General features: G+C 39.4%; 1 long non-coding RNA gene across 1 annotated transcript; it reads right to left on the bottom strand.

Annotated features, from left to right (window-relative positions):
* Positions 1-77,444: 77,444 nt before the first annotated feature.
* Positions 77,445-124,457, bottom strand: LOC141741562 (uncharacterized). Its single transcript, XR_012586418.1, has 3 exons — positions 124,346-124,457; positions 114,006-114,113; positions 77,445-78,014 (listed from the first exon to the last, which is right to left on the bottom strand). It is a non-coding gene; the product is annotated as an uncharacterized LOC141741562 (long non-coding RNA).
* Positions 124,458-144,179: the final 19,722 nt, after the last annotated feature.

Below are 144,179 nucleotides of genomic sequence, written 5' to 3'. Positions count from 1 at the left end.
GACTATAGAAAGTGTCTGTGAGAGAATGGAGACACAGAACTCATTGTTGGGATTATGAATTAAGAAGCTGAATCTCATATGGAAAAAGAGCTGTTAGATATTCTTAAGAATTTTGTGCACTGCTGTCTTCCACACCTTGGTTCTCCAAACCAAGTAATCATAATGTGTCCAGAGTATTTTCTCCTGCAAACTTCCAACATTAGAAAAGTCAAAAGACATTGTAATCTGAAGGTGTTATTATCATCAAAGAAACACCAGTGCACAGGTATTTTTTAAATGCTCAAAAAAGCACATGGCAGAAAATACAATGACTTTGTTCTTCACCAGTATCTGTTAGAAGCAGACACTGTCTGAAAAATATGCCGTTAATTTCAGAGAGTGCAGTTAGTTAGAAGAGGCTTAACTGAAAAGTAAAATTACTGAAAAGAAAATTGGTTCTGTTCTAACTCAAATGAGGATAGCAGACAACATCCACAGCCTTTCCCTCATCCACTAAGCAGGTCACCTTGTCATAGAAGGAGATCAGGTTTGTCAAGCAGGTCCTGTCTTTCATAAACCCATGTGGACTGGACCCCATCACCTGGTTGTCCTGTACATGCTGTGTGATGGCACTCAAGATGGTCTGTTCCATAACCTTCCCTGGCACTGAGGTCAGACTGACAGACCTGTAGTTCCCCGTATCCTCTTTCCAGCCCTTCTTGTAGACCGGCATCACATTTGCTAATCTCCAGTCAACTGGGACCTCCCCAGCTTGCCAGGACTGCTGATAAATGATGGAAAGTGGCTTGGTGAGCACCTTTGCCAGCTCCCTCAGTACTGTTGGGTGGATCCCATCTGGCCCCATAGACTTGTGTGTGTCTAATTGGTGTAGCAGGACACCATCTCCCTTTGGATTATGGGGGCTTCATTCTGGTCCCCATCCCTGTCTTTCAGCTCAATTGTCTTCCAGCAATCCATGTGAACTTTCCCATAAACACAGAGTAACTAGCCTATGTCCTGAGTATCTACAAGTTTGTCTGCAACCTGACATTTTGCAACTTTCCGAATTGATTCCTGATTAATACAGTATCATAGAATCATAGAATGGTTTGGGTTGGAAGGGACCTCAAAGATCATCTAGTTCCAACCCCCTGCCATGGACAGGGAATATATAGTACATCTATATACACACTATAAAAATACTATACATAGTATATATACTATATATGTAGTATTTTTGTTAGGTTCTGCATGCAATTTAAAGGACCAAATCTTTCCTCCTGACTCCCTGATATTAATATAAATGCCTAAGCAGAACTATTGATGATTTCAGACAATATGGGTTCTATCCTAAAGTCTCAGTGATGACACTGTGGCCAACTCTCTATATTCAGAGCAAAAGCAGTAAAAGATAACTGAGGGCAGCTCCTTAAACCTGCGCAGTCTGTGCTTAGGAGCCATGGGACTTGCTTGATTAACAACCGGACAATTTATGTTGCAAGACAGCTCATGATGCATAACACATATTATGCTTTTAATTAACTTATTTTCTCTGAGTTTTGACTTTGAGAAAGAGGAGAATTGTGCAAATGGAAAAAAATACTCAATTTATTTGACATCCATCTTGTCTGATTATATATACCATGGGAAGCAGTCATGAACTCAATAAAGGGATATGGAAAGGTTCTCAGAATGCAGAGTACCAAATCAATCTTAGTAGAGCAGTTTTCTTCTCTTTTTAATCATGTAGTAAGATGACAAGGATAGCAAGTGCTTTGCACTGGAAAAAGCAATATTTTGAAAATTCCAGTAACATATAAGCTTATTCAAATATGCCGAATATTCGGTCCTTTTTTTACAAGATGAATTTATAAAGACCCTCCCATATCATATGTGATCAGATCATGCATCCAATTCACCCAGTAGCCATTCCGGGTGGAAGCCAAAAGTGGATTCCCAGAGAAGTGTGTGAGAACAGTGTAATATACAGCAGTAATTCCCCAGAATATTTTTGCAGCCTCCAGGGATTTTTGGCTGAGCAATTCCTGAAACAGAAGTAGCATTTCTATCTTTAATAGCCCTCGATGGTTTCTTCTTTTCACCCAAGGACTTTTTGTATCTGAGTGTTTTTACTATCCACAAGATCCTGTGGCAAGGATCTTGACAGTTTAACAACAGAATGTGAGGCAAAAGTACCTTTTTTTGCCTGTTTTGAAATTGCCCCTTCCTGGTTTCACTTTTATATCTTACTCCTTTCTACAATTCTTCACAGTAAAATCTTACCTTAGGCACTTGGAATAGCTTAGTATTGCGAGTCAACTAAGATACCTCAAGATTTTCTCCCTCTCATTTCCAGACCATTTATTAATATTGGGAACATTGCAGGCCCCAGGACAATTCCCACAGTGGTAACCTCCTTCCTCTGTGAAAACTGACCATTTATTGCTGACTTCTGTCTTTTTTTTTTTAATCCTCTGACTTCTTAGATTCTTTAAAAGCTTTTGGTAAGTCATAAACCAAGTAGGTTATATCAATCATAATTCCTTTATCCACAAGCTTATTGGCCTCTCTGAAGAACGCTACTAGACTTGAGAAGCATGAACCCCATCCCCTTTTGTAAATCCATCTTGATTCTCTGCCAACATACAGTATTCATTCCTGTGTTCACTGGTCCTTCAGAACAGATTTTTAACACAAAACAGTAACTCAGCTCCCAGGTTTCTCTAGAATCTTTGGATGAATACCATATATTGCTGTTCACTATTATAAATTTCTTTGGTAAGCACTTCTACCAAAACCAGCACTATGGAGTCTAACAGCATCTTGAAAACAATAAGCTTTGATTCCTCCAGTCCTTACACAATCACAAGGTTATGATTATAGCCAGGTAAAGAACAGCTAGAGCAAAACCTAACACAAACTAATGGGATTTGGTGAAACAGGTGTTCTTATCCTTGATGATCATGAAGAATCCAACAGGACTTTCATTTCTTCAAGCCTTATTTTCTACACTCAAAAGTTAAATCAATTCTAATCTAATCTGAAATGTAGTTGTAGAAATAATCCCAACAGGAATCTGTGAACATGAAACATCAGCTGTTGATATCATCCCTCATCCTAAACTGTCGGGTCAGACCTTTTTCTTCCCCAAACACAAAATAAACCCCAACCATACCCCTACTTAATATATGGGCAGTGAACTAATTCTTGCAGCTAACATGCATTAAAGGCACTAGCTGTATCATCACTAATAGTCTTTCTAAATCTCCACCCTTCCCACTCAGGTGAACAAACTCCATAAGAAATCTAAATAACAGCATTTGCCCTTCATGATACTAAGCTGTTCCCTATCCCTGAAGCCCCTCCAGACACTGTGACAAGCTAGGCTCAGTGAGCATTTGCTTCTTAACTCCACTCCTGTTTTTCACCAACAACTGAAATCTAACCAAGTTAGATTTTCATGAAGAACTGATTGAGATTCATTAGCAACCAACATTCTTATTAATCTCTGTTAGTCCTGAACAATCCAATGGTGAGCCTGCTGATGAAGCCTCTTCTTTTAGGTCATAATGCCACTTTAAACCTAGACCTAAAATTTATTAATTCAAAGCGACCAATCTATATAGTAAACCCAAATATCAGAGAATCATAGAATAGTTGGGGTTGGAAAGGAGCTTTTAAAGGTCATCTAGTCCAACTCCCCCTGCAATGAGAAGGGACATCTTCAACTAGATCAAGTTGCTCAAAGCCCCGTCCAACCTGGCCTCGAATGTTACCTGGGACGGGGCATCTACCACCCTTCTGGGCAACCGGAGACTCTGCCCTCATCATAAAAAATTGCTTCCTCATATATGGCCTAAATCTACCCTCTTTTAGTTTAAAACCATTACCCCTTGTGGTATTACAACAGGCCCTACTAAAAAGTCTGTCCCCATCTTTCTTTTAAGCCCCCTTTAAGTATTGAAAGGTCACAAAGAATATAAGGCATTTGTTCCTGATTACGCACTCTCCTCCTATCTCTGACAGTCTTGCAGAATGCAAGAATTAAAAGCCTTTCTACCTTCTTTTCTGAAAACCTGATTTTAGCCCTAGCCCTAAAATTAACATGTACTGTAGAGAGAGGATGAATCTGTACTGGAATACCTAATATGAAGCATATGCTCCTGCCTACGCCATACTACTCTCTCTGACATGTTTTTTCCCAGTTCCCTAGCCTTATCCCAAACCTTCCTTAAATGGAAGACATGTCCAGGAATACTGAAAATAAAATATTTGCTTATGACTACACCAGCCTTCTTCTGAACCCTTATAAATCCAGCATTAAGTCATATTTGATACAGCCTTCCTTTCTGAAACCCTATCTTTCACCAATTCCTACAGAACAGTTAAATATATTCATCCCCAATGATATCAGCATTCTTATTCCTGCCAGTCGTATGGATTTGACAATAAAAGAGGTTCTCAGGCCTTTTTTTTCTTGTGTGTTCAAAGTCCAAATCTAAGCAGAAGGTAACACATATGCAAGAGCCCTACAGGAACAACGAACGTTATGCATTCCGTCTTCCATTCCTGATGGCCAGGCAAGTATCTCACTGTATCTCACCTTATTTTCAAACTCTAATTCAAACCTACTGTTTGAAAATCAGCACTCCAGGATAAAGTTCAAGAATTGGTGAATTAAACTGTAGTGGCTATTAAAAGGACTCTTCCAAAAGATTAAAGGAACAGTACTAAGGCACCAGGTCAAGTAAAGCTCTTCTTATAAGTACATTGGCCAATGTTTTTGACTAACTTTTAAGCACTGGAATAGTGTTTACCACTGAACAAGCCATAAATAAAATAATGCTTGCCCCATGAAACTCACTGTCTAAAAAAGAGCCTTGAAGAAGACAGGATGCTGTAGAAGGCTTAAAAGAGGACACTAGCAATCTGATTCCATTGCAGGTCTACCTGACACACTTGATTAAATAAATCTTGGGGATAAAGAGAATATTTGACTGATATTGCTTATCAATGTGCCTTAAAAAGACATGGTTTGAATAAGATAGCAGGGTCTAGTATATCAAATTCAGAGGTTATTTGCACTTGGTAGGCAATCCAAAGCTGGAAATGAGAGATAGAGTGGGATGTGAGAAGCTCCATGTACTACCTGTGCCTTTATTCATTAGATGGAAAAAGAGGTGCATTATATTCAGCAACAGATTTCTGGTTCTGGCACATATACAACCAGATTCAGCTATGTTGCTACATCATTCTGCCTTATACGTCCCACAGTGATGACAGAAACAACTGACAAGGTGGCTGTAAAAGACTGGTCAGTCTTTTACTTTGACCCGATAATATCAACTAAATATCTCCACTGCTCGCATCTGCCACCCCAGAAATATCTGGTTTTAAAGGGATTTTAAACAGCATTAAACTGTAGGCAAAACTGCAAGTGAAATTTTGGAAATTTCTTGTTGAAACTATGGCTATAAGGATGCCATCTAACAATTACTCCAACTAACCCAGGTGGCAATTTAACTTTAAAATGTGGATGAATTATGGAGAAATATGTATATAACTAATGTTATATTTGTATCAGCCTCTTTCTCTGTAGAATTAACATTTTCCCCCAAGATGTGTGTGTTTTATCACACATACAATAATTTATAATACTAGAAAAAAGTAAAGCCAGATTGAACTGGAAAGACAAAAACCCACCCAAACCACTTGCACTGAAACAGTAAGCCTGCCCTGCAAGAAGATCTTCCATGGCCTTGTGAGGAGAGAAAGCAATTTGTCACTGAATCCAGCCCTTAGGTATCTGAACATAACTTCACATTTCAGAAGTGAGCTCTGTGACTTTCTTTCACAGGTTAAAAATACTTGTTAAAGCCATCTATACTGTTGCTAAGAGAAATGACACATTTGGCACAAAAATGTGAGTGATAGCTGGAGATTCTTGAAAATAAAGTAGATTTGGCTTACAGGTTGTTTTTTTAATTTACTTCAGAATCTTTAGTAATAGTTACCAATAAAATGCAAAGCCTTATATAACACAAATTCAGTATACACTCACCAAAGGACTTCTAGATCTTCTTCAGAATCTTCCTATGAAGTCCCATCATCTGAGATAGAAATACACAATTTAGATTTAACTTTTCAAAACCTTTGCAGAAATGTAAAATAGGTATCTTCCATTTCATATATGGATTTAAATACAGCTTTCCTCCAGCAATAGGGAACACTGAGCCAGATTCTCAGCTCTTCACAGCTCTGTACGCCAGTGTGCCTTGCGTGTTAGTCATTCAGATTGCTCTTAAGATACACTGGAATAAGTGAGCTGGGATTTAGGTCTTATCAGGCTCAGTTGGTGGGAGAACATGACTAGAAATCAATTCCACAGGTTATGTACTTTTATGAAATCCTTAAGAAAATTAAGTCTGTTTTTTTCTGCAGTGTTTGGAAGAGAAGCATGATGTTACTGAAATACTCTGTGTGTGGTTAAATGATACTATAGAAATATGCAACCAATTACTTAATAGAAATGAAATTGTTAATTCAAAACTCTAAGCTCTGAAACAGTGAATTTCTAAACCGTTCCTTGAAGCACAGGACTATTCCCAGCAGCTTCCCCTGCCTTTCCTTGATGGTTTATGAGCTGCCTGTTGGACTAGATCATGGTCATGTACAGTACTCTGCAGCTCAAGAAACATACTGTAACTGGGTTCTTAGCACTAACACCTCAAACAGCCCTTTGCGTTCTTTAAGTGTTATATATTTTTTAAAAAGAAGGAGAAGGAAAAAAAAGCCTTGATGTTATTCTATAAACATTTTTCTCAGAGCAAAACAGCTACAAAACTTCTAATAGAAAGAGTGGAGTATTGCTTTGGATTTTCACGCATTCAAATGCCAAACTTCTTTAAGAACCTGTCCGTTAGCTGTAGACATGACCTCAGCTAACCCAAAGAAAGCCACAGGCACGTCCCCTTTCCTTATTGGCAGCTACTTTAATTGGCAGGTTCACAATGAGCACTTTTGTTTGCATCCTAAACATGCAGAGCACAATTAAAATGTTTAATACTTTCATCCTGAAAGTGTGGCAATTAATATGGGTGGTTTTTATAGGCCAAGTCATTACACATTTAAATAGCATCATTCAAACACTTAAGGAACTTGTTTTACAAGGACTCAAAAGGTTCCCATTTAAAATTATATGGATTTAGCTTGGTTTAAAAATAGATATTTTGTTTGTTTTCCATTCAGTTGCTCTACTATTTGGTGTGTTCTTTCCTTGCACATGTAGTCTCTGAGTATTTTACTACCCCCTACTGTATGGAAAGAGAACTGTGCGATACTTTGCTGTGGTCTATATGCCGCTAACACCTCTTGAGAGCTGCCCATCAGCTGGAACACCAAGGGGATGGATTCAGAGTCTTGGAGTTACAGCATCTTGTTTGGGTTGCCACATGAAGTTCCTAGTGGCTATGGTGTGGATAACAGAGAACAAAGTTTTCTTGTCGGCTCAGAAGATAGTAGACCGTTACTTGGAGTAGTGTGGTTACTGCATTTGTATAGTACATATCATGATGTTTCCAAAGCAACTAAAAGTGCTTTGCGAAGCAATGAGTCAGATCCTGGTTGTGCAGTAACCACACACAGGGATTTATGTTTTCAGGAACTATGTGTCCAAGAGCAGCACAGTGTTATATAGGTCTCTGGCACTAAACGTGTTGGGTAGCCACTGAATCAGACTGAACACCTTTAAAGCCATTTGAGCAACATTTGGTGTACTACTGTGTACCAGCACAACCCACATAATATTTATTCACTTGGGCCGCTATGTGATGTGAAGGAACTCCCCACTCTCAACTCAGCTGAACCTCACTGCCTCTCTTGATAAAGGGCTTAACACTAAATTGCCTACCACACTTGCACAAGAAAATGTACATTCCACATGCAATTTGTAGGTCGATTAAAAGGCACACTCAAATCTTGCTCACCCACCATCAGAAGCCTGACACTCTTTCATTTCTCTTACACTTTCTTCACAAAGTGATTTGCCAGAAAATCTCCTCATTCTTCTACCATCACTTCCCCGTGCTGGAAGAAAAGGAATTTAAATTTGTGCTCAGTGGCGTTTTCTTTCCCACCGCAGTGCACACTGGGTAAACCTATTTCAAACTGGGCATTCCCTGATGTCGAGATTGGTTGGTGGCTGGTTCACTACAGCCCTGCCCTGGGCAGCAAGGTGATCTGCTCCCTGGACTCCCCAGTTGTTTGTCCCAGCCATACTGCCTGGGAGGTAAACCTGGCTTCAGTGTTTCCAAATTCACTGAGACTGTTCCAGAACAGGTTTTGGGATTTTTAACTCATGTCTTGTTGAGAATATCATCACATGCCTGTTTTCTTTTCTGATTTGGGATGCAAAATATAATCATTAGAAATTGCAAAATTGTCTGTGAAAGAGGAAGTGCATTTCCCACACAAGTATTTCCCATTGACCGCAAGGGCAGTTTGTACAGCTTGGCTGGTAGGCTTTAGAACAGTATTTTAGGAATATTTTTCCCACATTAAACTACAGAACCCTTGAAAAATTGGGTTTTTTTAATTCAGTACAGGTTGGACTGTGACCTACTGTTGGGCTGGAATAATGGTCATTTAATATGTGTATTCCCCAGCATCAGAACAGGTCCTAAATGGGAAGTCCCAGAGTCTCAGTCCAAACCCTTGGTCTCCTGGGGAAATGACCTGCTCCAAAGCTGTTGCTGGCACCAGTCATTTCCTGCTCTGTGCCAATGGTGATGCATGGACCAGCATTTTGCAGTGATGGACAAAAAGTCTGCCAGGTCCTCAGCCCTGTTTGCAGTCTAACATTGCCTGCACGTGAGGGAGCCAGCAGTTTGGCATCACCTGTTCTTCCCCTCCACCTTTGACAACAGGCTTAGGCAGAAACCAAAAGGAGCCCCTTAAAATTACTTGTTCCTTTGGGTTAGCATGGACCTCAGTCCATAAATAATTTCTACTGCTTTGGCACAGTGCTCCTGCCTCTGAGTAAGCCACCACTCTACCACCCTCTCTTCAAAACTAGCCATTTATAAAGTGTACACAGCAGTACTGGCATGCGATTTCAACCACTGCAGCAAAATGAGCTCAGCAGGTCAAGGCAGACACTAGTCCAAGTTGCCTTTCAGTCCCTAAAACAGAACTGATAATCCTTGGATCCTGGGTCTTCTGAGAATATTCAGCACTAAGCAATACCAGGGGATGATAAAGGTGCAACAGGCAGAGGCTATGTGACATACACTATGGAACAAATGGATTAGCTAGACAGTTTCATCCAGCCAACTCTGTAAATCTAGTCATATCCAGCACAATCTACTCCTCTGAATTTCTATTAACAATTCTTATAATAATGCATTTGCCCATATTTTGCTATGATGTCAAATACATTATTTGACAAATTCTCTTTTAATTTAATTTTAATTTTTTTCAGACTGTTCAGCTAGCTCTAATAATAAAACTGCCTTATTCTGTCTTCACTTCATTTAATTCACTTCCCATGTCAGGAAAAAAAAATCAAGACTAAACATCTACCAAATGTTATTCCTCTCCAACTGAATGTGACGGATGGTCTGAGGAGCACATAAAAATTAAACAAAAAGTGCATTGTTCCCTTCCAGATTTTTCAGCTGGTGTAAATCAGCATAGCTTCGCTGATGCCAAGTTGCAGAGATGTACATCAATAGACAATCTTGCCCTTCATCTTCAGCGAGAGATATTTTCCCTATAGTTTAGGTTCTCTGCCTTTTCAGGCTCATGAAAATTCCAGCCCACTTTCCTGACATGCTCTGCATACCACCATAAATTATCTCCATTTTGGTTAAGGTCATTACTGCTCCTAAACTAAGGTCCTGTAGAGAAGGCACAGAACAGATGTGAGTGACTGGTCAGCTACTCTGTCCCAGACTCTCTGGCTGAAATCAGGCATTGTAATTACTTGGTGTTTCAGTTTCTGATTTGTGAAATACATCCTTAGCTAAGAGGAATATGGATAGGCTTTGTTCACCCCTGCTTGTCAGTTGATCGGGTCTCATGATATTATAAAACCTATAAAAAACATAGTACCAAAATTAATTCATTCTAATTCAATTTAAAATGCAGTCTTGAAGGGACTATTATTTTCCATACAGTTTGATCCTTCCAGCCCCTTTATTTCCTCTCCCTGAAATCCAGAGGAGCCCACCTATGGCAGGGACCTGGTATCCTCTTCCTACCACCTGGGAAACTGCAAACGTGAGAGGGAAGGAGCCTTTACAAGGTTAAACCCCAGGACTGCCAGGCTTCTAAAGCCTCTTGCTCAGGCTAGTCAGCCCCACACACAGGGAGCAAGGTACCTGCAGCCCAGACTGAGGAACACATGTCTGGATCACCAGGCCACTTCTTCACTTCTCCAAAGGAGCTGGGCGGGAGCCAGCTCTTAATCATTCATCTCTGAAATGCTGCCTCCAGAATTTTTGCCCTCACTTGCTGTAGCACCATTGGTTGTTTGTCTTCCTTCATCCTTCCCTGCCTCCCTCCTATGATCCTTTTCTGTCATTCCTCTCCTCCGTCTTCAACCACAGCCCCTCCCAAACCAGACTAATGAAAGCTTTGTTTTCATTATATAAGCCCAGTGTATAATCAAATACATTTAAAAAATAACAAAACTGTGGAACTGACAGGACATGTGTCTACCATCACCCCATATCCAAACACTGAGGTTTGAGCTTGGCTCAGGCATCTCTGAAAATGCCAAATGCGGATTTCCACAAACACAGAGAAATGGATCCATAGCTGCTGTAAACAGAATAAAGGTGCATTGTTTGAAGTTGCCTAGCAAACGCACACAGTAAATCGTAGATGCCTTGAGAAGAAAGTTGCAGACTTCAGCCTGACAAACATTACGCACATGTTTAACGTTAAGTGAGAGTCCCACCTTCCAACAGGACACTCACAAGCTTAAAGTTAAGTAGCAGCCCAAGTACTTGAGGGACTGAAGTCTCAGCCTTGTAGGCTCTTCTTGCACTGAAAACTAATCCACATTTAGACCTTAGATATCTCTGTAATAATTCAAATCAGGCACTTCCAAACAGACTTCTTATTTCATTTTAATTGTTTTTGAGGGTAACATTAAGAACAGATTAAGCTCCCCTCTAATTCAATTCAATGGATTTGCTTAGGTCTACCAGTGCAAGTGAAAACAGAACAGAACCTAAGGGACCATCCAGTCTAGGTTACAGGAAAAAAACATATATCTAAAATTCAGGATTTCTCACAGAGAGTTTTGAAATGGAGGGTCAGTTTATACGGCAAGCACACGCAAAACAAATGCCAAGTCACCTCCTGTCCTGAGGATCTGACAGAGTTGGACAACAAAACACACTGGAAGCCCCCCCAGAAAGCCTTTCTCAGGTATCTTCACACCACAGTGATGCAACACCCAGATTAGGCATTAGCAGAGGCACAGAAGTGTCATTCCCACCTGCACAGGTGTCCAGCATATGCTGAGCTCTGGCTTGGTGCAGCAGCATTGCTCATGGCAAGAGAGTTGGTGAGTTTGCAGCTAGCCAGGTCATGTCTTCATCAGAGCAGAAGACTGAAATGTAGACATGTCAGGATGAGAAAAGGCAATACAAAAGAAATGAATGGTGGTAGTGGTGGTGGGAAGATAAATAGTCAAATAAGGAAGTAAATGAATGAAGAATAGGAGAAGGTTAAAACATCAGCTTTCTCCGATTTCTTAACTAGCACAATTCTTTTTGGGTTTGGGGTGTCACTGTTGGTTTTCTGTTTGGGTTTTATTCTTTTTTTAATATTGTGGCATTTAATTTTGTTTCCAGAACAATCTTCTATATGGTAATAAAACACTTCTGCATTGTTCATTCCTGAAAATGCTAACTGGAATTTTACAGAAGGAAGGGGACAGCAAGAAGCACAACTCTTATTTCACAATAAGTAAAAGTCTCCTGCTGGGTCTCTGTTCATGATAATATACTATGGGAAAAAAAGGACTACAAACATATTACTAGCAGTATAATAAATAGCATGTGCAAAATGTATGGTATCATAAATACACTACAGGGACTACTTACAGAGTCTCTTCCACTCCATAACCATCATCAACCGTCTTCTGTGGTTTGGCACATCAAATATTTGCTATGTACTTTACCATTTTAAAAGCACTGCAAACCCTTGGCTGGACACCAAACAAATGCTGTACATTACTTTGTCAATTGTTGCCTTGTATATTCAACATCTGACCTTACCTCCCCCTACAGTCCAATGTGTAGAAACGCCAATAAAATACATGATGTTTATTTCCAGTGGCTTTTATTATTAAATGGGTCTGTCACACTGACAAACCAAAGGATTTCTCTTTAAGGGGAAGTCTCAGAGCAAATCTACACCACTAGCAGACAAGGACTTTGGAATTATATTTGAGAATCACTTCTGTTAAAGAACTGTTTTGCAAGTTGTGTAAGCACATACAGCTCCATTCTGTGAAGGATAATATAGTACTTTCTGCACTGCTGTGGAGGGGCAGACATACAAGTGATCTTTATGCATTCCTTGAATACATCACTGAGGAAAACCACACTATACACTAATACACATAGATAGCCCAGACAGAGCCATCAGCACGGGTAAGGGGAGAGAGGAGAAATTTTAGGCAGGTAATATGGGGACACTTATCCTTGCCAGAAGCTTGGCTGGACCAGAAGACCTCTGAAGTTGAATTCCAGAACAGCTCCCAATACTGCAGGTGGATCAGTCCACCTCCTAGCATGCTGGACAACCTGTAAGGGCTTTCTCACTCCTGCCTGCTTCAGACTCATCAAAGGCATCAGCACCATTATAAATTACAGAATACTATATCTTACCTGAGAATGAGTAGAGGAATAATGAAACAAATGAAAGCAGTCCAGATGAATGGAAATACAGAAGCAAAATAATGAGATCCTGATTGTACATGGACTTAGAAATGAGACTGCTAACAAGGTTGCGAAGTTTAAGAGTCATTGCCATCTTATTGAGTACAACCTGGACATCAGGAGCAATCCATCACGAGTAGGAACTAGATACTGAGATGGTGTCAAGTGGCCCTGGCTCTGATCAGCAACCGGTGATTAGGAAATGTAGTGGGGGTGATCATAGTTCCATCCACATGTCCAATTTCTTATCAGCACATCAGACATTTTCTTACCAGCTCTAAAAGACTTCCTCTGCTGACCTGGCCTGGAGTCAAGCTGGAATCTGCAACAAGAAGATTCCTTGATGGTACAAGCAAATCCCAAACTTGTCAGTCCATAATTCTTTTAAAGTAAATTTTCTGTAAATATTAAGAATGAATTTGAAAAAACTTAAGGGAGTGGTACAAAGAGGCATGTTTGAAATGAAAAAATACAGTCAAGATTTTATTCTGAAAAATAATATCAGTAAATCAAAACACACACAGCATACATAAGGATGATACAAGAAGTATTATTGTTGCTATTATATGCCAGTCAATGTCCCTAAAAAACCTTGTCTGTTCTCATGGATTTGAGTTCCTATGGAAACCGCTTTTATTAAGTACTGGGTTTAAAAAACTGTTGTTTAGCATATTCCAGTTCCTCCTAGGTCACTGGGGTTTTTTCTGAGATACATTAACATCTAGTAATAACAGCTCCTGTAGTTCAGCACAAACATTTAGGATTTTGCACCCTCTCATGAAAGGGGACACATCTAATCATTACATTAGCAAAGTGAAGAATACATGTTCTAGGACATCTGGCTGTCTCTGTACTCAATTCCAATCTTTCATGAGAAAGTACACCCATACCTAGTGCATTTCTGGAGCATTTAAATTATTCCTCCCCTATGTGACATAACCTCTTTCCTATAGGTCAGTTGAAATGTAAAGATTCCCCTTCCCTTCCCCTCAGACTGTATGTAGATCTGCAGAGACAACTGTATATTTGTTGAAATAAGTCCTTGTAGATATATGGCCAATTCTATTTACAAATTGATACATATGCACCGAAGACTGACACCAAGTCTTGGTTTCAGTTATTTCACTCAAGGAAAGTAGCCACTCTGTCACTCTTTTGTTAGCAGATTGATTTCAAATGGATTCTTGCCAGTGCTAAACTGATCCAGTTTGAGAATGGATGTTAAGTCCAGACATTTCTTTCAGGAAACTGTTTTCTTCTGTGCCAGCAGCTAAATTTCATCTCCAAAAAATATGTGAATGTCCAGAGTTCAGTGTCACAAGGCTAAGTTATAAATTCAAAACCAAATATTACCTGACACTGCAATGTGTGACTGAAACTGAAAATAAAAATAAAAATGCTCAAATCATAGCTTTTGAGAAGTAGAACTTGAAAGTCACTTCAAAACACTGAACCCTAAGGATGGTCCATGTCTAATTAATATTGTCTACTATTTCACCCACAATTAAATATGTCTTAAGCATGTTACAGGGACTTCCACGTTCTTTTGAGAATGACTTCTCATTTCAGTGCTTCAATATGTCAATAACTATTCAGCATCACTGTCAGCAGGAAGGTAGCCCTCAACCACTTACTAGCTTCTCTACACTCCTTCTGCAGGCAATCTTCCAGAAAGACTTTTGGCTCCCCAAAAGTCTACAGTCTTAGTTAAGAAGCAGCAAATATAACCAACAACATGAGACCACAAAATGGAAGACAAAACTTTGAAGACCACTAGATTTTGAGGCCCAAAAAGACATCTGACTGTAACACAGGCCACAGAGTTTCATCCAGGTACTTTTGCACTGAGCCATATCATTTCTGTTTGAATAAAATATATCTTCCATAAAGGCATTTAGTCTTATTTAGAAATGTCAAGAGAGAGAGAATTCACTTCTCTTCTGGGTAGTTTGTTCCAGTGGTTTACGCCAACATTTCCAGAGCCTACAGAATGAAGAGATGTTTTCTGCGCTTATATCATTCCAATCCCCATCTATGCAGACATAAATTCATTAAAGTCAACAGACCTCAGTCATCACTGATTTAAGCCAAAAACTTTAAGTTCCATTGACTGAGTTTACTTTGAATATCACAGAGCATTTTTTCCAAGTCAAGAACCCCCAAGATGTTTAGTTGTTTGACAGGGGAGAGGAAGATGTGTACCAGTTTCTCACACTGCACTCACTCTATTAGATAAGGACTGAAGAGGTGTGGGTGTGCAGATAGCATGGTAAATGTAGATCTTCAAAAAATAACCCACCAAGACATGGCCGTACCTCACTGGCAATCAAACTCATGATGGGTCAGGTACAGCTTGGAAAGAAAGTGAAACATTTGCTATAGAACTGAATGATATAGATGTTGAGGTTAGCATGAAACAGAGAACACCGCGGATGGTTGTTCTCAGTGCAAGACCATCCGTTTCCTCTGCTTTGAAAATCTCTCCCTGTCAACCCTCTTATCTAAGTGAACTGATTTTATATATCTTTCTGCAACATTTTCTTACTACCACTATCTTCATTCATTACATTGTAAATATGGATGTCACGGTCTCTTCAGACATATGCAATAAAGCAGTTGCAGTGAATGGATGTATGGGATGGGGTCATCATAATCACAGTCAGCAGTAAGCACCAGGCAACAACTCAGAGCTACTGCTACTGCAAGCACCTTCTGCCACAAAAACTGCTACAGTGGCAGTCAACTTCTACTTGTCTTTTGCAGCTGGCCTTGTGAAAACAAATGGCAATGGCACTGTAGAGAAGCCCCGAGTAACAGCCCTTCCCATCAGCTAAAAGCTTCAGTTCAGCGGAGAAGGGGAAGAGTTAAAGATTGGATGGTGTTCACAGGATATAAGAATGGGACCACAGGGAAGCAAAGGCTCATGAGCAAGAATAGGTGGAATGAAGAGGACTGTGAGGGAAATTAATCTAAAAACTTATGTAACAGGTAATGTCATCTTCATTTAAGTTAGTCAGATCACCCTGTAAAGTACCTTATTGTAGGCTACAACATTTTTCCTATTAAATTATATACAACAGGGAAACAGCCCTTTGGGGTCTTTCTGGAGCATGGTACAACACTGCTAGAAGGTGTACTATGTCTGGGTTCATGGAGAAAATTAACAGGGAGACCAATATTGCAAACACAGGCTCCACCCTGTCTACCATGGAAGTAATATTATTAAGCTTTTCTTCTGGCACCTCATAAAACTGTTCTGCTGGGAATAGGCTTGGGGAGAGCAACTTTTAACACCTTAGCCGCCACTCTACTGAGTTCTTCTCACCGAAAATTCACAGAATCTCTTGCACAAGATAAACTCTACTTTCCCATTCTTCTCAAGGGCAAACCTTAAAGACTTTCATATTAGAATTGGCCTTTGTCTACCCTTTGACATTAAGAGGAGTAAGAGAAATATCCTGATGCTGAATGTAAAATCAGTACTCAGAACTCTAGAAATTTCCTTGCCATTTTGCCTTTAGACACAAGATGGCAGCAAGAAATTCATTTCAAGCATTTATTCCCCTTAACTCAGCATTACCTGGCAGTAAATGGGCAATATGTGGGCTTGGTTATTGCAACTATTTGTTGGTAGTGTCCACAAACGCTACTATCCTCACACTGTTTTCCTGTCACCCATGACCTTGAACTCTGCTGTTAGCTCTAGTATAACGACCAAGTACCTATTGCACTGGGTATGCAGCCACACAAAAAAATAAATCAAAGGCAAATCACAGGTCTAAGGTGTGCTAAATACACCCCTTCTAGTGGCCAAAAGTCAGTAGAAAACTCATCCGTTAAGTCTTACTTTATTATGTAGCCTTTTCTTCCTATTTGTTTTGGTTTTTCTAGCACCTTTATTCTTCCCTAATGTGATATATTTCCTTTCTCATAGTTTCAGCCTTTATGATCTGCAGTCTTTAGTAGCCCCAAAAATTTCTTTCTTTTTTTCATTTCCCCCACCTGTGATGTTCTAGTATTCATCTGGTCCAAAGTAACAACTTCAGAGCTGTTCAAGGAAGACTTCGCAAGTTTCTAGAAGTTCTTTGTCAGAAGGATTTTGTGCCCTTTAAATTCAAGTGAAAAGCGTTTTTTGTCATTACAGAGAAACTTTATCTAATTTTACCCTATTGATAAGTGGAAAAATTAAGATCTTTAGTCCACATCTCCAAAGCTCATTAATACTTGTGGAACATTCATAATTTTTGCTGGTATGAGAAACTGCTCCAAGGATTCCTAAGACCAAAGCAGTGCTCAAAAATTAAAGGTTATGAACCAAGTTTGCAACCTAAAACAGACTCAGATACTCTAGGGATCAAAGGATAACACATATAATACACACAGACCATAGAGTTTTACATTAATTTGAAGGATAAAACAAGCTAAAGAGGACTCAGAGCATACCCTGGTATGCTTCTGGAGCAACACTCCTCATGTTGCAAGTAAACCAGAGCTGCAATAACATCACACCACCTAATGTTGAAGTAACACAGCTAAAGCACACTGAGTAAAAAAAAAAATCTAAGAAACTGTAATAAAAGTACCCATATTTACATCTATTTTTATCTATCCACCTCCTATATGGATTAAACTTCCTGACAGAGAAGACATAGACTTTAATTATACAGCCCTTAAAGTGATGTACGTCTGTCTACTTTATTGCATATTTGCATTCTCTTTTTTTAAAGAATTTTCTTCGGATTGTTAGCAATTGATTTTTTTTTAAGTGTCTTGTTAAAACAAAACTGTTCATGTCAGTCCAAAAATGCACATTTAATGCTTTAACATCTAGAACAAATATATTCTGCTTCATAGTAGCCAGACATTGCACTTGACATTACAAGGACACACAGCTATTATAACATCTCGTTTGGGACACACGCGATATACAAGCACAGAGAAAATTTGGCCCTCTATCTAAAGCTTGTTACTGTTTTTCCCCTCAGAAATACATATCTGTCTTCCAAAAAAAACATCTTACAAGATTAATGAATATTCTCTTTGTTAAAAACTTTCATATTCTCTGTTCAAGAGGAACACTTTCCAGCTAGTAATTAATCTGCACTATGGTTCAAGGACAGAATTATTTACTTGGAATGCCGGAGATTGAAAACACATTTTCATCAGGACGCTAACAATAATGAGAGGGGTGGTAAGGTCTGAAAAACTCAGGTGAAATGCTTAAAATAGCCACCAAAACAGGGGTTTGACTATTTTCCCTTATTAACACTGAAGTTTTCACTGGGCTTTAGTACGTCTGTCTTACCCTAAATAAACCTGCAACGACCCCAAAGATTACCTTTTAGTTGTTGTTGTTGTTGGAAGTAGTTGCAATGTTCTCATTAATACTATGAAAAGGTGCAGCATCACATTATGTGTTTAGATGGAAATCTGTTCTTTTCCTCAGGAATATTATTTCTAGCATAACATTTTAGAGATCCTGCACTTACTTTTCTATTCACTAAGTTCTGAATAGCTTCTCATTTGACCTGCATCTGAATAGCTGAAGACTGAATTGCACTTTAAACTTTTCCAGATAGCAATTCCTATTTTAAGAACATTTGCTTTCATCTGCTATATACAGTGTTCACTTCAGAAAGCAAGCACCGCAAGAGCAAAAATCCCTCTCAGCAAACTAATTACAGCAAACAAATTCCCAGGGCAAGAATTCACGCCCCTATTGTCTTCCTGGCATGACACGCAGATGTTGTCATGACCTTGAACCTTCACACCTTCTTCTGGTGAACTACAGGCAAAAGATGGAAGCACAGATGTCATTTTTATTTGTCTTCATGGGAAACAAATCCTAGCAGTTCCAGTAAATCACTGCCCAATTCTGGGGACACCAAAATTCTTGATTAACCTCCTTAAGATGCAGACATGCAAGGAGAGGCACAGATCTGCTACAGGGATGCCTCACACTCTCAGACAGTCAGTTTTCCACTGATGCAGCACAAAGCAGTGGGACTGAGGGGAAGAACCAGGGCCAAGAGGTTCAGCCAGTATCACATCTGCTCGGAGAGCAGAAAGCTGTGTCAGACCTTTCCACGTTCCCAACCAGTTCTGCACTTGGTACAAAGCTTTCCTCCACTGAAGTGAGTAGATTTGCATTGGAACAGGATGAAGCTATAAATTACATAATTTATAAACTCAGCCAAAAATGTAAACTTGATAGTCTCTTTCCCTTCACACACATTTTTAAACAAATTCACCTTGAATATGCTCAAATATCGTCTGTATGTCCTTTCCATGAACACTCAAGCAATCATATGGTACAAATACTATATATAAGTGAGCTTCTAAACTGATGCACAAGTACTCATAGGAACCACATTTTAAAACTACGTGATGAAAATCAGTGCCAGGCACTCAAAAGTTTATCCAATTTGGTAGCAGAAAATGTGTTTACTGTGTACCAGAAATTAAACAATTAGAGTTAAACTCCAGTTTCAAATTTATCTGAGCCAATATTCTGAGGGAAATTATCAATATCAATCAATTTCAGAGTAATTTTCTGATTATAAAAATTTGTTAAATCTGAATAAGGAATAATTCAAACTGCTTTGTTCTCACAACATACTGAAGTAAAGTGAGAATCTACATTTATCAAATAAATTATTCATTGGAAAAGTACTCATTCTGTTCTGCCAATACATATCACACAGACGCAATTACTAGAATTATGGCTTGAGAAGAAACCTTGTCTGATCTTAGCTTCCAGTTTCAGCAAAATCACTCAGTCAAACATAGGACCTCAGCATAGAGGCTATCATTAGGATAATGTCACATATCAAAGAAAATAAATGTAGTCTGAAGAAACCACTTAACATAACAATACATCTTAAAATAAAAACAATTAAGGCAGCTTAAAAAAAACAAGCGGTATGACACCATTGAAATAATAGGCTGTTCTGGACAGAAAAAGGGTATTATAAATTTTTGAAGAAGGAGATATTTATTAGAGTATAGATATTGTCGGCACAACATTTTTGAAAACTGATACGAAATGTTGCAAGAAAGTAGGAGTCTCTAACTTGGACTGCAGTCTGAGACTGAGTTTCTTTAAAAACTCTGACACAAAGAATCTTGTAATATTAACTCCTTGAATTCCTTTGTCCTATTCAAGTACATCTAGTGAACTAGATTCATCAGTACAGATGACCTGCAACAGAGCTGATATAACACTATTTTACTGGAAAACAGCAATTTCAACCAACTCCGTGAATATGGAAACAAGCATTATTTTTCAAAACATAAGATATCATTGAAGGTTTGTGATATTTTAAACAGAAATGACCCCTTACTTATTTGTGCCTGATATAACTGACAAATGGGGTTCATTTAATGTTGTCTACATCTTTTTATATTCAAGGATACAAAGACTGTTCAAAATCAAATAAATACTAAGTTGCAGGCACAAAAGTAAAACACAAAGACCAAACAGGTATTAGTTTCAGAAAATGCAAGTATTTCCTACCAGAAAACTTGTCAATGAGATAATAATTGCAGAAACTATTATGGCCATGGAATGATTCACAAACGCTTCAAGTTTTCCTTCAGTCTTCAGCTCTTAAGAGTCCCGTGGTTACTAAAGAATAGGAAATTTCATTTAAAATAAAATAACTAAATCTCTAGCTTTCATAACTGGGAAACAAGCCTCAAAACATGAAGATAATGTGTTTTAAAGAATTAGAAATCAGAATCCAAGTAAAATTATATAATAATACATTGTTAGGAGAAACACCCTTATATTTATATTGAGACTAACCTGATTCATTATTTTTGATGTCGATACACAGGTTGCTTTCAACTGACTGAGCAACTTTCATTTCATATAATATTATATCATTAATATAATATAGTATTTCTTGAAAGCTAATGTTTAATAAAAAGTAGAACAAATACTAGACAGTGGCTTTATTTTCATGATAGTATGAAGGTTCTTTTCATTAAATCATATTTGAGGAAGACATAATATAGAACAAAATTACCTAACAGTGAGCACTGTATAATGTCCAAGTGCATTTGCACTGAGTTATTGATGCAACCACTGTGGAAGTATTTTTCAATGCATCAGAAGAGCTTCACTAAAATTGGGAGCTGAAAAAAATATTATGTATTATGGCATCTGTCCATGATTGTATTTATATTAACAGCCTTATCCTGTTATTCAAACCCGTACACAGTAATGCCTTACTCTACAAAAGTACCACAAAAATTACTAGATGTATCTACAAAACTGGGAAATACTCTGGCACTATTGCAGTCAACGGCTACTTATCCAGAAGTCCAAGTGGAACCGGGGAAAATATGATTTACAAAAATTAGCAGTAGATAGATCCCTCTGTATTAATTTCATATCACGCTTTTCTTGTGGAACTTTACTAAAATCTGAAACTTTGCTGTTGCTAGGGAAGAAGTATAATATCAGCTCCACCTTATCTGAAGTGACTAAATTAAATAAATAAGTAGATAGACAAATAAACAAATCAGTAAATACATGCTGAAATATTTCAAGCCTGTTCGTATCAAGGAAAAACCAGAGGCTATTCTGATAAATACGTAAATCCAAACATTTCTAAATCTACAAATGGCCATTCAAAAATAAGTAGTTCAAGTGCTAGGCTTGAAAGAATAGAAAGTAAGCAACGAAAAACATCAGATGAAGGAAATGCAATTAAAAAAAATATTGTAAACCAGCCTAAATTATATAGTTCTAATTGAATGAGCACAGGAAGATACTGTGACAGACAAGCATGTACTATTAGAAGCAACACACTTCATTTTGTACAAAGTGTTCCTTTGGCCTGTCAGTGTGTAAAGAACAAACACCAACCAGGAGTCTCATTCACCAGATAAGGAATTGTGTTATAGTTGAACTGGATTAACCACCAACTGAAGAATTTGATCCAGGAAGCTGAAGATGCTTGGAAACCAGATGAGTAAATGAGAAGACCAATTTTTAAATATTTTAGAATAATTATACTCAAGAAAAAAAAGAATAATTAACAAGGATAAAGGTAGGGAAACAAAAATTACTGATATTCTCTGAAAAATAATTTCTTCACTAAGAAAACTAGGAGAAACATTATCTAGACATTATTGCAATAAGACAGGTATACAACTGTGTGGAAAAAAGTAGCTGCCAATACCTCATTTTCAAACTAGAAGAATATGCTTGAGAAGGTCTCAGCACAGTTGAAGTCATTAATAACTCGGTGGAACAGGAAATAGTCCTAAAGCCTGGGCAAAGCACAGAAGTGGAAGAGACTGCAAGCAATTTGAAAGAGAATACTCAAAGTAAGCGTGATAAATTAGCGGGGGTGGGGGGGAAGGAATGAAATCATTCAGATTAAATTTTATATACTGCAAAGTTTTGCATTAGAAGAGAAACTCAAATATACAATATCAAAAAGGCTAGGCTGGAAAAGAAAGGACAGGGTAAGCTGGATCACAGACTGAATATGAGTCAACTGCGGATGAAGGTTTCAAAACAGAATAATATAATTCTGTGTTTTTTTAAAAGAAAGCTCTACATAAAACATGGAAGGAAATTATCCCACTCTATTAATGACTGGTAAAGCCTCTGCTACATCTATTTTCGTCTCTCAGTTTTAAGAAAGATGTGGTAAACTGGAAAGTGTCCTGAGGAGAACAAAGAACAAGGGGAAATTTATAAAATGTGACCTATCAGGAAAAACAGAAGACTGAAGACAGAATGATAAACATCAGCCAATGTTGACTTTAAAAATTTTAAAGTCACCACTTATCCTGTTTCCATCAAAGGATGGCAAGAAGTAACCAGCTTCATGTGTGACAGAAGACTTGGTTTAGATGTTAGGAAAAGCCTTTCTAGCTGCTAGAATAAAGCTTACATTAGGAGACAGGCTCCCTTAAGGTGGGTACAAGAAGGCTGGCAGGGAGGGGAAGTAACCACAGGATTGCTGTGTTACAAAGCAAAAATGTTGAGCTGCAAATGAAGTAAGTAAAATGAATGCAGTGGGGACAGGAGGAGAAATACATTGGCTCTCCAGCAAATAGCCTCTTTCACTCACAGTCTCCATCTGCCATGTCAAATACTCATGGCCTTTCCTGGTTAAAATCAGTACAGCTGCAAAGGCTTAAAGTTTTTCTTGGTTTGTGTCATCAGGTGGCATCAGACCTTGTCCTTTGTCTATGAAATGAAAAGTGGGAAATGCTTCTACCAAGAGACAGCTGTGGACAACTTCAGATGACAGCCTTGCACCAGTGGCTGATTCCCTTCCAGCTTAACAGAGTAAGCGTCACAAGAGGCTGTGCTTCTACATCAGGGAGGTGCCCTACAGGATTTTTAACTATCTTGTACTCTCTGCTACAACTCTGGTTACATCTATCAGTCTTCCTCCTGTCCTTCCATTACACAGACCATCCAGGTTTAATGTCAGTCCATAGCAATCGGATGCATCAGACAGGAAGGTAACAGTAGCAGCAAAAGACACGCCAAAACTCACCAACGGAGGCATAAAGATATTAAACCTGTAACCTTGCAGCTGCATGATAAATATTTGTGTCCATCTTGGTATTCTGGCCAACCAGATCTGTTTGGATTTGTAAATAGTCTGGTTAAAATGAGCTGTTTTCCTTAGTAGCTGATTTTAAAGTTTCCTCTTGTGAGGAAATTTTCTTGTTGTTTTGCAGATAAAAATCAAATATATTTTGAAAAGACTGTCTACTTCCATGGGGGCAGAATAATATTTTGACAGAGGAAATGCCAATGTTTCTCTACTTCATTCTCAGCCAAAGTCAGTCACCAAGGTATGGGAGGTGGTAGGGGAAGGTCAGGCCTTTGGATTTACGTCCATTTTGGCTAAGTTTTTTCCTGGCTTGAGAAGGTTATTTGGGAACTTTTGGCTTCAATGAAGACAGATATTATCTACGATTCTCTTTGGGTAATCAGTTTGCTTACTGCTCTTACAAATGTGGAAAACCTTTTTTTTTTTTTTTTAAGAGATAATGCTTGACAGTCTGACCAGCACTCATCTCTTTTTAATCTCCTGCTCTGGCCTATAGTCACTGCTAAAGTGTTATAATGAGCGCACTGCAGTGCAGGATGTTACTACAGTCCAGGATCTCCTCAGAATTAAAGGCATTATCCAGTCTACACACAGAAAGTAGTATCATCATGAGGTGACCCACCTTCTACACAAGAGCTATTGATAAGATTGATTTCAAGTTACTGCTCCACTCTTAAGACTCTAGAGTATGGCATCGGTCAGCTGCTCCTCAGCCTCAAACCTGAGGTGCCCCAGGGTGGCACCTGGCTAGTTCTGCTTCTGACACATAACAGGATCTGAGTGCCCAAAATGCTGGACTATAAAAGCCTTACTCAAAAACTCAGCTGCTGGTGTGCAGTCCCACCCTGCCCCAACACAAAACCTCCGTCTGTCCCCATTTGACCTAGTACATTAGAGAGGATGAGAGGGTTTTTGTCAGATGCCTCACCAGATGCTGCCAGATGTTGTCAGATGCCTTGCCAGAGTTTACCCTGCAGCTGTTGGCCTGTCGCAGCTCCTTCTCTAACCTGTTCCCGATGTGGGGCAGCTACATCTCACTCCTCTCTTGGAGCAGCTTCTCCAGGTCCAGCCAAAGCAGAAGCTTTGAGTAACAGACAGTAAAACTCTGGGCATCAAAGTGCAACACAGGCACAAGAGCAACAGGCAAAACAGACTGACAATTTCTTAAAGCATTCCACTTAAGAGCAGGAAATGACTATAAAAAAGCACTGAAGCACTGCATCAGCAAAAGATTCAGAGATAAAATAAACACTGTAAACATAATACAGCCTTTCATAGTAGGAGAAAGACTGAGGGAGGAGGAACAGTACAGCCTTTGCTGTTTTGACTGGCATCACTGCTTGTCTCGCTCTGACAGGTTGCCAGGTTAAGGTTTTGTTTTGAATCAGTCATTTCCCTTTGAACAGTGGCAACTGTTACCATTGTTACCCTGTTACACTGAATATAAAACAAAATTTCCACCAGCAGCTTTCCTACCATATGTTTATTCTAGGAGGCAGCAGGCATCTAGGATTTGGTAGCAATCACAGTGAGGAAGCATTTGCAGGACCTGTATCAACAAAATAATTACCTCGATCACAGCAATATCATACAGAGGACGACACTGAATTCACAACTGTTGTCCATGAGATCTAACCTAAGAAATCTAATAACGTCAGGGCTTTTTTTCTCTTTAATTATCAAGTTATTATTTCAAGAATCATCCTTGTAAAGCATAAAGCATACACTTGAAGTATTAGTCCTGAAACGCCGTTGAGCGTGTTTTAACTGCAAAATTATTTAACAGATTTTCTTGAAACACTTTCTGCTTTGTCTCCACAATAAATCTAGCCATATCCTGGCGAAAGCAGTTTCACATAGAAAAGTGATACGAGGGGCTTAAAACATGGTTTCATAAGGATTTTGTATTAGCACAGCTTTAATTACGTAGACATTTTTTAATGTCTCCAAAACTATCATGGTTTCTTAATTACTGATGGAAAACATTTTAAGCAAGGTCATATGACCCTTATTTACTTACACTGTAGTTTTTTCTTCCTAATCCTTTAGATATGAACAACTAGACGTACTGAAATCAATTAAATCTCTTTATAAGAATACCTTTACAGCTAAATCAAATTATTACAACAGTGCTTAGTAGTTCAATAAAGTAGTTCAATAAATAATGAGTGCTCCCTCTTTGCCTAAATTCATAGAATGAATGGCAAAGTACCAGTAAGCTCTCACTCCTAAACAAATTCACTTAATATTTGGTAAGATAGCTAGAAGTTACTAGAAGTGGTTGAGAATACACTACCCATATGGTCTCCTGGACTTAAAAAAGCTGAGGTCTGATGTAATGTTACAGGCATCGGATGATAGTTTATTAATAACAGCTTGTATTTTTGAAAGAACCTAGAAGAGTTAGACTCCCAAATCCAACTGCCCTTTAAAGGGAAATTCTTGCTAAATCCCATAGGTTCTTTTGAAATCCCAGACATCATTAAAAAGTAAGAGAGGAGAAAGAGACATCATTTTGACCTTAAAAGGAATCTACTGTCAATAATGCCAGCTGCTTGATATTGAATAAATGAGGTATTTTTTTAATGAATGAGAATGTGTGGTCTTCTCCAATCCCAGAATTTACCTAACATTCACAGTCACCTTCTAGTAGGTAAAATACACTTCTGATATCAAAGTACTGTAGTTTGTTTATTATTCTGCAGGTAGTTAGATAATCACCTTTGAGTTGTTTAGCTGCGTTTCATTTTTTGAACATTAACAGGAACAGTATATATGTGTGAGATTTATGTCACGCTGAGAAAATTTTTACAAGATTAAGAGAGCAGAATACGAAGAAAGCAGAGCTTTTAGAAGGTAAAACAAACAAGGGCAAGGATGGGGCAGTTGAGCCTTTCATGAAGTATAGATGTAGGGTATCATTACAAAAATAAATATACAAGAAAAAACCTAAACGAATGATCAGCCAAAATTCATTGTTATGGCAATGGATCTGTCCCAGTAGGGTTTACCTATCCTTGTTTTAACAAGTAATTGGTCCTTTCTCAGTGCCAAGTGATTTCTCTGGGCATGGAAGTTGTTGCCTTCAGCGTTTCAGCTGGAGGGAACTAGCTATTAAGAAAAATTACTAGGAAAACAGATTAAAAAATAAATGAGAAGATTGTCTCCACTTTTCAAGGAATACAATACAAGACAGGAACTCTTTTTTTCCTATTTACCTCCCCTCCCCTCTGCCTATTTGTTTTCAAGCTCCCAGAGGACATCAGGAAAAGCACCACAGAAAAAAATAAGAGGTAAGAGAGGAAGAACACGTAATAGATGTTAAGATATGCACCGAAAAACACACGAGTGAAAAACACACAAATTATATTCAAGGTTTTTGATTTGTTTTCTTTTATTGACTTGTGCTGAAGACTAACGAGCTTTTCATTGCATCACATTATGTGTAATTAAAGTGTGTTACATTTGCAGATTCTGAACAACCAATGTGGTGAAGCAAGTTGTTGGAAAATATGTATAAAGACATTTGGACTGAAGTATTTGTATCTTTTCACTTAATAACATTCAGTTAAATAAAATCTGACAGCTTCCTTATTAAAACTATGAAGTGATGTAGGACATCCTGCCTCAAGAACTCCTCAAATGTAAAATAAACAGTACGTAAAGAGGATACACTTCAGTCTCTCAACAAAATGTTCCCATCTTTTGGCTGAAACAAGGAGGCTGTATAAAGTTAGCTGCATGTCCCAATAATCAAGGGAAGGAATTGGAAAATAACCCTGCCAATTGAAACTGCAGGAGTTCTTTTGGCCAATGTAGTGTCAACACAATGTCACTTTGGCCAACCAAGGGGGCTATTGGAACAACAAAAAAAAAAAAAATGAGTAGAGTTGTCAAAAGCGCTCATGAATAGTTATAGCCAAATTTTCCAAAGGCAGAAACCCTTTTCAAGCAGACAAAAGAATCAGCATGAATTATACACCTGTATTTGCCAAAATGCCACATGCAAATGTCTGAGGGCAAGTGAATGGGAAGAAAAAACAAAAAACAAACCAGTGGAAAAGGTCCAGTCCCCACTTTTTTCACAGAAAGAAGAAATACAAGAGGAATTTTATATTCTCCAGCGTTCTAGAGGTCAAAACTTTCAAATATACAAGAAATGAAAATCTGTACAAATGTAATCCACGATACGAACTGTCAGCTTGGATCTGCACTGGCAATTTGCACAAAAGGAAATGTAAGTTCTGTGTTCAGTGGTAATACTTGCACCTGCAAACGTGAGCACAAGCTTTTGTGTGAACAAACCAATCATTAAAGACAGAGTGTCAAAAGTGATCATAAAGTGCCAGAATCTTCTGATGCAAAATTCTTCTAAAAGTTGATGACCCACTGATAATATTGGCAGAGAAGTAACATCTGTTGAAGCCAGCAACCCTTCTTGCAGCTACTTAACCAGAGGGTTGCCATCCAAATATTCCAGATAGTTGGGATGGCAGAAGTCTCTGGATTTAGGGGGTGAAACTAAACATGACTTTAATCTTTTATTTCACATTTATTTCTACTTTGGTGGACCCCCTATACCTTCCCAAGCCCCTTAAATGGAAAATTGTTGACTGAGCCAGAAGACATCTGGCAAACTTAATGGAATGTACTGATGGTGTTCAATGAAATCTGCTCCACAGAGGAGCATTACCTAGCTCTGGTCAGAATAAGCCAGCTGTTCAGTCAGCTGGAATGAGCAGTCAGAGGTGTCTGAAGAAATCAGAAATACGACAAATACATATTGCCCTCAAATGAATCAAAAGAGGCTTTTCCTGGCAAAAAGCCAGGCATTCAGAGAAAAAGGATTGCCAGCTGAAGATTGTATGTCTCTCTAGAAGTATTTCCGTAGGGACATTTCTTTGGATCCGGATGATGGGAAGGAGAAGATTTGTCAGCATATACTCTACATCCACAAGCAGCTTTCTGAGAAGTGGCAGCCAAGATGGCTTTGTGGCTTGCATGAGATTTACATTGAATAACCCTGCTGCCAAATCAAGATTCTTGACTTTGTACACTCTCTACAGGGGCTGCTTCTTGAACTGGAGGGAATCAGTTGTTTACATCCTTTTATGGTAAATGGTAATATTTCTACAAATAATTTAACCTCTTGCCACAGAAAAAAGCCCCACATCATTGTTATGATTCAGGCCTGAAAAATACTCTAAATAAAATAATATAATAAAATAAATATACAAGGAAGCATTTGGAGAAAACGGCCATTTAAAATGGCTTCTACCTGAGCAGTTGAGGGACTGATTTTGTAAGATTTAAACTGGCATAACCACTCAGAAGAGCTTTAAACTAAGAGGCCCAAGGAAGAAGACTGGAAAAGAGTCACGTTCAACTCTCCAAACCTAAAAGAAAAGCAGTTTAGAGGGTTCAGTAAAAAGAAAAAAAAAATCAGCGGAAGCAGCAAAGTGTAAGCAGAGAATATAGGAGTAGTCATGGAGACAGTTATTCTGTTCAGTTATTGAAAGGTTTATACACGATCGAGTTGAAGTGGGTGAGGTAACAGAGAGGCAACTTAGCTGTTTGGAAATCAATGAAAGGTGGCAAGGTTACAAACCAGAGGAAGTGTAACCAACAGAATGGGACATGGAATCAGACAATCGAACCCTTGTAAGACATGGTGGAGCATCAGTCATGATTAGAATATGGATATTGAAATACATGATACTCTTCTAAAAGCTAGAAATAAAATCGGGAGTAGAATACTGCCATAGTTTAATAAAGACTACTTCTGCAAGTAAAAATTTGCAATAACATGGATAAAACTGAAGCTTTTAAGGTCAAAATCAATTTGAATGAAGGGCTGTAAAATGAACTAGGGTCAGAAGTTTGCCATTGCCTCATATGGGTCAAATTTGAACCTGGATGAGGACCTCATTAATATTTTGTTGGAGAGAAAATGGCTATCAGAAATTGTATCATTGTGTGGACACATAAATTTCCCAGACACGGATTGGAAAAAACATGCGACCAAATATGGTAGGACCCATTTATTCCTGAATGTGATAGCCAACATATTTCTTCAGCAAGTGTACTGTGACTAATAAGTACCATTATAAAAAAAGTTCTGGTCAGCTGGAAATGACAGATCAAGCAAAAGACCTGGGCATAGAACTTAATCACAAGATACTATGAGTCACCAGTACAATGATAAAGTGCAATGTGATACTAGCCCACAGCAAAAGCAAAATATTTCCAACAGAAATTGGGACGTATTAATATCATTATACACGGTAACAGTAAACTGCAGACAGTGGTCTGTGTTATTTTGTGGGCAAAGATGAATATAGACCTGAACAGGTAGAAAGAAGGACTAGTCATCCTTGTAGGGAACTGAGGGTCTACTAGGGAGGAGAGACAAAAATGGGAGCACAGACAAAATGTGGCTGCTCTTTATGAATTGTGCTAGCATGAGGTAAGAACTGGAGGACTAAATAAACGATCATGTTGGGAGAGGAACAAAGTGGCCTGAAATAACTTAGGAAAGAAAAAAGAATAAGTTTCCTTAAAATCAGCTGCATAAAGTCTTGAAACAGCTTTCCGAAAGAAGTGCAGGAGCAAAAGTTAATTCATTGGCTAATGATGAAGGATAATGAGATTAGGAATGGGATTATATGGTACAGTTCATCCTCAGTACAGAAGACTGAAGATAATGAAAAAATAGTAAAACCCTTTCCTTCTTCAGTGTTCACATAGAGTCATTAAACATATCTGAGATGCAGCTTTGCATGTAGATACCAAACCACTCACACAGGACAATTCATGTAAGTGAAATTTAGCATATACTTAACGCTTTGTTCTCTACACGCTGTACAAAGCTGTACTGACTTGTATCAGGGTAAGACATTGTTTAATATGTTGGGGGTTTTGATTTTCTTGCACTGTATTTAATAAGATTCACAAAACGTATACTAGAGAAAATGTGGGAATATGAACCAAATCTATGTAGCACCAAAGAGTATCGAATAGCTCAGGCTTTTCACGATACAAATTACATTTTTCAGTCCATTCTTTCTTTCTTCCTCCTATCCTTTGTTTAAAACATGAACATTAAATAAAACAAACACATTTAGAAAGCAGAGATGAAAATAGGTGTTTGCTTTACCATACATAGTTTAGGCTACCTTTAAAAGGTAATAGAAAACTACATAATATGTGGTTTTTTCCTCCTCTTTCTCAAAGCCAAGTCCAATACTGTATGCAGCTCTGTGTGTGGGTGGAGTTTTCTTGTAGATCTTATTGTCACAAAATGTTACAAAGTTTAGAAACACTAAAGACTTCCTTTTGTTATCTATGGTGGACCTGTGGAATGTACTGCTGCTAGTTGTCACTGAGTCAGTGGACTTGTAAAATGAATGAATCATTTTATGACCACTAATAATTTCTGCAGCTATGCAAGACAGAACAATGAATTCAGCATCAAAATTGCATTTTCAGGAAATAGGTTAACTGTTTGTAAGTATGTGGTCAGAAAGGAATTTATTCCCAATTTCAAAATTTTGGCACACGGGCTTGGGGATATTTCAGCTTTCCCTGACTGTAGGGGTAGTAGCTGTTGCTGTACCACGACAAGAGATGAGATATGGATTGAGGCTCCAGTGCAATATAGCTCTCTTCCCTTACACATGGAATATGAGTCTTCCTTTATACTTCATATATGTGGACTAAAATCATCAAAGCAAATGATGTAAAACTGACATACCCATAAGAAAACTCAGGCTCAAGTTCATAGAGAAGAAACAATATTTTCATCAGTAATATACAAAGTTAAATAAGCTAATGAAATTACAGGACTAGTGTCAGAATCCCATTGCTTGTCTCTATGCCCTTCTGACCTCAGTTTAACACAAAATTGTCATCTTGATATAAACTTTCTCTCAAGCCTACACAAAAAATAGCTTGACCATTTCAGGTAATGAGGGGCGTTACAAAGCTTGTGAACTCACTCAGAAAGAGTTAATATGGAACTTGCACATCACATGTGTATTTCTGCATTTATACTAAGTAGGCACGCATGAGATACACAGTTGGATAGGAATGAAGGAGGAGGAAGAAAAAAGATGCAAAAATTGATCACAATTTCCACTTCCAGATATCTACACTTTTAAGGTCCACTCTGGACACTTTAAGTATCTGTAAACCACATCTCTCAAACCACACACAAAGCTACAACGATCATACTTAACTTCAGACTGCACTTTGAGGTACATAAAATCACAAAGACAACAACTAAAGGGTACACACAACTTTCCCTGAAAAAATCAAGCTTTGGGCATTCAGGCTGCTTTGCAATGTACTCATGGAAAAGTATAAGAAGTTTAGAAGATAAGTCACAGGAAATGTACTGAACAGCATTCTTCCCCATTTCGTCAGAACATGAATACATCAGACACCACTGCCAAGGACAGTTTTGGTCTATCTGCCTGTGTTGGGCACATAAGGAAACATTTTGTACTGTTTTCATCTGGCAGGGCATGTAAGACAATGTGGAGGACTAAATAAAATCAGATCCACCAAAATCAAAAAACATAACCTATCTGACTAGACACCAAGCTTGTTTTCATGATTACAGCAAGTCTGCTGTGATAGAAGTCCTAATATTTTGACACATGTGCTTGTATCGTAACAAGTGATTTAAAGCATTTTTAAACTGGAATCATGGGTAGATTGCTTGCCGTACAGCTGTCCATCTGGAAATTTCAGATTTTGTTTATCTATTTGCACAGGAATTTTGACACATCAGATACTTGGGGTTGCAGAAAATGACAATGTGCGTTTGGGCTACACACTGTCTAGGTAAACACTTGTCAAATGAGGAATACTGAGATCAAAACAAGCTTTTGTGTGTGTCACTCCATAAGTTACAGTCTTTCTGACTACTGGACCAGATTTTATTTACTACTCCAATACTGTTCAATAAGAAAGGCAGCACTCAGAAGACTGCCAGTCCTACAGCATGAAGAGATGCATTTTGAATGGCATCATATGTATGTAACAATAATAATCTTTCTAACTTACCCAAAAATAGAAGGAGCAACTGTTGAGGCCTCTTCACTGGTAGTCATACAGGCTTGCTCTGAAATGATTCCAGCAAAGTGTCTGAAAAGAGATATATTTTGGTTAGATACTGAAAAATTTAATAGAATTGAACTTATCCTAGCTAGAGGTGTGGGCTAAGAAGAAAGCCTTTAGGCATCTATAGCCACCGGGTTTGGCTTAGGAGTCAGGGCTTGAGTTGAGAAAGGATTGAGTTCTCATGAAATATCCAAGCAAACAATTGGAAATCCCTTGTGACCAGCTGTTCCTACCATCTTAGATTTACAAAAGACATACTAAAGCACCAAAGAGGAATTTAAAAGCAACCAAAAGCCAGAACAGTAGGAGAAGGTTTGGAGCCCAACCTGCCTGAACTTGGAAAGGCTTCACACACTCTACTTTTCAGCTTCAGCCCATTTGCAGTTTTAAGTGTGCCTGTCAATTTTAATTAGGCCTTTACAAGTAAAAGTAAAAATTTATTTTACCACTGACTCCTGAAGTGTTATCTTAACAGCTGGGTAAAACATTTGCACTGAAATTCAGACCCATTCAAATGGGCCCTGCATTCCAGGCTACACAGGTTTATGAACATCAGCCCATTCAAATGAAACCTGCGAGGCAGTTGCCCATAAACACAACAAGCTCCAAAATATCTCTCCTCAGCCAACCTCTCTTACTCAATACATACTTCAAATTCCTCTTCTTCTGCCTCCTCTAGCCCTCTCAACCACTTCATGCTTCCCAAAGTCAACTAATGTAAATGGAGACATGAAATGTAGTGGAGACGGAGGACAAGATAACACAATGCTGGACTGATTCCCTTCCAAGCCCTAAAAACTAAGCCTAAAGGTTCATTTACCCAGTGGAAACTAAAGATTTTCAAGATTAAAACAACCCTAACCAACTGCCTAAGTAAGTTGGATAAGTAAGGAAGGGCCTTCACATATATTTATCCATATTTATTTTTCAGGTGCCTAAAATGTATTCATCACAATTCTCTGAAAACTCTGAAAAATATATCATATCACAATAAGCAGCCACCAGAAAATGACCAGGACAGTTAAAGGAATCACCTGTAAACCAAACTAAAAAACCACTCAGTATATTATTAGCTCGAAAACGTAGCTGGGGTGATAGCAGAAAGGGATATATAAGCCTTGAAAATATTTAAATGTTTTGTCTGAATATTTTTTCTATAAAATGGTTTGGGTTTTCTTTTCAAAAGAATTGTTTTCTTTTAAAATTTATCTAAATTTAATAACTCGATGTTAAAGAGAGGATAAAAAAACAATTATATGAAATTAAGTATTTTGCTGCATGCAATGTTTGATTTAAGCAGAAACAATATTTTATTTACATGACATTTGGATTTTTCATTACAGTGGGAGAAACAAAAATTTTTTGCTTTGAGTCAATCTGAAATGTTTTTTTTTTAATTTTTTAGTTCAGCAAGTAAAGTGAAAAATTAATTATTCATATAGACCTAATGGTAAAGTTTTAACTGAAAAGAAGAGGCTGGAACCTTCTATCAAGTACAAATAAAGTCTCAGAATTGTAGAATCATAAAATGGTTAGAGTTGGAAGGGACCTTAAAGAATATCTAGTACCAACCCCCCTGCCACGGGCAGGGACACCTCCCACTAGACCAGGCTGCTCAAAGCCCCATCCAGCCTGGCGTTGAACACTTCCAGGGATGGGATATTCACAATTTCTCTGGGCAACCTGTTCCAGTGTCTCACTACCCTCACAGCAAAGAATTTCTTCCAAATATCGAATCTAAATCTCCCCTCTTTCAGTTTAAAACCACTACCCCTCATCCTATCATTACACTCCCGCATAGAGTCCCTCCCCATCTTTCCTGTAGGCCCCTTTAGGTACAGGAAGGCTGGTCTAAGGTCTTATTCATTTATTTAAATTCATATGAAAATTCGGTAAGTGACTAAGTTCAAGTAGATGCATAAGATGAAAAGAACTGAGACTAACTTCTGACTTTCTATGTTTTATGAAGTGTGATTCTTTCTATATGTGACATTCACACATATATTCCAGGTCACATATATTACATATCGTATTGCATGTGCATATCAGGTTGCCTATACATCCTATAACCTATGCATCACCTTACAACCCCACCTGAACCCTATCTGGACCTATCAGGATCAGGTCACACAGGAATGAAAGTGTTAATGAAGTTATGAATTTGATGTTAAGTTTTACTACTGGAAGATCTGCCAGAAATTATGCTGTGCATTCTACACCATACAAATATGCCTGTCAAAAACGCTAGAAGTAGCCACTAGAACAGATACTTCCTATGCATTAAACTTCACGTTCAAGCATACCACGCAATCTGGCTTAGTGGTAAATGAATATCAGCTACTATGCAATGCGGCTGAAATACTAAGGCTATAGATCAAAAAACATGAAGAAGACATTTGTTTTCTACTTCGAGATATGCAACAGCTGTGTATATTCAGAGATTTTTTTTAATAGATGGGACACACTGTCTTTTACATAACAGAAGGAGTAAGAATGCTTTTATATTCGTTTTCTGAAGGCATTACTTTCTGTCTTAGCCACTGTCAAGAGGGTCCTTAGAACAACTGCTGAAAGACCTCATCTGTGACAGTAATTGGCAAACACGGATTCCTGGGTTAAACCTATAGAAACATTTCTAAGCACTTTGGCAGCCAAATACCACAGCATTTGAAATGCCACCTGCAGCACAGGAGTCCAGCATTTCTGAGCTTTTTCACAGGCCAGAGTTACCTTACTGCAGATGAAGAACTGCCCTTCCAAGATGCTCTGGTTGTTCCACACAGCTCTGGCAAGTCCAGGCAGCCATGGGTGCATCCTAACAAATCCTCTGAGGATGTCCCCTATGCAGATATATCAGCAAGTCACATAGCTCCTGACATAATGGCTAAGGGATGGTATTCCTCATGCACTGCCAGACTTTAGTGGTGCTTAGCCAAGCAGAAATGAGACATCTTTCATCTTGTTTTATATTATATTGCCACTCACCAACACCAACTTTTCAGCCTTCCCTTAGTCTGTGGGCTTCTGTATTTTTTTATTTCTTCACTGTATCCTCATAGCAGGCAAAACTTATTAAATAATAACAGAATAATCTCTTTCCTGTCTAATGACTGGAACTGAGAGGAACTTTTAAGTTCTGGAAACTCTTAAGGTCTTCTCCATAAAGCTGGTGAGCTTGTCAGCGTTCTACAGACATTTTTGTAAAATTACCTAGGCAAGAGTGATCCTATCCAAAGCCAAGATTTATTAAAAATAGAGAAAATGGAATCCAAAGAAACAGACTCCTGAATAGCAGTGGACTTGACACTTGAGTGAACCAGGATTTCTATGATGGCACATGGCAGTGGTAGGGTCAGACACATAACTTCAGGTTTTCCTAAAATAAGGGTACCTAATACATATGTCACACCTTTCATGTTTCATCCTCACCTGAATACATATTCAAGTATATATATTCCTAGAAAAACACCACAGTCACCAAATCCTGTCTGTTTATTACAAATACTTTTCATGATAGATAAACAAAGTGAAACACAGTATCAGATTTAAGAAGAGCATATACCTCAGGATAGCCTCATATTGCAACATCCACACAATGCAAATTGTTAAATTACTTTGTGTTCTGTCTTTAAACTTAATAAATCATAATAGTAACAAAAAAAACCCATAAAGATAATGAATTTACAGTGCTGCAGACATCACTGGAGCAACTAATGTAAAAGTTGGAAAAAAGTGACAAGCTTTCATTGTGTGAGAGTTAATGTTCCTTTCCAGTTCTATCATTTGTCCTAGTAAAAGGCATTACCCTTCTATACAAAATTTTGCCCTACCTTTGTTTACCGAAATACCTCAGAGACATCTAAAGTTCAAAACATCTGCTATATATACTAGCTTATCCTACTGTTAGTCCTATGTATAGATAAAAGAGAGGGAAAGTGCAAAGATTAAATTATCACTAGCCTAGCTAACCACGCCAAAGACTGTATGCAATGGAAATGTTCAGAGATCCTGACTTTACAGCACAGTAAGATTTTCAAGGCCATGTCTTGTAGGGTCACTGTTGCTGAGCTAAGCCAGCTCTGTGTCATCTCCCTGATATTTCCTGAACGAATGATGCCTGCCCACAGCAGGAAAGAGAAGGTCAACATCCACTACCGGCAGATGTGCTGGAGAATGGCTGGATATTGAAGAAAGACATACCATGTTCAGTCTCCAATGGGAAGGTAGAGAATAAGCTGTTTGTGGCCTCAACATTTCTTAGACTATGGGAAAGAGGAAGGAAACGTATACAATAGTATACATTTTCATGGTAAATGAAAAAAAAGTTATACAGCTTAAAATATTGTTCTCAAGTATTCCTCAGGTAATCATTGCCCCCATATGTTTAAATACACCTATTTATTGAATTCTAGATCATTTGTTGTACATACTTTCATCAAAATGACTCAACCATAACTATTTTCACTGGAGTTAGGCACAAGCTGCATAGTTTCCAATCCAATCTTATTCTTTGTCATCTTTCTTATTCTTAGCTCTGAAATTAAGGCCTCTTGTTTTAATAAGTGAAGAAGATACAAGATACACTACTTTCACAATCCAAGAAATTTATTACTTTTTTTTAGGTATAGTCACACTGGGCTGAGTCTTTATTTACAGAATGGTTAAGGTTTCTACTTATTAAAAGAGATCAAATATATACTGAGCTCCACTTTATCCATTGCAGAAATCAGCTTCAGAGTTTTGTTATGAAGCTGTAAAACACAGCACCAAGCAGAACCACAGATTCCAAAACTCTGTCAGAGAACCCCTTGGGCACTTCAAGAGAGATTAAATCTACAGATTATTCAGGACAAAATAACTTGGCTTGCTTCTTGGCACCAGAAAAGAAAATACCACCATTTCTAAGACCTCAGTTTCAGTTTGCTCCTGATTTCCCAAACATCTCAAATTCTCACTGCTGGAATTCCTCACTGCTGAATTCCTTCCAGTTTGTGTCGAAGAGCCCTCTTTACAGAAATATCACGAAATTATCTGATGGCAAAAATGGGCATTTTCTAAACCCACAGCTTAACTATATAATCCCTGTGTTTAAACCTTCATCTTCATTTCAGTCGTAACTAAAGGCTCCAACCCTGATTTAGGGAAGTCAGGGGATTCAATCCCTAGGTTTAAAATAAGGAGTAGGCAGAATAGCAACAATATTATACTGTAACCTTCTGCAAAGCAGTTTCAGGCTCTGTAAAAGTATTCCCACAATCTACTAAGACAAGAATAGAGAAAAAAGCATCTGAGCATCCCCTCTTGTCTGTAGAGGAAGGGCAACACAGATAAGCAAAAAAAAGTCCAGGCAGCTTCTATAGGAACTGAAGGACATTAGAAGGCAGAAATCTAAGTGGAAGATACACACCTGTACCCTCAACTTCAGAACCTCTCACTCACACAGGAGTAAGATTCATGATCAGGATTGTCATTTTATGCTGACCTGATGAAACTTCCTATAAAATACACTATCCAACAGGTATAGTCCAAACCATGATTTCAAACAGAAGTGCCCCATACAACTGAACATCTGTAATTCACTGTGGCACCAAGACTGCATGTAAAGCACAAAACACCACTGCATGGCAATTTCAAAGCAATATAAATTCATACTTCAGCCAAAATACATGGCCTCTGTTACCTGTTCATGCCACTCCCTCATGCCCACATTAGCTTTCCTTGTTTCTCATTATTAGTTTTCAGTTGGCAAAGTTTCCTCCTCTGACTCCTTTTGCACCAACATGAACACTCAGGCAATCACAAGTGAGGCATATGAAAAGGGAAGCCGACTCCTTTTGGCAACAGTACAGATTGTTTAGGCAACCACAGCCTCTATTCCTCAGTGACTGGTATCAATGGCAATAAGCCATAATGCTATTTTCTATGATGCAGTGGCAGAAACAGTAATCTGCACTTGCATTTGTGTGAAAGTGTGGGCCTAATATATTGGCACTGACTGGTGCCGCAGCAGGTGAAAACTCAGAGACTGTAAATCTTATTTTACTTTGAAATTTCATGATACAACAGCTGTACTTCCAGGTACTTTTGTACTCCTTTGCTTGTCAGAAATGTTGGGGGAAAAAAAAAAAGCAGTGCTAGACAGAAAATAGGGATTTTTCTTTATGGAAAGTATTGCTTTTCCTTCAGAAAAGCCAACTATTCAACCTTTTTGAAACTTGGTAGGAGAAAACCAAACATTTTTGGACAAAGCCACACAAAAATAGTTTGGGGGTTTCCCACAAAAAGCCATGCAAATTTCTAAGAAATGTAGATACTATCTGGAAGTACATTCAAAAAAATCTTTTTCACATTCAAATAAAGATTCAGGCTGAAAGGTCATTTGGGGTAATCTCCTCATTTCATCAATTATGCTATTGAATCTAATTTAATCAGAAGGAAGTCTCTCATCAACTACTGTACTTAAAAAAAATATAAACACATAAAAAACAACTCCCAGGCTGGCATGGGAAAAAAAGCAGCCATTTTCTTTTGTATCTGTTGTAGTGGGAACCTCTGAAAAACAAATCAACCCAGCACCACTGGTAAGTGGTATCACACATAAAACCAACTGCTGATTATAAATTCTGAGAAGGCTAAAATGTTCAGTTCAGTCTTAGATGAAGCTAAAACCAGGCAGAGGTACTGAAGAGAAAAATGGTGATAAATTTCAACTAAGTATTGGAACATCTTACACTGACCAAGAGGATTTATGAGCCTGAAAGCATTTGACCTCAATTTGAAGAACTTTAGAAAATTTTACTGTTGATTTGTTCAGTGGTATTTGAGGAAACGAGAATAAAATGCATAATCACCTATCTAAACAGCTGAATATATAAATAAGGGCTATTCTATAATCCAAGAAAAACAGTAGCATATTTGACAAGAAAAGATCTTTTTCACTTAATTGTTCTCCATATCTCTAAAAGGTTTCAAATTCACATGGAGGTATAAGACATATTCCGAGAAATATGGAGAAGGAGAAAGAGAAAAATGGAGAAAAAAAAGAAAAAAGAAAAAAACAGAGAGAAAAAACCAGACTTCACATAGGCTCTTAAATAAATGTACCTGCAGGTAACAAAAAGTGAACCAAAATTTCGGGAACAGAGCACTTAGAATCTATTATTTCACTTCCCAAGACCACAGATATAGGCAAAATCAGAGCATGTGAATTAGTTCACTTAAGTCTAAAATTCTTGATATTTTTCCAACGAACATTTCAGACTCATTTTGAAAAACACACCCGAGACAGATTTTCTTCTAGTGTTTGCCTGAATGGCACTCTTGCCTCAGCATAAGAATGCTGCACTGTTTTCATATCCATTCCAATGCTTTCCCAGTGTTTCACTTTGAACTGAAGGAAAATGAGAATTCTGAAGGCGCACCCTTTTAAAAAACTGAGTCACATCAGGTCACAATGATTTGGCTTAGATGGCTACATAAAACAGTGCAGTTGGCACAGATCTATCATAAACAGCTTGGTAGTGACTTTTGAATGAAAATGTGTATGCTTGGAAGCCTGCTGAAAGACGAACATGGAGATGTAGATTTCCATTTCTCAATCCTATTCTTCATGCTGGCAAAGCACCTGCATGTTGTCACAGGCACATGCAAAACTCTCTGTTTGGAGGCAAGAGTTTAATCCTTCCCCCATTTTTACCCACTTTCATGGCATTCTCATGAAGGCTTTCTTCTCTGTTTATTCTCAGTTTAGCAGTGTGACAGCCTCTGGTGTTCCCTTGCAACAGTAAATCCTATTTTCAAAGTGCCTTACTTCTCAAGAACCACACTCTAAGATTCATGTATCTTCATCAGAAACTATTTTTAAGGATTAGCTGGCAAACCTGGGGCTCAGAAGTTTCTGCCAGTACCGGGATTATATCCCAACTCTTCTACGCAATGCTGAGAGGCTTCCAGCTCCCACCTTGTCACAGCTGGGCTCTGAAGAGGACAGAACTGGAAGTATCAATGTGGCTCTGTGGAAGCAATTCATGCAGAAAGCAAGAGGGATGAGGAACTGTTTTTCCCCAGTTTTACCCTAGGATAAATTCACTGACCTGAATGGAGTCACCCTGGAGTAGAATTAACATAATACAGTGATAAATCAGGCCTATTGATTCACTGACAGTGCCCCCGTAGGACCTTCTTGAGCAGCCAGCCTACTGAACATTGCTCGCAGCGTTGTCTTCCCAAGCACTCTGCCATGCCGTTTCCACAGACAAATTGTTTCCTGACACAGCAGAGACTGATCTCCATGCTTCCTGCTTAGTTAATGCATTATAACCACATTGTTTTGCACTGGTTGCCCTCTAATTTGTGTGCAAAAGGATTTTTGAGTCAAACACACAGCCCTCAGCTGTGGCAAATCCATGTGGAGTTTTGACTCCTGAAGCATCCAAAGATCACAGGAGTTACAGATGCAAAATATATTTCCCAAGCTACTTTTATGATTTGATTATTTGAGAAGCCAGGAGAGAAAAGACAGATCAGACTGGAGCCAAGAATGCTTTCTAAGGAGGCAATGATAGCCAACCTCCTGGCCATGAAGTCCAAGGTAGCAAAGGATGCCCTGAGGAAATATTTATATATCTCTTGGCCTTTTTTGAACTCCTCAAAAATTTTCTGCCTTTTGTTTTCAGTCACATATTAAATCCAAAAGGCAGCTTTAGACAGTGAAAAATTATGTCTGGTTATAATTGCTTGGTAATTAGCAGCTCTCAGTGGCAGCAAGCCAAATAATAAACCTTTCTTCCAAGTATATCTAGTCATTGTTTTGATTACACCTTTCCAAGTCAAGGTTTCTCATTTCTGGCCAATGTCAAAAATGCCACAGGGGTGGGACAATGTGAAATGAAAATCAGATTCCTCTTCAGAAATTAGACAGGAGTAAAAATACCTTACGAAAAGAGAGTACAAGAACCAGGACTGTTCCAGTCTCTTTCAACAATTCCAAGAGACCTTTGCTGGTGGAAACAGCTGGTTTTCTCCTGGAGTTCCAAAATGTCATTAGATTATGTGGGGTCCCAGGCAAAGCTACAATGAGAAAAACCAAAATTTATACTCAGCAGACTTACTTCATGCCTGCCCTGAAAAGTTCTGTCAATGTTTAGAGGAGAGAAGGAAGGCACCCTGAGAAGGAAGATGAAATACAGACTACCACCTCTGTAAACTGCTCTACCACTGTAAGAAGACGACAAAGAATCTGGGAGCATTCATCTCGCCTCAGTCTTCCATTTAGTCAATAGATATAGGCACTCTTATGGACAGAGTCCACCTGATATTTTACACATCTGCTTTAGGATAAGTGGAACTGGTACCTACAGCCCACTGACTATATTGACTGCATATCCACAGATCATAAAAGGATGCTCAGGGACTACCATAACAGCAGACTTTTACATTTCAGATGCAGTTACATTTAGTTAGATAAAATCCACTCTCACAAAAGCCTACTGCTCTTCTAGGCTCAGATGAAGAAGTCTCCTTCAGAAAAGAATGACTTCCTACACAGGAAAACAACATGTCAACAATCCTCAGGAAACAGTCAGGGATGTCAGAAAGAGAGATCTACTTGTCAAAAACCTGCAAGATGTTCTATCCCAAGAAGCAGGCGGCTTTAACACAAAAGGGTTAGTTCCAACATGTCTACAGCTGTTATCTTCCAGACATCTGTCCCACCTTTTTTAACAGGAGGAGTATATCTCTCTTCCCTCTTCACTCTTGCTGAAGAAAGCACATTTGACCTAATTGTGAATTGACTGACAAATTACCTGGGCTCAGTCCAGATGTCCTTCGCTCCTCATGGCTAGGAAACTCCATCAGGAGGATGAGGAATACAGTTAAGGAATGGGGGGAGTACCTATTCTTTAAGCATTTCCAGACTCCATGGAGCTGCTCTTCTAAAGCCCTCCACAAGCTGAACAGGTGGTTTTGAAGGTTCCACTCATCTTATGGTATACACTTCCACGCATTTGTAAAAGAAAGCAATCTCCACAAACCAGGAAAGACAGAGGGCCAGGGGAAAAAGAAAGCACAGATTAACCAGAGATCCCATGTACTTACTTTAGACTTCGGTGCTAGTCATGGTCTCTATGCAAATAAAACAAAGTAGCACATTGACAAATTAACCAAGCTTGAAGGGATAACACCAGTTGAAATTATTGCAATCACACAATGTGCACATAAATGCCAAATTGAAGTTCTCTGAATTGTAAATGAGACGTGAGGGTCAGGTTCTGTCCCAAGAAACACATCAGAAACCTCACCCAAATAAGTGAAGTAGCACTGACAATAATCCAGTGCAGGACTGTGTGGGCTATCTCTTCCCCGGGGGATTTTTCCCACTCTTTGGGCTCCGAGTCTTTGACTTCAGCATTAAAAGCGCTGTCTTCTTGTAAGCTCAGTCATTAAACCTTCTCACTTCTCTACTGTTTGCTTTCTTGAGGGCAAAACTGAGCTTCAGCCATGAGAACACAGCATCCTGGACAGCCAGACCAGCACTCCCTGACTTCTTCACACAGAGACGGATGCCTAAAACACCAAGGGATGCTCTGCTTTAAATAACGACAGTCCTTCTGAGATAGCTCAAAAGGGATACCCCTCACATTTTAGTCTGCAGCTTTAGGTCCACAGCTTAAGCTCAGTTCTGCTCTAACAGCAGCTACAGTAGGGAGGAGAAAAAGCAAAGCAGAATCTCCCTAAATCTAAATAACACTGTATTTGCTCAGCCTACGGGTACAACACACCCCTTTAGACATAATGCCCTGCAGTTGCCACAACTTCCAATACCTTAGGGAGGCTTTGTTGGATGGCCCCCAGTCCAGGATAACCAGCAGGCACTTCATGTATTCCTCTGCTTGCCCTCAGCCTGCCGCTACACTTTGGCCACTGGACCGTTCTGACTTCACACACCTTCTGCACATCACCAGCATGATGGAGAAGGATTGTTCCATCTACTTCCCATTTCTATCTGATATGAACATGGTGGAAATTACAAATACTTTTCATAAGTTGGCAGACAACTTACCTGGTGATCTTCCAACAAGGCTTCTTTTACTCCTGAGCTTCACATGAGTGATAAATTGTGATTCTTTAATACTTTTCATGTAATTTACCTTCATTAGTTAAATCAATGCTGATGATATCCCATAGATTTGCAGGGGGACTGTACCTACTTATATAGGACCCTGGAAGCCTTTTTAATGGGATGTCATGGAGTATACTTTGGCAGCCCACTGAAAATAAGTTTATTTTACTTCCAAGATCACATAGTCAGCTCAGCAGTGCTGAAATGTGGAAATGAATTCCTCTCATCGCATAGAGATGATGATCAGCAATACTACCAATAGATAGGAAAAACTAACCAAGTCATCCTAGTCAGTGGATCTTACTTGCATTTAAGACTGACACATACATAGCAATTTGCCTCTGTTCTAGAGCAGCTGCAAACTATTAACTGTGACAATGAAGTTGATTTTTAAACTAACAAATATGACGGCTATTATGAAAGTTTTACCATTGTCACATGGTGTGCAGTCTTTAAATTCATCCCTTGCTGTGTGGCTGAACTTTTATTGAATTTTTTTTTTTAAATTAAAAGAAGGTCATGCGAGGACAGAAAACCTCTTTGTCAATCAGACTGTGCAGTGCACAAAACTCTTCCAGAACTCTCACAAAAGCCAAGACCAGCACATAGGACTTAAAGCACAGTGTTGCAGAGACACTACAACTGTATTTGACAGATAAAAAGATACTCCTCCTAAACCCCCATGGTTTATTTCCACCTCCATCTTTGCTGGGTTCCCAGAAAATCTAGCATTGAATGATCCATTTGCCAACTGAAGGAGTTTTCTACATAAGAAATGTTCGAAGTTATACCCATGGCAAAGGTTTGCTTGTGTTCACTGATAGAAACAAATCATATGAAAACCAGCTGCCAATCCAAGAGCTACACAGAGAAGAAAAAGAAGGATTTAGCTCTTCTGAGAGCATGGGGATGCATTTGAGGAATACTTACAGTGGGATGCCATACAAAATGCCTCTCATCATGCAGAATTAAATTGTGACCAAATTATGCTGTAGAAATCAAGATGTAACCTTTAGATAACGTTCATTTTCCCCCTATAGGCCCAGTGACACAGGACAAAACATTTTTGAGTGCTAGAAGCCCTTATAACTATTCAGCTGAAGATCTGATTCCTCCTGGTTTCTATTTCCATTCATCTTCTTTCTCACCTCATCATATGAGCTACCCTTCTCCTTCAAAAGAGCTGTGCAGAAACCCACAAGAGGGCACAGTCAGGCAGAGAAGGGGGTGAGCCTCACTATTTTACATAACAAAATCATATGCATCAAAACACAAACACACACACACACAACTTCCCAAGTGTCTGAGGTTAGTTATCCTTCATGTCCTGACAAGTTACACCCACCTTTCCCAGAGGAACTAACTCACTCCATAACAAGTACCAGACTTCTGTTAAAACAGCAAATAAAGTAGGACCACCTACCACCCAATCCTGCAAACACTTACTGGTAGACAATCCTGCATGCCTACTGCCATGCACAACCTCGGAGTTTCAGCTGGTCTGCGCATGTTACTAAGTGCCATATCTCCAGCAAACGCTCCCAGAGTTATGCTCTATTGCTTGGTCAAAATCAGGCCAATTCTGCAACCCCTGTTTACAATCAGCCTCGGGCACTGCCTTATGATGGAATAACTCATAAGACTGAAACACAAGTTTGGATTTCAGGGTAAGGCCCCCAGTCAACATGTGGGAGCATTTATGGCTCTGTGAGACCTATGTTAAAAAATAACTTAAAAACAGACAGTGTTCCCCTACGAGTGGCCTGTTTTCCCATGTTCCAGTTTGCTCTTTTAAAAAAAATGGTAGGCTGAGATATCGGTCACTATGTGAAAATGACGACATTCAGTTAAAACAATAGCAATTTTCAAGTGACACTTTTTTTTTCAAGAGATGTATGACATTCCTAGACATTCGATTAATTAGCAGGCCCCAGGCAACGCATTTGGTAAAACAGAACAATCTGGCCTTTGATTTTTATCCAGGCCTTACCCAAGATCACAGAGAGGTAGCCAGGCTGCTGATAGATCCCCCACACAGAGCACACACCCCCAGCAAGCAGCTGTGCTAAGAACTGCATGTAAACCACTTTGAAGGATTCTCAATCTGCAGAGAAAGAGACAATGATTTATTAATTAATAAAAAACTGCTTGTGTTGGACTGGGCAAGCAGAATCTGTTAAATGGACTTTACTAATCAGTTCCAAATTTGTTTCTGCATCCTTTTTTCCAGTTACCTGTTTCAACTTCACTTTAAAAGCAATCCAAGTTGAAAAATATATCCTGAATGTTTCCTATATTTCAGGACCAGGAATTCAAACAAGCCCATTACTTTCAAAGTAAGGAGGCTATTAATATCCTGATGAGCATCTGAAATTAGCAACATCTCATGTTCTACACCTACGTGATGGTTATCTAGGAAACTGGCATCCTCATTACATCATTTCTGGGCAGCTATAGTTACAGTCCATCAGTACACTGGATGAAAAACACCATCTCAACAGAAGATGTTGTAAGATGCCAGCTGAAACACTCAAGCTTTTGATACTCCCACCTGCATTAATAATTTCTGGTTGCATTGGATAAAGATCTGTGAGTTCCTTCATGTTTAGGAATTTATAAGGTAACCAAAACTTTGGAATCTTTCTTACTACTTGTATTATTCATTTCATCTGTAGATGATAATGGTCCTCTTACATTAAGGATAATTAGGGCCCTAGATGGGCTTTCAAAGACATTTCCACATTTTTCAGTTATGTAGCTGTAACTAAAACAAAATCCAAAGGGAAAAGGGGAGGAGTATTGGATCTTGAAAGCAGCCAGACTGTCTGGAGGAGATATATTTTGAAGGTTTTATTGGTGGCCCTCAGAGAAAGGCAGCTATGACCTAAGCTTGAAGGCTAGCAAGGACTATGTGGGTTTGTGTGGGAGGGGGTTAAATCTAATTTGTAAATGGTGAGTTATTAGCCCTGACATTTGAGAATAGACACTGCATTGTGTCGATGATGAGTGCAACCCCAGTTTTCTTGTTAATGGCAGTGATTCATTCTTTCCCACTCTACTATTGTTCCCATTTACCTGGCAAAGAGAATTACTTCTTATGTGTTCCCAATTGCTGATTTCTGGAGAGACTGTTCAGATGAGCAAGAGCACAGGAGAAGAAATGCACAAAACAGGCAGAGTTCTGGGAACAGCACTAGTGGATTTCTGAAAGGGTGTGTTATTACCAAGTGGCCTTTTCCCCCTCCTCTACTCCCCTTTGCACCCAAGAAAACCCTGGCTCTCTTCTGCTTTACTCGGTGCTTTCAGTCTCCCTCCCTTTCAATTCAGGATTATTCCTTTAAACTCATGCTTTCAAAAATATTTAAAATATCCCAAGATGAGTAAATGATTTGGAAGCTCTAAATGACTTCAAACCTGTGTGCAGCCATACATTTGGTAACACAGAGCAACCAGCCTTGGGTTTTCCACTACAGTTTACTCAACTGCACAAAACCAGCTATGCCCACCACTGGCCTCCTATGCTACATGAGACCACCCAGAAACCACACAAGGGGTCTCAGCCAACTACCCTCACAGAAGTCCATACATTGAGTTTTTTAAAAACTGTTTTAAAGCCATGGAATATCAGGACAATGACCAGGAGTAAATCAAGACTCAAGCCTCCACACAGAGCTGTCTCTCCAACAGCCTGTTTTATAACATGTCTGGCTACTGCACTCAGACTCTCTGCTTGTCACTTGGCGAAGTGCAAGCCCAACACTTCTCAGGCTGCCTCCCCTCCTCCCCAGCAGACTCTGACACTGGTAGACACGCCTGATCCCTTGCAAATGTGAAGTGGCAGAGCTGCATTGACGTCAGTGATGATACTTCTCTTTCTTACAACTACCAGTCTGGCCCTCCCACTTTTACAAATGCCCCTGAGGGGATGACATGAAACACAAAGCTTGGAAAAGTACAGAACTAGGACTTGGGAACAGCCCATGGCACAGATTAGGGGACAGTAGCCATAAAGAATTTGAATCCAGATGTGAAATTCCCCAAGGCCAGGACTATTCAAACCCTATCTCGTATGTGAAGCAAACAAGCTAAATTAACTATTGGGTCAACCTTACCCATAAGACGCAGCTTTCTGTGAGCAACTCCACCCAAAGATCTTTGGGAGCTATTTACTTTGGGGCATGCAAACAGCTATATATCTGCCAAAAGGTTGAAGCACATTCCACTCTTCGTGCGGCCAGCCAGGGCCACTGCAGCGGGCAAGGCAGGCAAGCCGACTGACACACTGGGGCTTGCTCTGTGCAAATAGTTCTTGTGCCCAGTGAGCACAGAAACCACAGCTGCAGCTTTGCCAGTGGAGCAGAAGGTGTCACGTCCAGAGACAGCAGAGGGCACTCAACTGACCTCAAACAAACAACGCTTAAGTGGAATGTGGTATCCTCAATCCCGTCTTGGGTTTCAAGTGACTAAGTGAAGAGATGCATGAAATTCGTATTGAGTCCCCAAGCTATTACGTGCCTACTGCATAGAGCTACATCTCTCTCTGAGCTGCCACAGACAGCCATAAAGGTAGCTGGGCTTTGGCCACGCAGAATTCCCACAGATTTCAATGGGAATTTCAGTGTTCCAGTCTGGACTCCAAGAATGCAGTGCTGGACCCAGAGCTCTGACGGCTGGAGCCGTATTCAATATCAGCGTCTGGCAACACCCATTTGTAAAACAGTGACTCATTCACAGGCACAACTTTAAAAAGACAGACAGGATGACTTTAATCATACATTTCCATTTTGTTAACAAAGCTCAGTAAAACCAGATGAGCATCCTGGATGATAATAGTTGGTATTAATCTAATGACTGCAATGATACACTGCCACAGTTAGACATAGCTTTATATCCTACAGAATGCATTGTTTCAATTTGCTTCAAGAACATAGCAACTAATGGAGCCCCGAGGCTAAGGACAAAATAATTGTTTAAACACCCATGAATTTTATTTAGAAACAGTTTTTTTTCTGAAAATCAGAGGCATGGAAATGAACTACAGAAAGTAATTTGAAAGAGAACATCTTCAAAGGTGCCTAAGCAACCTAGGAGTCTAGGACACCCGATAAATAAGCTGCCATTAGCACTTTCCATCCATTGTCAACAAGGGAGCAAGTGGTTTGTGTAGTGGACTGTATAGGGAGTGACATTTAATTCAGGCAGATATTACTGCAAGGTGCTCATTCATCATGGCTGCACATCCTTCCCACTGACTAGTTGGGTTTCCATTCAAACATACAGTTTTTAAGTCTTTCCCTCTAACATTAGTATACACCAAGCCTCAGACCTGACAGAAAGCATCTAGAAGCAGATTGATTGTTTGTTAAAGCTGGAGTTTGGCACTGTACTTTTACCTAAGACTTTTTTTTTAAAAAAGAATGAGCAGCCTTTCGGGCACCGTTTTTCCAGATCACCATGTCTGGCTAACCCTTCTAACATATTAAGGGTGCACTTCCATGGCAGATTTACAAGCAGATGCAATTCCCTCTGCAAGTGCTTCAAAATGCCCAGATAGAAGCCACCTCTAATCCTAAAGTCATGTAACTGCAGCCCTGTAAAGCTGATCTCAAGCTAATATATTCTGCTTCCCAGCAGGACTTATTAGTTCAGGCTCAGCCACATGCTAATGATGGCTACACAGCTTCCCATTCAGAGCCAGCTTTCACCCAGCCAGCTTGGAGCATGGACAGAGTTCATATCTGCCTGCCAAACCCTGAGTAGACATACCTTCAGTTACTCAAGCAGTTAGGAGTAGAAATGCAGGATGAATCTGGTGCAATATTCTCACAGTGCAGTAAAGGCTGGCCTTGCTTATTAGTTTGAAGAGCCTATCAGAGCACGGTAGTTTCCTTTCCTTTCTCAATTGATATGATTATTCCTTACTTTGTGTACCAAAACTCTTCCTCGTTGACACTTTCCCAACTTCACACTGAGTCCTGCTCCACTAAGAAGCCTGAGTGCTCAGAGGCACATGTTTCCTCAGGATTCGCCTCCTCATGAAAATATGAAACCAACATATGCTCTAGCAAACTCCTATCACTGATTTGATTTTCCAGATTCTGTAAGGTGACAGGTCCCTAGGGAAAATCAGCACCTCACAAAGTATTACTGAGAGGATGAGACGGATAGATTTAAATTCAGCATTGCTGTCTGAAAGCTCCTTGGTTAAGGTCATGGCAATCAGCCAACACATGAGATTTCCTACAGCTGCATCAGCCTTAGACACAAGATAAACATCAGATGCTTTGATAGAATTAAACTTTCTACAATGCGCACAAATCCTATTGCTCTGTCTTTCTAGAGTAAAAAGCACAAGTGAGAACTAAACCTGGTTTACTTCTGAATCTCGTCCACTTTCACCTCCAGCCCCAGCCTCCTGTGCTTTTCTATCATGTCTCTTAGCTACTTTTCTAGATCTTCGGCTACTTTCCACCCATCGTTTTTATAGCAAAACACCTAATAGGAAGTTTGTCTGCCATCTCCACCCAGTGGATAGCCAGGTTAATGCACTAAATTAAGTGCAAACTACCTGCTTGAAGATCTGCAGCACTTCTGATCTCAGCTTGAATCGGGAGTTAAGTGTAACACAGAGAAAATTCATACAAGCCAAGAGTTCCCCCTACCCTTCCAAACAGGTTTTCTGCTTTCTTCTGTTTTCTTCTCCACTGTCCACAAACATCCAGGAAAAAAGTTCCCCCTGTCATAACAGAACTTCATCACAGTTACATTATATGATCTAAACCAAAAAAACACTATTTCACATTTAAACCACAATTCATAGAATTTTGCTGTTTGATGACCCCAGCAGGCCATTCATTTACCAAATAATCGTAGTAATCAAAAATTAGTTTTTCAGTAGTTTTTTTGTCCAGATTCATTGTTGTCCCCACTAGTATCTGTAGTTCATTTATTATTCATATTTTTAAATCATAGGTATAATTTCTCCAGGCTTATACAACACTTCTAGTTGGGAAACACCAACCTGTCAACATCTTCTCCTTTGCACAGAAACTCTTCCATCATGACTGTAGCCTGCACACATATTCCAACTTTTGCATAACCTTGTCCATCAAGTCTCTAATATTCACTTAAATTTGAGTTTGTAATTTCCAATTTGCTTTAGACTGAGCCTGCAGCAGCCCATCCAATTCAGCTATGGTGTTAAGACATTGTGATTTCCATGCCTTCCTTAAGGTGTTTTCTTCTGCATCTCTTGACTTCAGTCAATTTCTTATAATACTTTCCTACCAACCTGGGCATCAGATCTTGCTGTAGCAGCATAAAAATACAACTCGTTCAGTCTCGCATGGTGACAATATACTAAAAGGTGGGGAAATCTAGGTGTGTAAACTCTTCAAATACATTTTATATTTACTTATTCTTCATATTCTCTGAGGAAGCCATCTAGGATCCCTAATAAAAAATGTGCAAGAGATGTAAAAACAAAGCACCCAAAACTGTTAAAATCATATGAATATATGCTTACCGACTGGGGAAGGTAGCATACTGCCTTCTTCCTTTACTGTCCTATTTAGCTCTTTCCTTCCTGCTGCCTCAGTCAATACTAAAAGACCTGTGATGAAAAAAAGCATGAAGTCTGTGACACTCTCATTTGTGGTCCAGGTGCAATACACACTGATCTCCAGCATGGACCATGTCTTCCTTTATTGCACAATCTGAGAAGCCATCTAGCCTATGACCACTTTGCCAAATTAACTTTCTCTTTACTCAACCCCTGCCTTAATAACTACAATGTCACTCAGCATCTGTGATCACAGTTTGTTGTACGTAGCACATTGTTTATGTGCAGCACTATAAGGTAACATACACCGCCTCTTCCCTTATTTTCATAAACTGAACCTAATTAATGTCGTTTGTATGCCAGGGATAAGAGGACAGCTGGAAATCACCAAGAAAAAATAGGGGCATGTTTCTTCAATCAGCTGTTTTGCTGCCCAAGGCGCGTACACACACTCACGGCTTCCTCTCTCAGGACCAGTCCTACTCTAGCTCCACCACTGTCACTCAGAAGTCAACACAACTATCCCAGCTTTACAGCAGAATAACAGAGAACAGGCTTGGGTCTAAATATCCTACTGGCACTTGAAACATTCCTGTTTTATCAAAGCTTGATACTTAAAGTCTTCTGGGGACATACACCATCAGGATAAAATAGCAATTAACAAAACATAATTGCCTTAGACTATGCTTAGAAATCTCTTCCAACTCACAAATAAAAGTCCACAACTCTCAGCCTACATACTCCATCAAGAGGTATATCTTTGTCATATCTCCTGGAGGCCAAACACGGGGTTTGTCCTAACCAGGAGGAATAGAAGCAGAGAACTGAGGTTCACTGCAAATGCCATCTTACTGGTCTTCTTTTTCTGTGATAGTACTCAGGCCTGGCAAGAGTCATCCAGAATGCTTCTGCTGACCTCAGTTTCTGGGATAGTTCTCCCCCGCTTAACCCTGAACCTTTCAGATACACATGAAGATAAACACCCAAAGTTCTACATGCTAAGACTTATACAAACACATTTTGTGCCAGAGGGCATAGGCCAATAACCTGCAAAGATCCACACCCACACAGAATTGCACAATGGACCACACGTATTTTGGAGTGTGGCATTTGCCTATCACTAAGAATTATCAAGCACCAGTCATTTCCAGAAACAGTTTGCTGGTCTCAACGGATCAGTTACACTGAATTTATTTTTGCTCTAAGCAATACCTTCTATGCCAGTCATTCATACCAATTTGGGAGCTCACCCAGATCCTTCCCTCACCCTTTTCCAGGTCCTCAAGCTCAATAACGTTTAATTCACCAAGTGGAATTCCTCTGGCTCTTCTCTGCAATCCTAATTTCAACTTTACCCTGATGAGCTGCCAGAGGCATAGAGAGTCTGCTCCACAGGGATCCCAAATTCCACAGTCCACTGCAGCCCAACACTACATGACAGCAAATCTTTCAAAAGAAAGAAAAGACTTCATAAAACATCATCAGAGCTCTAATACATCAACATGTGAATTCATATATCAGTTGTAACATGTTCAAGCCCAGACGCTTGGCTAATGCACAGACCTTCTCTGAGTCAGTGCTCCACAAAGGCTGAGCACTAGGAACCTTGCTGGTGCCTTGGGTCTCAGCTCTGATCCACTGGATAGCAAGTGGACTGAGCCCACGAAGACCAGCACTCCAGGCAAGAGCGGCAGAACTTTCCTCCTAGTTCCACCACTTGCACAGTAAGCAATACACTGTTTAACTGATACCCTGAGTGATTCTTTCATAACAGATACAAAGAATAGAAGTGAATTTCCAGGAAGCAGCTCCTGAACTCCTCCAGAATATTAAATTACAAGACATTTTGTTGATTTCCAACTGCCATTGGAAAGGCCCAACTAACAATCCGATTAATCTCAAAACAATAACAGCCCTTAATCTAACATATATCAGCAAATTCCTGTTTCTCCCTTTTCTAACAAAAATAACAACACTGTAGTTGCCAGTGCATTAATAAGATCCTATTTCTGCTCCAGAGACTGAATCGAACCTTTGTTCTTCACAGCAAAGGATTAAGGAGGTTGCTATCTTGGTAATGAGATGTGGAGAGGTACTTACTTTGCAGCTGAGATCCAGGCTGGATGCCTGAGAAAGGAATAAAATCTGTTACCTCAGATGAACTTTATTCTTATAAGCAGTATATCAAACTCGGTTAGTACGATGCATATCATTAACAATAAAGAGAGACTATTTATGAATAATTATAATTTGATAGAGTGTTGAAGCTCATTTACAAAATACGCCCTATGTTGTAGATAAAATCATGAATGTAGATTTTAAGATAGCAACACACACACACATAAGAAATCAGAAAAACTACTTACTTTCTAGGTAGTTTATTGGTCAGCTGCTTCTTTTTTTCATGCTAAATCTAAATTTTTTCCGGATACCTCACCTCTTTTAACAGCACGTCATGGAGAAAAACAGTGATAAAGTGGCACAAGAAGGGAAAATAGTGTCAGAAAAACATCACATGGACAGGGACAAATGAGAGAACACTCTGAAAAGAAGATCAAATCATAGAACACAGATCCAAGTGCTGAGGCACCAACTCAGTGCCCAAGATGATTGAGAAAACTGTTTGTGAGGCTGGAAAAGGAAGCAGTGACCTGTGAAAATGAAAGCAACTTCATGAAAACATTAGTCATATAAAAAATATGTTGTTTATAGTTATCATAACAACATTTTCATTAAACAAACATGTTTGGTATATAAAGTTGTTGCAAGTAAAACATTTCCAAAGGACTAGTGTAGGTAAGGTAGTGTGGTTAGAACTTGGCACCACTTTATAATTACATAGGGATCAACTTTTTGCACTTAGAAATGGAAATGTTTGGGGCTCACATCAGAGGAGGTCCGAATTTCTAAATGAAAAGTATCATTGTAACAAAATCTAGGAGTGTCTTCAGATATAGCAAATACAAACAGAAGTGAAGGCAAACAGCCTCAACGTTTCACTTGCATCCTGCCTATTGGCTGTTGACATGACAAAGTACTTTGAAAATATGACAAAAATTAAACTATTTACTAACCCTAATTTCCAGTCTAGCAGCGCAGTGTATTTTAAATGTACTTTTTAAAGACCTACCATGATGAAAAGCAACCCCAGAAATGGCTAGGATGTCAGAAATTAGTCCATTGGTTATTGCTGATATCCTCCGGGAATGCTGGTTTACATCTGATGAAACTCTCTTATCTCTCCTTCTCTAATGAACAGCAAGAATAGAATAATAAAAATCCACAGGGGTTCAGATATCTCTGGCAGCACAGGTGCCAGATTTCCTAGGGAAACAAATCTTATGCAGCCAAGCTTTGCCTGCATGAGTGGTCACATGAATATTACCCCTTCAGTAATTTTTGGACACGATTACCAATTCCAATCACATCTGAGAAAAGCAGACACCTCAAACATAACTAAATTCCTAACCGTATGCTGATAAAAGCAGACACCTCAAAAACAATCACATTCTTAACATGATGCAGGAAAGCAGTTGGATGGGCTAACAGGATGGCCTTAATAGTGTTCCCAATAAATGAAAGGGTTCAGCGTGAACGTAACTTACTAGGCTTCAGAGAATCCACCAGTATTGAGCTGTCAGGGATTTCCTAGCCACTGGAAAAGCTCCAACTGGAGCTTGTGCCTTATTAAAAACCAGAGAATCTAGTGCCATAGGAAACGAGACTTTATTCATCCTGAGCTCAGGGAATCACAGTTTTTCAAAACGAACAACAGGAGAAAAGAAATTGTGCTCACAAGTTTACATTTACAGGTAACACTTTAAACAAACACTGAAGGAATTGGGCTGAATGCGGATGTGACAGAGCAATATTTTTTGGCCTGTAATATGCAGGAGGTCAGAATGTACAAATAAACAGTCCCCACTCTTTGAGTCTACAGAACATGTTGATTTCCTTTTAAATCCTCCAGCAGGTTAACTAAACAAAATATCTATTCACAGCAGAAAAATGGATGAAGTTCTTCAAGGACTGCCATCTGAGTATCAGTGTGAAGTTATCACAGGAGGATCTACCCACTGAAGATTTCCACATTTATTCTCTCCAGAAACACCAGTATTGAAGAAAATTGCAAATTATAAAATAACTCCCTCTTTGAGTACTTTAGGAATTTTCAGCCGGTTTCATTTTCATATCATAGTACAAATGCTTTGTAACTCAAGTGATAACTTTCACTAAAAAGTCTTAAAGGCCCTGACCCTGGAGCTTGATCCACATTGGTGCAACTCTGACAGATCTCAAAGACAGATATACTTACAGTAAAAAAGGATCCCACCCATGCAAGACTGGAGACTCACATTTAATTCGCATATGCATCCCTAACACTTAGGTATTCAGCCACCTAATAGAAATTCTTTGGACTGATCCCTGGGAGGAAGAGGCATTGTTGTTGAACAAGAAATTCTGGATGTGGCAGTTTCATTTAAAAAAAAAAAAAAAAGGCGAACCATATTTGAAAACTACATGCAGAAATTCTGGCTGTCATTTTAGTGGGTAACTGAAATGCAAAAAAGTATCTTCCATGTTTTAGTTGATTTCTCTTTGACAGCCAACTACCCCTGGCACATGCAGTCCATAGACAATGAATGGCCTGAACGGACAACTCCAGGAGAAGAGAGATATTCAGACGGATGAAGACTTTAACATCTGGCTTTAGTTTCTGAAAATGCAATCTAAGTTCTGATGAATGGATAAATGGATGGACGGATGGATACACATACACACATTTTTCTCACTTTTACAAGACACAAGTCTTTGTACAATCACCTGAAATGCTCTCTCACTCTGTACACAATACAGCTACATAATCAGGCATTTCTATGACAATAGCCTTCTATGTTTTAATTATATATTATCACAGACTTAAGACTGCCTAGAAGTGTAAAAAAAAAAAATTAAACTTCTGCATTTAAACAAAACTGTTTAGTCAACAACAGTTCTCTCTGCAGCATAGTTAGTCAGATCCCTCAATTCTCTTTTTTCCTGATAGGACAATGCCATATTAAGTCAAAAGTTAGAGAATATGCCTGCTGTGTGACTCTAGGTATCAGAGAAAGGCCTGGGGTTCCCCACACAAGCTAGAGGTTATACTACTTTAAAAGCAAAGAAAATGCAAATTGGGCATATAAGAACCATGGCCTTTCTCTGGCTTTGTGACCTTTCATAGAAGTTGCAGAGGGGATGCAATAGTGCTTATAGGGTCACAGATGGAGAGGGACAGACCAAGGCACTGGGTACTCTGTGCACTTGCAGTAGTTTGGGAAACTGGCAGGAGGCATTCTAAGTCTTTCTTCCCTTGAACAGTCACAGTAAAACCAACAGGTGTTAAGAGTGCCCAGACTTGCTGAAAATGAAGCCATGGTTGTCTCGACTTGGGCAACCAGACTTAGAAACAATTTTTGAAAACAGAGCCCACAAGGAAATGAGTGTTACACTGAAGCTGTCCTAGCTCCCAGGCCTCACACAGAGGCAGTTCTTTGACTGTAGGACTCCTTTTTCCCTCACTTCCCCTAGCCCTTTGCAGTGAGGTGGGGCCAGAGGGAGACATTTTCAGCCTTCATAGGACCTTTATACTGTATTAAAAATATGGTTTCTTTAATGTTTCCTTTTTCAAAAGTAGTAATATAAACTAACTGAGTGTGCTCTTAGGAAAGCTTTTGGCAAGGGTACGGGACAATCTTGTGCCAAACCTCATCTTTGGCATGAAGAAATAAACAGACTGTGGTTCTGCATAAAGACAAAACTTTTGGAAAGCCTTTAGAATATTTCTCATAATGAAACAGTGGGGGGGTAGTTTTCTTGAAATTCAGGATACTCTCCAGAAGACGAATCCAACCTTTAAATGTTTTGGTCTCTTTAATTATGAACTGAGTTCCTTCATTAAAAAAAAATAAAATGGAAACAATTAAATGACGAATGATGGATATGCTCTGATTTTGAACAATCCTTATTAAGGCTATTTCCATACCATTTCACCTCTCTATAGCACATAAAAATATTGTGTTGGATAGGAATGAAATTATTCTCATCACCCTATATTACAGAAAGGGAAACTGAGATTGAAAGATCATGTGCTTTGTCTGCCTAAAGCCACAAAGGATCCACTGCCCAGAATAGCAGTGCCAGATTAGTTTACTCTAGACGCTGGCTGTTGAGACTCATGCTTCTTGATGATGTTTCCATTCAGGATATCTGAAGAAGAATATTGTTAAAGATACGGGAAAGAAAGGCACAATTTTGGATTTTGTTCCTGGGCGCTCCCAGTAGTCTTCCACAGTAAACTGAATGGTAATGCAGATTATACAGAGGATTTAGAAGAAAAACAATCACATCTCAGACATATTTCAGCAAAAGGGTCAAAAATGAGATTTCTCATTAACGTCACACTTCAGAGAAAAATGCAAGAAGTCAACTAAGAGCCAAAAAGCCTGACACCTTTTTATCATTTTGGTTTACTACTTGAAACACAACTGCTGTGTTATAGAGTAGATCAACCTCCCACACTTAGTAAATGAGATTTATCACACACAGATCTGAAACACACTTAGATGAAGACTAAGTATCCAAAAGGCTACTATGCTTTGCCAGTGCACACAGAATCATGTTGGACTGCCCAATGTATCATGACTGTTATTAAAAGAAACTAAATACTTTAAGAACATTTTAATAGTGTTCCTTTTTGATTTTGGGTGGAAAGGGAGGCTGTTCTCTTCCTTTTCAGGATTATTTTTTCTAAGTACATTTCTAAATCCTACTTAGTTTTTTTAAACTACAGCCTTGTAAACCCTTTGTGTGTTTCTTTCTCTCTCAAGCGTCTTTAAGCACTTTTATATCTCTCCTTCCAACAAGGATTTTGTTGTATTGTTCCTTTTTGTTCTCTCAGAAATCACGTCTCTTTGCCCACAATTTGAAGAACTTCTCCCATACACACCCAAGTCCACTGCTGCAGGCAGCACAAAGGTTTCAGAATTAATAACTTATGAAAAATGAATGAGGCAATTCCCAACTCACAAAGCTTTAAAGTTCTCTGCTTACTCCAGCAGATATCTCTGTAGTGGATTCATTCATGCCAATCTTCAGCTTTTCTCTGCAATAATGAAAATAACAAAAAATATTTAAATATAGACGCCAAAATTCTGATGTCACCATGGCACTGTTCAAGCTGAAGCCAGCACCCTGCCTCAGTCTACACCTTGACACCAGTCTGTCACCTTGAGAAAAAGGACATACCTCAGCTGCACAGCCCTCCAGTACAGCTACATAGTTGACATTTTTTCAAGCACATCACTGCAAGACGTAGCGGTTAAGCCCAAAGCTTCAAGAATTTCACTAAAGAATGTACCAGTATCTGGTTATGTAAAGGCCTTTGGTTAAAGAATACATAAACTCCAAATACCACTGGGGCTTGTGGGTTGAATTTTTGGGGGTTTTGAGTTTAGGAATTTAAGTCGCATCTTACTGTGAGAAAAGAGAAAGCAAAAACAACTGAGAAATGGTAGTAGTCCATTAAAAACTCAGAGCCATATGCTGTCATGCCACAATAATAAATAAGAGGCTTGTGTAGGACAGAAAGACAGGCTGTGACCTCCTTTCCTCCAATTATCACAAAGCTATTTTGCTGCATTTTTATAACCACTTTCCTATCTTCACACTTAGTACACTTTGTCCCAGGGTGGCGCCCCATCATTATCTAGGTCCCAGGTTGATAACTGATCAGTCCAAGTTCTGATATATGTCCAAGTGCTTCCCATCAGAGTTAAGTATGCCATGTGCAAGAAGGTGAGAGGCTTTTCTTTAAAAAATTCCTCCTTATTTTCATCACAATTCTGCAGTGTCTATAGACACGATTTTACTACGCAGAATAGGGCAGGATAGGATTCTTTAAGTTTAAGATGCATATGGCAACATTTTAGGCTGTAAGTGATTCAGAGGCATTACTGGAGAGGTATTTCCTGTAAGTAGCACTATAAAAAAGTGGTTATTTAAAAGGGATTAACAAAACAACAGAGTGGAAGCGGCTGACCTACTGGGAGGTGTAACATGAAGATGGCATGATGCCAAGAGCGCAAGACAGCTGCGTAGCACATTAAGAAGCACGATGCTGAGGATCAAGCTGGATTTATATAATAAAACCAGAGAAGAGGTTCAGTTGTGAAGAACTTCTCCTGTATGGGTGAAAAAGCTCAATATTGTCAACTGAATAATCAATAGCTGATGGAGAGGAATGCCAAGGCCTGATCCAAGTTAATGAGGAGACTTTACTGCCTGCATGATGAAGAGCCCAAGCCCTACAGTGAATTCTGACCCCAGCAGAGTCAAGTAAACTCCACTCCTATGAACAGAAGCGCTGATGGTGTTTGACGGAAATGCAAATGTGAAAGGGCTGTTTCTTTCACAAATGCTTGTCAGGGAAAGCTTCATGGCCTATCATACACATGCACTGAAATAGGCAAATACACACATCCATCGGGTAAACATCTTTAAGGTAATGTGCATGCAGAGTAGCTCTGAGGGGTACAGCTTGCGTTCACTCCACTGACCTCATTCTCATCCATCTATGTTTAATGTAGCCCACCACAGCAACTGAGTTCCTAACTTGCTAAATACACAGTGTGGATAAATTTTGGCTCTTTCTAAATTGCCACAGAAGGTAAATTCACAAATTTTCAGGATGAAAAGAGGTTTATTTTATGTAAACTTATTTTCTTAGCAGGCAATTGAAAACACATTTTAAATATCTTTGTCTTCTATTTAACAAAAAAAAAAAAAATCAGCAGATGTTTTTTGGATGAGCTACATTGTTTATTATTTTCCTAAGATGTCCAAAACATGAAACTCATTTAACCCCTAGAGGAGTGACACAGAAATGACATGTCGTGCATCATACATCAAATAATGGTCACTCCTGCTGCTCTTTAGACATCTGGGGCTTAATTTGCAATTATTTGCATTTATATAGCAAAGCTATACAATAGAAATGGGAACACATCTCCTAAGTTGATGCAGAATTAATTTTCAAAGGGTGACATGCACCATAAATCCTATTGCGTGATTACTATAAACATGCAAACAAAAGAATGAGGAACAGTGTTGTCTGCTAATAGATGTTCAGTTATGAATTCCAATTGTTACAACACGTGATTAATTTACATGTTCAAATTAAGTCTCCATTTTTGCATGTTTAATTATGAGGTATTTAAAAGCATGGATGGGTGTGTTTGATCATAAGCAGCATCTAGGAAAAAGCTTGGCACTTGCAATCTGCTTGTCCTGGTTTAAAATATTCTCATTACATCATGGAATGAAAAAGTTAGAAAAAGGAATGTCTCTGTTCCCAGCTAACAATACACACACGTCAAGAGCTCTCCTCTTTCTAACATTTCCCAGAAGGATGTGTATCAGAGGTATCTTTTTGACAAGCGAATGACAGAGGGAATCTGCGAAAACAACAGCGTGTCTTTGGTAAGCCCAGTAGTACACATACTGTGGATACCATCAATCCCATTTTAGAGCTCCCTCATTTCCAAAAACTTCAGACAACCCTAAATTTTAGTGGGATTTCCATTTAATGCTTCTGTGTCATGGATGAACAGCTCCAGGGACTATGCTACAATTTTCCTAGTAAAACACAGGGGTCCAACTGCAAAGGAGAGCTTAGGGCTGTTCAAATAACTGGTTTTTCAGTTCAGCTGCCAAGCCAAACAGCTGAAAAAGAATGCTGGTTCAAACTGAACCGAATTAACAATTTTTCCAGGTTTTCACACCAAAACCACTACCATCCCCACCCAGCCCACTGTACTTCATTTAACATGAAACATTCCATATGTTTCAAGAAGAAACATTTTTGGAAAATGCAAACATTTGGCAAATGCAAACATAATAGGCAAGGAAATGCAAGACAAGATTTACAAAATTGTTGCAAAAGAATTGTTCTCTCTGACTTTTTATATACAATTCTCTCCTTTGTTATACTGAGGAAGCTTCTTTCCCACTGTGTTGACTACAACAGGGTTTGCCCCAGCTTCCAAAGCGAGTACCATTAACATCAGGTTGGAGAGTCATTCTTACTCTATTGCTCATTGACTCTCAAGTATTACTGAAGTAGTTTGTATGTGTGCCTTATGGGACCGGTTCCATTTTGGAATGATCTGAAGAGTAATTGCTAAGATACTCATATGAGGAGTTAATGACCCAGGGTTTGAACTCTGATCTGACTCTGCTTGTGTGACTAGGTACTGAAGGATTGCGAGGTAGGTTCTCACCCCTTCCGTTGAAAGTGATTCACTTTGCAGGCAGTGCTTAAGCGGCCACCATCAAGACTAAGAACATCTTTAAAGCTGAGTAATTATCACAATCCCCTAGCAGAGAGGGCACCAGCCCCACAGACTGCTCTTCTGAAGCAAATAAGTGTAAAGAGGAACAACTGACAACACATTGTGGTAGACCTCACTGCTGCTAATTGCTCATATCCTGTCCTAAGAGACAGGACAGCAGGATTTAAATCTCCAGAGTGCAGGACCTCAGCTCAGAAGATTTACAGAAAAGTCCTGGAGAAAATCTTGGCGTACAGCAGCCTTCATGTCATTCCCATTTCTTTCTACCACCTATGCCCTTTTCTGCATCTTGACACTATTTGCGCAAGGGGGCTGCAAGACAAGCCAGAATGTTGTTTCAAATGCCTGAATCAATAAAGGTTTGTGAAGGAATGGCCCTTCTGTTTGGCAAGAATTACACATCTATAGAGATGCCATAATGACAGTGAAAGCAGTAGGAAAATATATTGTAAAAATATTTATCAGAAGCAATGATTTCTAATGTGACATACAAACACTATTGTAAGGTAATACTAGTCACTCACACTTGCTGAATAACTGGATGAACCAAAGTAGTCCCTGCCCCAAAAAATACTGATCGTAACTGATCGAAAAAATACACAATGTGCGTATATACATGAGCTAGTTGAAATTTTAATTCCAAAATATGCTTTGTATATTCTGAGTCTCAGAAGACATAGAGGAAAACTGATCATCAGCAAAACACTTGAGTCTGTCTTTTCCTATCTTTCTTCTTCCTTATTGAGGAATGCGGTCAATGGCTCGATGTCCAAGTGGCAAGCAGTGACGAGCGGTGTTCCTCACAGGTCAGTACTAGGACTGGTACTATTTAACATCTTTGTAGGCAACATGGCTAGTGGGATTGAGGGCACCTTCAGGAATTTTGCCAACGACACCAAGCTCTGTGCTGTGGTCGACATATTGGAGAGAAGGGATGCCATCCAGAGGGACCTGGACAGGCTTGAGAAGTGGGCCCATGTGAACCTCATGAGGTTCAACAAGGCCACATGCAAGGTCCTGCACCTAGTCAGGGCAATCCCAAGCACAAGTATAGGCTGGGTGGAGAATGGATTGAGAACAGCCCTGAGAAGAAGGACTTGGGGATGTTGGTTGATAAGAAGCTCAACATGAGCTGACAATGTGCGCTTGCAGCCCAGAAAGCCAAAAGCATCCTGGGCTGCATCAAATGAAGTGTGGCCAGCAGGTCAAGGGAGGTGATTCTGCCCCTCGACTCCACTCTGGTGAGACCCACCTGGAGTACTCTGTCCAGCTCTGGGGCCTCCAATATAAGTACAGGGACCTGTTAGAACAGGTCCAGAGGAGGGCCACAAAGATGATCAGAGGGATGGAGCACCTCTCCTCTGAAGACAGGTTGAGAGAGTTGGGGTTGTTCAGCATGGAGAAGAGAAGGCTCCAGGGAGACCTTATAGCAGCCTTCCAGTACTTAAAGGGGGCCTACAGGAACGATGAGGAGGAACTCTTTATCAGGGAGTGGAGTGATAGGACAAGGGGTAACAGTTTTAAACTGAAAGAGGGGAGATTTAGATTCGATATTTGGAAGAAAATCTTTACTGTGAGGGTGGAGAGGCCCTGGAACAGGTTGCCCGGGGAAGTTGTGGATACCCCATCCCTGGAGGTGTTCAAGGCCAGGCTGGATGGGGCTTTGAGCAACCTGGTCTAGCGGGAGGTGTCCCTGCCCACGGCAGGGGGGTTGGAACTACATGATCTTTAAGGTCCCTTCAAACTCTAACCATTCTATGATTCTATGAAAATAAAATTGAAAAATATTTGGTTGATTGAGATTTGGGTCTCAATTCTAAAATATTTGCAAATTTTAGCAAAAGAAGGACAGGTTTAAAGCCAGTTCTATATATTTTGGCAACGTTTTCTTTGAACGTAACAAATAAGTAGGAGGTGACAGGTTACTTTCAGCATCACAGGTTGGAAGTACAACAGATAGAAATTTTACAAATTAGGAAAGGTTTTTCACAAAATGCCTTTTTAAGAATGGGGAACTGGATTAAACCAAGAAATTACATTTTTACTCTAGTAGCAGAGATGAGAAAGAAATATATGGGGGGAAAAAAAAAAAAAACAGAAAAAGTGAAAGTATTGTTATTTTTTGTTTGAAGTTACTAATACATGGAAACATTGCTTATCAAATTGCATGGAATTAAAATTACTTTTCAAAGTTTACTGAAGACATTTTAATTTCCTTTGTTCTCTTTTTTGTCCAGGCTTAACTGATAATCTCCTGTAGTTATCATTATACTTGAAGCCTGCATCTATTGCTCTGGGGCAAGTAGCTATTTGCAGAAGCTTATTAGGTTTATTACTAAGTAGTAACTAAACAAAAAAAAAAAATGGCTTTGAAAGAAGACCTGGCATGCAGATAACATTTATGACTGACTAAATTCCACTAATACTTCTCTAAGCAATTGTTGTTTTCTGCTATGTTTTGTGACTTTCAATGAGCCTTTCACTTCACTTTAGGCATTCAAGATTTACTGGTTAACTTCTTGACGGAGGATGAATTTTGGTTTCCAAACTGTGCATGTGCAGCTGGTGTTCTCACCACTCCTTTACCTACCGCAGGAACCCAGCTATGGCTGAGGGCATAGTTTACAGAAGCCAATACAAGACCAGGAGCGCGCAGAACTTTGGCCATTGCCCAGGAGTCACAAACGGCTTCCATCACTGAGCTACATTCAGAATATACTGGGTAAAGACAGACAAGGGTAAAGACTGGGTAAAGGCAGACAAGCTATTAGGGTGACCAGCAACAGCAATTACACTAGTTACTATACCACACTGGCACAGCCATAATATCTCTTGTTTCATGCTACCTTGTTCAGCACCATCTGAAGACATTGCCTCTCACTGAACTGTGGCACACTGACCTCCCCAAAAACCCAAACAGATCATGAGAATGCCTTAAAACACAGCTGGATCACTCACAGGCAGAGTAATACATTCAGCAAGAATAGTAAGATCTCTAGCTTGCACAGCATTACTGTGGGAGGGCTTTAGCTGGAGCTTTTAAATATTAGCTAAGGAAAAGGGCTGTTTATATAATTTCAGCACAATTCTTCATTCATTCCATTTGGATTTTTAACAGTTGCATTGCTCTTGTTCAATTAGGGGATCATCAGATATTTGCAATATTATGAACATTTCAAACATTTCACATATTTTCGTGTCAGAACTGTGGTGGGTCACATGACATGCAGCTGTGTTAACATATTTAGGGTTTGGATACTTATAAACTCTTGCACTCTGGAGTATTATTTTTCTAGTTGTTTACATTTGAGAATTACTGGATTTTGTTGGGTTTTTTAACCACAAGGTTAGAATTTATGGGAAAAAATTAAGCAATAAATAGGTACAGTGTCTCACCTTCATTATTCATGTCCTGCCTGCCAGCAGAAGGATTAGAGAGATAAAGCTGGTTTTCTTCTGTGAAACTGCAACTAGTCCAGTTACAAGCTCACAAACACTCCTTTCCGTGTCAGCTATACTTTGACCACACAAGTGTGGTTTACAGATTATGAGAGTTACAAAAACAAATGGCAAAGAGCTCTCGGCAGGCTCACTTATGTATCAGCAGGAAGAGCTTCCAAGGGACCTCTCCATCCCTGCAGTGCTGAAAAACTTCCAGGGAAAATCTTCCTGGATACTGATGATCTTGTGGAAGTCAGGGAAAACTGTACTCTCAGCCAGCTGTTTTATTGTGGGAAAGTACCAGTTCACAGAAAAACTACTCAGAAACACAAAGTTTTACCTTTGAAACACAGAGCTCTACCTGCATAAATTCTGATAACAAAAACAAGTCTGTACCAGCAGATCACAGACTCGCTTCATCACTTAATCACAGAGACAGATGAATAGACCCCATAATTCTTTCTAAAGGTGCATGACAACAACAACAAATAAACTCAATGTGCAATATCTTATTTGAGACTATTTTGTTCCTTCTTAACTCTGCAGCTTTTTAAAAATGCCAACAGCCTCAATGGTGGAATCCGGGGCAGACCTGACACTGATACCAGATGCCGGTAACATTTTTTTACAGATAAATTTGCAATTAGACATAGAAAGAAGAAAGTGATTACACTGTCTTTGAGGGTAATACCTGAAATTATATATGACAACACTTCATAAATGGAATATTTACAATGGAATTTGTTCATAAGGATTGCTGAAAGTGATCTAATAAAAACAAGGTGAGTCAGTCAGTTGGCTGCAGCTGGTTTAATGGGCAGTTCTTCAAAATCAGTGCTGTGAAGTTGGGAGAAATTATGGTATATTCTATGGCTGGAGAACTAGGAAGGGTAAGTATGTCACCTGCAGTCTCACAGCAAGTAAAGTAATATATTCCATCTGTCCTTTAGCTGCTGCTACAGGTGTCTCATAGGTGTTAGCTCATACCTTCCAGTCCCAACCTCAGATACACTACAGCATATGAAAAATCACATTCAAATGCCATTCTAAATCCAATTTCAGAGAACAAAAAAAAATAGATTTTGTAATGACAAAACTACCTTAAGCCTTCTCTGAACTTAAGGGGAGTGACACAAGTCATTGTTCTTAAGACAATAGAATAAGTAAACTTCTATTATAGAATAAATGACTCGCATTAGTTAATCTATTGCTGAACACTTAGAAGTAATTTAGAGGAGGTCAACACAATACTAGGGGATAATTCCGACTTTGCCTAACTACTTGTAGATATTTCAGCCACCTTGTTTCCACTTGAGATACCACGACAAGCTAAACATTGCGTGCTCATTAACTTGCCTTAGGAAAGGAAAAAAACCCCAAAATTTAAAAAATGCAATCATTTGTCAAAGAAGACCAAGCCTACAGGAGGAGCTGTGAGATTGTCTGCTTGAGTAACCTGATGATGTCTTTCTCTTACCCCTGAGGTGTTGAGCTGGCATAACGTCTCCATTGCCAGAGAGTGCCACAGTTCTGAAACGGCTGACAAAAACTTGGACATTGTGTTCTGCAGGGAGGAAATTCCCACGTTTCCAAACAAGTCTTCATTCTAAACAGGAGTCAAAACATGGCATCACAACGTTTCCTGCAAGAAGAAAATTTCAACACATTCAGTTTTAGAAAAATAAGTTCATTTGATTGTTTAGTTGGTTGTTTTTTCCCCAAATGAACTTGGACAACAAGCTGCCCCAGGGCAATCCTGAGATTGCCCCAAGACCTAGAAGAGCTTGAGGAACACCCCTCGGGAGTAGGCTGTACCCAGTCGGGGCAGATTTTCAACATCCTCAGAAGTAGAACTGTTTCTGCTACAAACCCATCTGGTTTCACACACAGCCAACTTTTATGCACTACACATTCCCGATATTGGTTGGGTTTTGCTCATATATATGAAACAGAATCTGCATTTGGGCTCTATTTTTTCCCAATATATAGCCTTGCTTGCCATTTCATTTCCCATCTCCTAGACAGCTCTGTCTGCCTGCACAAAGAACTGGATGTTAGGCAGATCAACAGAAAGGCTTTTTTCTAAGCCAATGCAGAGGTCAGTCTAGTCTTCCCTCCAGCCTCAGTGATAAATGATGACTTCATTGAAAAAAAAAACAAAACAGCTCTGTATGTTCATATGAACCTAGACTGAACTGGTTCCCTGAAAAATATAAAGTTTCCACCAGGATCAAAGCTTTGCAATCAGATACCCTCTTGGCACAGAACTGTGTTCATGAGCTCCCGTACTTTTGTCTACCTAGTCTGTCTCCTACTCCTGGTCACACCTCTATTTAAATTAAAATGCTTTTTTTTTTTAAAAGTAGCCTATCCAACCCAAGCTATAATGCCTCAAGATCATTTAATAGCAACTTGTAGTGTTAACTACACTACACTTCTCACCCCAATCCAAAAGGATGGCAAGCAAGGCAACAAGCCAATCCCCTTCAATGCGTATTTTCTGCTCCGCTACTCAGTAGTCTATCCTTATTATTACTACAACTACCACCCATCACAGATCAAGTTCTGATAGTCCTGTACTGACAAGAATCCCCATTACACACACAGCTATCCAGTTACATTGACTTCGCTTCTGCTTTGCACGTCTGCTTAAATGCCTGATAAAGGTCCAGATGCCTCTTCTGATTCTGGATAGACAAGAAAAACACACCTTCCCGTAATACCAGGACCCTAATGAACAACTGGAAAAGACCCAGCAGCTGTCACAGGAAGTAAAGCCCACAGCAGGAGCAAGGAACCAAGACATATAGGAAGCAAGGACCAGAGAAGCATGAGCAGCAAGAGCATAATGAACTTAGAAGGTGGCCAAGTTAATTGCAGCATTATGCAGAATTACTAGCTTCTGTTCAGAAAGAACAAAACACTTTTCACAGTAAAGATTGATGAAAGACACATTAAATATTTGCTTCCCTAGTAGTCCTGTCCTTCATTCACCATTGAACAGGGACAAGGAAACAAAGTGACTGCAAATGGACAACAGGACCACAGATGGGAAGCAATGATGGAAGCAGCTGTAAAAGAAGGGATGTGTCCAAAAGGAATCTTTTCTCTTCAGAAATGGGTTGTTCTCAAAAAGTATTTGAAAACCTTGCAGCACACTGGATTTAACCCGTCTCAGAAACGCCTAACGGTCTATACAAAACAGTGGACTTCTTGGGGCTATAGCAGGTCACATAATATCAGTCCCCTCCACTCTGAATGAGGCAATTTACAGAAAAAAGCCTGGATGATGCAAATGCCAGAAATTTACCTTCTGGTTGCTAAGTGCCAAAACAAGTGACAGGGTGAATGTCTAAATTCATCCTTTCTATCCTGTATTAAGCCCATATGCAACATTTGTTTCTACACTACCCACTAGCCAACTGGAAGTCAACTCACTGTCAATATAGGTGAAAAGGTTTGGAAGAACCATCTATCTAAAGACTGCAAGAATAGCCATGGCTTGCATAGTCAGTGTACAATTTGCTTTGCTTTCAGGAATACAGCCTACTGGAATCATTCATCAGAAACAAATTAGTCTGGGTTTTGCAAGCCTTTATCTTGACTGAAGATTAAAAGAGTTTACAATATAGTCAAGTCAGCCAATCAATATTCTCCCCTGTGATTCACCTTCACAGAATTGCATAATTCTCACCTAGATTCACCATCTCCTGGAAAGCAAGGATTCCTTTTTCACCTGGAAGGCGTATCTATTAGTGTAGCATCCACAATGGGGGAATAAAGGCAAGCCAGAAACCATAAAGCACTATCTCATATTAACAGTCTCCTGTGGTTCAGAGGCCAAGTACTGAGCATTTCCATTGCATTAAATGAATCAAATATTCACAAGTCACAACAGCTACGGAGGAAATCAGCCAACACACTGGTAAATACACAATTGGCATTGCATACCACCAGCTATACTGCAGCTTCCCGCCTTCGTACCTATGGTCTGTGCCTCTAGGAGGCACTATCGAACTACAGTCCAGGGCACCTAAGGCATTTAGAAAAGCAGCCACAGACATAAATCCTCTTTTCACATGTTGTTGTTCATTTGCTCTCTATGAGGAGATGATTTATTTCTGTGGTAGGGAGCTACTCAAAGGAAAGCCTCAAAACATCCTAACAAGGATAAGTGTGACATATGTGTTATGTCAGCCACTACCCATTAGAAGGCCTATTTCCTAGAACTGACATAGATGCAAGCATTTTCTGTAAAACAGTCAAAGTGCTGACACCTATTCTGATATTATGGAGGTCATTGTGAACTAGGAAATGCAACTTCCACAGATCTTCTTGTTTAGTCTAAATTTTCTGAACATTTTTTATGAAACATGTCATGTCAAGATACATCATGTCATGTACGTGATACACATATCATGTGATATACATTCTCCATCTCAGTACTCTGGGCCAAGCTTTTCTTCTCAGTCTTGATTCTTCATGACATTCAGCCAATACAGCCATTAAAAGGATCCCCATGGACAGTAATTCTCTTTCAACAGTGAATCCGTACTGCTCATCCTCTGCAAGCCAGCATTCTGGTGAGGGGCAGAATAAGACCTCTTCCCCTCAGATAGTATGGGTGGTAAAGCTCCATCTTGGCTCAGTTGAACGAAGCTGGTGCAGAACTGGAGTAACATAATGGTGAGTCAGGCTCACTATGCTTGCCCATGGAGTATTTCATTGTGTTCTTTTTCTTTGTGGTTCATGCACATAATCTAAAAGGTCATTCTACACTGAAAGCAGTTGTTTTGCCTTTTCTAATGGAAAAACAATTTCCCATCTCACAATCCATAACAATAAAAATAAGAACAACAAAACCCCACCCACATGAAAGAACCAGCCAGCAAGAACATCTCATTGCACAACATCTCCCCATCTCATAGAGGCCAACCCTTTCCAATTCTCCCTAGATATCTGTTCAAGAAGCTGGGCTATAAAGCATGCCCTGAAGGTGAACAGCTCCAAGAGTTCTTGGTCCTTTGCTTGATCCAAGCAATTACTGTGACTCATTGTTCTTATTTCATGAGTGACTTTTGTTTAAGGTCAATATGACAATGAGGTTGTCATGCTTGGACAGTAAATGATACATAGAAAACAGATGTTAACAGGTGTCCACATGCTACTCCCAGTTGCCGCTGGACTTACATGTTTACTGAACATTATGGTGCAGACAAAATTGGACTCTGAGATAATTAATTTGTCTTTAAAAGTTCCTCTTCAGAACTGTTCTGTTGGAACTCTACTTTTATTGAACTGGTGGCAGTCAATAAAACTTCATGTGTTTTTTTTTAAAGTCAAATATGCATAAAACATATAATTTAACTGAAAATTAGAAATATCTCAACTGAAAAAAAACAGTGTTTCTCAATAGCTTTTAACAGACATTTGGTTTTGACAGTTCTCTTGTGATTTTTCTTCTCTTTTGCTTTGGTTTTTAATCAAAAGTGAGTCCACGAACTCTCAAAAGGGAAAAGATATTATTATCTGGAGATGAGATAGAAAGTAAAAAAAGGTCCAATTTTTTATCAGCTTGGGAGCAAAACTTCAATATGTTCTCACTTCTTCCTCCCCAAACCTTCCATTTACAATACTAACAGGGCTGACGTACAGCACTAGCAGTAAAGCTTAAATCTCTTTGGCGAAAGGCTTTGGGTCTTTATCAAAACACTGTCAAAGCCAGCACTACCTACTGTGAGGCAGAGAGCCCAAGGTGAACTCCAAACACAGCATGGAGATCACTCTGCACCAGAGGTCTGAATTGCTGCTTGTTCAGACAGAATTCTGCAGTCCCTTCATGGCATGTCTCCCTCCCTTTCCTCCATCGGGGAATGCTTTGCCATGACACAAATCAAACTCCTGAGCTCTTCATTGCAAATCAAAAATTAAGACAGCTTAAGGCATATAATTTGGGTTATGATTTGCAATATTCATTAAGAGAACAGCCAATTCTGCCAAAGAAAAAAATGCCCTGAGGTACAATAATGAATACAGGGTTTGTTACAGCAACAAGACTGATGGTCTCATCCATAATGATTTGACAGTGGCTGCCTTTATATGGTACCTTGTTTTGATTTTCATATCAATAATTATATTATGTGCCTCAAAATATTTGGCTGGCTGGCTGACTCGATGCATGTTAAAACCATCCTGTCTGTGGATATGCATTGGAATAGGAACTATTACAGGATCAAATAACAGATGTCAGGAGCAGTAATGATTCTTCAAAATTTTGTGCTACGCCAGGGCCAGGGAGCACTCTCTGTGGTCCCTTCTGCCCTTAGAAATTATGACTTGAATATGTGAACTGAGCCTCCCAATGCCAAATGAATGCACTAGAGCAAAAACTCCTCTTTGTGCGTTTCTCCAACAGCTTCCCCAAGACACAGAGTCAACACCTGAATTAGTGCTCGCTGCATGGTGTCACCTTGTCACCTAATACAAAGTAGAGAAAGAATTTCTGCTGCACAATATCCTGGCAATTCCTGGCTAGTATGGTCATGCTGGGTTTTAACTTTCAAATAAATTGCACTTATCTTTTGGCTGTGAGGGTTCGCATGGCTGCCCATTCCAGGAATGCTGCAAGTCCTTTCCAACCATGAAGATTCCATGATTCTGTGATTTACTACTTCATGTGGGGCCTCAAGTACATATCAGCCAGCCTTTAACTAGGTCAACCTGTCTAAAACACTACCATGGATTTGCGTGGCTTTTTCACCTCTTGGTATTAAATGGATTCAAACATCTTGGGGGACTAATGGATATTTCTCTAATTTAATTTGAAATTATGATAAACTGTTCCTTCATATACAGAGCTACAGAATCTCACTGTGAGTTAACGTGCAAGGAAAATTTAAAACAAACATTATAAAGAAAGTCTGTCCTTCCTTCTCTGCTTTCCTTACTTCCTAGACTCCAACCTATAGTCTCAGAACAGCTTCTTTTGATTGGTTTTTCAGTATTTACCACATGTTTTATCTGCTAGTTCTAGGACAAAAGCACAGGTTTGTGTAATACCAGCTTTTAAGTATTTCCTGACCTAAGTGCAAAATGTAAATTTGCAAAACGGGCCATACCTAAATCATTATGTTATTTGCTCTTCTCTTGCAAGAACTGTTTCTTCTTAAAATTGTCAAATTTGCCAGACCAACAATTCTAATTCTCTTCACATTTCATGGGGGAGCCATAAAGTGAATGGGAAAGAAGGAAAATGATCTCTGCCTACTTTACAAGACATCTTTTAAGGTATTTTCAAAAATGTCTTCCACATTTACAGCAGAAGTACTCTGAATATGCAGCCACATGCTGCATGTTCTGGCATCTCCATTAAAACAAATACAAGTAATTACACAGCTCAGCACAGTGTACGTGGTCATTTGTGTTTGCCTGAGGTTGTTATCAAGAAGACTTGTGGGCGTTTGGCATTCTGCAGCATCTGAGCTACCTTGTACAAGTCACTACCTGACATGCTTCCAACAACTGCTGTGCACACATGGGCTGCTTCACAGGACACGGGCAGGGGGAGCACACTTTAGGCTCACAGAGGTACCTTGGAGTGGGCTGAGCAAAGGCTGGGTTTACGTTGTAACCATGCAACACTGAGCTGATATATTGGGAGAAGATATCATTTGACTGGAATTTACCTCATTCCTCTCTACAGTAAAAGCACCAGCCAGGGAGGAGATTACTCTCAGGATCACCAGTAGATCCCTGTTCTGGCACCAATGGCATCAACTACTTGGGGCACAAGGCAGAGACACACATTAGCTCTAATGGGCTTCTCTCCAGGACTTCTCTGGATACATCATTCAGCTGGTGGACCAACAATCAGATATCTTTTAATATAAACTTATTGCTAGTTCTAAAGTTTGTCTGAGTTCTGATTTCCAGAGTAATTTTACAACATAAGGCTTGAAGAGTTGGTGTTTTCTTAAAGGACAGTTTGTGGATCACATATTAAGAAATGGTTTGTAGCCATTCAAGTCAGGATTCTTTCCACCTTTTTTTTTTTTTTTTAAAAAGACACATGGCTTTTTGCAAATTCACAAGCTTCTGCCATAGTCTCTCTGATCCAAATTGCTACTACTCCTCCAGTATATTTTCCACTGCCTATCCCCCACTTCTCCCTGTACCCTAAGGTCAAATTATACAAATGAATGTCTTGAGTTTTATGACATGGACATTGTTGAGAAATGTCACCCAAAGTCCCATTAAGTTAAGTTTTTCTTGCTTCAAGTTCCCTTACAAACTTGAAACACAGTCTGTTTCTCAAAAGCTCTGCTAAGATACAAGGATCCTCCAAATAAATTCTAATGCCTAATAAGGCAAAGCCAATACAATATATGGATTTGTAAAGAGAATTGTGGAAGTCATGACTTTACAATGATCATTTAATTATTTATTTTTTCATTATCTTTAGTTCTGGAAGGGTCTGGTTGAGCATGTAGAGGCAATAAAGCTTTTCATTTAAACTCCTTAACATACAAAAATTGTCAATTGCCATGGATGAAGTCTTAGGAGCCTGATTCACTAGACCTTAATGTTCAAAGGAAAAGAAAGGTCCTGAGCCCAGAAAGATTAAAAGCAAAGAAAATCCTAAGCCAGCACCCTCCTCTGAAACTACAGAAGACCAAAGGACATATCACCTTGTCAATATTTGCAGGGCTACATGTAACCACCTGACTTTGTTGTGCAAATCAATGATATAAATTCACAACCCCTAGCAGACAGATGCATTGAAATAACTGTTTACACACATACCTATATATACACCTACTGGGCGGGGGGGGGGAGGAGGGGCGGAATCAGGCTAGCAGAGCTACCAGGGGTTTCGGTACACAGTTAGAAAGAAACTAAATGTCATACAGAAGTTATAACTGAACCTTGACTTGTTCAGAGGCACAATGCTGCTGAATTGAGCACTTGTGCTACCTACTGTAGCCCTCTTATTACCATGTTTTTAAATGTGGTTTTCTTTAAAAGGCAGTTTAACTTCCTGGAAGGACTTTCCATTCCAGCCATTATTCAGTGAGTAGCCCCACTGAAATCAGCTTGATTTGTATTTGCAAAACTCAGAGCAAGACCATGTTTCAGTAGTGAAATTAAGAAATACCTGCACAGAGAACCTGATCCTGCTTGCCTCCTGGACGGAAACAGCTTAGTTAGGAACAATGAAACCACTAATACAGCAGAGGCAAGAAGTTCTCACCTGAGAGGATTAGTAAGAAGTCACAGGAAAAAAAAGTTTAGAAAATCCATTCCTAATGCCCAAGGTATGAGACTATTGTATAATGTCATCAAGACCATTAAGAGTAGCAATCAAAGACACTTGATATGCTCTAATTGAATTGCAGATTACTGGTTGCAATTGGCAGTCTGTTATATAAGTCAGGAAAGAAGGCCATAAAAGTTATCTCTGATCTTAAATACAGCTGAGCCCTATCAAAGTATTATGTGCAGCTGTTTTTCTCACACTCCTTAGTAGCAACAGAAAACACATTTCAGCTTACCTCTATATCTCTTGAGCAATTTGCATCAATTCCTACCTATCTACCTCATTGAAACCACTGCCTCCTTCCACTCTTCAGACTACACAAGTAAATAGTCTAAGTAGTAGCTGGCTACAGGCGAGATATCTTCCAGGATGCAGATGGACTGCAGTGGCAGTCTTAGTATTGAAGTAAATTTTAAGAGTTAAGTTGCATGTACCATTCTTGATGGTCATTATTACTTTAATATTGTATTCTGGAGTTAATCAGTTAATATTCTGTCTGGTCACTGCCAGCTAGGGATGTCTGAATATCAGAGAAAAGATGTGTCATTCTTCCAGGACGAAGGTCATGAGGTTTTGGGTTGGGGGATTTTTGGGTTGGTGGGATGTTTTAATTTTTTTGAGACAAACAAATTTGACCCATCATATAAACACAATTAAATCAATAATAAGTAATAGCAATTCTTTTCCTCGTTAGCTCTTCACTGTGATGTTTTCCGGGATACTCCACTTCACTGCATTAGGGCAATTTTGTTGTTTTTCCAATTCCAAAGCAGAACAATAATGACGGTAGCATCCAGCAAAGTTTCTTATAATTGCCTAAATCATATAACACCTTACCAGGATGTGAGGAAAACAGCCAAAGAATTTCATATTACAAAACTGGGCATATGATCTGATATAGCAATTTTGAGCACATTTTCAGACTAATCAGAGTTTACAAGCTTTCCCAACTCCAGTTTAGCCAAAAGTCTTTCATGGACCATCTGGTTCTAATGATACAAACCTAGAATATTTGGTGTCCTTTTCACTATGCTACATTAAATTAAAGCTTAAAACATCAGTAAAGTAAAATCCATTCTTTTTATATTATGTTTTTTAAATTAAACGTTAAGTATTTTGGATAAGTAAACGTGTTTATTTTTGTAAAACTGTACTGAATATACTATATAATACAGTCAGCGGAATCTTTAGTTCAGTTTCTCTTGCATACTCCTGGTCCACAGCCCACTGAGGCAAAGGGAAGTGTTTCCACTGACATCAGTGGGCTCCAAATGAGGCTCCTACTGTGAGTGACACCACATCCTTACTCATCCCAAAACACGTATGAGGTTTCAATACTTCTCCCATGAGAAAAGGTTCAAATTATGCTTACAGTAGCTCTTCCTAAATTAAGTACTAAAAGGACCCAATTGTGCATTCCATGCCCACTTGGTAACTCAATTGAAATTCAGTGAAATCAAAATATTAAGGATGTGATAAGAGGTTTTATAGTGGAAAGGCATTGTGAACTATATAGTCTTTGTATGCACTGTAGCTAGCTATAAAATAGGCTTTTTGGGTGCAACTTTCACAAGTGCCTGCAAGACTTTATCTTCCAGCAGTTGTTGAAAAGCAATGGAGTTTTGAAAATCCCACTCTAAATGTAGCTCATCACTTCTGAACTCAGCCACAGCAGGTTCCAATTCCTTGCACTTCACCACTAGTCTTAGACATTTGTTCTGCACATGGAAACAGATCGAGATTTTGGAAGACGTAGGTCCAAAGAGGTCAAACCAATCTGGAAGTTGGAGCAACCATGAAGGTCAACCAGCCACTGCCTCAAGAAGCTGACACCTTCCATGCATCAGCTAGGGTCAACCAACAGCAAATATGATGTCTTACTTCTAAAATCAGTTTATGTTTTACTGTAGCAAGTGGCCATCATCTTTTTCCTGTGTGTTTTGTCTGTCTTTGTACTTCCTATCACTATAACCCTCATTGCGAAGTTTCATCCATCTTGTAGCAAACCAATAGTAAATATCCCACTGAGGTTAAACGAGATATCGCTATTATCCGAAGGGGACATCACAGCCTGTTGCGTTCTATACGCTTCCGCGAATCCAAATATGCTAGTAAGGTAGACTTCATTTTGTTTCTCCTTTCTTTCTGCCATTTTCTTCTCTCTCCATGGTAGCTTCCATGTTATTATTACAAAATAGTTAAAATGTGTAGTTCCAACCCTGAATTCCTTACAAAGCCCCCTAAACAGGAGTTTTTCTGCAGTAAGAAAGGACTGAGAGAGGACTGCATGAATTGGCCCATACGGAGTTACATGCTAACTGTTGTTATTGTTCTCAGAGAGTGCATTTAAGGTTTTGGGAACAAACAATAAAACGAACAGCTGAACAATTTTAATCATGGCCCAGTTCCTAGTTACAATTATTTTTAAGCTGTCTCACCATTAGCTAGACTCTGATTTTTTTTTTCCCCAATGAAAAAACATTATGTAAAACTTAAAGAAATACTGTTTTTAAATGACAGTAAAAGAAAAAAGATTCTCAGATGTGACATGCTATGACTTCTGTTCTTAGATCAGCATTTGTGTATGAGTTACACATAATTTTTTTAATGTTCCATTCTCTATATATTTCATATACAAGCCAGTTCTCTAGGTAAATATACTTTCCCAGATAATCTAATAGAGTGGCCTCTGAACTCTATGAGTGGACGGAGAATATCAGATTTTGACCACAGACATGTCTGAGCAAAACTAGAATGCATGCTCATATGAAAGCATATTTCATGCATTCTGTATTTCAAAACGTTACAGCAGGGACACATCAAATCAGAGTAAGATGACAGCTCACACAAGCAAATGAGAACGGGAGAATAAAATGGCACAAGGATGTGAAGACATTTGGAGAGACTACTGACCAAGAATATCCTTTTAAGATCCCTTCTTCATTCATTCAAGGCCTGATTCAATTACTTCCACTGGAGTCAACAGGAAGACTTGTGGTCTTCAGTGTCTGTTATTGTGGCTCATTACTTGTGTTACAGTAGCACACTGAAGATTCAATTAAGCTCAAGCACTGTAATACCAGGTGCTATACAAACACCCACAGTGTCATAATCCCTTTTTACCAGAGCTTGCATCAAGCAAGACCTTGAATCACACAGGGGGGAAAAAAAAAAAATAGGCAAACAAAACATGGGAAAGAATCCAAAAGGAGCCCAAGGGATTTAAGTTGGGTTACAAAAACAGTCAGTGGCAAAGCAAGGAAGACTTTGGTTGCCTGACTATACCCAGTGTCCCATCTATTAAACCATTCTGCCTGCTGATGGACTTTAGGCCAAACCTGCACTGTAAGGTATGAATGATAAGTGAGTGAATGAAGTAAAAAACCTACCTGCTAAATACAATGAACAGCTGTCACTGCCACAGTGTTTCTACTCCTTGAAGATTACAGGCACTGCAGTAAAACTACTTTGTGTGCAGAAGGCAGGAACCACCAGTGCTCCACTTGCAACTCTTGTTTTTAATAAAAATTCTGCAGGAAAATGTCATAAACAGAAACACAGATTCACTCCAGAGGTTACCCATTTTCCCTCCTCCCACACTACGGCAGGCTCGGTTATAACCATGTCTTTCCTAACAGATGTTTGTCTCATCTGTTGATGGATGCTCCAAGCTATCATTAGGCAATCTCTTCCAGCATTTCACCTCCCCTGCCATTAGCACTGTTTTCCTTACTTCTAATCAGAACCGTTCTTGCTACAGCTTATGCTATTAGTTCTTCTACCACATCCTCTCTTTTTTAGGCTGATCAAACCAAACACATCAAATCTCTCCTTTTAAACCGTCTTGTTGACTAACATTCAGCTTGACATACACTGTAACCTTAGTGCTTTTTCTACAATGTTCTTATTTCTGTTGTCTACCCTCCATTTACACAGCTTATTCCTGTCTAAGTACAATAACTTGCACTTGTCTGTCAACAGCCCTTGAACTTTATTTCTAAATATGATTTTGAATTCTAATTATTTTCTTTAGTATATAGAGTTACTGTCAACTGCAAATTTTATAAGCCTGTTCAACACCGTCATGAAGGACACTACTGAAAATCCTGAATACTGGGATGCCTCAACAGATACTCATTCAACACATCAAAGAACGACTAAAAAGTACTATTTAGACACAAGTTAGTAAGTCCATTTGCACCCACTCTACACTAGTTTAATTGAGAACTTTTGCCTTGATTTATTATTGGAATGTCATATAAAGCAATGTCAAAGATCTTACTAAAATCAGGACAGACTTGCTAATTCTTCTGTATCCAGAGCCTGCTGCTCTGTTGTGGATTGGCTTGACACGGTTCAACAACTGACACAATTTGTTTCTGACTGTTACTGATATGTTGGGTGTTGAATATTCAACTCTTTACCTACCTGTTTAAAATCAGGTTGTTTGTCATTTGTCCCAGAATTTTGTGGGGAAATTTATTTATATTGATCAGTCTTTTCTTTCTAACTGTTCTTTTTCCTCCTTTCTAAAGGTAGTCACTACCTTGTTCCCTATCTTCAATGAGCTATCAATTACTAATTATTCTGAGACTGTTTTTTTAAAATATCTCTAAAGGTGGTACATAAATTCCAGGCAATATGAAACAATTAACTTAGTTAAATACCATGCAGTTAAAATCTGTACCTTAATGAAAGTACACAGGGGAGCATGAAGGCTCATTTTGCAATTTCCTGAGTTCTTTCAGTGTTTTACTTTGCAACGTTAATTGCCCCTTCAATAAAACCTTTTCTCCTTTTTTTAAATAATTGGTGGAATTGACTGCTTGTTTTTAGCAACATGTGTTATTGCTTAGGAACAAAGACATACAGATTTGGTCTTATGGCTACGAGGAATAAATGTCCTGTTTGGATTCTCTGATGACTAAAAAGGGATGAGTTCACATCTTCACTTTCCAAACAGTATAGCACCAGGCAGAAATAGCAGCTGAATTCTTTAAGCAGAGTAGATGCATCAGTGAAATGCTACGTCTAAACCAATTAAACCTATTATTCTGCAGAGCTAGTTATCCCAGTCAGAAAACAATGTCATAAGCATCAATGCTTTCAGATGGGGAATAAAATGCTTCAAAGATAGTTCAGGGTTTTTTTCTGCATAGTGCTGCAGAGCCAGATCAGATTCAAAAATGGCAGTTCCTTCCACTACTGCCTTTCCCCACCAAGATAAGAAAATGCAACGCCAAGGTTCATCTAAGTATATTCTTGAAGACATGAAAATGTTGCTTAGACACTTGTATACAGCCTTGACACCAGATTAGTACTAAATTACATAACTGTCCAAAAATTTTGAGTCCAAAAATTCCTACTTACCTTGTTAACACAACCCATAAATTGAAACTGGAAAAAGAATAAGTAGAGATAGTCATAGTCATTCTGATCCTCATTGTGTACTCCATTAGGTCCTTTTTCACTCAACATTCAATGTGGAGAGAGTAATTTGACAGGTCACTTCTTATTTCTTAGTGACTTTACATTCCCAAGAATTTTAAGAAACAAAACCACAGTTTGTTGTGAAAACATAAATTATTGTCATACTGTATAGTAAGAATACTGAATGGGAACTGCCTCATTTGCTATATTTTTTTTTTAAACTGTTGATAAACACATGTCTAATGATTCTAAGTTCTGTGAATCTTCTGCCCACTAACCACAAACTTTCAATGCAAGGTCCAAACTTTTTAACAGCATCCCTCTAAGTACAGTTGTTTTCAAAATAAGAGATCATGGAATAAACTCTGGGCAGGAGGACAAACCTATAAACAATTCAGACAGTTCTTTATACAAAGATTGGTTGGAATATCAAACAAGCTGCCAGAAGTTATGCAGCCAGCAGTTAAAGTGACTTGTGTACATTAATTCAAGAAAAAGTTGGATTATGCTTTGGAAAAGAAGGAAATACTACAGTGAAGCAGCCACTAACTTCTTTTTTTTTTTGTAGTTGGAATTATGGTTAGACTGTTTCACATTGTTAACAAATATTACAACGACAAATATTAAAAGTACAGTTACCAAACTTTCTCCTTTCATTTTCTGTAATCTGCAAGAAAGTTTCCCATGGTTATACCAGACTGACCACTGGGTTCCCTTTGCAGGACTACCTTTATAACTTTACTTGCTGAAATAAACATGTCTTTTTTTGGCTTAAGAATGCCTAGCAGCGCTTTAAAAAGAAATTGAAGCCTGAAAAAGAGATGAGGAAGACAAGATCAAATAAGACATCTTAACGAGTACACAGATGACTAGATAATTCAACGGATACCTGGAGAACAGAAAAATTGAAACAAAAAATATCTTCACCTGTTACATGTTTCTGTCATGTCCAACCCTTTTGTGGTCATCGGGACTTATTACACATCAGGAAAAATAATCAGATACAGGAGAAATAGTTCAGGGAAAAGCAAAACATGAAAAGTCAAATGCAAATTCATTTTTCACCGAACTTTTGTGTCATAATAAAACTGATAAAAAATTGTTTTCATTGGAGGAAAAGTGATTGCTACAGTTTGCCAGAAAACTAAAACACCAAGATAATCACCAAGACTGAGCAGCTGGGATTATTTAGTCCATGTAGCAGAAGGCTGGGGGAATTTTACCCATGTATATAAATACCTGCTGGGAGGTTGCAAAGAAGAGACAGTCTCTCCTTCTTGGTGTCCAGTGAAAGCGCAAGCAGCAACAGGCACAAACTGAAATACTGACAATCCATTTAAAGATAAGAAAAAAGCTTCTTACTGTGACAGGGGTAGAGCACTGGAACAGGTTGTCTAGAGAGGATTAGGAGTCTCCACTATTGCAGATATTCAAAACACAACTGGACACTGCCCCACACAACCTCCCGTACTTGACCCTGCTTTGAGCAAGGAGCTTGGGCTACATGATGTCTAGAGGTCCCTTTTAACCTCAGCCATTCTGTGATTCGCTGCTCCAGGTAAAGCTCTCATGAAATTTAAATTATCTTACATCTTTCAAAAGTGTTTTGCTTTCCTCAAAATCTAGTAAAAAGGAAGATGAAGATGCGGAAAGCAGAACCCTTCTTACTACATGCACACCAATTAGTAAATGACCCAGAATCAGAACAGGACAAAGTCTGTCATGTAGCTGTAGTGCTATATCATCAGATGATGTTCCACATGCTGGAGATAAAAGCTATGAGGTTTAAATTAAGACACGGAGTAGATTTACTAGAAAGCTTTTGTTTTCTTGATCCAGGCATTTATCATCATTTTAGACTAACAGCTGAAGTTCATCTTTTGTAATGATAAATTATGGCTGGATGAAACTTGTCTGGGCCTGCCCTTTATTTCATTCTTAGTTGCATTCCCTTGGTCTTTGAGGAACAAGTAGTCAAATTAGGATGTTACAAAATGGTTTGCAAGAAAGCAGGGCTATTTCTGTAAACAATGGGAAAGTCCAGTTGTTGAATATCTATGTATAAGAGAGGAAACGAAAATGGGGCTATTTGACCAAAACACATCACAAGTCATACCAAAGGGTCTTCACAGTGATGGTGATGCCACAAGTGACAGTTGTGATCTACCCTGGCATGAGGTAAACAATTATACGTTGAAGTTCCAGGGAGTAGAAGATTCACAGTAACTCACTCATGATGCTACCAGAAACCAAGTCTTGGAAGAAAGTAAAGATCAAATACTAAACCGCAGACAAAGTTCATGGAGGAAGACAGCATTTCGAAAAGAGAAAGCCTGAGATAATATCTGTAAGCAATGCTAGTGATAAGGAAGAAAGGGAGAAGAATTGTGCCTGTACATATTTATCATTGCCAAATAGGCTGAAAAAACCCAACATCACTACTATGGTATTTTCTTCACTAGATCTAAAGGACAGCAGCAGTGGAATCTGCTGTTTGTGTTAAAGTGTCAGGAGGGGAAAGAACAAAGACATGGAAACATCTGCTTTTAGAAGCCACTTGAAAAATAATTATGCAATAGCCTGTGAAAAACATCTGTTAAAAAAGCTGCTGTCCACCCATCACATAGAAAGAAGACACTTAAGGAAAATATAAGCAAGACCAGGAGAAGATCGCGGCTCATTTTTCTCTTGGAACACCCATTACCCCAAATCTAAACTGAAACCCAAGGGTAAGTTTAGCAAGAGAAATATATGATGGAAGCAAGCAGGATGATATACCACTGCCAAACAGATGGTACAACCTGCTGTTACATAATCAATACAAATTGAACCAGAAACCATGCTTAGCGTGTGTACTCTTTCTGAATACAAAAAAATTGCCTCCTGAGAATTCTCAGCCCTCCCATTCACAGAAACTAAGACCTCGCAATTAGTCATGGAGCTCTGTTCTACACCAGCGAGGCTATTCCAGCAAAGAGCCTCCCTGCCCATCATGCGGAGGAACACCAGTTTTCTGTAAATCTCATCACACCACATCTCATCTTGTTATACATGATGGGTTCAACATCCAAACCTTCCAGGTGGACTAGTGAGTCCAATGCAGTGTTGCGTCAGCACAATGCTACCTGAATCCTAAGGAACGCTCTCTCCTTATCACTTTGATGTGTTGTACATGCTTAATAGTTTATTCACTACTGGTTTAAATGTCCTGATGTAGGTGATTTTATTTAAAACATTTCAACCAGCAATTGAGATAGTGTGCATGTGCTGTTCCTGTGGTCCTGCTGATGAGCAGAAACTGGATGAAGGACGATGTTTAACCTTGTTAAATGTTATACCCTGTGCCTACACCTTTAGCCAAAGTAAAGGAAGAGTTCATGTTTTAATTAAGAAGGCTTACATGAGCAAAAACACAACACCTGACACTTTCCATCTTCTGTATTGAATACTGAGCATAGCTAACTTCATCTACAGATCCAATGGCATATTACTGACGAGATTCTACATTGCATGTCATAGAAAGAGGCTGGATGTGACACCACTGCCTCTCCTGTATCCTCAAATTCAGTTGCATAAGAAATTCTGCCCTTCCTACCAAAAGAAATTCCCCTCGCGCCTCAGAACAGACCGCTAAAATTCATTGCCACATGTTGCTGTATTTGCCTCAGAAGTGGATATTTGGCAGTAGGAAGCAAAGCACTTCCTATAAATACAATATGGTTTGTAAAATGCTTTGAGATCATCAGTGGTAAGGGACAAGCTAGAGTACTGTAAGAGGATATTCTTTTTATATCAATAAAACAGTGATTCCAAAATATAGTCACCTTGTTGCTTAAGCTGTCAGAAGATAATAGACTAAAGGGGGTAGAGGCGGTGGATTTAAACATGCCCAAAATAACTGTAAACCAGATTTTAAATTCATTGAAATTCACAGGAATTGTATTCTCAAAACAATGGCTTCTCAGAAGCATCATCGCAATGTTTGCTCTGCTTATTTTTGTAAATAAAGAATTTTTTATGGAACATTTTAGCCTCTATTAGTCTCAGTTCTTCCCTGAACTATCAACAGTGATTAATGCAGATGGTTTAATGAATGTTTTCTTTTCTCTGTATATTTTTTTAAAGGATCATTAAATGAGCCCAAAAACTCAATGCCAATCTTCAGGGTTTGGTAAAAGCCATCCGTGTTTTGCTGCCTAAAAGCATTTACAGATGAGGAGTAAAACTTACTGAGTATGACAGATTTAGGTATTTGTCAAGGAGTGGGAGGGCAGGTGGGAGAAATCTATGAGCGTGTGCTCCTGTCCTCAAGTGTTTCCTTGAAATCCACAGGCTCTCAGTAGTGTTTCAAAACAAGATCAGTGAGCCAAACCTTAAACCTTCACTTGCATATAGAGGATCTCTCATTTAATTCCCATGGAAGAATACATGTTTTGGAGATCCGGGACAGCAATTTATGAAAATACAGCTACACAGCAAGAGCTTTTTATAATTCCCCAGGTTAAAATGACATAGAGGAAGAGGTCTGCCTATCACTGCACTTCAAATTCACTGGCAAGGACAGAAGACATTGAACTATATTGCTCTCTGAATATTTTGCTCAATTAAAGACTGCAAAATTTGGCTCAAATAAACCATCTTCAAATTCCTGTCTCCTGCAGCTGGAATGCAGTGAAGCCACCAGAATGAAGACCAAGCTAAATATTTTAACTGAGCAAGATACATTCTGGTTTTGTGCTCCAAACTACGTGGAAGTCTATATTATGAAATGGGATTATAGGATTAGAGCAGGTTTGCCTTTGGCATCTGGAAAGTGTGGCAATTGGCTTCAGTATAGAATTTCCCCAGCTAACATAGGTCACATGGGTCAGACCAATTTCCACGTCGGTGCAGGACCTGCATACACATAGAAATGCCATATGGTTGCTACCTGACTGTAAATGATGGAGTAATAGTTCATTACAATGCTGCCACTAACTTCTAGTGCTAGTTAATTTAACACTTAGTGTAATCAAAACCTTGAGTACTGTGTAATCTGAATTAAAAACAGAAATTGCCCTCTCTAGTGACTATTACCAGTTCCTTTGGATGGGGGTGAAGAAATAACTATGCTTACTAATGCCTTTTTTTTTGGGGGGGTTGGGGGGAAGAAACTAGTAAAGGAAATTCAAGAGTCTTGCAAGGTATGAAGGCTCACCTATACAGAGAAGCTACTTTGGATTAAGGTAGAGTATGAATTTAAATGTAAATCTTCCTGATTAACCCCTGATGAGATAGCAACTTCTGGTATCATTTGTCTTGCAGTCTTACCTGAGAATCTGTGCGGGAAATTAATCCAGGACAATCTATCAGGAGGAGCCACTCTGAAATAATTTCCTATGAGAAAATCCCTGGGACTGATTGTTCAAATGCTGTTAGGCTGTACACTGAAGTCCTCTTCTATACCTGATCTAGGCTGTCACTTACATCAGTTGCTCAGTTCCACTGGACTCTTCTCCCCAAGGTCTACTAGTGAAGGAACAAAAGTGTGATGGATGTTACCCTGAGCAGAGGGTCATACCAATGTTTTCATCCAGCAGCGTTGTCTTTGCAGTTCATAGCTGAACCTCATGCACATGGGCTAACACAATTCCTAGAAGACACTCAAGTAAAAGCATTAACTACTTTCTCACATGTCAACAAGATGCAATCAACACATCAGTGACAGAAATTGTGTAATATCTAACATACTGAGCAGGGATTGCTCCTGTCCAGCAAATGGACTTTGGCCCATGCTATAAATCAGTGCAAGCAGTGAAAACCCTGGAAAATCTTGGCCTCTCTGGAAGAAACATAAGATTTAATCTGGTATTCAGACATTTGGGTGAGGAAAATACAATCCCTTGCTCTTTTGAAATGTGTAAAGCTGTGCAGATAAGGCAATAAGCCACGTGTATTATGTCACATACTAAAAGCAACACCTGATAGTTAAATGTACATCTTCTGGGTCTCAAAAAATTATTTTAAGTTAATCAGCCTTCAATTGATATTATGCCCATTTCCACTCAGAAATCTTGCAGGATTTTCCAGCTTGTTCAGGTATGCTCCAAAATCATCCACTTTATAGCTCATCACCTAAAGAACAATGGCTTTGTCACCAAATTTTCTCATTACATTTTTGCTACTAGCCACCACACAGATTAATTTAGACGTTTTTGCTACAAATCCAGCTGCAATAAACAAAAATATGTAGTTCCTTGTCTGGGGAACTAAAGATGTGAACATAAATTTTTCATAACACTTAGAATTTTGTGGAAACTATTACAGGGTAGAATAAAACCGTATGTACGAATGGAGCCTTGCCAGGACACTTTTGTTCCCCAAGTTGACAGGTAAAATTTAAAATAACAGCATTCAGAATTCAAAGACAAAACTTGAATCTCAGTGCAGTTTTTGAAACACTTTTGCTATTGTTTCCTAGTTCCACGCACCATTTTAAGCCTCTTTCCACTGATAATGCATGAGAACAGTACTTCTCTGGATATTCTAAGTAACCTGATTACTGAATTTTAGTTTATTTGTACATCATGAACTGAGTCTTGCCAATGGGAAGGTAAAAACATTAAGAACTCACTGTTTTCTTCCCTCAAAATTCTCCCTCTAGTCCTTTTTCTTTTTCATTAAGGCTGAAATAGAGCTTGCAAAAACAAAAGCACAAGCCTCTGCAATTTGAAATAGAGCAGTAACTGTATTCAGTTGTACCAGTACCAAAGTCTTGTCCTCTGTGGACTACACATTATCTAGCATCACAGGTCTGCAAGAGCAGAATTATAATGAGCTAGTTTTATCAGATCTTCTACACTTCATAGCTATAGCAGTTCATTTCATAATACTTGTGTTATTGCCATACCTGCACAGTGTTATCATATGTGCTATAGATCTGTTTCAGAAAGCAACCAACTCTTGATTTAATGGTGGAAAATGCACCACAAATCTAGGTAAATTGCTCCTTCACTTTTAATTACTATTGACATTAGCATTCTAGGATGTTTGTCTGGTGGACAGAGGAAATAACATCTTTAACACAGATAAATTCACAAAGCTCATTTGTCAGAGACTTATGTTTTAGAAACTCTAAGATCGCTTTGTCTATGTTAGTTCAACCCTTCCAACTTCACTGTGAAAATAATGATTATAGGATTGGACACAGTGTTTCATTAGTGGTCTCCCTGATGCCACATCCAAAGGCAACATAATCATCTTATTCTATTTGATAAATCCCTTTACATTTATCCAAGCACCAGTTTTAGCCCTTTCAGTAACACCACCACAGGGGATGCTCATGTTGAATTAGTTATATACTTTTTATTCTGAATATTATTCAAGAACATTTAATAGCGAGTTCTATCTTCTAAGCATAGCAACATTTGTTGTATTTACATATATGACCCTTAGTTTACTTATATTGATCTATAATGTTCAGAAGCGCGCATTTATCAAGCCTTACGGTTGTGCATATACCTAAACTATCTCCATTATCATCACAGTTCCTTATATTAACGGCAGCACAATGTGACCAGATCCATGCTCCGCAGATCTGCACAATGGCTCAGCTAGCATTTTAAAGACAGAATGTGGAGGAAAATCTAACACAACTGCAATTATAAGTCATATTTTCTTCTCTGTCCTTTTTTATTCTGTCTTCAAATTCTACCAGCTGTAACATATTTTATTCCAAAGCCTTGATAAAAAATTGAAAGCCAGGCTGCACTATAAATGCTCTCCTCAGGGAAGAATTCCATAATTCCTTTTTATGACCTACCAGCTAACCAGTTTTTAATTCATACAATATGGACTACACTGATTTTGCATGGTGCTAATCTTTTTTAAATCAGAATGCCATGTGTAACTCAGTCAAGTGCCTCACAGAAGCCTGAGTACATCATGGTAACCATCAGTTAAATCCACTATGTTATTCATTCGCCCCATCAATGGAAATCCATTCTGTGTAGCTCAATACTATAGAAATTCAAACTGTATTGCGATTTTCTCTTTCCAGCAAGCAGCAGCGTACAGTGTGAAGAAGAGAGGAGCTCTGGACATACACTTCCACACCCTGCCCTCTGACCCGAGGGACCAGCCACAATACATTTCTTTGCCATACAGCAGCAATTCTCACTTCTTCATGGCTACAGACAGTTGTCATAACCAATACGATTATCAAGTACGCGGCTGGGCTGCAGTGGACTCTTTCAGCGGTTGCAGTGGATTAAGTTCGTGCTGTTTACTGTCACGGCCATTTTTAGATCACTGTGTCTGGTGGACACTGTATACTAGGAGCAGCAGCAGCCTGTCTGATGATATTATACTCTCAGAATATGTCGAAGAAAGGTTCCGTTATTTTACTACATACAAGCACTGTTGTTACCTTCCTAGTACTACTTATTAAATCTTAGCACTACCAGCACCATCTCAGTACTACCCTGCCTCCTTCCTGACTGCCTTTTTTTGGTTTTGTACTAACTAAAACCTCAGGAAGCTCATGGATTGCATAAATAATGCGTTTAAAAAATTATTTCCAACAGACATAAAAAATGTCCAACAGACAAAAAAAATATAGGCTTGAAATGTGTTACCTTCTAACCTTTATGGCATCTGTCCACTTTCCTCTCTACTTGTCTGTGGAAGAAAGACAGGCACCAGAGCAGATATTTTTATGAAGGATTTTTTCCCAGACATAGTTGTGCCAGCTTCTCTCCTAAACAACTGAAAATAGGCTCAGTTCTATAAAATACCAGCATTCACACCAGTGAAAATATAATAAGCTGAGGCTGACCATAATAATGCAGAGCAGACTCATCAGGCACTTCATCACACAAGACACATAGTAAAGTTCTGTTTCTAAAAATTAGTTGAAGTGTGATGGCAATTTGTATCTCCCAATTTATTCTAGAAAAACCTAATATACTACAGCATATATTCCTGCAAAATTATCCATGCTGAGCACTATGGATTGCAAGACTTTACACTTGTCCTTGTTGAACATCATAAGATGGTTCTTAGCCCACTCTTCTGGTTATCCAGGTCTTACTGCAGGGTGTTCTCATTTCCGAAGTGTCTACTTCCCCACTCAGTTTGGTATCATCAGCAAACTTCAGCAGCGAACACTTGATCCCATCATCCAGATCACTTATGAAGTTATCAAACAGCGCTGGGCCCAATATCGATCCCTGGGAGACCCCACTTGTGACCAGTTGCCAGTTTGAAAAAGAGCTATTTACCACCACCCTCTGGGTGCGGCCTGCCAGCCAGTTCCCCACCCGCTGCACAGGACACTTGTGTAGACCATAACACATCAGTTTCTCTAGAAGGAGGCTGTGGAGAACCATATCGAAAGACTCAGAGAAATCCAAGGACAAATCCTTTATCCACGAGGGAAGCTTCCCACAGAAGCCCTCCCAACTGAGCTCTAAGCGAGCTGAAGTTTGCTCTTCTAAAATCTGAAACCTTTGTCTTAGTACTAATGTTCAGAGTGCTCAGCAGAATCCCAAACACCACAATATTGTGATCAGGGTGCAGGTACTGCAGCCAAGGCTGTCACTAACCGAGATATTACAAAGCAGGTTTTCTTGGTTTGTGAGTAGCAAGTCCAGCAGTGCTTCATTCCTGGCTGGCACATTTAACAATTGTATGAGGAAGCAGTCCTCTATGCAGTCCAAGAATGGATTGATGGATGACACATGAGCTGCTGTATTTTCTTCCAACAGATGTCTGGGTAGTTGAAGTCACCCATAAGAACCAGGTTCTGTTGACCCAAAGCTTGCTTAAGTGACGCAAATATTGCTTCATTGGCCTCACTGTCTTGGTTTGGAAGTCAGCAGCAGAGGCCTACTGTAAGATCACCCTTGGAGACAAACCCTCTGATCTTGACCTAGAGGTATTCAATAGGGCTTCCACACTTGCTGAAACTGACCTCTATACATTCAAGGTTGGCCTTAACATAGAGTGCGACAACTCCTCCTGTTCCTCCCTGCCTGTATTTAAGAAACAGCCTATAGCCTTTGCAATCCTCCCACCATGTAGTTGTCCTACCATGATTCAGTTATTCCTATCATAACTTTCTGACTGGGCACGGAGCTCCAGTTCCTCCCGTTCATTCCCTAAGCTGCATGCATTTGTATAGACACACTTGATGTGGATGCGGGCATAGCAATTGTTTCATACCACCATACCTCCAAGAATGGATTGGAAGCACAGAGGATCATTTCATTACATTTTAAAAGACCAGAAGATGTGGCCAAAGAGAAGGGATTCACTGCCTTTTCTTTTTCTTTTTTTTTTTTTTAAGCCAGTAGAATACTGCAAGCTAAATATAAACCATATTGTAAGTGTATTGATAGGAGATCCCCAAGCCTTGATCAGGGAATTAATTTGTTCCTTCATCTGGCTGGTGGAGCAAAATATTGCATCAAAACTACATTTCTCTTCAACTATCTCATGTCTACAGCAGAAAGAAACCATAAAAAGAGGAGGCCTCTTTGCAGACACTTGGAAGTTAAAAAAACAGGAGATGGAAATGAAAGTAAGAGGTAATGGATTTATAAGTTTTTTGCCAATGTTGAAATCAGCAAATCTGATGGGATCCTCCAGTTCCAGTCTGATATTATTTAAGTTAGCATTAAAAAGAGTAATTCAACCACTTCCAATAAACACACCTGAATATAATCAACAGGATCAAGACAAATTCAGAGACAGGCAGCATGCTAAAAGAATCTCTTACAACTGCTTTTAACTGGTTGAATTATTCAACCCTGGTATGGATAGACAATGTGGTCTACAATAGACATTGTTAGAAATATAGAGTACATATCTCTAATAAATAATAAATGAAGTTGGAAATCCTATTACATTACAGGAACAAACGAGAGGCCTCCATTTTGAATGAAAATGAAGATCATGTTTTGTGAATTCCATACGACCAGTACATAGGTGACAAGTTGATGTGTAGCAACTACATTTAAATTCCAAAAAGGGATGTAGGTTGCAGGACAATTAGTTTATGACTACCACCTTACTTTAGAAAGGGAAAAGATAGCTCAGTGTTCAGCTCCACAAAGACAACAGCACTGTGGAGCATGTGCATTAGCAGAACGTTGGGTTCTCAGCCATCTAAGCAGCCTCAGCAGTGCAAAGTCTCTGTGTCTCCGCACAGGGTGTTTGAATCACTCCCTTGGATTTAGGTACCTAGATTCTGCCTAAATTTTGCTTTAGGCATCTAAGTGCTTTTTTGGATCTCACTCTAAATTCTTACTTAACATAGAACCTTTTCCAAATACTCCATTAATTTCTCCAGCAATTATCAGAAGACCGTGAGATTATTTTACTAATCAACAAAATAAAGAAAGTATTAAATTGCTTTTCTGGTTTTAAACGAACTATGAAAGAAAACACATCTGCGAAGTAAACTTAAAACATGGGGTTGTGTGATTAAAGCACTTTGTAATAAAATATATTTGTAGTGACTTCTGAGACCCTACTGGTGCAGATCATAAAATCTATTGCTTAATTGTTATCAACAAATTTATAAATATACCTCATTAACCAGTTACTATGCATACACCTCACTTGTCCACATGAAGAAACAGAAACACTGCACAAAACTCCAAATCTTTGCAATGTCCTACACACTACTGGGAGATTACTCAGCATCTGCATGAAAACACACTCCCTCTGCAAGACAACACAGGATTAAATAAACACTGTATGATCTAGAAACAGCAGGACATCTAATCCAGGCAAGTATAATGACTTTGTTGTGTTTTCTTGGGAAAGACAAATACTCTCCTTCCCCCTTTCACAACCCCAGGATGGAGATAACCAGTATCATTTCACAGGGCTGGTGTAATGCTTATAAATTTTAACTAAATCTGCATGTTGGAATGAGAAGGAATCCATACCCATACGGTTTAATCAGGCCATTCTCCCCTTCTCTTCACTATGTAAAATAAGAGAACTCAAAAGGAAATTGCAACTCATCACCCTTACAGGAAGTATCTCTTATTCCTCCTGGCAGACTTTTAGTACTCAAGCTGAAAGATGTGGGTTCTACTTTCATCTTCTTTTGATTTATATAATGATCCTGTTTGTTTGTGTTGAGCCCAGATTCTTTATGAGTTCAGTATACTGTCAACAACAACAGGACTCTCAGTTAGGCTTTGTGGATGCCGATGCTGAGTTGCAATTGAATTTATATGGCTCTGAAGACTGTCTGAACCACAACCTTCAGATTCATGACCAAACTTAGGATGGAATTAGACTCGTGTTCTGTCCCAGAGCCATTCTTCTTCTGCAAGTGTTTAATTCACTTAAAGCTCCAAGGATAATGTCCCACAGGAGGGATGGAGATTTCACTTCTCTCAACAGCAGAACAAATCTATTACTGGGAGACACGTGCCCCTTGGAGTTGAAAAAGGATAGATATACACACAGTATCAGTCCATGTTTATGACCTTTTCAAGAAATGTATCAGATATCCAACCTCTATGTCATATCTCTAACCACAAAATTAAATTACAATGTTAGCATTTCGCATCAGTACTCTATACAAAAAAAAACAAACTTAAAAGGTAAACTTGGAGCAGAAAAAATTAAGGTCACATGCAAGATCTGTAAAAAGTGTCCTCTTAGAGGAAAATATCCATTAACTCTTTATTAGTCATGGCTCAGACTCACTTTTTAGGATAAAGTTCTGTAAATGCAGAAAACAACTGAAAAAAATACCACAAATCAGGGAAGTCCTTGAAGCAGCTCTTGAAAACATACAACATCCAGGTACAGACCTCAGGAACTATGGCCATAACTGCTAACATAGCTAAACTGTTGCTTGTACTAACTACAACAGAAGACTTTCAAAGACCCCTATACTCTCAGAACACCTACACCCTCATCAGGAGACTCTACCAGCATTCTAAATAAAATTACCATTGTAATTTAACCTAGCGATAAAGTCGTGGCAAAGTTCACTGTGATGATATTAATGGCTGTGGATACATTTGTTAAAAGAGGAACACAAAATACCTTTCAAGAGCAGGTGCAATATCAGCAAATGGAATTCTACGCTCTTCCAGATTGCAGCACCTGAATACAAAAAAAGCTCTTGTTTAGCTCTTTTGCTAAAGAGCATTTCAAGCACAGGTTCAATGTCTTCAAGCACAGCTTTCATATGGCTTACCCTAAGTTGGGGGCCACCTCCCACATAATTCAATAGCATCAAGAGCTAGATCTTCAAAATGAAAAGAAAGGTTTATTTCTTACATTACAAAATGCTTCAGTTATCATAGGATGAACATGTCCATGTGAAACGAAAAGTTTTATCTCCATTCCACATTCAGCTCTGGCACATCTCTAACATGCTGTATTTACTCTCAGCTTCTAAAATGTATTATTTTTTAAGATGAGGGGTGTGGGGGAAGCAGATAAACAGGGCAGGCCAGGCTAAATTAAGATCACAAAACCACGCCACATTTTCAGCAACTAGCTGATCTCCTATGAAACAGGATTTCAAACTTTCTTTGGATTCCTTAATAAACAAATTCCCAGGAGCTTCCTGTGTATGATGATAGCCAACTTTCCTTTTTTTTTTTTTTGATGATTCTTCAGAAAGGGCACAAACTGATTCCTTGGAGAGATAGCGCTTTTTATCTACTGGGACTGTAAACAAATTGATCCAGATGTTTTTCTTTAGAACTCTCCAGACATAGTAAATTATTCCTTACTACATCAACACTTCATTTCTTCTGTTTGCAACTAGCATCTCAAAACAGACCACTTTTCAAAAGACAAATAATTGAAATGTTGAATTAGCATTAACAGGATCATTTGGAGACTTTCTTAAATAAAATCTGTCCTCTATATATGGATGCATTTGGTGCCATAGAACAGTTTCCAAGAAGGATCAACATCAAATATATTAAGAACATATTTGTATCTTTTTCCTAAACCACTGAAAATTTATCAAAGAAATCTTAAGAATTTAATTTTTCCTTTCTTTTGTTACATGATTTACCATAATTATCTTTAAAAAAAAAAAACTCTAGACTTGTGGGACACTAATGGATTCCAAAGTCTGAGTTAAAAAATCAGTCAACTAGTCTATCCCATTAGGATGCAAAGTGGGAAAAAATAAGAAAGAGAGGGAATAGGTCTATGGACTAGGTAAAAGGATATTTGACAATATAGGCACATATACATTCAAAAATTAATGAAGAAGAAAGAAACCTGCTCCCTGTGTTTCTTCGTGGCATGCCCAATAGGCTATTCTTCAGAAATGCAAATATAGATTTTTTTCTCATTTCAATTTTTTAAAAAACAATAGCAAAAAGTGTTAATTTACTTTAAAGATATAAGGGACTTTCAGAAATAAGAACAAGACAAATATATTACCCGTAAAAAGGCACTATCAAATATATCCCACTGAATATACTGTATCAAAACACATTTTAGCTGGTTTCCCTTTCTTTAGATGTTTTTCTTCTATTTTACAATGATATGACCAGTTTCTCCATAGCATTGAAGTAATTTTTCCTAATTACAGGCTTTCTGAAGGTTACATGCTGACAAATATAGCAACCAGCTTTCCATTCTATGCTTCCTGAATTAGAATATTTGCTTTAAAATGAAATCATTGGTAGCTTTCCAGTTAACTATAAGGACAGCAGGATCAACTGAGTGCACAGTAACAGATTACGAAGCAGGTGGCTTGAGGCTAAATCTAAACAGTTTCCTCACATAGCTTTGTAAAGTGGGGTGCAGATCACTCCTAATGAGTGTTAAGGGCTGTCTGGTCACTTAGTTGTATACAAGGTCTAGACAGGTCAAGGTCTAAGGATCAGAGCTTCTAATTACATTCTATTAAATACTCGTTAGTTGTAAAAGATGTCACCAGGAGACCCACCAGAGCTATAGTGTCTAATTATTAAATAGTAGTGCCCTTATAAGACCCTCTGGACTTGAAAAATTATAAGATACTGAAAGAGAAAAAGAGACAGCCAAAAAAGAGGTGAATCTGAGGACACAGCTGAAAATTGAGGTCATTGTTCTATATCACATTCCTCATGTAAAAAAGGAATTTGAAACTCATCGTCTATTGAATCAGTCGGTATTTGGCAGCATCAGTTCTAATGTTGAGTTAAACCGTTTAGGAGGCAGATTTGGAGAGCCTTTCATTTCAAAATGAGCAAATAATGAAATACACTTATTTCATAACCTGTATTTGTTACAAACACAACTGACTGAGATGTTGCTCATTCCCTAAAAGCTAATAAAAAGGCGAAATTAATATGACCAAAGCCAACATTTTTTTACTTCCTTTAAATAAAAGCCTTGTATAAAAGCTCTTGTGGTTTGGTGATACTGTGCTGTTGCTGACTGGCAGGGCAGGATTTGGCAATGCAACCCCCTGAAGACTGTTGTTGTGCTGTTTTTCTCCCGGTACTCATACTGGGAGAACACACCAAATCAGACAGCTAAAAGGGGAGAGCACCTGGTAAGCATGAATTCTGCAATGACAGGTTTCAAACCAGCAACAATCCAAGTGAGTTGTAAAGAGATAACAGGTTCAAGCTTTGGCTAATGAACAGGGCCACCCACATGCACACACCCAAGAATGCTTGCACTCAGCTGCGTCATAAGAAAAGGTAATGTTCATGTCTCGGGTCAAGGAATGCAGTGCTAAGGACTGATCTTGCCCAGCTGGGAGGATGATCTTAGGAGCCAGAAAGATGGTCCCCCAGGTCAGGCGACAAATTCCTGAGGTTCCCTTTAAAGGTAGCACAGCAGTGCTGGAATAACTCCTAAGTATTCTGACATTTCCCTTCTTGTCTGTCTTTCTTTTTGAGGACCCCAAAACATGGAACTGTTCAGACCTCCTAGATCTATGAAACATTTTGGAGAATGAAAGATTCCAGGTTTTATCATGAATTCTCTGATGCTTCTCAGCCTCCTGACAGCCCTCAAATTACCTGGACTGCAGCCTTCCTTGCAATGCCTTGGCTTTGCTGTTCCCAGTATGCCTGGAAACAATTAATGCATTAGCACCAAAAAAAAAATGAAAAAGGAATTAATCATCCTTTTCTGAACCTCAAAAGATTCAAATTTTGGACAGGCCTTTATGGAGATGGGGTAAGATCTGAACTGAGTTACCCCTTCTTAGCTGACGGAAAGTCTTGCTATTTATTTCCCTTCTTACCAGACGGCAGCCACAATAAGTTGTGGGGCTGCATGTATCAGTCTTTCTTCCCTTACCTCTGTCCCCTACAGCACCCTGGGTAGATGCTGAAAAAGTGCACCACCTTCTACTCACACTCTCCCTTTCTCCCTCCCAGGATGCAAACTGTCCAGTCAAGAACCCCCTCTTTGTCATCATCTTTTGATGGACCTTTTTGGCCCCAAACCTCAACATACCAATGCCAACAGGAACCTGCAACTTCTTTTACCTCAGTCATAAACTGATTACCTTCCTTCTGCCACCCAGGTGAATCTCAGAACCTCACAGATGTCTTCAGTTCCCTCTAATTCTATCTATACAGAGAAACACCTTTTGGTCCAATTCCCTTCCCTTGCCACAGTTAACCCACTCACTCCCACATCTCTCAGACACAATGCAGTGCTTCGTCCTCCCTGGGACTCACAACTACTCCTCCTGCCGTGCCAACCCCCCACCAACCTGAGGGCATCCCTAAGCACATACTAGGGCTGAAAGAGTCCTTAAACTCAAAATCTGAGGATACCCTCACTTCTGACAAGTCTCTGCCTCCTCCTCCTTCTCCCTTCTGTTTCTGGTCCTTGATAAGCAGAAGCCGAGGTTGTAGGGAAAGCCTGTAAAAGCAACTCATGCTAGCAGTGCACCAAACGCTGCCTTTGCTCTACAAAATCAATCTGTAGATGCTTCTCGGGGCCAGAATCATTTAATAAACTCAAACGGTGCCCATGGCAGGCAGACAGTAAAATAGGCATGGAAAGATGGGGTTCAGTCACACCTAGTGTCAGGAAGAGGTAGCTCAACATCAAGCAGCTCAGCCACTCTGCAGGCCTCCATGTCCTGCAATTCCAGAATGACCAGATGGCCCTGATTCTGACTACACCTTCTTCTCATTTTTCGTCCCTTTAACAGATTTCCATTTCTGTCCCAAAACACTCCTGTATTTCTTTTTTTACCCTTAAAAACACAAGGGCTGGCTCTTCAATATGCCAATTAAGCAAGAACAGAGGGGAAATGACACATCAGGAGTAAAATGGAGTGCTCAATTCTCTGGCTCACTAATTAGGATTTATGTACTGGAAAAATCCAATTCCTGGCACCGGTGAGTTAATAAAGAAATGAAAAAATGTCTGGAAAATTGGAAAAACTGGTATAATTGTCTAAGAAAACTAGCACATCTGGTCATTTCCCCACACATTGTTATTAGCACCACAATTATTTCAGCAGGAGGCAAGCTGGGAAGAAGTAATACAGGACCAACGAAGAAAAGCAGTAGCAGGACAACCTACAATTCAGACACTGACTCCTGAAAGAAAGCAGACCTGCTGCTAAACAGACACCTCTACTTTAACATGCACTGCTTAAAACTGTGATTTATAGTGTTTAAACTGGAGATAATTATTTCCACTAGGGGTATCGCAACTGCAAAATTACCTGGTGCCTTCTGTGCAGTCATTTACATTGATACATAAATTGCTAATATTCTGATATTTACATGCTTTTTCTAGTGGTAGGAAGGGAAATATGAAGTGCAAGGCAAGAGAAAACAGATCTCCAGACAACAATTCATCCAGCATGCATGTGTATATGAAGAGGATTCGCTTGCATGCTCTTGAGACTCAAATGCTAACCATAAAGATTTCCCAGAGCATACCACTGAATCTGGTAAGCTACTTGTCCTTCTTTCATAATTGTTTTTATGAGGAAGGCAGGAAAAAAATATCCCAGGAAGAATGCCAGTAACAGTTGCGCTTTGTTGATTCTCCTTTGAGTTTTTTGCTTTTAGATTTTTGCATGGTAATATTTTATGATATGAACATTTTGACAGTTTAATGGGGTTCTCTTGCTTCTTCTCCAGCATAATCCTTCAGGAATCTTATACAGAATGAGCCTCTTGCTAACATACCAATTACTAAGACTTTTTCCTTTTTTAAAATGTGCATAAAAATTGCATAAAAATTATCAGCCATGCTTCACTAGTAAAGTATGTTAATTTGCGTTGTAGCTAAATTGGACAAGATCCAGTAAGAGATTTAGATACTTCAGTGCTAGGCAGTATAACATCCATCTTTCAGTACCTCAGATTCACAGGTTAAGTTAGTGTCTCAGAATTCAATCCAAAGCAGGCAACATACCATGCAAGCACCTGATAGCAACGTATTCAGGAGGCAACCACCTAGAACTGGCCACAGGCAAATGTTACGAAGAAGAGTATGCCCTAAAACCTGCTCATTCAGGGAGGTAGTTTGAGCCCAGAAGTCTCTACTCACATTACATATCTGCCTCTGCAAAAAAATAAGCACGGTTCATGCTTTTCTATTAAAAACAGGTTGAGAAATTAGATGGATTCCTGTCTTCATATAATCACCCAGTGGTTGCCCAGGCAGTAAAGGATCTCATTTCTTCCCTTCGCTCCAGGGAGCTCAAAGTCACATCCTCAAAAAAGTTTCCTACTTGTAAGTATGCTCAATGCCTCAAACACAGTCAGGAAGCTCTGAGCCAAAACCAGACATCAAAAACTGAAGCACAGCAAGATCAGTAGGTATCTTACTTGTAAGTAAGGAGGCATCCCTTTTTTCCTTTCTACCAGCAGTTTTTCTGTACTGTATCAAGCAGCAATTTCATGCAAAATGGACAATGCATCCTGGGAGCAGCGAGAAGAAACACAGGCCTTTCTGTGTAATCTGAGTGTCCAAGGTGTCATTTTTTCCTCATTTACACGCTTTTCCTCTGACAAAGTGAATAGTCAACTACTGCCTACACATTGGTAAAGCTTCATGGAGTTAAGATGAAGAATGCTCTGCAACACAAACCAAGAATTGTTTACAGCCTAGAAGCTAGGTATAACTCAGTCAGTGGAAGATACAGGATTTCATCCCATTAGATAGAGGGGACTGAACCGTTATCACTCTTCCTGCTCAAGTATCTCAACCAGCAGGCTGGATGGAACCCCTTGCGGTGGCTTTTAGAAATAAATCAGCAGCTGCCACTCCATTGCTTTGTGAAATGATTGAATTTCTCAGCATGCAAACACCCCTGATAGATTAAGTCCATCGTGAAATTCACAAACCTGCCAGCTTTGCCCTTTCCCACACTGATGTATCATCAAACTCTTTAATTTAAACAACTTCTTAAATGTCTTCTGACACAACTCAAATACCAACTACTTTATTTCAAACTATGCTGCTTCAACACGTTTGTTTTTATTTCTTGAAATTAACAAACCATCCTTCCCTATCTTAAAAATGTGGTCAACAAAACCCAACTATATTCATCTCAACCATGTCAAAATTTCGAAGTTAAGCATACCAGCGAGACATGGGGGGAAGGGAGAAGGGAAGGCACTTTGACTAATGGACTTGCTGTGCTTCAACTTGGAATGAAAAAAAGCATCTCAGCAAGTCCATACAAAACATATTTATTTGCTGCTTACAGTTAGAGGATGTTATGTTCTCAAGTTCTCATGCACATACAAAACTGATCTACTTTTTTATCTTCTGCACTGGTATGTGAAGACATAAACATAGGAATGCTCTAGTCCTATGTGATTTAGATATTGAGCTACTTTGCCTTGTCCATATTAAGGTGCATGTACAAAAGACAACACTCAGGCTCCTGGGGAATGTGTAGACAAAAGAGTCAGCGACTGTTGATCCCTGCATTGTGGTGCGTGAAAGTTGGATAGCAGAAGCCCCCTGTTGTTACTGCTTCTTCTACCCACCTTGTCTTTAAATCAATGCCCACAGTGGCAGAGATGATCAAATTGTCCATGAAGCAATTCCTCAATTGTGATTACCTACAATCTGGCATGTTCAGGCACCTGGAAATTTCTGACCACTTCCTTTGCCAGTGACCTTTGGCTCCTCAGCAGAAGCTAGCTATGCACTTTAGCCATTCCTGCCAGATGGACAGCAACTTCCATGAGAAAAGTAGAGCACAGGGGTCAGCTGGAGGTCTCTATCATTTCAACATCTCAGTTTAATCTGTCTGTGTTCATAAATCAATGCCCATGAAATGTAGTAACCTCCAGTTTCAGCTGGGGGCAGAGGGGAGGAAAGAGTTCAAGATCTTTTTTGACTTGGACAATTCTTACCTAAATCCTACTTTAGGAACCTCAGCCCTTTTCTTATCATATATAGCTTATTTTAATTACACTGGATTTGATTTTTTTAATCTTAATAAAGATCATGAAACCATATAGCAGCACTTACCTTAATGTCTGCAGTGCTTATAAATTAACCTATGGTCTGAGACATAATACAGTGAGTTTTGGAGTCCTGAGGCATTAATTACATGGCAGTTATGCTGCAATTAATTTGAAACTAGGCTCTTTGAGATGTATGTACTAAAGACCTATGCCATTAGAGAGTACCCATACAGCTGAATCACCACATTTTACAAGGGATCTTTTTGTAGTTTGGCCTCCACTGGTGACTGCTACCCCGTTCAGTGTTTACAGACTCTCATCAGCTCATACTGAAAAAACAGCAGTGGCAACAGTAAAAAATGCACTTTGCCCTGCGTTACCCACCCTACCATGCCCCACTCTCATCCACGACTGATTATTGGCCAAGATCTCCAAAATCGATCATTGATATCCTCTTCCTCAGAGGTGCAACTGAAAATACCTTTTTTATTTTCCACCCCTTTGGTAACCTGTGAAAAGGAGATGCTATATAGGGACAAGATACCGGTATCTAGAATGTTTTTTATTTGTATCACCAAAATCAAACCAGAGTACCTAACGGACACCATTTGGAATGATCAGATTTGCTTTTCCCCCTTAATATCATTTTTTTACTGTCTATACTTCAGGTGCCAACAAAGGCTAATAGGGCTGTGTCACCCTCATACACAAACAGAATCAAATACCACTTCTCTGACACACAGGAAGAATAACTTGTGAATAATTTTACATGCTCGTATCTCAGTGCACTTTGACAAAAAATAGTGTAAGTGTTCTCATCCATGCTTTACCTAACAAGGAACTGAAGTACAAAAGGGTCCCAGGGCACATTACATGCAGAGCTGGAAGCACAAGGAACAGCTCCCCTCTAAATATTAGCCCTCCTTGTACGTTTTTCTTTCCCCTTACTTTTCTCCCTTTGTATTAGAAATTCTACTGTCAATGACTCTCATGATTGACCACATGATATTACAAAAGTCAAGAGAGTGAAAACTAAACAACTGGGGAAAAGAAACTGCAAAATGAGACTATCCTAAAGTCTTTGTTTCTTTTTTTTTATTTTAAATTACTCTTTATTTTCAGCAACTAACACAGGCTTTGATTAAGATTTTCTTTGTTAAAGAATCATCATTTTCACTCCTGCTGTTCTGTTGAGAAAGAAATCAATACCTATCCTCTGAGATATCCAGGAAATCACCGGAAAAACCAGAACAGAGCAGACTTAGCATTTCTTAAATTTCTAAATAAAAATCAAACAGGAAAAAAAAAATCATTCAACATTCTTTATAGAACATAAAGCAGCAAAAAAGACTTATGCCAAAGCTTAAAAAAAAATAAAAAATCTTTCAAATCTTCCTAAAAAAAAGGGGGGGGGAGGGGGAGCATCATTAAGCTGGAATCCATGGAAAGAGCGTTGTTGCGCTTTGGGGTTTTTTTGGTTTGGACTATTTTTTTTAAGAGCTAAAAGAAATTTCAAGGCTTACACTTGCCTTGGAGCCTCATTGCCAATTTTTGTGGTTTTACAACCACAGCCTCTTATTGCTTTTTCTTTTTTTTTTCTCCCCCTCCCCCCCCCCTTTTTTTTGGAGAGAGAGGGAGGAGTTGTTTGTTTGTTTTTCTAAAGTATTTCTCTCTTTCCCATTGTCATTTATGATACCCACACACTAAACAAGGGAAACTAACACCAAAGGGCATGCAGAGAAACTGCCTATTCAAACCAAATGGCATTTTCCCTTCTTCATCACCAAAGTCTAAAGGCTCTACCCGGCAAGACTGCTAAAGTGACAGGGAGATTTCACCTCTTTTCCCAACCTGAGACCCAAGTCCTGCAGGACCTTAACTCCTCCACCAGTTTCTTTTCTATCCCATAGGCTAAGACAGCAGCTGTGCCCAGTATGAAGGAGTTAAAGCCAGTAGTCAAACTCAGCCTTTGGGCAGGGCATGCTCTGCCAGTAGCAAAGGTCTAAGCGTTCGTGTTTCAGTGCAGTTATGCCTGGGACGAGCAGGCCTCAAGTGTTTAGCCCTGTCTGTCTCATGGAGTCCACAAAGAGCAGACAAGACAAACACAAGGGCCTTTTTAGGAGGACTCCAACACCTTGTGGTGGTATGGACTGTGAAATAAGGGAGATGTCTATGAGGGTATTTTATGGGCTGCCACATTGAAGCCAGAGGCACTGCAAGGCTGGCCTCTTGGACATGCTAAGTGAAAGACTCTTCCTGGGCACCACGCCAACACAAAATCCAGACTTAAGTATTGACAGTGGTCTTGCCTGCGGAGATTCTCTATAATATGTAGATGGAATGACCACACACCTGTCCAGTCATATTTTCTGCCATATCCAGTCTTGTTTTCCCCATGTTACTGATGCTGCGTCATTGCCAAGAAGGAATTCTACACAAAATGCATAAAAATGCACAAGACAAACAGGCTGAGGGCAAAAAATAAGAGTATTGGTCCCTCCTTCCTTTTATTTCACCTGCAGTTGGGCTATTACTACAGGTACATGACATCTACTACGAAGGGGAATGTGTAAATTATCATTGTCATATTAGAAGTATTTTGTCCACTATTGGCTGGTACTGAGTAAAACCAAAGCCATTTCTGCATGCACAAGTCTTCTCTGGATCCAACTTGAAAAGCTTTACTATGAGGGCAGTCAAGGGAAAGCCAGGTTCTGACAGTGACATTGTGAGCTCCTTCATCTACTGTCCTGGGTAATTTCAACATTTATGAGTTTTATTCTTAAAAACCTCTGTGAAAAAAGAGCAAAGATTTGGGTTTTTCTGATTGCTGCAGGCCCCTCCTAATTTGTCATACTGTGGTTTATGTTACAGTGGGGGGAAAGAGCACATCCTTTGCTGATTTTTACGCTTATGATTTCGTAATCTTGTTTGAAGTTTTAAATAAATAACAGCTTCTTAACAGTAGCTTGAAATAAACAGTGAGTTTGTCCCTGGCCTGTGTACAGTATTTCTTGGGTTTAATGGTGGGGTTTGGCAAGGGGAGGGAGGTGAGAGCAAGATGTTTCCCTCTGACATTCTTGCACACTGCTAGAAAATCTAGCCTTATATGCCCAACATCCCCAAGATTGCAGGGACTACTCCCTTTTATTTCCTGATCATCTCACTGGACCCAAAGCAGGTAAGAGGGGAGACAGACCTAGAAAATAGGCTTTAGAGATGTATCTACTTCAGTCGTGAGACCTACCTGGACTCATTGCCTGGAATCTCTTTGGATTATGGACCTCCAAGATATCCATCCTTCCCAAATGCCAGTATAAGGACAATGTGATTCCATACCACGTTGTGTGGATTGCCTGTGATTCAGACTTGCATGACAGTCTACACTCTTCTTGCAAGCAACATACCACAAGGGAAAATCTGAGTTGTTGCTGGTTTCTAGTGACTAATTTTTGACAACACCAATAAAGTATTTTACAGTTTGTTGGAGTTTCTTTCCTAAGTATTTGACTCTTTACAGTTTAAAGTAAATTCTAACACTTTCCACCACAGAAGGCATTCAGGCAAATTCAACTGATGTTCACCACATCACAAACTGATAACCAGCAGGGGTGTTAGTTTCCTTCTGTATTGTAAGGACTTCTCATGCTTTCCATAGCTAACTCAAGGTGGGAATCTCAGAATAGCAGTTTACAAAGAATTAGTTGTTTTAAGACTTGCTGTTTACTTCTTAAGCCCATGAAAAAATTTATTGCTCTAATAAAAATTTAGTGAGAATAAATAAAAGGAGCTTTAAATTAAAGGAGCTTAGGTTTTACAAGTCTGTTATAAACCAGAAAAGATGCAAAGGCTTTGTAAGTCCTCAGGAAAGGGTGTTTTTCTTTTGTGTTTTACAGTATTTTTAAAGTTTCTTAAATATAAGCGATCTGGTTTACTCTCCAACATTATACTTTTTGTTCCACAGTTTGGAAAAACAAATTCCCTTTTTAGTCTTTGATTTTCCTGACAACAGGAAAACACAGACAGTGAATTTAAGATTCATGTTCCTGAAGAGGTATACATGTTGTTATGATCTCAAGTATGCTACTGCTTGGAAGCTTGACTACGCATGTTATGACTGCACGTTGAAACAGTGACATTCTTATGAATTTTCCTCTAAAAATCAGGACTTTTTTTTCCCCTAAAAATGAGGATTCACTAAAAGTGAAAGAGGTTGACTTGCAGCAGTTTACCCAGAACATAAGTTAATTATCACAGCATTGAAAATCTATAAATAGGCATTTCAGAAGAGAAAAATAAGAACCATACTCTCCCCATTTCTGTCTCCCATTGCCACCCATTCCCATCTTGCCATCTGTATTCAAGCTCCTGTTTTGCTCCCTCTGTTCAGAAAACCAAGCTCTCAACTTATCAGCCTGTAGTGGAGTGACTACATCACTGGACAAGGGAAGAGCTATGGATGTCGTCTATCTGGACTTCTGTAAGGCCTTTGACATAGTCCCCCACAATATCCTTCTCTCTAAATTGGAGAGATACGGATTTGATGGGTGGACTGTTCAGTGGATGAGTAATTGGTTGGATGGTCACATCCAGAGGGTAGTGGTCAATGGCTCAATGTCCAGATGGAGATCAGTGACAAGTGGTGTACCTCAGGGGTCCATATTGGGACCGGTACTATTTCATATCTTTATCAATGACATAGACAGTGGGATCGCGTGCACCCTCAGCAAGTTTGTGGATGACACCAAGCTGAGTGGCACAGTTGACATCCCTGAGGGATGGGATGCCATCCAGAGGGACCTGGACAGGCTCAAGAAGTGGGCCTGTGTGAACCTCATGAGGTTCAACAAGGCCAAGTGCAGGGTCCTGCACCTGGGTCAGGGCAACCCCCAGTATCAATACATGGTGGGGGATGAAGGGATTGAGAGCATCCCTGGGGGTACTGGTGGATGAAAAACTAGACATGAGCTGACAATGTATGCTTGCAGCCCAGAAGGCCAACCGTACCCCGGGCTGCATCAAAAGAAGCATGGCCAGCAGGTTGAGGGAGGTGATTCTGCCCCTCTACTCCACTCTGGTGAGACACCACCTGAGTACTGCATCCAGCTCTGGTGCCCCCAACATAAGAAGGACATGGACCTGCTGGAGCGGGTCCAGAGGAGGGCCACAAAAATGATCAGAGGGCTGGAGCACCTCTCCTGTGAGCACAGGTTGAGAGAGTTGGGGTTGTTCAGCCTGGAGAAGAGAAGACCCCAAGGAGACCTTATAGCAGACTTTCAGTGCTTAAAGGGGGCCTACAGAAAAGATGGGGAGAAAATTTTTAGCAGGGTCTGTTGCGGCAGGACAAGGGGTAGTGGCTTTAAACTAAAAGAGGGAAGATTTAGACTACATGTAAGGAAGAAATTTTTTACAATGAGGGTGGTGAAACACTGGAACACTGGAGAAGTGGCACATGCCTCATCCCTGGAAACATTCAAGGTTAGGTTGGATGGGGCTCTGGGCAACCCGATCTACATCCCTGCTCATTGCAGGGGAGGTTGGACTAGATGACCTTTAAAGGTCCCTTCCAGCCCAAACTATTCTATGGTTCTATTCTATGATACTATGACTCTAGCTTACGTTTTCTGTCTTTTGTTTCCTCACCTCAGCATCCTTTGTTCATCCCTTCTGTTCTCAGTATCTCACCTACACGTTTCTTGTGGAACTGCCTTTGCATTTTAAGCTCATGAGTCAGTTCTCTCTTAACACCAGAGAGGTTTTATGCCCACGTTTTTTCTGGGTGGTGCAAAACCACTAAACCTGGGCATGGAAGCATCTATTACTTACAAAAACACAAAGTTCATCTGCAGGTAACATTCCTATTATAAAGTCATGGAGTTCTGTTCTGCAGTAAGGAATGAGAAAACATGGAGTGAAATTGTCATCTCCTAACTTTAAGACTGGGACATTTTTCTAGATTCACTGAAGTGTAGTCTGATCTTACAGTTTACTTTTGTTCTTTTTATGGTTGTTCATCAGCTGAATACTAGTTCTCTGCAATCATGCAAAGGACTACGTAATCCTAATTGTACTCTGCTTTTTTTAGATTTTGAATATTTAGCTACATTTTTTGCAGGATTTCTCCAGCAGCTCCCGCTGCAGCTGTGAGTAGTCCCACTACCTCTCTTTCCCAGGTGTTCTAGAATTTCAGATAGATGTGTCTCACAGAACCCACAACTCAATCGTCAGAGACTTAATCAGTGTGCTTCCACAGTCCTTTTATACTTTTTTAATGCATGACCTAAAACCTTAGCGCTGAAGATAAGCCACATAATACAAGTGTTCAGTGACATACTTATCTATCACCTCTCCAACAGAAGCTGAGGCAGCAGATGATTACTGGGGTTTTCTCTAGGCTGATGGCTTCTGCTGGATATGTGCTCAGAATCAGTGAGGACTAGCACTCTGACATTTCCTAACATACTGTGGCTTATCTAACCTTGCTTCATGCTTAGGAACGCTAGTCAGTGATGAAGATGCATTTGCACTGGGCGTTGTGGCAACATAAGCAAAACCCACATCACTCTGCTCCAATGAAATTACATTATGGACATAGAAAGAATGAGAGACAAACACCAAAGGCAGTAACACAACACCAGGTAATCCCACCTGTAGTAAACTACCACTAGCAACCTAGTTTTTGCCAAGGTTTCTTTTAGCTATCATCAAAAAACAAAAAAAAAAAAAAAAAAAGAGAGAGAGTTTTTAGGGTCTACAGCAAGACTACAGATTTGTTTAGTGGCTGGTTACAGGAAATTCTTTTCAAGCATTAGAAGCAGCAGAAAGGAAAGCACAAAGGTAATTGCTTGAAATCAAAAACAAGAAATTAAGGTTGGCATCAGTAGCCAACTGGAAGGTCAGCTTGGATATAGCATCTGAACAGTGAGACAGAGGCTGAAAAGGCTGCAAAACCAAAGAAAAGTAGTTCGCATTTGCTAGGACAGATCTGGATGAATGTGGATTGATGAGAATGGCTTATCTTAGAGAAGTTCTAGAAAAAAAGCATCAAGATCCTAGAGTCATCCAAGTCATCCTAAGTCATCCGAGATGACTTAGAATAAAGTTTCTGTTGAATATGATTTTCCAGGTCAAAGGGCTGAACAGTAGGCAAGATGGTGATCAAGCAAGGACGATACTGGGAAAGATCTGGGTGAGAAGTTAAAAAGCTCCAGTTTGGCCATAGTGGACTTATGGCTAATACTACTCAGGAATTGTCATATGCAGACTAACATGTTTGTTATCAGCTCTGCTAGAGGAAAATAGGTACGTTATTTGTCCTGAAAAAAATCAGGAGTTAAATTCAACGGTGCATAAGGTATAGGTCCTTCTAATTTCAGTCTGTTAGTTTATAAGACTTTTTTTGCCTTTGTTGTAAAGAATATAACTTCTATTATTCTCACCATCGTTACTTTCATTTCATGACAATATCAAAAGGAAATCAAAAAGATGAAGTCTGCTGAAAAGAATAGCCAGTGGACTCAGTAAGGGGGATTTTGCAAACAAAAAGCATGGCATAAATTGGCAGAGCTCCACTGATTCTAAGGGAAACCTGCCAAGCTGTGTCCAAACATCAACTTCTTTCCATGTTTCCAAATAAATGAAGTGTTTCTGACCCATAGGTTAACTCTGATCTTTGCAGTAGTCATAAAAATGATTGATACCCTGGCTTCTTCTATGTCTAGATATGTATGACGATTCAGAGAAATGTATTACAGATGATAAGTAGACAGCCGGATAGTATCTGGAGAAAACTGACAGTTCCAGAAGCTTTCAATGGCTTCTGTTCTTTTTCTCTCTTCAAAATACCTGCCAGGATGTATGGTAGAAAGCAGAAGCTACTTACAGTAATGGGCAAAGATGGTATATCATCTGGGAAAAATCTAGGGGGGTTTCCCTCTTTAACATTTACAGCTTCAGAGATCAAAAAGTGCTCCATATAAACAGAAGAGAAGCAATTACAGTATACTTGATTCTGACGTTGGTATCTCTCCAAAAAGAAGTAAAGCTTGTTTTTCTTGCAGTGTTGGCATTTTGAAGCTATTACCTTGTGAATGATCAATGGAGCAATGGGGAACAAAAAATGAGAGATTTTTTTTTACCCTTTGTATATTGAACAGAGAGTATGTTTCCCTTCCATTTACTTCAATTTATTTAAATAATAGGGTTCTCCTACTCAGATAATCCAACTGAACAATGTGTTAACTGAAAAGTAAGTTTCATTCACCTCTCAGAATTAATGACCTAGTCCACAGTATATCATGCAGTGGTTTGAGTGGTTTGGAAGAAACACAGTTGAACTATACATTACTAGCCAAACATGAAAAGCTGTCAAAAGCATCTACCAAACGATAAATATTATGACAGGGTGCTTTGCAAGGATTTATGAGCATGGTGAATCTGATACTCCATAATCCTGCATGTTCCACAGTTGTCTACATCTGTGCAAAAAGATTGTAAAATATACAGATATCATCACTTTGCACTGATGCCAATTACTATACAGAATGTAAAGCAGCAAAAAATCAAGCCTTCTGTCTCCCAGTCACCCAATGTGGATGACCAGTGGTGTTTACTCATAGACTGCTCTCCCTAAAACTTTAATATATTTGTAAGAGAACTATATGAAAAACACATTCCCTGATGGCATTATACTTTAAAAGGCTCAAAAACAAATAAATTAATTTAGTATGTTATGAAAGAATTAAACAATACCAACATATTTTCACTGTTCCCATGAGGACTACTTTTTTCTTATGGGCCTGCTCTTTGCCTCTTTCCAAATTTCAAGAAGGCCCCAGAGACTGGCAAGATAAACCTGCTAGTCATTTACGTGAATGACAATTGCCATTTCTGAGCTTACAGCTGGTAGAGGCCACCTTCCTAAAAAGGAAAATGCAGAGTGACATTTCTTCTGACACCGAGTCCTCTGGGAATTAACTACAAACACATTTCCACCTTGTTTTAATATGGCTTTAACAATCAGAAGCAAAGCTTTAATCTTTTTAAAAATATATTTCCTTAATAAAATTAAGATTCTTTTGTGATTGTTCTGGCATTTAAAATAATAGCAGCAACTAAAAAAGAACTATTTAGATCATCCTACAAGATTTTAAAGGGTTTTGTTCCACAGAATCATGCAAGATAATAAAATGTGACTGTATTACTTCTAAACCAATGTGGTGACATATCACTTAGTTAAAAGAACTGGCGTATTTAGGGATAAATTCTTAATCAGAAATTGTAAGATACACCAGATAACATGATGCATCTTCTTATTTGTGTTCCCAGAAACACCTGTCTGTTTCTGTGGTCCAGAAAGGGAGTTTTCAATGAGCTGCTCTTGGCCCCTATGTGAACACCCTCATCCCAAAGTCCAGAGGCCCACAGTGCTACTGGAGAAGAGACCTATTTGTCTTAAGACATATTGAAACAATTCTTACAAATTCTGATGCCACCGGAGTCAACAGCAAAACCATCATTGACTTTAACAGGGCCAGGTTTTGTCTCTTTAAAGTCTCTTTACTGCATAGTAACTTTCCCTGCTCATGATCATAATGGCCAACATACTAGGCAGTTCACCCATCTATGAGTGGAATTCTAACATTTTCCATTGTATGCATTACTTGAAACAGGGGTAATTAGACTTAAAACGGGAAGAAACAGTTGGGTTTGTATAGAAGACTCAACAACATGTGCAGAAGGGTGTGTGAGTCAACAAGGGAAGTATGTTACACCATGATTCCCCCTCCCTTATCTACTCAGCCTGTATACATCAACCAAGTGTCACAGTGGCATTCCATAAGTACATAGTGAAATGTAAATTATCTTATGGAAATGCTGGTTGCAAACAGATTTGTACTTTGTTCTCTAATTCACTTAACTTTGCCTGTTGCGTTGAGAAGATAGCCTTGACATGATAGTTAAACTTTTACTCAGTGTGATTCTGGTAAATAAAGGGCCTGATACAATTTAGGTTTTTTTAACTGGAGATAACGTCAGAGCTACATTTGTAATATACTCTTTTACAAACTAATCACAGAACCACAGGAAATGTACTGTTCATTATTCATGGCATACTGAAACTATGAATACTACATTTTCTTATTTTGATTAGAGACAACAGTTGCTTTTGTAACCAAATACGAATCACAATGGTAGGACAGAGGTGGGAAAGGGAAGCAATACTGGGAAAGTATATTAGTATGATTTGATACATATGTCCTGTAGCTGTTATGAACAGCACTGGTAACAAGTTTTAATGTGATTAATATGTTTTTAAAGGGCTTTTGGCTTTCCGTTGTACTGAATATACAATAATTATCAGAACTAAGTACATGAGTAGAAAGAATATCATCACATGAAGACCTGGATTTCTACAATTTCAATTTGAAACATCATTACAAGATTATGTCAGTAATAGCAGCAACTGAATTTCCTATGCAATAAGATGTATATGATGCAGTTAGAAGTAAAACAAAAGCAAATATTTATATTTGTGATTATATAAAACACCAAAATAGGAATATTTAAATTTAGAACAAAAATTATGTACTTTGAATCACTAAAGGACTTCTCTTCGCAAAAGTAACTCCTACCTTTATAAAAAAAACATGGTAAAACCAGCTTATTTCTGCACATTAGCAGCTGAGCTCACCTGAGCTTGCAGGTTTTACTTCTATGCAGTCTCAAAAGACAGAATCTAAGATGTCAGGCCTCAGGTACCATTTACAGCACTGGAGAATGCACGGAACAAAAATCAGTAATCCATGTATGTATTTGCAAATATGAAAGAACAAAGAAATACAGAATATTTACACCAGATGGGCACAGGGGAAGAAACTGAATGTATTAAAGTACATCAGAGTGCCAACTCCTCTCCCAAACATTCCTTCACTACAGCAACAGTAACAGAAGAATAGAGAAAGCGCTCTGACTGCAGATGAAGAAAAGGCAGAAAATTGGTTATGCTTCAAAAATATTAACATTTTTCACTGGACATAAGTAATGTGTGCCATATTCTTGAACACATACTTCTCAGGCACTGCAGGTTATTTCTTGCCCAGAGGAAAGAGGAATCGTAATCAATGCAACAGTATGGTAATCCATAAATTAGTAAGATCTGAGCACGAACAACTTGATAAACACAGAACCAAGGGGTGTTATGGAGCCAGGAAAACCTCTGCATTTGAAAAAAACATGCAAGACACTGCCCTTCAAAAAAAACTTGTAAAAACTTTTTTAAACTGTGTGATACACCAAAGCTGCAAGAATTTCTTAGAAATGGACCTTCTGAGTGTTTTGCACCTGGGAACACTAGCAGCTATAAATCTGTCTAGATACCTACATGTCTACCTTATGGATAGGTTCTGCATTGTTGCAAAAGATGGTATAAAGCATTGCACAAATGTCTATGAAATAAATTTTAATAATAAAAGTAAGGGCTTCTATCTGAAAATTTTGGAAATCAGGATAGCTTTGGCACTTCTGAACCATGAAATAAGTTACCATCAGAACACCTAATGGAGTTCTACTGATTCGTATCTTACTAGTTTTTACAGGTTTTGAAATGCTTTAGTTGTTAAAAAATTGCTGTCTACATTAAACAGAAACACTATAAAGTCAATAAGTGAATACTGGTTGATACCAGCATTTATGTCACATCCCGAAGAGCTTTGCACCAGTCTAATAAGCCAGCCTCTAAGTAGGCAAAATCTATATTGATAAAATAATAAATGAAAGAAATGGGCAATACAGTGTTGAATCTAGTGACCTGAGCAGGTAAATCCCAATTAAGAAAAAGTTTATCACCAGATTTGACAAGATGGTGGTTACTGAGAATGGAATTAAATGTTCGGGCATTCACTGGAAGACCGTTTTTTTCCAACAGTGGCTACATTTTTGTTGTTAATTCAACAATCCAACCACAGAAAAAGTAAACAATTCAAAGTATTCTTTTGAAAAAAAGCCATCAGCGAAGAGAGATGTACTAATTATTGCAGTTTTCTGCCTCATCCATAGATGTGGCTGCATGATTGAATCCAGCCCAGCGTAAGGAAGAATAAAGAGTGCAAAGGAAAGACACGCAGGAGAGCTGGGCTTGGCTTCACGCCCACCGTCATCACAGTCAAACTCCATTTCCAAGATCCACCACAAGACTTTCCTCTTAAGCTTCCTCTGGGTCACAATGACCTTTGTTAAATGCTACAACAAGTGATAAAAATGAAGACTGGGAGTACATTTGTTGCACAGTTTAAATTGAAAGGAACCAGGGGATCTGAACCAGATTGCAGTTAAACGTAATATATTGCTCAGCTACATTCCTCTTTGTCCCAGATGCATGATTTGTTACTAGTTATAACAGAATGCAAGCTGTATTTTGTAGAGACTAAAACCAACACATTACAGAATGCAGAAGCACCATCTATCAATTTTCTAAAAGGAAATTGCACCTGCCTGCAAACTTGTCCTCATTTGACTGAGCCCTCTCAGTAGCACAATGGTTTAATGCAACAGCCCTTCACATTTGAAGGGTGTGGTTCAGCTCTGGCTTCACAGAAATGAGTTTAACAGTCTAAATTTAGCAGGTTGTGAAAGTTTATCCATATAAAAAAAAAAAAAAAAGGACAGAAAGAAAGAAAAACCCTCTTCACATATCTGTGTACATCAGTGTAATTCACAGACTGTGCTCTGCCACTTCCCGGAGACTGACCTACATCATTTTTGTGCTTTCAGTCTTGCAGTTCCCTCAGTCAAAGTGGGCAGCATACCCACTGCTTTTCACCAACACTATCCTTCCCACACTTTCAGGAACATTGACCCCTGAATTGTTAAAAAGGAGCACAGGAGTTTAGCCATGTAGCTACAGCCCCAAGTACTGGCCCTGACCACTACAAAAGCAAACAGTCATTTAAAGTTAGTCTGTTAAAATGTTCCAGTTTATCTTCAAGCAAAAATGTAAAGCAAAGCTTTGTTTTTATTTGCTCTTTCCAAAAGACAAAGATAACGGATGCAGTAAAAAGAATGGGACTGCAAAAGGAAACAAGGTCTGCCATTCACAACATCACAACACCAGGAAAAGGAAGACAGGTGACAGCGCAAAAACTGGTTTCAGTTATGATTACTGTAGAATTTTCACTCTTATCTGGTGTCAGTTTCTGAATTTTTTTGATGATTTAACAGAGTCCTCACCCAAGCAAAATTTCTGTGGGGTTCAGTGACATTTTTGTGAGAGTAACATTACATAAAACAAGGAAGAGCTGCATAGGCAGATGACTATACTCTGGCAGCTGGGTTACACTCAGAGCCGTCTGCTGAAATGAATGGAGCTATTTACACAGCGAGGAACTGTTCAGAAACCTGTGTTGGCGTATTACTCTGCATCCCCAAGTAAACTTCAAACGTACCCATGCTGTCTCCAAATCACAGCAGGAACTACCTGCAACACCATCACAGCTCAGATCCTATCCGTCACAACTGCCCTCCCGTTCTGTGCAGTGCTCACACCAGGACAGCACCTTCTATTTTGTGTCCCAGCATGTTGCCACTTTGCAGGGAGAAGCACTGCATGCAAAAAATTCACAGGAACTCAGCAGCAGTCACTGCCTCCTGCAGAGTCAAGAGACTGGCGAACAGCAGGGCTCGCCAAGCAGGGCTCTTGTAGCAACCTACCTGTCCCTTTCTAGAGAGGTGAAGGAGCAGACTGGTTCATGAGGAAATGTGGAGCCCGATTTTGAATTCCCGTTTTTCTTCAGGGTGTGTCATTTTCCAAATGCTTCGCTGTGGAAAGAAACAGACAGCTGATCACATATTAGGTCAATAATTGTGCAGGAAGACTGTTGTGGAGCTACTTATTGGGGACAAGCCCCAAAGAGGGCTGCCGAAAGAAACGACATGGGATTGCTTACATCCTACATGGGGCAGATGCTTAAATGGGAACTAGAGAAAGAGACAGTAACTCTGAGAGAATGTGTAAGTCTGTCTTAACCACCAGAGATCAGCTGACTGATGGCATCATGTATTGGTATGAGGCAAGGTCGCCCAACTCTCACCAAACAAAAATCTCAGCAGGAACACACACGCAGGAACCCCTACGTTGAAGAACAAGACACCATGTCCCATTAAGATCCCACGGGGGCAGAAGTTGCTGCATTATATAATGGTGAGTTTGGCTCCTACCTCTCTGCATGGTAGGGATTCTCAGCTCCCAAGGAGTTCACAACTTGGAGGAGCTGTGAGATGTTGCCTCTGGACATGGGTGTGGCTTTAGTACTGCCATAATTTCCTGGCTCTTCTGTTTCTGTTGTCCATGTCAAGTGTTTTGAAGTGGCACTGTTACTTATTTCTAAGTGCAGTTGCCACTGATGCTGAACAGTGATCCATTGTTCCTATTGTTGCTTCCGCACTCAGTGGTTCATAAAAACAATGCTTAAGATGCAACTTCAGCACAGGGAGTCCCAAAACTGCTGACTGTCAGAAGCTGGGAAAGTATACAAGCAGGAAGAATCACTCTGTACTTGCCCTGCTTCTTACACTTCTCCATAAGCATCTTCTGCTGGCTGCTACCAGGAACAAGGTGCTGGGACCTTTGGTACAAGCGTGTATTGCATGTGTTGCTCCCCTTACACTCTTCCTTTGCCATTTCCCTGATCAATAGTTAAGGTCCAGTTATTTCGACTGACAATGCCAACATCCTTTCTACTGTTGCTTAAAAACTGCTCTCAAAGTGTAACACTTTGATTTTCCATGTCAATGTACTTTCCAGATTGTACTGCGCTGACTGAAGTAACCACACCACGGGAGTGAAGCAATCTTTGCTTAACAACAAAGAAAAGCCTGAAATAAATATTGGAACATATTGATACACTCTGTTTTGGACATAACTACCTCAAAAAAAAAAAAAAAGAAAAAAGTGAGAAAAAGAAAATCTGCATTCTGTCACCTGGTCCTCATGAAGATCTACAATTTCAACAATAACAAACGGAATCTTTGAAGAAGGGGAGAATTAGGGAAGATGAGGAGATTTAAATTTCACCAGCATTTTTCAGCTTTTGATAAAATGCTAAATGGATGTTTATTTAAGCAAAATTTTTTTCCATTTTGAAATCCTAATTTTACCAGCTGTTTTATTTTTCCCCAAAGGAAAATGAGATAAATGTTTCAAAAAACATAAGAAAGTGGCATTGTTTTCTACCAACAGAATTCCCCATTTCATTAAGAAATTCTGAATCAAAGGGTTTTGTTTTTTTTTAAAAAAAGAGAAAAATTCAGAAATTGTATATTTAAAAAAGAAGTAAACAAGCATTTTTTCCAAGACCCTTTACTCGTAAAAAAGTAATGACGTACTGTATGTGGAATGGAATAAGTACTCCGCATATTCATACATGCTCATATATGCTGTGCTGAAGCACAGCAACTCTGAATTTTAAACATATGGCAGAAGAGTATGCAGATTCCAAAGTGAAATAAAGCTCACTGAAATGACCCGTTGATTTTGAAGGGAGAGACTTAAGATGAGAAAAATCAATGCCCACCGGACTCAAACATGCACACCAGACAACATGAGAGCTATGGGAAAAAGCCTGCATGGTTTCCAAAGGGAACTGTTCTTTAAGCTATTTAATAAAACAATTGTTCAGCAGATGCTTGCATTTCTCTTGAGTAAAGAGTTACTCCCAAAGGAAGTCAAGTTCAATAGGATTCAAAATATTTGTGGATTTATATGTTTTGGACAAACAGAGGTATGAGTTTCCCAAAGAATGGGTAACTTACCTATAAGGAACAACTCATGAAATCTGCTCTATCATTTGTTATCACAACAGATTATGACATTTGATTATACAGTATATTCAAATGCTTTGTCACTGTAATTTCAATAATGTAACTGTAAACTGCAAATGCCACACCAAATTGACTGAAAAAGAAAGCTACCTATATTACTCATAAACTAGAAAAGAATGTTCATTTAAAAAATACGTTAAATTAATGACAAACTAAATCTTTAAACTTATGTAAAGAAGGAATTCATAAATAATCTACATCCATATATGATGTTTTTAAACAATAAACTTTGTAAAACAGATACTTCCAAACAGATATTACATTCACGATTATATTACTGAAATTGTCTCTGCATCTTTAAACACTTGGAGAGGTTTGTTTCTGGAAAACAATTCAAATCATACGTCATACCACAGTTTTGGATAAACAACAATCAAAACAGACCAGAAGAGCAATCATGAAAGGGCTAAACAACAGAGAGAAACGATAATGATGAAATGTTGATTTGCCCCTGTGTGGCAGATTAAGGAACCTGTACAGCGCGGATGTCACATTTTTTTAGCAATGCATGTACCCAAATTTGCTTTTGGCAAACATTGCTTAACTGCTGCTGTTTTTCATGAAGTCAATGAAGACTGAGTTAGATAATGAGCTGGCATGCACTTTTGAAATGTTTACTGTGTTCCTTAAAGTAAGGGGAACATGCTGGTTCTTAAACTAATTTGGTTTTTGTTGTTGGCATCCCCCACCTCTCCCCTACTACTCTGTTCTCCGCATCTTTGGAATAAACAGAAAATGACTGAATCTTTTGATACTTTTTTTTTTTTCCAAATGGCAAACAACTGAGCCATGTCAAGAGCCATGTTAATCTCATGTGTTCACTCTGTTGTTAACAACGAAGGAAGGGGGCTGGGGAGGACAAAATAAAATCTGTCTGCTCTGGCCTAAATGCAGGACATGAACAAGGAGACATTCCACAAACAATGTAGTCTTTTTCTTCTGGTGGGGGGAGGTGAAGGGGAAGATGATGGTAGCAGCACTTTTGTGGAAGGAGAAGCTGCACCCATCTTGCTAGTCAATACAGCATTCAGAAAGCTTACACGGTGGGAAGAATTTCCCACCCATTGTTAACTAGGAACTTGATTTGAAAACGCAGTTTTTAATTAAAATTGGCACTTCCAAGCTTCCTGCTGGCATCCACCATCTTGCTAAACACTGAGCTCATTTGTGGTTCCAGCAGTTTGCAAACGCACCCTCAGAGGTGACAAACCAATTCCCATAGTGCCACCCCGACTCAGTCCTTAGTCCCCATCCTATCATGAGCAAATGGGAAATTTACTCCAGTAAGACAAAGCAAGGACTGTAAGTTTTAGCCTCATTTGGCTATAATCGGCAGATCCCAGTCTTTATTACTTTTAAGGCATTATTAACGGACCAGAATTCTTCAGAAATGTTCAGAGGAAAACAGGGTCAGTTATTTTCAAGGCTTCTACATGCTTCACTTCACTCACATATTCACAACCATCATTATGGCTAGAGATCCCACTGCTTAGCTTAAATTTTGTTCTCTTACAACTTATGCTCCCAGGAAATATTCAAAGATAGACATTCTAAAATACTACCAAGAACAACAAAAATTTCTGGATAGATAAGATAAAGAATTTGTCTGTCTCATGTGAAAGGACAAAATGGCTAGTTTGTTTTGTTGATTTAATGAATATATCAGCATTTGCAATGCATTCTGACTTAAGGGATCTCAAATGAAAAGCCTAGTTACAGCTCTGTTAAAGAAACCAGCAAAATATCTTCATTGAGTAAGAAATCACATCTCATTACGCAGTACCTTCTTCTAAACAGTCCTTTGGAAAAAAAAGAAAAATTACCTATTTTTTCTAGCTTTGCATATTCCGAGATCTTGAAGGACAAGCTGGGAGGGTGATTTTTTCTGTTTGGTTTTTTTGTTTTGTTTTTTTTTTTTTTTTATTTTATTTGGACTGATGTCTTTACAACGTCTAACATTGTTAAGTTCACTACAAAGGATTTCATTTCATCTTACAGTAGAAGCAAAATATTATGCAAATTGAATAAAGGACTTCACAAGACTATCCAGTTCATGTGAACACTAGCTAGCAAAGCAAGCTGTTGTTGGCTTTTGAAAAATCTGTCAACAATTAAGTTCATCAAAAGGAAATTCATAAACCGATTTAGCAGAAATGTCTCACAAAGCCTGAACGCTGTAAGGTACATTCATGTATTCAGCTCAGTTAAAGTTCTATTCATGAATTAAAGTAATTACCAAAGACTCATATATTTGTACTAAAAGCTTGCTGAATGTACAAATCCAAATATAGAAAGAACCTCAAGATATCTAAATTACTGCAATTTGGTGTCATTTACAGAATGATCTTCCAGTGGGAATAAATCAGTGTTCCAAGCCTTCTCATATTATTCTGAGAAATACCATCTTTCAAAAACTAGCACAAAAAAATGAAAGATATCTAACACCTACGCTCAGTGTCCATTTACCAACTTACATCTTATGTACTTCTGAAAAAGATCTTTGTTACTGCATTTAGAACATCCTAGATTGTTTACTTAAGCCAGAGGACAAGATCTTAATTCTACAGAGCATGAGAGTTCCTCAATCCTGACACCAAAGCAGGTAAGTCAACAAAAGAATCTGTCTGCACTGCAGACTGTCCATGTCCCAAAATCCTGTAACAGGGTACACAGAGCCCTGCGAAAAAAGTGATTCTTTTGTTTCGTGATTTTTCCAAACCATGGTTAGCAATCTAGAGAAGTCTCTCCAGGAAATTACAGGCTTCATTATGGAAATTCTCCCTTCACTGCCTGTTAATTTGATTAGCAGACTGCAGTTTATTCAGAATTTTGCACGTATACACCACTTGACCAGATTTGACTCATCACACATGCCCTGTGTTGAAGACTATTCTGGCTTCTTCCAGTAATGAATTTGTGTTGATTTTGTAAGATCCTGTTCATGACCTTAAAGCTAGTTCATAGGGTCAGACCCTTCATTTTTCTTGTTCAGCTATTACTTTCTGCCACTGCTTTTTCATTATTCAACCTCCAGTCTTACAGGAACAGGACTTGGCTGATACTTATTTGCGAAATTCTTTGCCTTCTGATCTCAGGAATTTTGAAACTCTGTGCTTCAGAGTGTCTGATTAAATTTGAATTAGGATTCTGTCCTTAATCTAGTGTGCGGCAAATGTTTCAGCTTTAGTCTGAGACAGTTTATAAGAACAGCAACAAATAAATTTACATTGTATTGGAAGAAATTGATTGGGCAACAACTGCTATGCTCTCTTTCCACATTTCTAGATGACACTTACCCAGTGGCTACTGTTTGTTTCCTTTCACATATGAGCACAGTGCAGATATTGCTAGAAAAAGTTAATGTTGAAATAAATTTAAGGTTCCAAAACCGTACTAGAAGTTTTAAAACACAGTAGTGATTGTACCATTATTCCCCAAATAAATTGTCCTATACTTAACTATAAAGTATTTGGGGCTCAATTTAAAAAGAAATCCAAATATTAAGGTAAAAGTTGTGTGTGAAACAAGCAACAAGCAGTTTCCACCCCATCCTGTAGAGATACTACATATTAGTTGTACAGCTATGATTAATCATAATATTGTTCATCGTTCCACATCAGATTCAGTGATTTTTATGGACATCTGTTTTCTTTCACATTTACCACATACATAGATGTAGTGTCACTATTACAGATTTGACTCATCCAAAAACATCACAAGTCAACCACTAAATCAGTGAGGAATACGCAGCCCATTAGAAGCCATGGATAATATAAGATCCATATGGCCTTGGGGAAAATTACTGAATTTGCCAGGCCATCAAGCTCCTTGCATACTGCCTTGCTGGAGATGAGGTGGTGCTTGGCAAGCAAGCCTTTTGAACAGTGGGCAGCCACAAAGCTCATGGAAGCTGGTGGACATAACTATCTTCTACTCAGCCTAAACTAGGGATTAAGAAAATACTCCTTTTGTTTAGCAATAAATATAACAATAGAAGCTACAGGCTAAATCACGAATCAGCGTGACAAGGCTGGAGGAGGAGCTGGGCCATGCAGCCTGAGGGATCTTCCCCAGAGTCAAATGCAAAAGTGGGAGTTGGACTTTGCTTGTTACAACAACTACTACTTGTCAGAAGCAAAAAACATTCAGGAGCACAAGACGACAGTCCAGAGATTGGTCCACAGAGGCTAGTGAAAACAGCAGTATGGCCCTCAAAGAAAAGCAGAAAGCTTTTTGGCCAAAGTGCTGGCTGCTGGAACTGAACGAAGAAACATTTGAGGGTGTTCAGAGAAATTAAGACTAGAGGAATATTATTTTAGTGAAATAGGACTGTATCAAGGACATATCTGAGAGTTATCACAATCTATCTCCTCCCTGCAGTAGCAACCTGTGAGGCCCACACACTGAGTAGTTACTGGGGCTAAGGGGGAATAATTAGGAAGACAAGATCCCAGAGGTCTTTCCAGTAAAGTTTATAGTGTCAGCAGGGCAGAGATGTGTCCCTGACACGCGTTCCTCTAGATGACCTCTTAGCGTGTTAAGTAAGGCATTCCCCAAGGAGTAGAGTTACACAACCGCACCTGCCGTGACTTAAAACAAAGGATGGAGAGGATCTCTCAAACCCATTCAGGAGAGGGGAGAGCACACTCATCGCCAGGCAGGCACTGAAGAAGGCCTCAGCCATTTTAATGGTGCGTAGATGATACAGCTGTACAAGCATCCGAAAATGTGAGATTTAGACACCAAGCTGCACTCAGAATTTGCCCAAGAGAGAACAAACCTGTGCCAAGGCTAAGGGAGGAGGAGCCACTCTGATCTTATCTGGCAATCAGACTACCGCTGATCCCAGCTGTGAATGCGGACACTATGGCTACCTTGCCAGCCATGACAGGGCCATACTATGTCAGAGCCAGAGGTATAGCCAATGGAGCTCCTGCCACACTGCCAGTGGTTCTCTTCTGCCATGAGAGAGGGCCTGGGCTCAAGAAAGGACCACCAAAGACACAGGGAATTCATATTTGACTGCTCCTGCCACCCTTCTCTTCCCATGATACCTCTCCATACCATACTTCTTGACCCAAAAACGTTCTCACAAGGGGGAAGAGGACTCGACACCAAGCATATGCTCTGATTGGGATTGCTCATCAGGGTTCAAACCTAAATTGGCAGAAGTGGGAACTCCACCCTTGAAGTACTCTTCTCTCCAGAGAGAGAACATGGTTATTACCAGCTCTGAGGCAACCTGCTGGCACATAGCAGCATGAGGCACCTGTGTACATTCTACTTTGGGGCATCATATCCCCCACATCTCTCCATCAGTCTAGCTCTTATTTTGCAGTTTGTGCTTGATGCAATTGAAAGACTCCGACTGACTTCACTAGGTTTACATCAGATACCTAATGGAAATTCATATTGGAGAATGATCGACTAAAGGCTGCAGGATTTATCGTGTAATTTTTTGAGGGAATGGACAGTTGCTGCCTGCTTCATACCAAAATGCACACCAGAGGTGCTTAAAGTAACAAACCAACTTCTAGCTCCAAACCCCTATTTTATCTCTGAATTTACTTATCTTAACCCAAGTGACAGACAGAAAGCTTGAATTTCTTTTCTTTATAGCTTTTCCTACTGACTTTTCTCTGAATTTCTCTACTATGCATAGAATCATCATAGAACATGTTGGGTTGGAAGGGACCTTTAAAGGTCATGTAGTCCAGCCCCCCTGGTCTCTCTATCTGCCCCCAGTCAGAGTAGAGAGCTGGATACCTAATTTTAAGTTGTTACCTTTGCGATGCTTTAGTGCCATAAGTTTCTTTCCAAATGAGTTAGGTTAATATACTTATATTAGTACAACAGTATGCAATTTTTACAAAGCACCTATTTGACATTTAAGCTGTGTGCAATTGTTGGCAGCCTACTGACATAGCAGAGAAACCAGATTTGCAGAAAACTCTCTCCTCCTGCAAATTTTCTAAGAAATATCTCATATTGAGTACATTAAAAAAAAAAAAAGCTCTGAACATCTTCTAAAAGCTTAGCACTTACGAAGGAAAGGCAAAACAGATTGGAGTAACTAAAGAACACAGAGAAGGCAAGTGATTTGTGCTAAAGCAGTCAGGAAATCACAAGCCTAGAAAGAGCATGAAGAAAACTGGCTGTGCTCTGCCAGTGCTACTGAACAATACCCCACTGCACAGCTTTTTAAACAGTTTTTAACATTTAGCCCTTTTTAAACATGTAATTGTGCTGTGGATACTAATTTCCCCAGATCCAAGTATAATAATTCTTCTAAATATTTGGTCCATCTCTATTGTAAGCTCTTCTTAAGACAGCTACAAAATATTGCTAATATTTTTGAGTTAATAGTGTGTTTAGAAGGTCATGTCAGGTTATTGCTGGGAGGATTAAAAGATTTTCTTTCCTCCAGAGCCCTTTGTTATAAGAAACCAAGGAAATTTAAAACAGGATTTATTCCTTCGAACCGGGACAAACCAACAGAGTACCGTGGCAAGAGCATGAAGCAAGAGCACTCTGGGACAGGAAACTTACAAAGAAAGCTTTCTTCAAACTCAAAAGTTAAGCTGAAATTTTAAAACTCTTAACGCTTCTACATTACAGGCAGCAAAAGACAACTGGTTTTGCAGTCATTCACACTTCCAAGTCTTCTTTCAAAATATCATGGTACAATATCTGGTAGGCTGTCACCAACACAGGTAGACATTTCTGGCACATATAAGCTTCATTTGGTACTTGTCAAGCCAAGCCCTGCTGCCTGCTTCCACTGTCACCGGCAGGAAGAAAGGACAGCGATGAGCATCAGCAATGACTGCAAGGTGGCTCAGCAGAGAAACAGGAAAGACAGGCAGGAAGGAAGAAGAGAAAAAGGAAAACCCAGGAAAGTTTGGTCTCAGATGTCAAAACAAATCTACTGACAGATATAATGAATTTTTCCAACAGATGTTACTTAGAAACAAACGAGACTCTCAAGACTTAGGATCATGCCTGTAGGAAGTTTTAAGTCAAGTCTGCATCTTTATATGTCTTGTCATTATGTTAGTCAACTGCTAATATAGAGTAATGACGAGATCAGGCTGAGTGGTAGGTCAAGTGAAGTGGACGTGCCCTCTGACGACTTAGTTTAAAATTGGAACGCGTCAGTATTATGAAGTGATGGTGGATGTCCCAAAGTTCATTGCTCGGAATGTAACTTCTTTGGAATACATCAAAACACGGTAAATCCAAACCCCTAACAAGGCGTTAGGTATCATGGTGTTTTCTGCCCTTAATCTTTCAGACTGATCTCTCAAATGCACACAGCTTAGAACAGCTTTCTACACACACCTTATCCTGAAAAAAATTCTACTTAGATTTTTTTTTTATCTCTCTCATTAAAGTGACCTTAGCATGGCATTCACTTCTAAACATTGCATCAAACTAGCTTTTTGAGCAAATGAAAGCAAGAGCATTGATCACATGCTCAAATTCTGCTGGAACTGGGCCTACAAATATTCTGACCATTTCCAAATGCATGTGTCATGCCATAATGGATATCCTGAAAAAGAACTGATGCAACAGTACCGACAGAAATATTTACGTATATTTTTAAAAGACTTCATCAACAGGTGGCTTTCATCTACTACACAATATTGCTAGCTTAGCTACTGCAACATTGTGAACAGATGTTTTTAAGTATCATCAATAGGATTACTCTAGAATTTACTCATCATAAATCAGCATACTGCAATGTCCTTTCTGGTGGGCAGTTAGTTAATATATCCTGCTTCCATCAGTTCATCTATATAATAGTTCACATGAGGATGAGTGAGCTCACTTCTATTTGAGATGACAGCTTGATGCTGCATTTCAAGGCTTAGCCTAACTTGCCCTTCCTTGAGGTCAGGCAGCAACCAGCCCCAGAAAACATGTTTGTTAGATGTGACTGAAAACAGTTTAGCACTTGCATTAAAGTAATAATTAAACATGAACAGTGTGCCTTGATGTTGTTTAAATGAATGACACATTCCATGCCCAGAGGAGTTTTCAGCCCAGTTCTGTGACAGACAAAACATAATAATTGATCCAAGAAGAAATTAATGAAAAGAGTGCCAGGAGGTTAAGTAGGCTATCATTCTGATTGAACCATATTTTATGGTGTTACTCATATAACATACCTCGACAAAGAGGGTGGAGCTCAGTCTGATCCAGCACGCCTCCACTAAAAAAGCTGGCACAAAATATCAGATGGGTTTGTTCACAGCTTCCTCTTGAGAGCTGTTACATAATCTGCAAACAAGAAAAAGAGACAGAAGTGGAAAATAACTAGATACAAATTTCAAGGAAAAAAAAAATATTTATATGCATCTACCTTTGTAATTCTAACCTGGACAGAAAAAGGAAACTTGAGTTTCCCCTCAGCTACATAAACTCTCTAATTTAAAATAGCTTTTCACAGCAGATTTTTTTTTCACAGTTTATATCAGCTAGACATTTCCCAGAAATGCGGAGCAATTGATATTGTTGACATCTCTACCCAGAAGTTTCTCGTCTCTCTCTAAATCATAATGCTGAGCACAGAACGCTAAGCCAAGTGACCCTAGATACACACCACACACAAAAAAAACACTGGGGAGTAAGCGAGCACTTAGAGAAATCTAACTTTTTTTTGGGTGCCTAAGAGGAACCATCTCCTCTTCTACAAGAGCTGAAAGCAGCTGCAAAGACAGGACTGGAAGGGACACCCTAGGATGCCCAATTAGGAGACCAGAGCGCACTTCACATCATGCAGTACTTAAAATGTGGAGGGGAAAGGCGGAGCAGAGGGGCAGGGCCCACATCAGCGTTCAGTGGCCATGTCCTAATGCCTCATTGTACGAGTCTGTGCAAAAGGAGGCGGCAGAGGCTCCACAGATGCAAACACCCAGGACAGACTGTACACCCCTCTCCTGCCGCAGGGCAGGGAGCCTGTCCTCCTCCACCGCCCCCTAGACACCCCAGGAAAACAAACCCATGCTGCTGCAAGCAATCCCCGCACCAGGGAACATTATGCCTTTCTCAAAGGTGCAAGGCATGAAGGCCTGGATACACCAAGTAATCCCTGAACTCAGGAACATTATGCCTTTCTCAGAGATGCAAGGCATGAAGGCCTGGATACACCACACCAAGGAACTGTGTCTGGATAGAAGGGCCTAAACACAAATTTTCACCTGCTGAATCTCCAGATAGGCTTCTGCTTAGCACAGTTCCAGTTGCCACAGGAGAGATTCAGTACATCTCACTTTGGGGGTCCAGTATATAATCTGCAGCTGAGGCAGCCCCCTTGGCTGCCGACAGGCAACAGAGAGGAGCAGGCCATTTGAGGCCACACTTCCTCCAGCCTGTTTGAGACATCTGTTTCCAGAAATGCTCTGTACCATGGAAGAGTGTCCATTTCTCCAGTTAGAGTTATAAACAGAGCCATATTTAGCTAACTGAATCCCAGCCTCTGATGGCTTCATTTCCGAGGGACATTCCTGAGGTGCCGACTTCCAGGTATACTCAGAACAGGCTTCCCCACTCTTAACAGCACTTCCCAGTTTAGCATCTGTCAAATGGTTCCTCATTACGCATGGATTTTAGGCATTTAATTCAGAAGACTGTACTAGAAGGCCTACATTCAGCACTATAAATATAAGTCTCGTGCATCTAAGCTAGATTCGGAAGGGCACCCGGACACAGAGGCTCTGCCTTGTACCTGGCCTGTGCCACGCGAGGGGAGACTAGTTCGAATGGACAAGAAGAGATGGCTCAGCCTCTGACGGCTGATGAGGTTACTGTGCCTGAGTGTCCCCCTCACCCTCCCTGCACTGATATTTGAGCTGTTCGTAAACCAGCTGCTGAACCACTGGAGTTATTTAGCACTTTAGGGTGGGGTAAACAGCTAGAGGTGATAACCACACTAGCTGTCTCAAGCTGGCAGCAACACATAAATCAATCAGAGGCCTCAGGCACACTGAAATGGGATAGGCAGACAGCAGCAAACTAAGCAGGAATCCACTTAAGCTAGCCAGTAGGAAACACAAAGACAAGTGCAGTATAAGATCACAAACACACACACATGCACACACAGACATGCACACACACTCTTACAAACTGGCTTGGAGACTGTACTCTGTAACCCAAGTGTCAGGACATTCATCAGTCTCAGCCGCAGTTTCCTGTTCTTCCTCTGCTGAGAGATTTTAACCTACATCTTCCAGCAGAATGTCAGCTACCAGCTGCCACAGCAGGTTCCCACTGTCCTGCCCGCCACCCATACGTGCACACCTTTTTATTTTCTTTCTTTTTAAAAAAAACTATTCCACTTTCTAGTTGCCTATTAGTCTCAATGGATAGAGACCTTTCTCTCCTTCCTCTGTAGTAAATATCCTAAAACAGATTCTCCAGAAATCATCCTATTTCTTACCCTCTGAATACTGCATAGGGAAAATACAGCAGGAACATCAGTAGGAGGGCGCCACATAGAAAAACCCCAGCCCTGGCTAGTGTTGCAGCACTCTCCTGAGTAAAAGATTTTTTTCATCCACCAAAACAGGCAAAAGATCTGAATCGAAATCTCCTGTCTGAAAGGTAAGAAAGAACCTTAATGAATGGTTGATTCAACACCACACACCAGGCCTTTTTCCCATGAAATTGTACATATTCTCTACACACTTTGCTGTAACCACAAGTGAGACAGGAAAGAAAGGGGATGAGAATACTTTTCTCTCAGTTTTAAGATGTGGGCTACAGACCCAGGGATTGATGTGGTCAGGACTCAGGCAGGTGGCACAAACTCAGAAACAGACTGATGGGTCCTGTGGGAATTTCACTAGCAGAAACTAGCCCAGAAAGAACTGGGATAGCGAGAGAGAAGGTTGGTGGGAAGACAGAGGAATGCCAGTGACACCTAGAGACATCCTTAAGCTCCAAAGAGTCATTTAAATATAATTCCTCCCATTAATCTAGCCCACTAGCTCTGGTGGTTCAATTGCCTGCACAAAGAATTGTGCTATGCTGCCAGAAAGCTGCATATCTATGAGAACAGGTGGAGAATTTCAGCCATCACCTCTGCGCTGAGCACTTATTTTCTTGGGATGAAAGCAGCAGCTGCAATGGGCAGGAAACGAAAATACCATGCCTGTTCATACATTCTTTTCATACAGTTTGGAGAACGCTTGCCCTCTTCATTATGCTAAGCACTGGCAGATAATACAACTTCCCTCTATAACCATATGCACTGTGTATACGGATTGCGTCCAACATTAACCTACAGAGCCATTCTAAGTAAAAACACATTAAAGAGAACTGTACTTAAAAATAGAGTTGTAATCATGTACTGTACTCAGTGTGCTTAAATAGCGCACGTAATACAGTTCAGTATAATAACCACTCACTACTCAGGTTTCTAACACGAAGGAAGATACAGAATGGAATTACATTTCGGCCTGGAACTAACTCTGGAGTACAGCCAGTCCCATACGATCCATAAAAATTCTTGTGTCAAAATGATGTGTCCTGTTGTCTTGATGCCTTGATCAAGGTTTCAGAGTTTTTCATTTTTTCGACATCCTCCACGTTAACAAACTTACACTGAACATATGTTAACCTAACGGCACCACCATTAGAGCTCTGCTCAGGAATCTATTCCTTTGTGATTTTTTTCATCAGCATATGCAGTAGCGCATGGTGTCCCTGTATAGCTAGAACCCTTCTGTATAAATTAGTCACTTGAAAAGGTAGTGAAAATGCAAACATCATTGCAAAAATTTCCCTTTCACCTGCAACCACCTTACCACGTTACATTCTTATAAACCACTGATGAACTGAATACAATAAAGTAACAGTAATACATAGCCCTCTTGTAAATAATCCTGAATTACAGAGTCCTCAATAATCATATAGGTCTTCGGAAATTAAATTAGCATGCTCTTGTTATATACTTAAACTTCCTGGTTTTCATTCAGGTTTCCCATCTGAACTGAAATGAGATAATCAATTTCTGTAGTTATTCAAGGATTATTTTTTTTTTATTATTAATTTCCTGTTTCCTTCAGTTATTTGCATGGAAGAATCAGAATGGCAGTATGCCAGAGATATGGAATAAAGGTAAAATGAACAAGTGTCCTGTATTTGCATAAAGTCTCTCCTAGTCTTCTGATAAGCCACTGAAATAATGAGAAAAACCAATCCACATTATAACATAGTAAAACCTTCTTAAGATTATTAAGTAACCTCTGCCCTCCTGGTGGGATACAGGTTCCTCCTTCCTTCAGCTGTAAGCTCCAGCCAGCAGATGGTTAGTGCTTTCGATCAAAAAAGCAGCGAAGTGCACCTGACAAGGGAGGATTGTTACCAGAGGATGCGCGCAATGACATACCTGCTTTCCCCTGGCTGGTGCACCAGCCAGGGAGGATTTGATCCAGCAAGACAGGAATGCATGGTTAGAGACCTCCAGTTGTTAGAGACTGAATACATATGAGGGCTAAGATTTTTGAAGCCAAATTCCTATTAAAAACAATAGAAATTTGGGTGTACAAATCCCTTAGTCTCTGTCCAGCCAAAGCAATTCCTCTCCCCCCGGCCTCTAGCTGCTACCCATTGGTTAGCACGGCTGGTACAACTTTTTAAAAGGATTTGTTGCACAAAGAGAGAGACTTATTAAAAACAGAAAAGAATGTGTTGTGCCTCTGTAGCCAGGATCATAGTTTAAAAATCTGTGGGCCGGATTTTTCTGAATGCTAAAAAGATACAAACCAGTTATAAACCCACATGAACCACCTAAGCTCAAGTATATGACTGTTTTTCCATCTCCAGTGATTCAAAGGAGGTATGTTTACTACTGCAACTGGCACAGCACACTTCCAGAAGAGACCAAAAAAAAAAAAATGTTTTCATTAATATTTTTGCCCTTTTAAACACTTTTCTTCACCATTTATTGGTTCAGAGACTATGATTCACTTTAGGATAACTTAATATAAAACCAAAATATTTTCATCTTATTTTACAGTGATTGTCTTTTGCAATAAATAGCCACCGAATTACCAGGCCAACACTCATGAGATCCCTCTTCTGCCTTCCCATTTCACTCTATAGGTGGACTGACTAAAATACAAGGAGGATAGTTACCTTTTTTTGAGCTAACAATGTGCAATTCTCGTCTCTGTCCAAGGTGAATTTCACCCCAGGAGGACCAGCAGCTTAGTGCATATTTGTGACCAGACCCCAAACTACTTGTACAACTAGCTCTTCTATTAGTTTCTATTTAAGTAATGTGACTTCAGTTAGATATTTGTGCATTTGCCAGGAATGAAGGGGGGAGAAATAAAGCAGCCCTTTAAAAACTTTCTCAAAGCAGCTGGAGGACAAATCAGCTGACGAGCATGTTTATTGCTCTTAAATAATTTGGGAAGCAAAGAGGGGCCATTTCAGTGTTGAGAAACCTGTTACTGAGTAGAACAGTCTCTAGGTAAATTGCCGTGTTTTCTTTTTCTTTTTGTCTGCTTCGTTGAGGACTATCACAGCAAGATTTTTATTATTTTCCTGTTACAATTCTTTCTGAGATGAACAGAGACATCCATTGTCAATCCAGCATCCTAGGGTGTTAGCTGCCTGCCTGCCAGAAAACCAAATCCATGATATTACAGACATACTGCCAAACTTCAGCTAGTGATCTAGCCATTGCCCAATGCTGTTCGTGAGCACTAATAAAACTGTCACGTGTGACTCAGACCAGACCGACCAGAAGTGACCACTGGCGCTAGGGAAGGGCTGGGGGAACCAAGGACACAGGTAGTATTCTGGCCAACCTTCCTAGTGGAGGTGAAAAATAAATCATGTCAGACCGTTCTATTTTGTTCCATGTTTATGGCCCACAGGTGAAGGGAGAAACAGAAGATAGGATCTCGAGTTTAGTAAGATTGTGACAAATGCTGCATAACACGCCCCCAACACTTTCATCAGTAAACTAGTAGAAGAAAGTTCTGCAGAACACATTGCTTTATCATTCTTGGATGAAAACTGTATTGTTATTACTTTATTTTGAAAAGATTGACTAAAGCCCAGTTAGAAGTAGAATGATGGACTATCAAGGTAGACTTTAAATTTACAGGGCATCCAGCTGTGAAGAGCAGAAGGACCTTCACAGGACAAGTTCAAAGGGTTGTCAACTAATCATTGGCTGTGAAATCAGTGGGATGAAATTAAAAGACAAGTTCTGCACCTCAGCAGGAAAATCAAATGCACAATTACAAAGTAGAGAAAAGCAAGTCAGCTGAAGAACTGCAGAAAGATCTTAGACACAACCATGTCCAAGCTGAGCTAGCAGTATGATTCTCTTGCAAATACGGCATTTTATGAGAGGTAATTAGTTCACACTCCTTGGCACTAGTGATGCCTCAAATCAAAAATACAGTCCAGTTTTGAATGATATGTTTCAAGATTTATGCAGACAATCTGAAGAGTCCAGAGAAGAGCAACAAAAAAAACCAACCCCACACCAGGTTGGAATATACGATCTAGGAAGAAAAGCTGAAAGATTTGGGTTTGTTTAGTCTAGAAAGGAGACTGAGGGAAGACATAAGTCTTCAAATATGCGAGATGCTGTTACAAATATGACAGTGATCAACTGTTCTTCATGTCTAGCAAGGTTAGAAGAATAGTTCCGTTTACCGTGTGGCAAAAGAAGATTTGTTAGCTATTAGAACAAAATAACTAACAAAAACAGCCACTGGAATAGCTCACCGGGGCTGGTCATGGAATCCTCATCACTGGAGTCCATTATGGAAAGGTTTGACAAATCCCTGTCAAAAATAGTCCTTGGCTTGGCTGCAAAAGAGAGATGGACTGGTCGCCTGAGCTCCTTCCCATTCCTACACTTCTATGATTTACTAGGGAATATGCAGTTTCTTGCAAAACCCACTCTTTTTAGGGGTTTAACAAGTCACACTGACTAATATACTGCATGCAAAAACCTCTATCCTGATGCCAAATATTTCAAACTCTATTTAAAACTTTACCACTGTAAAAACTGTTATGCTCTAGCAGGAAAATCCAGGAAGTAGTACTCTGCAATATTATGGTATCAAGGGAGAAGCCAAGTCATTTCAAAAGACCTTTCAAAATCTCATGTGTGACCACAGGACAAGGTCAGAAAAGGCCAATGACATTTCTCCGTCAGAAGGTAAGAAAACACCAACACAGTTGGGGTTGTTACAGTCTGACAAAAGCCAATGCACAGCAGTGGCTGAAGACTACATGGAAATTGATTCAACACACTGTTACAGAACTCTCTGGTGTCCAGCACATCTTGAGTATAAAAACTAACATCTCACAAGCTGATACATTTCAGAAGCTTTCACCCTGAAGCTAACTGGGGATGCTTATAACTGATGAACCTGGTGAATTTATTGAGCACATCAGACATTTAATAAGTAAGGAATCCCTGAATACTTAGAGCGTCGCATTAGAAAAGTGAATACTTATTGTCTGGAGCAAACTATAATCAGTTCTTTGCACGAGGGCATAGAAAGCACTTGTGGATTGTGAGCCGCGCCCAAAGAGCCCATTACAGACCCATTGACAAAGGCATTGCTTCATACTGTGTGTGACACATCTACTACAAAGAACCCAACTCCTGTTCAGACCTTACATGCCATTGAGCAAAAACAAGAAAAAAGAAAGGAAGACTACTCCAAAAATTGACAAGAATGAGAAGATACGTTAAAGGCAGCAGTACTACTGGCTATGGCAGGAAATACCGTTGGAAGCAGTAAGCGTGGTGATGCCACTCAACTGATGAAAGCATCAAGCCTAGCAAAGGCCTGCGTAGACACAATAGCATACTGTTAAATTCTATGACAAAAATCCAGTCAAGCCAAAATCTTTAACACTTGAGAGACATTATCATCTTGACAAAAGAGCCACTGGAATAGCTCTGCTGATCTGACACGGCATAATTCAAAAAAGTACTTAAGCTCCCAAAGTCTCACAAACTTCAATGGTATCCAGGCAATTGGTGAATGCCATCTTGGTCAGAAAGATTCTCCTGAGTTATTTCCCTTCAGGAGCATTTCACAAAAGCATCTGAAGACAGCCTGGAAGAATGTGAACTACCTGCAAGGACGATTCATAAACCAATAGCCAAGGGACTTGAAGAAGCTCAGTTTTCTTGCTAAAATGTTTAATGCAAGTTTCTGCAAAACATCTTTCTGTTTTAGGACATTTCTATATACAGATTCTGTTTTTCAGACGTCCCATTCCTGCATTCCTTGCAAACCCAAAACACCCGCTGACATCATTAGGCAATGTATTGGCATCAGAAACACGGGACTAAGCCAACAGAGGTTGTGGGTAGCCAAAACTGCTGGAGACAGTTCGTCCCGGTTCGGTCAAACTAACTTTTGAAATCACAGCTGGTTCACAAATTGTGAACCTCCTAGGGTCCTAGCAGACCCCACTCGCCGTTACTGCTAGCAGCTCTTTGAGAAGCTTATCCACCCATACTCAGCGCAGATGGTCACGCTTCTTCCCTCCTCAGCCCTCACAAGCTAGGACCCAGAAGTCCCTTCTCCTATGCTTCGGGAAGCAGCTATTCCCACTTCCTGGCCCAGCCCCACTCCTATGCTCTCTGGCCCCACTCCCGGAACCAATTCATATGCAATGGGCTACACATCCTGCTGGTGGAGAAGGGCTAGGAGGGACTGTCTTGAAAAGATTTAACTTCTTATTAATGAATACAATACGAACTTCAAAGTCCTATTGGGGAGCAGTATTTGTGTAATGGCAAGAAAGAAAAACAAATGTATCTTGAATCCTGACACTACTAAAGGCAGCAGAGGGAAACACCCAGGGAGCCAGGATTTCAACCAACAGTTCATTTGAGTACCCATTCTTGTAGTGGATGGAAGGAATCTGCTTGAGAGAAATGCAGTAAAGGGAGATGGACGGAAAACAGAGATCACAAAGGCAAAGTGCAAGGGTTTAAAAAAAGCCAGAGTGAATTATAACAAAAGCAGCTAAACCAAACTTGAACCGATGTTAGTTAATGTGGGAAAAAAAACATTATTAGTATTAGCTAAATAGGCCTCCTATCCTGTAAAGAGTCAATGAGCACTTCATTTTCTGCTATTTGTACTTTGTTTAAAGAACCTTTTTCATACTTTTACAAGCCACACTTATGACCACCATATAACCCAATGTATATAAAGTGCAGGGAAGCTGCAGATTCAGGACTAACTCTGCTCTCAATCTGGCAAAAGAATTTTGACCATTAGCTTGCAGGGGAGGGAGCAAATCCAGCCTGTGAAGTGAAAGTCTGTTCTTCACATAATCGGGGTCAGTTGCCCCCACGCAGCTGACAAACTCTTGGAAAGGTTAGCCACCTCTCTGGTCCTGAACATGTTCTCATCTCCTACATTTTGACAAAACCCGATTCTTGGATTTAACAGGTCTCATCCAACTATTTACTGCTGCAGGTTGGGGATGTGTGACCCCTGGGACAATCCCTGAGGAAAATGCAGAATCTCAAATGCAAGACTGTTCAGAAAATCCCTTCCATATACGGGTACCACTGTAAAGCAAAAATCCTTTTCCTTTACTATAATAGAGCTGGCAGTTCAAGATTCGATTGTAGAGTTGCTTTCTCTGGGTGCAGTAATGCACCAGTCTTGAGTGCAGCACACTCCTATCCAGTGAAGCAGGCAGATAGAACCATGATTTTTGTTTTATTTACTTTTCAGGCAATGATATTATACAGGGAGAAAAGAGAAAAAGATAGGCCAATATCAGTATGACTAATATCTTTAAATTAGTCAGTTACAGGTCCGAGTTTTCTTTCTGCAAAACTGCTACTGAAATCCAAGGGCCAATTCTTGGTAATATCTTTTGTTTTCCCAGACAGCATATCACTGGCACAAACCCTTTGCCATTCTTCCTCCCAGCCTCCTCAGATATTGGATGATGTTCACAGATTGAACCCACTGGACTATGGACATCATCCACTGGGAGAAACCCCATTTTGTAGTTTTCCTCCTACCTGACTGCTCTGCAGTTCAGTATCTTCTTCCACTTACTCTCTCCTCTACCTCCTCTTAAGAACATTAGTTTTTCCTCTTTCAGTAGAGCCAGTGTACAGATATTCCAAAAAAAGAAGCCAAGAGCTCTAAACACTCTCCAAATTTCTTCATTGTAGTGTTTGGCACATAAGGAAAACAACTTTTGACACGATGAGTGTTTCTCATTATGTTGGCAAGAAAAGATTTGAAACTACATTTCCCATCAGGCATCACAACTTGCTTTTGATGGTTCTGAAGCCACTACCTTACTCTACCCATGTCAATAATCATTATTACAGGTGGATCAAAAATAAATTAATCACCTGAAAACTAAGTAAATATAAAATCTCCACACATACCAAAAAAAAAATCAGCAGAAGAATTATCATACTTCGGCAGCCTTGTTTTCTATGAATACATTTTATGCTTGATTTCTCATTTCCAGAATATGTCTTTTTCTTCATTGCTATATTCACTTGCAACTAAGGAATGTGAAATAGTTCTTCAAGCCTCCTTGAAGTCTACAATGAATTGTGCAGCCAGACAAGGTTGTTTCAAGCTTAGCTTTTAACTTTACATTGGCTTTGGGGGAAAAAAAAAAAAAAAACAAAAAACAAACGATAGAAGAAAACACTGTTTGGTTCTGGTGATTAATTTCACAGAATTTCCAGGAACATGTAAGCCACATATCAAAACTTTGTAACTTAAAGTCCCATTTTGGGATCTGGAAGAGTCTGCAGTTAACATTCATTGGAATTACAATACTTCATCATGCAGTGGAATCTGTTTTCAATGGCATCAAAACGTGGGTTTAGTTTAACAGCACTTTTACATAGATTAAGGCAAAAAGTTCAGGACATATTTGATAGTCAGAGAAGAATGTTTTTTGAATGAAGCAATAAAAATAAAATTTCAAAACCTCCTTTGACAGCAGATGGGGTTCACCTTTTGCATCCTTGACCAAATCTGAAGGAATTCAGTTGATGCCAATGGAATGAAACTGCTGTAGAAACACTTGGGGCAGTTCTACCCCGTTTGAAATCAGCAGCAAAACTCCCACTGACTGCAGATCCCATACGTATAGCTCACAGGCACAGCACTGCTCTTGGTTGGCCTACTAACCTTTGTGACTTAACACATGCTACGCTTCCCGTTTGTAGTCTCTGAGGTAAGCCCTCTGTGCTGTTGAAGGTTCCTGGCCTAAGGTATCATTTTCTTTGTTTACTGTCTGGCTGCATAGATGTCTGGCACAGATTTCAAAGTACAGTAGCTCAAAAATATGCTCGGTGCATATGTGCATAAACCCTGTAATGCGTTGCATCACACATCCTGCATCCGAAACTAAAATCACGTACCTAGTGCTCTCTGTATTATTCATGGTTTGCATGAAGCAGGTAATAAAATGCAGCCATATCAGTAGCACGGCTTAGTAGTTTAGCATCATTGACTAAAGTGGATTTATTCCAGAATGACATTAAGTAAATGAGTTCAGGATCTTTTTCTTTATGTGTCCAAAAAAGAAACACACAAAATACTCTGAGAGATCAGCACGGTTCACCTAATACAGTTTCCATCTGTGCCAACATTCACAGCACATACAAGAAATGCTATACTGTACAGTTACTGAATTACATTTCCTCCAGTTTTGCAGGGCTTGGCACAGTCAAATGCTCCAAACAAATTCAAAAGCACGTTAAAAAGTACCAACTTGGTCTCAATAAAACAAGTGTCTCAGAGCAATAAGAAAAATATTCTATAAGCTTCCAGGGAGGTCGCTTACTGTATTGGCTGGACTGGATTGTACTGAACTTGCTGAAGTCAAGCATTTAAGAGCAATATTTAATTTATGTAACCTAGTGATAGAGAATCACAGATAAACTGCCCAAGTGAACCACGACAGCGATGGGAAAACACACTGAGTTAGATTCCAGCCCACATTTTATATATCCTTCTCTGTCCAGCTTCAGTGGAACATTATAATTACTCCTGCCACCACATATATAGTTTGTCCCTTTTTCAGGTTTTATGGCTGATTTTGTACTCCAGCCCTTCTAAAAGGGCTGAAGGAGCCATGGCGCAGCAGCAGTACTGGAGTCACAGTGAATCCTGAGTTGTGATAGACCCTTGGGACTAGTGTTCTTGCTCACACCTTGAATTTCTCACAGATCACGGACGTCAGCAATTTAGACACAGACTTGTTTGTTCCAAGCTAAACTGGACAAACAGAGAAACATCAAGGCCTTGGGAGGAATAAGCGATTCCTCCTTTACTCTGGACAGGAGGTGCTGCTCTAACAGGAAAAATCTGACCAACAAGGCTGAAATCTGGCTTTCATCCACTCCTAGTGTAATCAAAATCATTATAGAGTCTAAATAGTTGAATAAATTTCTTCCAAGTCAATTAATATCAACATCCTTGATCTTCAAGTGTTACCTCATCACAGGTTATTATTACTGTCATTCAAGGACAGGCAAAAAACTGGTGTAACTTTCCAGAATCTCTACTACGCATCTCAAGTTTGACAGAAATGCAGTACGTGTTTGTGAGTGGACAAGCATGGATTTCTGCAGGTAGGCGGGTTAATCATGTTCAGTTTCCCATATTTTTTGATCAGCTGATCCTAGAGGGGATTTTTAAAGCTTACAGTCCAATTCTTGCTCCAAAACATAGCCAGTTTGCCCTCGCTGTTTGGCAAGAAACGTTAACAGTTTCTTTCAAGAATATATGTTAGTAACTGCCAAATGACAGTTGTAATGACCCTGATGCATTTCTACCCTTAGGGCTTTTTTATTTAGAATGCAGTTGCTGCCCAAGCAGGAAAAAAAAAAAAATCATTCTTTGCCATGAACTCTCCCATCACCCTGAGCTTTCTCCACCGCCACCAGCACTATACCTTGCGAGAGTAAAGTAAGAAGCCACCTCCTGCCTAATGAAGAGCTACTCCCACCTGGGATTATAGACACCAGAGCATGCATTAAGGGCTTGAAACAGAGCCTGCTGAAATCCAAAGAGTCTTTCCATCAACTTCAACAGGCTTTTGTTATATCCTGAGTGTCTATTTTTATGCATTCACTCATTTCTTCCCTTGTTTATTTAAAGAACCATTTCTCCGAAATCCAGGCAGAAAGATTCTAATATTTTTGGTATTGTAACAGGGCGATGCTTTAATCGTAAATTAAATTAAGAATTGCCACTGTCTGCAGCCAAAAGAAAGAAGCTAACTCTGACATAGCACCTGTGCACCGCTTCTCTGGCTCAGCATTGACCTTGGTTGACAGGAACATGTGCCTGAAAATTGCACCCAAGAGGAAACTCATCACAACATGAACAGTCACAGTAGAATGATAAACACCCACACTGCACAAGAAAGCTGCCAAACCCTCACAGCAGCCAGGACTCTAACTGCATCTGGAAGGAAACATGCATGTACCAAAAGAATGTATACATGAGTACGTACGTATGTGTTTACACACTCTCTCTTGCTCTACTGTGTACCTAGAGCTCCATGTTTCATTTTGTAATAAAATGCGTGCATAAAAATACCTTTCTGCTCCCTTACGACAGAGACAACTGAGATTATCAGGTTCCCTGTATGCAATCACAACAGAAGGTTATGATGTCTTGCAGTGATTTAATCCTACTGATCCATCAACATACATTTTTCCTCTTAACAAGATAACTGATGTGTTTAGCTTTGAGTAGCTTGGATTTCCTTTTAATAATTTATGATTACATGCTCCCACAACATCATCAAAGCTGTGAGAAGGCCATAAAAAACACATTCGGCAAGAAACTAGTCTAACTGTGTTTCCTCTTAACTAATGGAAAAAACAATGGGTTTTAAATGTTACATGGGATGATTTTCTTGCACATGTGGTCTTACGCAAGATTCCTGCTGTGGAAGTCTAAGGTTGGCAGACATCTTCAAAGACAAACTGAAGAGCCAAAACAGTCTATGGGCTCGAATCTGTTCACAGGCACAGGTGCTTGCACAAGGAGAACACAATGCATTCGTGCAGAAATCACTTAAACCATGAAAGATCAGATAACAGTCAGTGTTAACACTCACAGAGTAAGGCTTTCTGCAAGCGTTTGAAATGGTGAACTGGTATGCCAACAAAGACCGAAAAAAATTCTTGCTTTCTTCTATCATCTTTCATCTAAAACATTTGCTATATCCTGCCATCTCTAGACATCCATAGACCAAGATCTGTGAAATGCAAGTCATGGAGGCAATGAAAGGACCTGAAGGTGCTTGGTTCCTCAGCATGAGAAGCACACTTGTAGCAACACAAGCAAGATTGCAAGAAATTCATTTTTTCTGTGCCTCCACATCAATCACGGAAGATCCGTATCACTCATGCATGAAGGAGACAAGGAAAGGAGTTGCATCTCTTGTGAAATGTATGGATGCTCAGAGTTCAAGGATAGATGTACTTGCAATCTGCCTGTAAAAATGTCTGATAAAACACCGTTAATTTTGAAGGCCAAATCTGACACCTCTTAGGTAGCTTTCACACTGCAAGTGCCAGCTCTGCTTAAGATGTGTGAAACCCTCGGTGTGGCTAGAAAAAGCTGTGGATCAGCTCGAGCAGCAGATCCTGCAGGGTGCTGAGCCACTCCAGTTCCTTTGCAATCACTGGTGGGGTGCATTCTTGCTCTCACCCATATGTGTGCACTGCAGCATTCCGTCATGTAAATAAGGGAAGAAACAGTGGTGAGGATGCATGGTTTTGTTTTTGTTTCAAAGACTGTCTGTGCCTGCAGACTTGCCAAAGCCAGATGCTGTAACTCTGCATAGTGTTACTCTGCAAGATGGGCCAGAATCTTCCAGACGCTGGGTGTGGTGGGTGCGAGGCCGCTTCATTAGCTGTTTGAAGCTGCGTGGGTAGTTTCCATTGTGGTCTAGCAGCCATGCAGGACGCACCCAAAAAAGCTGGGTAAACTGCATACAGGAATTAGCCCACGCTAAATTCCACGCTTCCACAGCTGGATTGCTACCCGTACCCCAATGAGCTAGCTGAAAGCGAGGTAGGTACATCTCCAGCGAGAGGAAACAGCTTAAATATTCCAACAGGAGACCCTTTTTTCTGCATTCTGCAGCACAGAACGCCACCCTGATGCTGGACAACAAGGTATGAAATGGCTCCCTTGAAATAAAGGTGACTTTAGTGAGGAATCGGGAGGCAGATCTGCTCAACCAAGTGTCCCAAAGCGGGAAAACACCAAGCTTCTATGGTTTCAACCACCAAGCTGGAAGTCCTGGAAACCTTGACCTTAAAAGGAGTGACTTCCCACTAAGGGTACAGAAAACATGGAAATCCCAGTAGTTTCCAGCATTTCCAGATCACCTACCAGTAAATGACAACTGAGAGCTTGGAAGCTCTGCAGCGGACTTTCAGGCAGCCCATAGAGCAGAGCTGCCAAAGCACCACCAATCCCATACAGCCCCGCAACTGCTCTACGGAGCAAATAGTCACCTGTCAAATGCCATTTTCAGTGAGAAGCTGCAGGGACCAAGGAGCACATTTATTTCAGAAATAAAATGTTTGTTGTTTCCAGAATGAAATTGTCTCAAAATTTCTGGTTGGCAGGAAAATTTCTTTTTATTTCCCAGATCAATTTGGATTAGAACCCCACACAAAAAAATTAAAGAAAACAAGATTTTCCATGAACCAGAAATTTTGTTCTTCAGCCAGTTTCTATTGGTAAAAAGTGGAAGGGAGAAAAGGAGGGAGGAATTCTGTTAACCAGTATGAGAGACCTTTATATTTCCAGACTTGTTTTCATGTAGTCAGAGATGCTGATACCAGAAGGAACAACCGTGATTTCTTATCTAAACTTTTATATGAGCTCAGATCAAATTACCAAGGTTTAACAAGTTACCACATGCCAGATGAACCAAGCAGTCTTTGCACATCCTCAGCCCTTAACTAGCGCAAGACAATGTGATTTAACATAATCATTTTTGTAACAGGCTAAATCAAGTTTCATTGCCTTAAATATGCCACAGCCTAAATGTGTACACACTTACCTCATTTGATAGAGTCATAGAATAGTTTGGGTTGGAAGGAACCTGTAAAGGTCATCTAGTCCAACCCCCCTGCAATGAGCAGGGACATCTTCAACTAGATTAGGTTACTCAGAGTCCCGTCCAACCTGACCTGGAATGTTTCCAGGGATGGGGCATCTACATCTGGACAACCTGTTCCAGTGTTTCACCACCTTCATTGTAAAAAATATCTTCCTTATATAAGTCTAAATCTTCCCTCTTTTAGTTTAAAGCCGTTACCCCTTGTCCTAGCACAACAGTTTCTCCCCATCTTCCATGTAGGCCCCCTTTTTCACCTGTAGAATCATAGAATATCTCAAGTTGGAAGGGACTTGACACATAGTAGCAATTTGGATATATCTGTAAGAAAAGAGGCAATAATTGACTTACAGGTCTGTTACTTTGCTGCTGCACTGAAATGCCATTAGGAGCACCACAAGACCAAGGGTCACAACTCTTTTACACAACAAGCAGGAGCAACAGCTGTTACTCTAGCAGTTACTAATTAACTGACCTAATTAACTAATAATTAATTAACTACTAATACTATTTACCCAACTGTTTCAGACTGAGCTTACGCCTGAGTCTTACGAGAAATCTCTCCCAACCACAAAATGCGCCACAGATCACTATCTGAGCATATCACTCCTTTTCATGTAAGGATGTGCTGCTATGCCCAGTTTACAGATTCAGAAGGAAACCACATTAACTAGCCTAAAAGTCATGCGGGAAATCTGTGGTGTAACAAAGTCTCAAACACAACAGACCCCTACATCCCTTTTACACGGTCATACTTCCTCAATGATCTATCCTCTGAGACTACAGTCTGTCTCCGTTTCCTAAGTTAGTTGTCAGGAGTATTAGCTTATGATCTTTGAGAATAATGAGATTGCTCCTATTGCTATCATCCTATTGTTATCAAGTAGTGCTTTGCAACTAATTTAAACAGGAACAGGCTCATTAGCTTCAGAAATTTAAAGATACCACAATGCTTTCCTCATATTGCAAATAGAGCAGTAGGTTAGTTAGTAGTTAGAGGATCTATCTATCTATCTATCTAATAACAGAAATGTATATATTTACAATATGTATGTTGTTGAAACAACAGCAGGCCTAAGTTTTACTTCTGTAGTCATGGAACGACCTACAGACCAATGAAACGTTCTGCACCTAACTTCTGCCTTGTTTACTTTCTCAAGGTCTCTGTTAACTTACCTCTTAGTCCATAACATTGCAAGTCTGACACAGATTTCAAACTGCTACCATTTAAAAGGAAAAAATAGCCTACATCTAGGGAAATTATTCTATTATTTTACCCTAAAATAGAGACTGGGGGCAAAAGGTACATGTTTTAACACTGAGGTCAATATACAGGAGCACTAGCTGACCCTCCTACAGGACTGTCAAACTTAAGAATCAAATATCCCAGCATTTGTCATGATTAAGGATGTACTCTCTTCCCAGCATTTGCTGCAGTTCTCTCAAGTCATGAGACAGCAAACTTTACATCTGCAACATGACTGATAGAAGTGTTGTTTTTAAAGCTTGAAAATGTTTTAGCACTAAATATTAAGTCACTCAGAGATTGGAATATGTATGGGATCAATTTTTCACCACATTTCATCAGTCTTTTATACTGTGAAAACCAGTGGGGTTACTCTGGCATAAAACCAGTGCAATGGAATGGAGACTCATGCCTGTGGTCACTAACGTGACCTAGTTGTATATACAAAAGGATATGGGGGAAAAAATATTAAGAAAGGGTGTCAAAGCCCAAACATGTTCTAAAATGACTTTCCAGTGTGACACTAAGTAAAAACAACATTGTTTTTTGATAAACACTTCGGTAGCATTTGTTGGAGATGGTCTAGTGTCTCACTTTTCACTCGTCATTGGGACTACGGAATTTATGTCCAAATCAGTAACAGAAAGTTGCACCACCTTGCCACCAAACTGTGGCTGTGCCTGCAGCAGGCCAAACTGTTTGTGTGGCACAAAGAGGTCACGTGCCGTCCAAAGTCACAGATTGAAGCAGATTCCAGCAAAAAGTCTGACATCATTCTAACTGTTAGGCTGTGCTGTCTCCATTTCAATTCTCTCTCAGACAGTTTCTTCCTGAATCCAAGACTATCTTTTGAGTTTTGCCCTTGGTTTATGTTCTCATAATAATTACACACAGTAAATGTCAGAAAAGATTCATGAAGGCCATGAGAAGATAGGCCAAGCAGTACAGAAGACATTTCTGTGCTAGACAAAGCTATGAGACACAACTCATGATGGACTGTAGTCCGGAGAAAAAATGGCAGGTAAAGTCACAGCCTTCACTGAGAAAATTCATTTAAATCAACCAAACATAAGAAGGTACATACTGCTGTTTGCTCCTTTGAGTTTGTTTTTCTCAGTTTAGAATCAGATCTGCCTTTGAGCTCTTGCTGCCAAACTCCTGACAAGTTTCATTTTGAAAACTGACAACAACGAGGAAGCTTTTAACTGTTTTTATATTAATCTACTTCAAACTCATTTTTATCTAGCTAGAGGCAGGGTTTAATCAATTACAGGTTCTTTCTCTAAAGCAGGCCTCAGCTCAACTTAACCACAGTTTACACTGTGGCCTACATTACAAAATTCAAATGGCATTTAACTTTTCAAGGTCGTTCTTTAGAGCGGTAACACTGAGCTTTACATGATACACAGACAAGGATTTAGGAAATGCCAGCTAGTTACTTCTGAAAGGATTCACTGCTGGGCTCCACCACCACTAATGGAAAACTGAAGAATGCACTTAGCCAGAACGATGTCAGAGTTAGGATTTCTCACTACCCATCACACACACACACACACCAAAAAAAAAAAAAAAAACAAAAAAAAAAAAGCCAAACTCTTTCATGCTTACTGGGAAGCTCCTGGAAGAGCCCAATATTGCATTCCCTGCAAACCCCCAAATTCCCTTGGATTTCACTGACAATTTTGAGTTGCACAAGCATAATTCCCTCTCCAACTAGTAACTTCTGCCAGAGCCACAAAAGGCATGACTCTCCTACAACTGCTAGCCAGAGGATTTAGCCTTTTTGAGCTCAAATTGTCAAGCTATCCTCTAGCTCTGGTAGTTCCAGGTTCAATTCCTGGTAATGATTAGGACAACAGTTACTTCATGAAGAACACAGAATCCATCTCCAAGTACTTCAAAAATTCTTAATATAGAGGAACACCTTTAGTTTTATTTTAGTAGGCATAAATATATACCCACATACTATCTCAAGATATGATGGGGGGGGGGAAACGTTGAAAATTGATTTGTAATAGGAGATGCAGATTAATAATAAATGGTTACATAACACAAAATGGCACATAACATTAGGAATCCTTAACTGCAATAAAAAACAGATGTCACTGTGTCTATAACAACCCTGCAAAATTCTCCTTGTCTGTTACCTCTGGGATTTTTCTTTTACGTATACACTTACATGTTAAAACTTGCAATTTCCATGGTAAAGACCAGTCAAGGAGCTTTTATGTCTGAGCTTTTGAGGTTTGATAATAATTTTCTAAAGTTGCCTAGGATAGAACACATGAGAACTGCAAGCAGCTGACTCAAAGAATCACATAATATTATCTGTGTATGTATTTACAGCTTGTGTTTAGGAGGAAAAACACATTCAGTGAGAGAATGACATCTTTTTGAGGATTTAAACAAAAACACAGAAAAATCAGAGCGGAATTGAGGCTTACAAGCAGGAAGATATACAGCGATAATTGCATAACAACCTCCTGGCAAGGCTTTCTCTCTGCCACCCTTAAAAGACATACTGAAAAAAAAAATACAAGAGGTCGCTCCTAGACATGAAACAAATGCTGATAGAAAAAAATGCAGTGACTATTACCCTG

The sequence above is a fragment of the Larus michahellis genome, chromosome 4, assembly GCF_964199755.1.
Source record: "Larus michahellis chromosome 4, bLarMic1.1, whole genome shotgun sequence".
Lineage (NCBI taxonomy): Eukaryota > Metazoa > Chordata > Aves > Charadriiformes > Laridae > Larus > Larus michahellis.
This window is presented reverse-complemented; position numbering and strand designations above follow the sequence as displayed.